The sequence below is a fragment of the Phoenix dactylifera genome, chromosome 16, assembly GCF_009389715.1.
Source record: "Phoenix dactylifera cultivar Barhee BC4 chromosome 16, palm_55x_up_171113_PBpolish2nd_filt_p, whole genome shotgun sequence".
In the NCBI taxonomy this organism is placed as follows: Eukaryota; Viridiplantae; Streptophyta; class Magnoliopsida; order Arecales; family Arecaceae; genus Phoenix; species Phoenix dactylifera.
In genome coordinates, this window is record NC_052407.1 from 3,961,447 (window position 1) to 4,094,048 (window position 132,602).

The 132,602-nt window shown below is 37.8% G+C and overlaps 6 protein-coding genes and 1 long non-coding RNA gene across 12 annotated transcripts; 5 read left to right on the forward strand and 2 right to left on the reverse strand.

The window, feature by feature from the left end:
* The first annotated feature begins 11,519 nt into the window (after window positions 1-11,519).
* On the forward strand, window positions 11,520-25,221 carry LOC113461676 (tryptophan synthase alpha chain-like). Its single transcript, XM_039114660.1, has 9 exons — window positions 11,520-11,741; window positions 15,606-15,752; window positions 16,298-16,363; window positions 18,570-18,678; window positions 21,127-21,203; window positions 21,959-22,036; window positions 24,087-24,164; window positions 24,603-24,662; window positions 24,740-25,221. The coding sequence occupies exons 1-9, from the start codon at window positions 11,520-11,522 to the stop codon at window positions 24,872-24,874; spliced, it is 972 nt and encodes a 323-aa protein (XP_038970588.1). The 3' UTR covers window positions 24,875-25,221.
* A 5,984-nt stretch (window positions 25,222-31,205) lies between these two features.
* Window positions 31,206-32,517, forward strand: LOC103699558. The gene is made up of 2 exons (XM_008781578.4): window positions 31,206-32,140; window positions 32,263-32,517. Exons 1-2 carry the CDS (start codon window positions 31,709-31,711, stop codon window positions 32,299-32,301), a joined length of 471 nt encoding a protein of 156 aa, XP_008779800.2. The 5' UTR covers window positions 31,206-31,708; the 3' UTR covers window positions 32,302-32,517.
* Window positions 32,518-42,389: 9,872 nt separating this feature from the next.
* LOC103699111 (tryptophan synthase alpha chain-like) lies at window positions 42,390-59,879 on the forward strand. 2 transcript variants are annotated; one of them, XM_039114292.1, is made up of 9 exons: window positions 42,390-42,444; window positions 47,512-47,658; window positions 47,737-47,802; window positions 49,591-49,699; window positions 52,779-52,855; window positions 53,822-53,899; window positions 55,854-55,931; window positions 59,213-59,272; window positions 59,378-59,879. In XM_039114292.1, the coding sequence occupies exons 1-9, from the start codon at window positions 42,391-42,393 to the stop codon at window positions 59,510-59,512; spliced, it is 804 nt and encodes a 267-aa protein (XP_038970220.1). In that variant the 5' UTR covers window position 42,390; the 3' UTR covers window positions 59,513-59,879. The 2 variants fall into 2 exon arrangements, with proteins under 2 accessions (XP_038970220.1, XP_038970219.1); XM_039114291.1 differs by lacking the exon at window positions 42,390-42,444 and adding an exon at window positions 42,712-43,302.
* Window positions 59,880-67,365: 7,486 nt separating this feature from the next.
* LOC120104106 lies at window positions 67,366-69,010 on the reverse strand. The gene is made up of 2 exons (XR_005506587.1): window positions 68,798-69,010; window positions 67,366-67,748 (listed from the first exon to the last, which is right to left on the reverse strand). It is a non-coding gene; the product is annotated as an uncharacterized LOC120104106 (long non-coding RNA).
* Window positions 69,011-71,575: 2,565 nt separating this feature from the next.
* LOC103698877 (tryptophan synthase alpha chain-like) lies at window positions 71,576-91,813 on the forward strand. 5 transcript variants are annotated; one of them, XM_039114296.1, is made up of 9 exons: window positions 71,576-71,795; window positions 74,849-74,952; window positions 83,387-83,452; window positions 85,931-86,039; window positions 88,525-88,601; window positions 89,044-89,121; window positions 90,732-90,809; window positions 91,248-91,307; window positions 91,386-91,813. In XM_039114296.1, exons 3-9 carry the CDS (start codon window positions 83,441-83,443, stop codon window positions 91,518-91,520), a joined length of 549 nt encoding a protein of 182 aa, XP_038970224.1. In that variant the 5' UTR covers window positions 71,576-71,795; window positions 74,849-74,952; window positions 83,387-83,440; the 3' UTR covers window positions 91,521-91,813. The 5 variants fall into 5 exon arrangements, with proteins under 5 accessions (XP_038970224.1, XP_038970222.1, XP_038970221.1 ...); XM_039114293.1 differs by lacking the exon at window positions 71,576-71,795 and adding an exon at window positions 73,526-73,875 and having other exon boundaries at window positions 74,806-74,952; XM_039114297.1 differs by lacking the exon at window positions 71,576-71,795 and adding an exon at window positions 73,801-73,875.
* A 3,942-nt stretch (window positions 91,814-95,755) lies between these two features.
* Window positions 95,756-114,529, forward strand: LOC103696595 (bZIP transcription factor RISBZ2-like). The gene is made up of 6 exons (XM_039114298.1): window positions 95,756-96,588; window positions 98,055-98,151; window positions 106,253-106,442; window positions 113,139-113,214; window positions 113,296-113,421; window positions 113,854-114,529. Exons 1-6 carry the CDS (start codon window positions 96,118-96,120, stop codon window positions 114,142-114,144), a joined length of 1,251 nt encoding a protein of 416 aa, XP_038970226.1. The 5' UTR covers window positions 95,756-96,117; the 3' UTR covers window positions 114,145-114,529.
* Window positions 114,530-116,906: 2,377 nt separating this feature from the next.
* LOC103696596 (CBL-interacting protein kinase 4-like) lies at window positions 116,907-118,684 on the reverse strand. The gene has a single exon (XM_008778274.4). The coding sequence runs from the start codon at window positions 118,553-118,555 to the stop codon at window positions 117,260-117,262; it is 1,296 nt and encodes a 431-aa protein (XP_008776496.2). The 5' UTR covers window positions 118,556-118,684; the 3' UTR covers window positions 116,907-117,259.
* Between the last annotated feature and the right edge of the window lie 13,918 nt (window positions 118,685-132,602).

Genomic DNA, 132,602 nt, shown 5'->3' on the forward strand with positions numbered 1-132,602 from the left:
ATAAGTATTGGACTCAATTTGAACCAAAGTCTGCATCCCGAGTCGACTCCGAAAGATTAGGAGTCGACTCCGGTGGTTTAAAGGTTCTGGCACAAGCTCGAGTCGACTCCAGTACTCTACGAGTCGACTTCGACTGAGAACAGACAGAAAGACAGAAAGAAGAGTTTCAGACCCTGTCAGCGAGTCGACTCCGATACTTGCCGAGTTGACTCCCGACGGTTCCGAGTCGACTCCAAAGGGTAATAGACAGAAAGACAGAACGATGGATTTTAGACCCTATTACCGAGTCGTCTCCAGAAGGTTACGAGTCGACTCCGACGTTTGGCGAGTCGACTCCGACGTTTGGCGAGTCGACTCCTAGTTATGTCCGAGTCGACTTCTAGAGGAAAGCAGTCTAAAAGGCAGAGAACCAATCTCGGAAACCCTATGAACGTGTCGACTCCAAGAGTTCCAGAGTCGACCCCCAAGTCAGCCGAGTCGACTCCAACAAAGCGCGAGTCGACTCCGAGGCAGATCAGTTCAACAGACAGAGAATCGATTTTTCGGACTCTGAGAACGAGTCGTCTCCTGAAGATCTCGAGTCGCCTCTCAAGACAGCCGAGTCGACTCCAAAAAAATTCGAGTCGACTCGAGGAAGAAAAATAGAAAGATGGGTTTCTGGAACCCTGAGAACGAGCCGACTCCTAAGTGCCCGAGTCATCTCTAGATGTTGGCGAGTCGACATAAGGTTTGGTCCGAGTCGACTCCAGGACGGGGAAGCACTTTAATTCAAATCCTGAACAACGGACGAGTCGTCTCCAGTAAAGCATGAGTCGACTCCAGCAACAGCCGAGTCGACTCCAGATCGTACGAGTCAACTCCAATCCTAACGGATACATTGTCAGGATGTGCAGACGGGACAGAACGGCTCCAAATCACTCTCTAACGGCTAATTTTCGAATGGAACCACTTACATAGCCAGAGTGAACAGTAGTAGATAACAAGAGAGCTATTCCATCTAAGCATTAAAGCATGTCAACCACCAAGAGCTTCCGTTGAGTAAATCCAAGAAAAAGAAGGAAGAAGTGCATTCAACTCAAATCTGAAAGTGCTTCCTTCGCATTCAAGTCTCTACTACTGTCCTCCATCATTTGGCACATTCAAGAGGAGACTCAGAAATCGAGAAGCCCCCACTTCCTCATCTAAAATCTATTTGAGGGCTTCTAACTCTACTTTGCTTATATTGTTCTCACACTTGCTTTTTTAGAAGCTTGCTTTGTGAACTCCCAAACTTTGTTTTTCTTACTTGATTCAATCAGGGGATTGAATCAAGGGTTGTAAGGTTTGTTGGTGAGCCAAATATAAAACCAACAGTGTAAGGTTGTGGTTGGTGAACCGGAAAAAACCAACTGGGTTTGATTGTGAACCCAGGAAAATAATTGGGTGGTTCTAGTCGGTGAGCCTGTGAAAACCGACCGAGTTCGTTGTGATCTCATGAAAACAACAAGTTGGGTTGTGAGCTTGTAAAACAATCGGCTGTAATCCTAGGGATTATAGTGAACTCCCAAGTGCAGCTTGGGGAGTGGACGTAGGAGCAAGAGTTGGCTCCGAACCACTATAAACTTTTCTGTGTTTGTATTGATTGTTGTCTCTTTCTCTCTCTTCACTCACTACATCTAGTAAACTAACTAATTTGCTTGCAATAGATTTAGTTAATTACTCATTATATTTTTAATTGGTCTATATTTAATTAAAACCCAATTCACCCCCCTCTTGGGTTGTCTTCTTGGGCAACAAGTGGCATTAGAGCAGGTGCTCTTATATTGATTGGTGTTCCAATCCTTAAAAAGAGTTAAAGATTAAGATGACAACCCCTTTTGGATCTTCCCTTAGTGAGGGGCAATCCACCAATAGGCCTCCATTGTTCAATGGTGCTAACTATATCTATTGGAAGGCTAGAATGAGGATATTTATCCAAGCCCAAGATTATGATGTTTGGAGCATCGTAATTAATGGACCATATATTCCTTCTATCTATGTTGATAACATTGCTATATCCAAGCTTAAAAAAGATTGGGATGATAATGATAGAAGGAAGGCACAACTAAATGCCAAAGCAATGAATGTTCTTTATTGTGCCTTGGACGCTAATGAATTCAATAGAACCTCTACTTGTAATTCTGCAAAAGAAATATGGGATAGACTTGAAGTGACCCACGAGGGCACAAATCAAGTCAAAGAATCTAAAATTAACATGCTAGTACACAAATATGAACTATTTAAAATGGAGTCTAATGAAACCATTTCTTGCATGTTCACAAGATTTACTGATATTGTCAACGGCTTAAAAAGCCTTGGCAAAAGTTATACTAACAGTGATCTTGTCAGAAAAATTCTTCACTCTTTACCAAGGTCATGGGAAGCCAAGGTCATGGCAATCCAAGAAGCAAAAGACTTGAACAAGCTACCACTCGAGGAGCTTCTTGGATCACTAATGACACATGAGCTCACAATGAAACAACACAGCGAAAAAGAATCCTCTCATAAGAAAAAGGTAATTGCCCACAAGTCTACTTCTTCTAACAAGGATCTTTCTTGCAGTAGTAGCAGTGAAGAAGAAGACAATGAGGAAGATGATGAAGAAGCTCTTCTTGTGCGAAAATTCAGAAGATTCATCAATAGAAAGAAGCCCTTCCATAAGAAGAGAGTTTCCTCGAGTTCCTTCTACAAGAATAAAGGTAAGGAAAAGGAAAGTGAGGAAATCGGATGTTATGAATGCAAGAAGCTGGGCCATTTCAGAGCGATTGTCCCTTGCTGAAGAAGAGCAACAAATACAAAAAGAAGAAAGCTCTTATCACCACTTGGACTGACACCGATAATTCATCCTCATCATCGAAAGAAGAACAAAAGGAGAAGGCTAACTTTTGCTTCATGGCAAACGAAAATGAGGTAACATCTAAAACTCAATTAGATTTTACCTTTGAAGAATTGTATGATGCCTTTAATGAACTAATGGATGAATATAGAACAATAAACGTTAAAAACAAAGAGTTGAAGCAAGCTAATCAGTCCTATATTCATAAAAATGATAAATTGATTAAGGACAAGGATCCTATTATCAAAGAAAACTTAGAACTTAAAACAAGCAACAAATTGCTAACTCAAAAAGCTGATGCCTTAATTAAAGATGAAGAAAGACTAACTAAAGAAATTTCAGAACTTAAAAACAATAATCTTACTTTAAAAGATAATTCAATTACTAATGTTAAATCATTGAGTGAAGAAAACTTGAAATTAACCAAAGAACTTGAAAAATATAAACCTATTGTTGAGAAATTTACCTATAGCTCTAAAAAACTAGAAATGATTCTAAATAGTCAAAGAGTTGTATTTAATAAAGGCAGATTAGGATATAATCCTAAGAACAAGCAAAAATTTCTTAAAAACTTCTTTGTAAAGGCCGGTGAAAGTAAAGCTAAAAATGTAACCTGTTTTTGTTATGGCTAATGTATGTAACCATAGAAAAACAGAAGCTAAAAGAAAGATTAAAAAGATTTAGGTTCCAAAAGAAACTAACATAACTAACCATGAAGGACCCAAGAAAATTTGGGTACCTAAGATTGTATGATATTTTTTTTGTGTAAGAGTGTCTTGCAGCCAAGCTCAATAAACACAGTTGGTACTTGGATAGTGGCTGCTCAAGACACATGACGGGTGACAAGAAGCAATTCTTCACCCTAGAGTCTAAGAAAGGAGGTGCGGTGACTTTTGGAGACAATAACCAAGGTCACATCATTGGTATCGGTAAAATACAAATCACACCTTCAACTTTTAATGATAATGTTCGGTTTGTAGATGGTCTTAAGCATAACTTACTTAGCGTTAGTCAATTATGTGATAGAGGTTTTGATGTTCTGTTTAAGCCATCTTTATGCATCATAACCAACTCAATTGACAATAGCTTAGTGTTCAAAGGACTAAGACGTGGCAATGTTTATGTATGTAGATCTTGAAGATCTTGCCAAAAATAGCTGCTGCGTAGTAGCTAGTGATACTAAGGTCAATGATGCAAGTTGGTTATGGCACCGTAAATTAGGTCATGCAAGTATGGATACACTATCTAAATTAGTTAAAAAGGATTCTGTGATTGGTTTGCTAAAGCTAAAATTTGAGAAAAATAAAATTTGTAGAGCGTGTCAATTTGGCAAACAATCTAGAAGTTTTTTTTAATCTATAAATTGTGTCTCTACTACTAGACTCCTTGAGCTACTTCATATGGATCTTTTTGGACCAACTAGGACCACAAGCTTTGGTGGAAATAAGTATGGTCTTATCATTGTAAATGATTTTTCTAGATACACATGGGTCATGTTTTTAGCTCATAAAGATGAAGCATTTTCAATATTTAAGAAATTCCATAAGGAAGTGACTAATGCAAGAAATGCTTCAGTTATAGCTATTAGAAGTGATCATGGAACGGAGTTTGAAAATCATCTATTTGAAAAATTTTGTAGTAAAAAGGGGATAACTCATAATTTTTCTGCTCCTAGGACTCTACAACAAAATGAGGTGGTTGAAAGAAAGAATAGAACCCTAGAGAAAATGGCTAGGACCATGTTATGTGAAAGTGATCTCCCAAAGTATTTTTGGGGTGAGGCTATTAACACATCATTTTATATACTAAATAGAGTTTTATTGAGACCAATTATAAAGAAAACACCTTATGAACATTGGAGAGATAGAAAGCCCAAAGTAAACTATTTTCATATTTTTGGTTGTAGGTATTTTATTCATAATAATAGCAAAGATAACCTAGAAAAATTTGATTCCAAATCTGATGAAGGTATCTTTTTGGGGTACTCTACATCAAGTAGGGCATATAGAGTCTTCAACAAAAGAACTCTTGTTATTGACAAGTCTATTCATGTTGTTTTTGATGAGACTAATGATGCTTCCACTAGCAAGGGAGTAGCTTTTGATGATGATGCAGGGATACTCGAAGAAAAGATGGATGACATGACCTTACAAGAGGATGTACCGATGCAAATTGAAGAGACTTCAACAAGTCAAGAGGTAATTGCCGAGCATGGGCTTACAATGGCTTGGAGGTATGCTCACGGTCACCCTAAAGAGTTAATCTTAGATGATCCATCACAACTTGTTAAAACTAGAGCTTCTCTTAGAAACTTAAATAATCATCTTGCATTTGTTTCACATTTAGAACCTAAAAATATTGAAGAAGCTGAAAGTGATGTAAATTGGATAAATGCTATGCAAGAGGAACTTAACCAATTTACAAGAAACAAAGTATGGAACTTAGTTGAAAGACCCTCTGAATACTCAATAATCGGAACTAAATGGATATACAAAAATAAACTTGATGAAAATGGAGTTGTGGTTAGAAATAAGGCTAGACTAGTAGCAAAGGGCAATAATCAAGAAGAAGGTATAGACTTTGATGAGACTTTTGCTCCTGTGGCTAGACTTGAGGCAATTAGATTGTTACTAGCATTTGCATGTTATAAAGATTTTAAATTATTTCAAATGGATGTAAAAAGTGCTTTCTTGAATGGGTTTATTAATGAGAAGATTTATGTAGAACAACCTCCTGATTTTGAAAATCATCAATACCCCAACCATGTTTACAAATTAAATAAAACACTTTATGGTCTAAAACAAGCCCCAAGAGCATGGTATGAAAGACTTAGCAAATTTCTATTAGACCATAAATTCTCTAGAGGGAATGTTGATACAACCTTATTTTTAAAAAAGAAAAACAAAGATATGTTAGTAGTGCAGATTTATGTAGATGATATTATTTTTGGTGCTAGTAACAATCGTCTTTGCGAAGAATTCGCTGAATTAATGCAGAGTGAATTTGAGATGAGCATGATGGGAGAATTGAACTACTTCCTCGGACTTCAAATCAAACAATCTAAGGAAGGAATTTCCATCAATCAAGCTAAGTACATCAAGGAAATGCTGAAGAAATTTGATATGGATGGAAACAAGTCGATTGGCACTCCCATGAGCTCATCATGCAAACTAGATAAAGATGAATCAGGTAAGTCAGTAGATCAAAAGCTATATAGAGGTATGATCGGATCATTATTATATCTTACAGCAAGTAGACCTGATATCATGTTTAGTGTATGCATGTGTGCTAGGTATCAATCTAATCCTAAGGAATCACACCTAATTGCAGTTAAGAGAATTTTTAAATATCTAATAGGAACAAAAGACATAGGTTTATGGTACTCTAAAGAATCAAGCATAAACTTAATAGGGTACACTGATTCTGACTTCGCTGGGTGTAAACTTGATAGAAAAAGCACCAGCGGGTCATGTCAATTTTTAGGAGAGAACTTAATTTCATGGTTTAGCAAGAAACAAAACTCAGTTGCACTATCTACGGCGGAAGCCAAATATGTTGCTGCCGGAAGTTGTTGTGCTCAAATTTTATGGATCAAGCAACAACTTGAAGATTATGGCATTAAACAATATAAGATTTTCATAAATTGTGATAATACTAGTGCCATAAATCTAACTAAAAATCCAATTCAGCACTCAAGAACTAAACATATTGAGATAAGACATCACTTCATAAGAGATCATGTATTAAATGGTCATGTGATGCTTGAATTTGTTTGTACTGATGATCAACTTGCTGATATCTTCATAAAACCCTTGAGTGAAGATCGATTTTGTACTCTTAGAAGAGGGTTAGGAGTGATTGATCCATTCTTGTGATACTCTTCTCTAATTCATTGATTTTGATGATTAGCTTATGTTGGATATATGATTTCACGTACGTGATCATCAAATTATTCCTTAAGTTCTAAAGATTTCCATATCTCTCTCTTTTGGCACAGAATTAACTAAGATTTTGAGTATGTGCCATATTTCGAGTCGACTCGCGCATATTCAGGAGTCGACTCGAGGCCGAGTCGACTCGCGCTTAACTGGAGTCGACTTGAGGTCGGGAATCCGTCTTTTAACCCTAATCGAAATGACTTTTTTCAAACTTTCTTTTCGGCCGCCACTGTTCAAAAATCCTAGAGTCGTCTTCCACCTCGTCTCCGACCACTTTCCTCATCCTTTCCCCCGTGTTTCCTCCCTTTTTCCATCTTTTCTTTCGGGTTTAGGTCAAAAATGCCTAGGAAAGCCGTCGTCCCGAGCCGGAAGAGACCTCTCACCGCGAGTGGCGCCGAGAGACGGTCCAAGGCGTGGAACGAACCCATGAGGCCACCACCTCCGGTTCCTTCTCTGCCTAGATCGATACCCTCGCGTCCGTGCGCCGGGAGGGTTGTCTCCACTGGGAGGAATGTCAACTTCGACTTCCTCTTCCGGGAAGGGTTCACCTTAGGGCCCAAGGTCTAGATTATTTTTGTTCCCTTGACCTCCCTACTTACCCAGGGCTAGTTAGGAAATTTTATGGGACCGTCACACGGGGTGGCGGTTGTATCCAAGGGACTGTAGCAAATGTCCCTATTTCTGTCTCGGAGGATCTCATTGCTCAAGTCCTCCGCCTCTTTCGAGAGGGGATTGCTCCCACACATCCAACTGATAGGACTGAGACCCTTACGGCCATCCTAGGGAGACCACCTCAATCCCCCATAGAGGAGGTGTTTACAAATCAGCTTTCAGCTAAAATGCGACTCCTCCTGAGTATCATCTCTAGGACTCTCTTTTCTAAGACCGGTAGGTTTGATTTCATTTCAGAAAAAGACCTAGCCTTGATGTTCTACATTCTATATGACATTCCCACCAACTTTCTCAAACTTATCTACAGCTATATCTGTGAACCCCTAGACAAACCTAGGTTGAGTCTCCCCTATGACATGCTTTTCACACTCATTTTTAGGGAGTTAGAAGTCCCTATCCCTGAGAGGGAACCCTCTCGCTCACTCAGATATACAGATCATATGGGTGAGGGGACTCTCCATCGGATGGGTTTCCACAAGGTGGAGGGTATTTGGGTTAGGAAATCATCCACATCCACACCATCTGAGCCCACTACTCATTACTCACCTACCTCTGACCATGATCAGGACCACTCCACAGATCCTTCCACCTTTCCATCCACAGCTGGTCCCTCATTCACTGCCAAGCCCTCGACCTCTGCTGGACCTTCCACAGTGCCACCACCTCAGCAGCCACTAGAGGTCAGGATTAGTCCTGAACAACTCCGAGAGTTGGGGGATGACCTAGTGAGGGAACTCAGAGGTACCTCCAGTGCACCCTCCACTGACCTCACCCCCTCCACAGTAGCAGTCTCCATGATAGTAGCTGAAGTAAAGGAGGAGCTGTCAAGTTTGAGGAGTTTAGTTCAGGGTCAGTATTGGAGCCTAACAGCTATTAAGGAGGACACGAGGCAAATGCGAGATACTATTAGATCAAAGCTGCTGAGGCAAAGTCAAGGTGCAGAAAGGCTCGCAAATGTATTGATAGACAAGCTTGACACAATCAATGCAAGTGTGACCCAACTGACCAAGACACAAGCTACGGCGACTTCAGAGATTATAGCACAGCTAGGGAATGTGTCTGAAGGAATGAGTTTAGTTTTGCAGGCTCAGCGGCAAAGCATGGGAGCCTCATCCTCCTCCACCAGACGTCCTTAGTTGTACTTTTGTTTTATTATTATGTACAGTCCTTTTGGACTTTCCATCATGTACTCAAATTTTGTAATCAATGAACTGAAGTCATTTTCTGAAAAATTAAGCATTGTGTCTTTTGTGTTATGACTTTGTATGTTATGTGCTTCTACATTGATTCTTTGATACTTCACCTTTTTGCTATGATGATAAAAAGGGGGAGAAAATATGATACATTGAATGTAAAAGGAATATCTAAACAAGAAATTTTTTAAGCAAAATATGATTTGTCTTTGTGGATTCGATACCTCGAGGCTCATTATCTTTCTGTTGGGGCTCCTCAAGAAGTAATCTCCAGAATCTATTCAAGGGATATTCGGAGATTAGTTGAATCATACTCAAGAACAAATCGTCAAATTTTCCCTTCTATAATTAAAAATTTCAAGTTTAAAACATTAAATAAAAATTCAAAAAACTCGAGCAAAATTCAAACAAAATTGAATGCACATGCTGAGGGAAAGAATCTGAAATTCTAAGAAAGCAAATTCATTAAAAACATATAAGCCAAACAATTAATTGCATGATTTGAAGGCTTATATAATTCCAAATGAAAGGGGGAGCTTTAATTTCAAAGTAAATGACTAGACATTTGAATTCATTTCGAAACTTTATTACAATTCACTTCTTGATTGAACTATTCACTTTACAAATACTCAATGTTTTGTCATCATCAAAAAGGAGGAGATTGTGGAGTGATTGAGTAAACCCCATTTGATTTTGATGAGCTCAAAGCATTTGAGTATATTTTATGTTGTACTAATGAATTCAATCTAGTGTTTCAGGCAAATATGTGTGAATTTCTAGTTAAGTGCCTTAAGCTTTGGTTCAAAGTAATTTGGATAAGTATTGGACTCAATTTGAATCAAAGTCTGCATCCCGAGTCGACTCCGGAAGATTACGAGTCGACTCCAGTGGTTTAAAGGTTCTGGCACAAGCTCGAGTCGACTCCGGTACTCTACGAGTCGACTTCGACTGAGAACAGACAGAAAGACAGAAAGAAGAGTTTCAGACCCTGTCAGCGAGTCGACTCCAAAAGGTTTCGAGTCGACTCCGATACTTGCCGAGTCGACTCTCGACGGTTCCGAGTTGACTCCAAAGGGTAACAGACAGAAAGACAGAATGATGGATTTTAGACCCTGTTACCGAGTCGACTCCAGAAAGTTACGAGTTGACTCTGACGTTTGGCCAGTCGACTCCTAGTTATGTCCGAGTCGACTCCTAGAGGAAAGCAGTCTGAAAGGCAGAGAACGAGTCGACTCCAAGAGTTCCAGAGTGGACGTAGGAGCAAGAGTTGGCTTCGAACCACTATAAACTTTTCTGTGTTTATATTGGTTGTTGTCTCTTTCTCTCTCTTCACTTACTGCATCTAGTAAACTAACTAATTTGCTTGCAATAGATTTAGTTAATTACTCATTATATTTTTAATTGGTCTATATTTAATTAAAACCCAATTCACCCATCCTCTTGGGTTGTCTCCTTGGGCAACAGGAACTATTAAATTTTTTGGATTTGATAGAACTATAATCATCAAAAAAAGCCATTTGTGCAGTTTTGGTCTTATTGGTTTTGCAAACACAAGTTTCAAGAGGTTTAGCCCTATATGTTTGAATGGTTAATTTATAGCTTTCAAAAATATAATTTTAGATTTTGAAATAATGCAATAGGAAACTACAATAACAATTAAATAACTATATTAAGAAGTATAACAAGTAAAGTAATTTTATAATCTCTGCATATTTTTCAAAGCAGCAGCAATAGGTATTTTGAAAACAACTAATAATATACAAAGTTTTTAAAAATGCACGAGTTTTCTGCACATATTTTAAAGATGCAGAAAAATTTGCATAGAAATTAAAGATTATAGAAAATAGTTTGCATAAAATTTAAAGCCATAAAAAATCTGCACAAATTTTAAAGCTGCAGTAATTTTCTACACATATTTTTAATCTGCAGAAAATTTATGCACTATTTTTAAAGATGCAGAAATTTCTGCAAAAATTTTAAATATGCAAAAAAAAAATTTGTACAGTTTTTAAAATTGTAGAAATCTATTTGCATAATTTTCAGAGAAATATAACTTTCTTAAACAATTGGTTTTATAAAGAAAACAACCTTCTAAATGAAGTTAAGACTTTCAAATTTTTATATAATTAAACTAAATCTAATTCTACGCTATTAAATTAAATTTTGATAAACAAATATATATACCAATTTCTAGTACAATCAAAATTATTGTTGAAAATATTTTGCTTATATTTTTATGTTATAATGTTATTATAAAGGAATAATTTACTAAAATAAAATTAGAAAATTGAAAAGAACTAGTCTGGATCGAGGCATGTATTATATACACTACCCTAAGAACGTGATTTACTACATATCTGCCTTTAGATACCCAGATGAAAAAGAAAACTTGAAAGAAAGCTTGGGGGAAGAGAAAAGAAAAAAAAGAGAAAAAACTCGTCTCGAAAAGCAGAGTAGTAATATGGATTAAATTATTAGATACACTTGTCTCGTGACCGATAAAACACTGCATTTTTGAAGCATACTATGTTTTGAAAATATGGCATCCCATTCAGAAACTAATTAATATTCTTATGCGAAGAGTCCTAATTTTTCTGAAAGAATCGTCAATTTTAAAATATTTAAACCATCAAAATTCTAAGAGATAAAGGCTTATTTATTTATTTTTTTAAAAAATAATTTTTTTAAATTTAAAACTCCAACAAAAATTACCATCGAAGGACTTTTTAGCCGGTCGGCCGCTATTGAGACATTTTCAAAGCCTCGGTCCCCGTGGTCCACGTTTACCTCATGCGGTGGTACTTTCGACAAACTTTATAAGAACTCCTCGGTTGTGATCCTTCTGTCGTACTAATTAACGCAATGGCCCTCGTACCAAATTGCAGCTTCTGCTTCTTTTCCTCAAGAAGAAGATCTGGAGTCTATACTCCTCTCGCCAACCAACTTCCAAAGGCTGCTCGTCCCAGCCTCACTTCTCCGGCGCTTACTCCTTCCACAAACCAAGCCCTGAAGACTTCTCTCGGCCCCTCTTCTCCGGCGCTCGGGATCTCCGAAACCTTCTCCAATTTGAAGAAGCAAGGGAAAGTAAGCCTATGGATCTATTGGCCTTCATCTCATTTTCTTATGAATGTCTTTGTAACTCCATGATTCTAGAGCGTAGTATAGAGATTTCTCAATGACTAATTCTAGGGGTTTTTCATGTTTCTCCTTCCACGTACGTTGCACCAGGGTTGAATACTAAGTTGGCAAGCCTGGATATGTTGGCTTGAGGAGTTCGTGTGTGTGTGCATGCGCCTCTTTGCCAATTTTCTTTTGCTATATATTTGTTTTTCATTCTGTGAAACTTTTGCTAAAAACGACACCCTCGCATCCTGTGAACCAGATCTCCTCATTGTTTGGTGGAATTATTTCTCCACATGAATGCCCGAAATATAGGGAGGGAAGCATCGCGGACCCAATAAAAAATCCACAGGAACCTCAAAAGTGATTTATAGTTCAGTCAACGTCGTTTACATGAGCACCAATTCCTTGATAAGTAATTTGGTACGCGGTACCGGTGGAGCGGCGTGTAATGTTTAATATCCAATTCCTCTCCCATCGGTGCCCCAACACAACCCTTTGTTGAGAGTTCGCATTCTTTTCTTCTTCTTCTTCTTCTTCTTCTTCGCTAAAGCAGATGAATCATACCAGACGAATACATACAGATGCACCTAATAAAATTAAAAAATAAAATATCTCAGAGTGCCAAGGGCAACTTTCCATCTCCAGCCTACAGGGTACTATCCGAATGACTGGCTACATAAGCAGTCACCCAGTCCGCAGCCCCATTAGCTTCAGAATTTGCATTCTTTACGTATAATATTTTCACCGTAGAATACAGTACCATCATAAATAACCACTACATGATTTGTTTTTAGGATGGACAAGTTTTATTCATTTTTGAAGTATGTTGTGATGAACAAGCATCGTCCATCTAAAATATGAATGATGTGGCGGCTATCTGCGCTCTACTATTAAAAGTCGGACTATAGATAATTCCATTTTTATTTTAGGCGGATGCAGATGTTAAAAAAAAAAACAAAACATAAGTGGTGTATTTGGTGTACCGGAGGTTAAAAAATTAGTCAATAGAATTTTTTATTAAAGTATGGATTAGTCATTAATTCCAAAAAAAATCATATGCCATGCCACATAGCATTAGAGAATTATGTAGATGGGTATAAAAAATAAAGTTTTTTTATATGAATACCCTTCTAAATATTGAATTTTATATGAATACCCTCCCAAAATTGATATTAGCATGTATATCGTGGTAAAACACTTGTTTTACTATTTTATCTTGTTTTTTATCCTTATTTTTGCATATATACTCACGCCATTTAATGTTGTTAAAAAATTAACCGTTTCAAATTAAAATGACTAAAATATTTTTAATAGGTAGGCATACAAAGAAAACTTTTATAAGGTGATCGCGATGGAGAACAAAAAATAACTTTAATATTTTATTTTATTTTTAATTAAAATACAGATGACTTTTATTAACTGTGTTAAAAAAACTGTTATATTATGAGTATTTATGTATAAATAATATTTCATGAAAACGGGAATCTTCACATAAATTTAATTTTTTAGTAGGATATACATAAAAAAATTCTAAAAATTATAAGATGAGGGCGGTCCTTGCGCGTTAGCATCATTCTGGTGCCGAAGGGATGGATTGGTGCACCTTTTGCGCGAAAGAATCCAAATCCGATCGCTTTGCGATTTGTGCAGTAGATAAATAAAGAAGTTAAGGGTGCTTGAAGCTCTGTACAGGGCGCGATCCAACGATTGATGTCACGAAAGAAAAGCAATCATTCTCTTTTTTTTTTTTTTTTTGCTAAAGCGGGTATTTCATACAACACGGGTACAAATACACCCAATAGAGTCAGAAAACAAAAGGTCCCGAAGTTCTCCGGACATCTCTCTCTCTCCAGACCATAGGGTGCCTCCTGAGTGGCTCGCAACATATGCCGCCACCCAGTCGGCCGCCCCATTGGCCTCACGGTATGCATGCATGGCTCGGAATGTAACACACTCCCTCGCCATCTCAAAAATGTCGAATAGTAAGGGGTGGACCCCCCCATAACTGCTTGAGCCCTTTCGGACCCAGCTGATCACAGTAGCCGAATCTCCCTCTAAAAGGATAGACCTCCCCTGAAGCACTCGCCGCGCGTAACACATGCCCATCCAAGCCGCCCGCAGCTCTGCCCCAGGTACCGAAGTGTCAAAAAATTGGCAGCCCCCCGCTGCCACTGCGCCAGAGCTCGGCCCCCTGATGACGAATCCTGCCCCTCCTCTCCTACCTCCATCCAAAACTGAGCCATCAAAATTGACCTTGAGGAAACTCGGGGGTGGGGGCTTCCAGGTAAAGAATACCCTATGTGGAGCAGCCGAAGCAGTGTGGGGGCCCCAGATGTCCCGAGCTGTCAAAGGTCTATGGGCTAGGTCTACATGTGTGATCTCTGCTGCCTGAGCTCGAGCCCGCTCCATCACGAACCGAACCCAAAGAGAGAATCTTTCATGTGAGAGACACAATCCGAACCCCAAAGAGAGAATCTTTCTTGCACGCACTGGGTGTTAAAAAATTCGTACAAAAAGATCATAATCTCTGACTTGATCGTCTTCTCCATCGATGGAAGACAAAGTAGAGGCCGGTTGGTTGGTCGGAGACATGGTGGGCACCACGGTGTCGTCCGGCTTCGAGTCTTACGGATGGAAGGAAGAAGATAATGGATAGTTAGAATCCCCTGCCCCCCCCCCCCCCCCCCCCCCCCCCCAAGAGGAAGCGAGCAATGTGCGGACCCAACAGCTGGGGTCCTGGGCTTTCAATTTTCAGGCATTGTCCTACGCTAATTTTCAGGTTTTGTCCTACGCTTTTGTCAATAAGCTCGCTTTTCCTCTTCGACACGGCTCTTGATTCACTCCTTACAGTTAATGTAAAAAAGGGGACTTTGACCTCACCACGGATTCAACCCCGTCTTCCTATCCTAGCTCTGCTCGCTGTAAGAGTGTTTAACCTCATACAAAGTTTTCCCTCATTTTGTTTCTTTAACAAAATGTGGAGTGAGTTAACTACGATTCTCTCTCTCTCTAAAAAAAAAAAAGAAAAATCCACTTTGGGTGCAATGTCATCTAAGGCAGCAAACTGGGACCCAACCCATCTCCTTATTCAACCTGCGGTAAGCAAGTCTGGATTTTGGCTAAACGGATTCAGCCCATAAACAAATCAATCCGTTCAAACCATTTAATATTTGGGGTAAATTTGAATTTCAAATATTTAACCAGTTTAACCCATTTAACTTATTTAATATTCAAATCGGGTTGAGTCAGCTAACCCATTTAAGGTCTATTTAATCCATTTAAAATCTGCTTAACTTGTTTCTGCCCTATTTAACCCAATCCATTTAATCTATTTAATCTGTTAAAAATCTACTTAATTTATTTAACCTGTTTAACTTGACTTAATCTATTTAATAAATAGATTGTGGGGATTAGATCGAGTTACCAGTTTAATAAACAGTTCTTATTTGGATCTGAATTTTTGACATGTTTAATAAATTGATCGAATTCGAATTGATGAATTTTTAATCCGACAAGCATCCAACCTGACCTGTATCCAACTTGACCTGCCCCGATCGCCACCTCAATTCATCACTGATTTAGTAACAATGCTTTTTACGCCACGCTCTTGGGGGGGTAATGACAAGTGAATTCTTTTATGATGCTACATAATATTAGAATTAGCATGTGGATGCTTGAAACGAACTTACTGATATATTTGAGTGGAAGAAATGCAAAGTAATAATCTTTTTTTGAGGATTTTCTTTGGGAAATGAAAATGATAAAGGTAGCTGATTTTTTTATTTTGTAACTTACTTAGAATTAGAATTTGTTCCAACTGCTTAGGTTGCATTTATACCTTACATTACCGCTGGCGATCCTGATCTAGCGACGACAGCAAGAGCACTGAAACTGCTTGATCATTGGGGTGCGGATATAATTGAGTTGGGCTTGCCCTACAGCGATCCTGTTGCAGATGGTCCTGTAATTCAGGTTACTACTCTGACTTCTCTTCATTTTCTTTACCAGAACAACATTTTTCAATCACTTTTCTTATATGTTTATATTTCTTAGAAGTTTATTGTTCAGTGAATCCTGTTCACCAACATTTTTTTCCAAAAATTCTTCGAAAGGGAGAATATCTAAGGGGCTATCTGGTATTATTGTTGTTTTTGTGTTTTTGTTTCTCCACGGATTAGTAAAATGCCACATCGAGATAGATGTTGAAAATAGCATTTGCACAAAACTTCTTCTATTCCTTGCTTTTATTTTCATTTTCATTTTTTTAAAAGTATTAAATCTTTGCTACCGTAAAATCTAAAGATTTTACAAACAATTTCAAAAATAGAAGATTTTCATAGTACATGTTGTTCAGTTCATTTTTTTGTCTTGGATTTTTTTTTGAAAACAAAAAACAGAAAACAAAAGCAATAATATCAAATGGGCCCTAGTGGGTGAACTATTAGTTCACTTTTCCTTGATTCGAATTTTTTTCATTACCATGAACCTTATTGTTTCATTCATATGATCTTTTGTAGGCTTCTAGTAAACGGGCCTTAGCAAACGGGACTAACCCCCGTGCTGTCTTTTCCATGTTAAAGGAGGTAAATGTCCTCACAACAAAATAACTGTTTATTATGTTAAGTTATGAAGGTTGCTGACTTATGTTCCGCCCTTTATTGTTAGTATTATTATCAGCTGTCCAAACTAGCCATCAGAGAACTTGATTGGCCAAAGTGTCTCATAACCTTAAAATCTGATCTTATTATGAGTTGTTAGCTGTTGTCAAATTACTTAGTCTTTGAACTGTGTTAGAGTTTAAGACTATTATAATTTAGAACAATGGATTGACTTTGTCCATGATTCTTTTAAAAATTCAAAATGGATTCAAAGTAATTACAACCCTTTCAAAACTCATCTCTTTGATTTCGACTTATCATAGTTGTAGTTGTTCATGGCTTGACTGCTAGAAATCAAGAGACTTATGGAGAGAGGAATATATGATGACTTGGCAATAGGAAAAAATTGCATCCAATACTACTATAGTCAGGTTACTTAAATATCATAACTTACCTTTGCTTATAAGAAAATATCTCGTATGTCCTTAAAGAAAGTTAAACATAGTTTCCATTTGATTATGATTAAATGATCTATAGACATGCATTCAGTTCTCAAACCGCATCTGATACAATAATGGGGGAAGAAAGAGTTCTTAGTTTGCAATGGAATAATTGGTCGAAAATTTATCACATATCAAAAGCTTTTGATTAAAATACCATACAAACTTTTATGAAAGCGCATTTTGTGTAGTCATGATATGTTTGAGTATTTACTGAACTATTTCTTGATTTATTTCCTTCTTTAATTTTTATCCCCTAATAATGTTTCTGAATTTTGTCGGGTGATTGCTGAATCTTGAAAGAATGGATTTTAGATCATACCATTTTAGTTATGGCAAAATTTTATGAAGTCCTGCACAAAATGCTCCTATAATTCAAAAAAAGAGATGTCGTGAATGAGTTATAAAGTTTAAAATCTTCATAACATCATAATAAATCTGAATCTCAGATAGAACTATGAGGGACTATATAATAGCTGTTTATCATGTTTTGATTCATCCTGTTTCACCAATCATCTTGTTGTTCATCATTGCTAAACGAGGTTAAATTTCATAATGCCTGAAGGCAAAATTTTTCTAAAAAAACATTTTGTTGAAATCTTCTGTTTGTTGTTTGTTTTCTATCAAAATACAACTATCAAAGTTAAATATATAGCCAGGGTCTACTTCAGAAGATTTGGATAACTATGTGATGTAATCAGTGCATTTTGTTCTTCAAGAAAGTAAATATTTGAAGATGGTCTGAAAATCAGCAAGATAAAAACCAGATGTATAGAATAAATTCTGATAAAAAGAGAAAAGGAAATAAGATTTTTATCAAAATTGATCAAGAAATGCAGTATCAATAATATAGGCCCATTATACAAAAGAATGGAGAAATAGTTGAAGATGGAACTGGCAGACATTGATCTAGCTGAATCAGGTGGAGAAAATTGAGTGTTCCACAATCAATGAATCCTTGGCAACATTAGGGAAAACTTTATAAGAAGATGAGGCCTGAATGTTGTATTCTTTGGAGTGGGGCAATAAAACGTGTCTAACTAAACAATGTGCACCAAAAATGATAATTTTCAGGTGGTGTGTGGTGAAACTAGAAAAGATAGTTTGAGAGTTGAGTGCATTGCAGGATACTTAGGAGTGCTACTAGTAGAGGAGAACGTGATAGTTGAGAAGGTGTGGACATGCAACAAAGATTTAAGGAAGCTCTGATTAGGAGATGTATTTGAATCTGCATTGAAGATCTAAAACAGAATGAAAGACCTAGACTAACATAGATAAAGGTTGGGAGAAAGATTTTGGAAAAGCTTGAAATAACTCTGAGGGTTGCTCTTAACAGGTATTTTTGGGGGAGTGATAAACTTGACCCCAAATAGTTGGGACAGGGCAAAGTGGTTATGGTTGCCATATTTTTATGAGTACTGTGACTTTTCATCTGGTTTCATGTTTCATTATCAACCAGGAATTTATCACTTGGAAAACAAGCTCATTCTGCTACATGCCTACTTGCTAAAATCTCCAAAAATCTTCATCTAAAGTGGACTTTTCATGTTCCTTAAATGATGTTTGTTAGCAGAGGAGGACTCCAGTCACCATTGGATTAAGTTCTCCCACTTTAATTACATCTTGAAGACTGGAACTTCTCTCTGTCATTCCTTTTCTTTTAATCATAATTTTCTATAATATTTTGGCAGGTAGTCCCTCAATTATCTTGTCCGATTGCAATATTTTCATATTACAATCTAATATTCGTGCATAATATGGACTGGTTCCTGTCTGCCTTAAAAGATTGTGGCGTACAAGGTAATGCATGATTTGGATTGAAATTTTCACATCAAAATATAAATTTTATGACTAACTGTTACCTAGTCTGATTTACCATGAATATTTCCTTTTTTCTAGTAATGATTTTCAAGATATAAGAACATATACTACTTGGCATCCGGTATCCAAACGGGATTTAGTATTCAGCTACAAGATTGCATGATAGCTTACTATATGAAATTTCTCTTTCATGGTATTCATTATACATAACCTTTCAGAAAGAGATTATAGATAATATTCCCATTAACATGATGTTGAGCTAATTCTGTGCATGCTAGTTAGAGTTTCATGAAGAGATATAATATTTATGTATTTATTCTTTTCAAAAATTATAACTAAAAAGCCTTATCACTCTTTCAACTAAAATGTGGTCTTGTTTCACCTTATGTTTGAATAAGTTTCTTTTTTAAGAAGAATTTGATTTTCTTTATTTCATATGTGAGACCTCTATCTTGAAAACTATTATCCAAAAAAAGTCAATTCTGATAACCATAGGATATCATTACATGATAGTAAGGTTTGCCATCTCGATACTGGACCCTATACCGGTGCCGCACTAGCACAGTGTTGGTACGGTACAATATGGAGTTTTTTTGACGTATCGAGTGTCAATATGCCACTCGTATTGGATACCGGTACCAAACCGGTATGGTACGGTATGTCCGTACTTCTCGGTCTGGGACAGTACGGCATACCTTGCATAATAGTGTCCAATACTAGTATTAGATGATAAAGATGGTGATGCAAAAACACCTAACATATATTAAATAAATGCTAAAATTGAGCTTACACTGGATTCCACTACCAAGAGTTAAACTAGGGAACTCTGATGCATTTCAAGCATGTTTTAGTCAGTTATGCTGATTATACATGTTATCCCAGATTTCCATGTCTAGACTGAAAGATAGATTTTTGTAAATTTCATGGACGTATATAATAGAGGTCGTCTTAATTGTGACAACTATCGGAAATTCACATCAAGACCACATGAATTTGCAGAAAATATGAATTAGCAGAAGCACAAGGGCTATACGTAATCAGGTCAAGATAATGCCAAGAAAAGCAATCTCTATGTCCATTTGATGATGAGACCATCCGAAGAAGGCACTCAATATGAAGATACTGAAAGATACAAAGAAAAGTATTCTTCCCATTGATTTTTTTAAGAGACCAACTGAACCCAAAAATTGCAACAATAGCATGCACTATATTCATCATTCAGCTTGTAGGTTTCTCAATACTTATTGCCATTCTCATTGCTGAGCCTATGAGTAAAAGAGTTCCAAACTAATCAACAACTAATCATGGTGAGCCTCAACTTTGTATTATCTACTTCCTGTTGATTGGAACCCATATTTCTAAGTTGAAAGATACAGAATGATTAGCACCAGTTTCAAACACCTGGAGTCAGCACCACTCTATCTAGGAAATCCACATCTTTACAAAAGTATACCATTGAGTTGAGAGTAGAAGGCTATATATAGTCTTAGTGACTCATGATTAAAACATTGAGAAATGTAAATCAGGCTAAATTTGTAAAAATAATCATCTATTGGAAACAGCTAGAGAGTAAAAGTGCTTCTCGATGAATTAATTTAACTTCACAGAAATTCCAGCTTTGAGCAATTCTGGATGTGTTCCAAGTTCTCTAGATTCTAGATCCAATGAAAGTGGTCTCTTATACCCTATTCTTCCTGGTTAGTTTCTTCTGAATCTTTCTTAGTATTGTTATGGTTGCTGATGACAGCTGATGCTACAGAAAGCCAAACCAACTCAAATCTCACTTAACTGTGAGGTAGGGACCGATGACTGGATTACAGCATCCCTATCACTTACATCAATTTGGCATAGATAGTGCCACTAAGTCAATTATATGAATAGTTACCTTCCCAGAATGTGGTGGGAAAGAATTAGGCCATGGGGTACATCGACATCAGATCATATTGGTTATGATCAGATCCTGGTGCTCTCTACTTCTGCATCCTGTTTCTGCTGATTTCTTAATGGATATCCAAGCTTTGACACTCCCTGAGGTTGAGTATTTAATCGTAGCCTTTGTTGTGGCCTTTATTTTGTCATCAGCTTCTAACTCTGCATCAGACATTTTTGCTTCAAATATGAAAAACATGTTAATCAATTTACATATTAAAGGCGGTGGTTATATGGAAAGGCATGTGTTGTTTTTATCCAAAACCTCCAAAGCTATTCATGTGAAGAATAAGCCTACTTGTGTTAATTGATTGTATGCATTAGAATAATCTCTGCAAGGTGTCTTTACCAGATTTATTGATGAAACTTTATCATTTTACTAAACTTATTCTCAATATTCAATTAAAGCTTTGAAGTTAACAGAAATTCCAGCTTATCATCAGTTACTATTTTGTTGTCCTTTTGAAAGCTTAGTGAATGACCACCACTATTTTGCAGGTCTTATTGTACCAGACCTTCCCCTCGAAGAGAGTGCAAGTTTGAGAAAAGAGGCCACTAGGAAGAATGTTGATTTAGTAGGTCCTTTCATCCTGCATCTGTTTCTTATTATATATATTTATATATATATATATATATATATATATATATGGTTCTGGACAAGGTCCGCCGTACCGGTCCGGATCGGCGTACCGGTGGCCGGCCGGACCGGTACGGTACCGGTACCGTACCGGTCCGGACCACTTTCTTTCCCATCAAAAAAAAAAAAAAAACCACAGCGAGGCGCTGTGGTTTCCCCCCCCCCCAAAAAAAAACACCGTACCGGTGCGAACCGGCCGGTTCGCACCGGTACGAGGCCGGTACCAAGCGGTACCGGCCGGTACGGTCTCCGTACCGGCCGGTTCACAGAAGAAAACCGGAAATACCGGTTTTCATCTGTGTCCGGTACCGGTCAGGGACCGGACCGGTACGTACCGGCCCGTACCGGCCGGTACGGACCGGTACGGCATTCCTTGGTTCTGGAGATGAAATACTTGACAGAATTATGGAGATCAATTTACTCATCCATTTCTCTCAAAAAATTTACCTGTTTATTAAGAAGAAAACTAACACTTAATGGGAAGAACAAATAATTGGTGATGTTACACTTCAATCAGAAATGAATTCCTCAGTAGTAATCTGTTCTATGCATTGGTGTATTAGTGAATTAGACTGTTCATATATACTACATAGTGTATTTTGTCAGAATCACCAGAATGCATAGTTATTTTTCTCTTAATCTCTATAAATATTATTCTGATTTATGTTTGAATATGATTTTCATGCATAAAAGGTTCAGCTTACTACACCTACTACTGAAAAACATAGAATGAAAGCAATTGCTGAAGCTTCAGAAGGATTTGTGTACCTTGTAAGTTTTTTCATCAGTAAACCTAATTATTTATCTTTTATGGTTTAGATTACACTATCCTATTAGATGCAAAAATTGATTTTTGATGTCATCTTTAGTGGTGATATAATCCATTTCATATTGCCATATCTCATGTCACTATCTAGCTCAAGATTATATCATTCAGCATATGTTTTTAAAGCAGCCCTACTCATGTCACTAGCTAGCTCAAGATTATATCATTCAGCATACGTTTTTAAAGCAGCCCTAACCATGCTTTCTTTGCATTTGATTTACCCGATCATATCATTTTCTCCTGTTGTTCTCAAGTACTTATTTGTTAGTACCAGCATTTGTTGAAACATAAAAGCCATAAGATTCATAATGCAGCTATAATTTGCTTGCCTGCAAGGGGATGGTCAACTGCTTTCTTGTAATTCAATTTATTAGGTCCTAACTTTTATTCCTGAATAACTGCCTTACTAGTACTAACTTTAGTTATTAAAAACCTTATGGTGTCTAAAAATATTATTTTCTTGTATCATTGTTTGGTTGAGGCAAGAAGTATTACACAAAAGCAGTGGCACAACTACTTCTAACCTGCCCAACTGCTCTTGTCAAATTGCAGGGCAGTCATTACAAATACATTTAAAAGATTTTTCAATTTACCTTATGGAAAATAAATTCTGACAAGTGTGATGACCTTGAAACTCTATTTAAAGCACATGGCACCTATTGAAGATTATGTAGGAAATCGAGAAAGATGATTTGGAATGGAGAAAGTAAAGAAATAATTATTGACTAATATTGAAAAAAACCATTTCAAAATAACAAAATCTATCACATGTTTCCAATTCCTAACCAGCCTTAACATAATTAACTTGAGCATTTAATGTAATAAAGCTATATATGAGATGTTTGTAACAAGGCTTTTGTGGTTATGCTTAGGGTGTAGCTTCTAATCTGATCCATATGTTCCGCACTAAATCTTAAATGGAGTAAAAAATCTTGCACAAAGGAAAGCTGGATATGTGAGGATCCGTGCGGACATGTGTTTAGTTCCACATCGATTATTCGCTGGATAGATCTTGGAAACTTATACAGAATCAAGGAACCCAAATAATACCCTCCGGCTAGTCATTTTGGGTGAGGTCCTAGGTTGTTACAAATGGTATCAGAGCGGACCCAGCCTATAACCTATGTGGACTAGGGGACACTGCAACATGGTTCTATTGGGGCTGACCACAGGCTGATCGTGGTGTTTGTGATTAAATTTGAATGGATTTGAACCCTTAGTCTGACGAGGACGTCAGAGCTTGAAAGGGGGGAATATGTGAGGACCTGTGCGGGCATATGTTTAGTCCCATATCGGTTATTTGCTGGGTAGATATTGGGTACTTATGTAGGATCAACGAATCCAAATAATACCTTCCGGCTAGCCATTTTGGGTGATGTCCTGGGTTGTTACATTATATGTTTTACTTCACATCATCTTTTCTGGGTATCTAGAGGAAACTTCTTGTCTGAAGTCCTAATAGTTCAACTAACTTAGTGCGTTATGATCTCAGGTCCTAGTTCTCTCCTTTGGGTGCTATGATGTTTTGGCTATCGAAATTCTGTGAAACGATGGGCTGTGAGGATCAAGAAATATAAAATAGTATCGTGCAAACACTTGAAATTAATGAGAAAGTAATCAAGACCAACAAAGTAAGAAGAAAACAATGTTTCTTGGCTCTAATAGAAACCGGCTATTTAGGAAAGTTTTCTTTTAGAATAGTGATATGGAAAAATTTTAGGGTGAAGTGAGAGAGAACTGCTTTTGGCATTTGGGCTTTGCTAGAAAAGATTAAGAGGTGGTTCCGGATTTAGGTTGAAAGATTAAAAAAGAACAGGAAAGCAGCAAAAAGGATTTAATGCAGGTATGTGATGAGACCAGATTATTTTTTTTTTGTTTGAAGAATTCCACTTCGAAATAATTGAGCAAGGATGGTATAAGACTTGTTGCTAGTATTTTTGTTCATATTAATCTATCTATTAGAATTTTTAATTGACTATTGATATGTTTCAATAGGTGAGCTCTGTTGGAGTTACTGGTGCACGTCCTTCTGTGAATCTGCAAGTACAATTTCTCTTAGAGGAAATTAAAGAGGTTTGCTTCTCCCTGTGTCTTAGTTTCTAAATTATTATCTTACATGAAATTGGAAAAAGAATATATTTAGTATCACATGATCTTTCCCAAGTGTTCTTTTCACTTAGATGTTTGCAAATTGCAGGATTGCTAGATTTAACAATATAGTTATTTTTCTGCTGATAGCTGTTAGCTCGACTGGTTTTTGTTCATCTCTCTGTAGGAGAGGTCTCAGTTTTAAACCTCTGTGGTGGTGAACAACCACCATGTTTCTAAACATATTAACAAAAACAAAGAAAGAGAGAAAGAAAAGGAAAAGTATAGCCATTTTTCCTCCTAGACCTATGGTACACTTTGAGTGCATACAACTAATTTATTATGTCGAGCATTGAATATTGATGAAGATTATTATAGGCTGGACCATTTCTGATTCTAAGAGAGATTTTCATTTCTTTTCAGGTGACCACAAAACCTGTCGCAGTTGGCTTTGGCATATCAAAACCAGAACATGTTAGACAGGTTAGTCATTCTTAAACAACTGAACTTAAATGCACTTGCTGATTTGTTTCTGAGATTGAGTTGAACAAATATTGCAGCTTTCATTATGGGGAGCTGATGGCGTGATCGTGGGTAGCGCCATTGTTAAGCTATTAGGAGAAGCCAATTCTACTGAAGAAGGATTGAAGCATGTTGAGTCCTTTATGACATCCTTAAAAGAAGCACTCCCCTAAGTCAGCTATCATTTGTATGAGGACTGATAAAAAGTCACTGATATTTCTTAGCGTTGGTTGGTTTGTTAGTAAAAGATAGCTGTCAATTGGAATGGTAACTTGGCACTAGTCAGTCCGAGGGGGAGTATGTGTACAAGAAGGGTCATCATCTTTCAGGAGAAGATCCTATGTCAATGATTGTGAATTGAATTTATCTCCTGAATGTTTTTCATAGCAAGGATGTTAGAAGTCCTTTCTTTTTAAATAAGTAAAAATTTATTGAAAGGAAGGCTGTTAGAAGGCTACTGGTAGTTGTATCCATGTAAGTTTCATTGCATCTACTAATTTCCTAATTATTCAGTGTGAAACATGGGTTGATTATGTTGCCTATTTTGCCTAGAAACTGCTATATTTTTATTTTATAAAAGTATTATAAAGGAATAATCTACTAGAATAAAATCAGAAAATTGAAAAGAGCTTGCGTGGCTCGAGGCGTGTGATATATTCTAAGATTGTGATTCACCCTCTATGTGCGGGTTTGCAGCGATACTCCTCTAACAAACACGATCGCTGGAGAGGCTTGACCTGATCAATTGTTTCAGATGCCAAAAAAAGGAGAGAAAAGATAAAAAGCAGAAAGTTGAAGAATGGAAGAACTATGTCCGTGGAAGAAACGATTTGCGATAGCGTCGCGGCAGCACCGCGGCCGCTAGGAACAGCCGCTGCTCATGCTTAACCACCGCGAGAATTGTGGCAGTGAACGAGCCGCCCTCCTTTAGAAAACCCACTATAAAAACCCCTCATCCCTCTGCCATTGATCCACTATCGAGCTTTCTTCTCCCTCTCCTCCCTCCTCCTCCTTCGGTGGTTGGCGTGCCACCCCGGCCAAGCATCACCACCCGAGATCTCTCTTCCTTGTTTTTTTTCCTATTTCAAGATCCACCTTGTTGCCAGAAGTGCCGCCGACGCCGCCAGCCCCCCGGACTCGCTACCCTTGGTTCTGGTCCTTCCTCTCCGCCACTTGCTGGTGAGCTCCTCTTCTCCTTGTTCTTCTATTCTTAGATAATCCAAGTTGGACCCAAACCAAGAGCTCTCTCGGTCTTCCTCCCCGTTGGCCCCCGTAGCGGCCGTCGACAACCACTGCAGTCAGGTGGCCGTCGACCTCCGACCATCCGGGCCTGACTACCACTGGGCTCTTTCCCTCTTCCTTCTCCTTTTTCCCTTCCTCCTTGTTCCTGAACGAAATGGGATGAAGAACGCCTCTCATGGGCCAAGTTGGGCTGAGTTTGGGCCTTATTGGGCCGTACCCATTGTGGGCCAAATTTGAGCCCACTTCAGTCATCTTGGGCCCTGTTGTGCCATACCCATTGTGGGCCAAATTTGGGCCCAGTTTAGTCATTTTGGCCCTATTGGGTCGTGTCCATCGTGGGCCGAGTTCGGGCCTTGTTTATCTTGTTAGATTATGTCTATTGTGGGGTCGTATACCTTTTGGGCCTTGTTCATTTTGTTGGGCCGTATCCATCATGGGCCGAGTTTAGGCCATGTTCACTATGTTGGGGCCTTATCCATTGTGGATCGTATTTATTTTAGGCCCTGTTCACCCTGTTGGGCCGTGCCCATTGTGGGCCGAGTTTGGGCCTTGTTCATCCTGTTGGGCCACGTTCAATGTGGTCGTATTTCTTTTGGGCCGTGTTGGGCCCTGTTCATCCCTTTTGGGATGTACCCATTTTGGGCCCTATGCATCTATCGTGGGCCGTATTCGTTTTGGGTCTTGTTCATCCATTGTAGGCCCTGTTCATCCATTATGGACCGAGCCCGTTTATTTTGGGCCAAGAGAAAAAAAGAGAAGAAAAACCCTCTTTGTCTCTCTCTACTTGATTCGTGGACCAGATACATTAATTGATCCAGGACAACCCAAGCCAAATCTCCCAGATCTCTCTTTTGCTATTTTGATCGAACCAGATTGAATAGGCCAAGTCTCTGATTGGACCTAACCATGTGGATTAGGCTCGAAACTAAGTAGATCAGGCCCAAAATATCAACTAGTCTTAGATCATGTATCATTTTCTCTCTCTAGGCAAGCCCACATTCAGACTAGATCTAGACTCTTCTCCTTATGGTCGACCTGAACTACTCGGACCGGGCTCAAAATCAGGATCAGACCAAATCCAGACTCAAGCTAAGATTCTCTCTCCTCTCCTTTTTCTCTCTCTAGACGTGCTCGAGGATCCCAGTGCAAGCTTGTTCTTCTTGTTGCTCGGATCCAAGTTGATAGTTTGGAGACCCTAAACTGCCTGATACTCGAATGGTAGACCGGTCAATACTTCAGCTCCAGCTAGATTTGACCACTTTTGATTTTTACCTGATCCATTGAATCCTCCTGGCTCGGACTGACCTGGGCAATCAGGCACTATCACTCGACCAACCTGATATGGGGGCATGAGATAGTAGTGTTTAATTTTGACTTCTAGATATTAAAATTAATAATATTTTAATGGTATTAAACAAGTGTATCTGATACGTTTGTCCGAAGTGGAATTTAAAGCAAAAAGAAGTAAGTAACCTAATGCTTCAAAGTGTATTTTCTAAATTTTTGGTAAAATTAATAATTAGTTGATTAAATTCTGATATTTATTTTGTACTTAGTAAAACGGGCCAGATATGTTAATAATTATTTTAAAATTGTGTTATATGTTATGAAATCTAAAAAAAATTGACCGAGCAAGTTATCTATTTTATATGTATGTATTCTCAGAATGGCTATTATTTGGCCCCGTCGATGGACATTATTTGTTAGCCCTGTCAACTTATAATCTGCGAGGCACCGGTTTCGGCACCACACCACTGGTGATTAGAATAGTGGTATTTGGACACTGTTACCATTGGTTAATAATAGTGGGTTTTGGCACTTTGTACAACCCATGCCACTGGGTTACGTGGTCATAACCTATTGATGTTGGGATTTTGATATTAGAGGCTTTTTTTATGAAATAATAATAAATTTCAAAAAAAAATATGTTTATTGATGAGTTATTTCTCAGTCATTATTTTGTGCTTTAATTAAAAATTTGGCATGCTTTGATCCCACTCTGGAATATTATATTGTTTACTGGGCTAGTATAGCTCATTACTATCTTTCTTTATTTTTTTAGATCTAGATGCATAGATACATGATCACTCAAGACTTGGAGAGTGCGCTAGATTCCTAAAGATTTTTTCAGTTATTAGCATTTTAGTTAGACTAGTTAGAGTATTTAATTTGATTTATATTATTAGTTAGCATATGTTTTATTTGAAACTATTGTGAGAACTATTTGAATAAATTAATACTTAAATAAATTTTATGGATTTGTCATTGTTTTGATATGATCTGTAGCCTTGCAATCTTGTACGATCTGCCATACAAGCATGCGGCGTCTCTCGCGCTCCTGATTTGGGGCGTGACGATAAATAAGTGGTGCATAATGTAAGACTAAAATAGCTACAATAGTTTTTGGAGATCTATTGTTAATAATGATGCTTAAGTATGCACAAAAGCAAAATTCACATATTAAAGCTGCAACTAGTGGGAAAGGAAGATTTGCTTCGAAACATGTTAGAAGGCTAGAGATGCATAAGATTTTGAAGAATTTGAAAAGAGCTGCAAACTATATCGAAGTTTGTAGAGTTTATTGAGTTTCATAATGAATTTTCAAATTCAAAAGGTTGTTCTAGTAATATTCAAAAGCTAGCAAATATGTGAAAGGAACAAGTTAGACATAGACAAGTTTTAAGGACTTTGAAGGCTTAAGAAATTATGGAAGAGTGTTAACTAAAAGAAGAAATATTACAGGCCTGTGGCCGTTAAGATTGGGAAAAGAAAAGTGAAAATTCATATGATGAAGGGTGCACAAGCACAAAAGCAGAATTCACATACTAAAGGAGCAACTAGTGGAAAAGGAAGATTTGCTTTAAAATATGGTAGAAAGCTAGAGATACATAAGATTTTGAAGGTATAAGAATTTGAAAGGAGCTGCAAACTAGATTGAAGTATGCAGAGTTTATGATTTTCATAATGAGTTTTAAAATTCAAAAGATAGATTTAATGATATTCAAAGGCTAGCTCATATGTGAAAGGGAACAAGTTAAATAGACCACATAGATGTTCTAAAGACACTAGGAAGTTTTAAGAAATTATGGAAGAAGATGTTTATTAAAGAAGATAAATTGCAGGCTATTGGAATTTAAAATTTTTAAGAAAAAGCTGATAGGGCAGTACTCAAGAATTATGAGCACAAGTTCATGTCTGAGAATTTCAGATCTACACCTAGATTCCTACCAAGAAGATATGAGCTCACATCTTATCAGAACAAATTGTACACTGTGCTATTTAAATTGAGAATCCATAAGTGCCATGATTTACAAATTTGAACAACTTATAATCCCACTATGGAATGCTTTTATACTATTTTACCTATCGATTTAAAAAGTGAATGATAATGATTAAATTGGGTTGTAAGATGATGGCGGGATACAAAATGAGAATCCGGACTATTCATTATGATCTTCATATCTTAAGACATATTGACCAAAATATTACTAGTTCAGATTCTTCTAACAAATTGGAACTGGTCTTGCTATTCCTAGGTCTAACGATTCGAAAATATGATACAAATACATTCGCATGCTCTAACAAGCAAAAAAACTGCAAACAATTGTTTTAAGCTACAATAAACCTTCCATTAATAATTCATAGATGAATAAATGTGAGCACTTATAAGCCTTTCAATTGCAAGAGGGAGTTAGATTGCAAGATTCTAGCAATTGATTAGATCCCAATTTACACCCTTAAATTTACCAAATGTCACTGCTTTCACTAATTTTTGGTCATTGATCACGATTACTTGTTATTGGAGAGTCTATGGTATTACTTATTTGAGCTTGTCATATTATTGTTTGCCATATTAGCACCAACTCTTTTTGTGTTTTTCCAACCATTTCTATTTGGAAGCTCATCTTCTCTTTCACATATAAATATCCCGTAATTCCTGTTTTCTGTGTACTTGTGATGTTAACTTTTTATGTTTTCTTATCTTTCTATTTCTTTTATCAATCCTGGATTTATCCAAAAGTTAAGTCAAAAGATCTTTAGATTTACTAAAATTAAGGTTGCAACTTGGGTAGTTTGGGTAGGTTGAGGGCTCACCCAAACCTAACCAACCCAAGCCAAACATTACGTTGGTCTGGGATTATCCAACCCCAACTGCATCTTAAGCTAAATTTGGGTTGGATCGGATTACTCTTTGATTGTTCTGGGTTAGGTCAGACAAATCCAGTTAGGCTGAGTTGTGCAAGTAATTTAAGGTCGACGAAATGTTTCGAACATTTTTATTAGGTCAGTAATTGTATTGAATAAGATCTCATGCATCTAGGCAATTACACAATTTTGTTACTTAGTAGGGCTAAAATTTAATTAAATGAAGCATATAAGTATTTAGTTAGAAGATGAAAATTAATTTAGTTATATTTTGTATTGGGTTGGGTAAGTGGGTTAATATTCAACCCTAGCTCCAACCCAATTTGGGGTCGGGCCGGGATTTATGAGCCCAAACCACACCCAAGTTCATCAAACCTCGGCCTTACTCCACCTAACAAGCAAGTTGGGCTGATCAGGTCTGGGTGAGACCAAGTTGCAATCTACTTGTAATATTTGAGTTTTGCCTATAAATATTGCAAATCAGGATGAATAATGTGGACTTTGGATATGTAGGGCTCACTGCATATCAAAAAACAAAAACATATGCTAGGATGATCAACTGTTGAGTCTGAGATTTTATGCAATTGGTGAGAGAGGTAAGATTGGAGAAATGGCACTTGGTTTTGGTTGATGATGAAAACAAAATGCCAGAGAACCACGAGACATTTATATGATGGCCAATGAAGACGAGCATCTCAACATTAAATGTGAATTCTTTTAAAAACGTTTTGTGTGGAAACGTTGACAAGCATGGAGAAATGGATAGAAAGCTTTTAGTGTAACTGGATTGGACCACGACCAATTTGTAATATTGTGTAGCATCAGTATAGCTGCATACTGTCCTGAATGCAAGCAATGCCTCTTGGTGTACAGTTGATGAGACTAGGCAGGGGTGATTGTTTAATTGGAACTCTTGACATAAGCATTAGATGATAAATATTGAAATAATATTCAAGAGTGTAACATACTACAGCAAAAATAGATTTTTCCTACTCTTAGCTGCCGACGCAAAAAAGAAGTATCGGTAATTTGGACACCGTGTCAAAATTTGCCGATGCTTTTTAGTAGTGTCGGAAGAAATTCAGATTAGACGATGCTTAAGAGCGTCGTCCGAATCCTATGATGCTTAAAAGTGTCGTCGAAAGCCCTTCTCGCATTTTTTAGTTAAAACGACATTTTAGAAAGCATCGTCGTAAGCCTTAGTGCGCTAACGTAACGCTTTAAAAGGCGTCGTCGGAAGCCTAATCATCCTCAATCTAATCTTCTCCCGAGACAACATTTTACAAAGCATTGCTGGAGGTCTAATCTCTCCAAGATGGACAACAATCGTAGAGTAAACCCCCCTCCCTCCTCCCCGATCCCAATTGCTTCTCTCTCTCTCTTTCGGAGAAGAATCCCTAACACCCAGCCGCCATCATCCCAGCCCCCCTTCCTCCCCGATCCAACTCAGCTATCCCCCAAAACCCCCCACCGAGCTTCGAATCAAGAGCCATACCCTTGCCCTCTCCCCCTTCCTCCCTCATCCAACTTGGGTAGCCCTCTCCCCCCAAACCCCCCACCGAGCTTTGGATCAAGAATCATACCCTAGCCCTCTCCCCCTTCATGCCCTCCCTTTCTCTATGGGGAAAGGACGACCCTGCGCCGTCGAGAAGGGCATTCTAAGGCATAGCCACGACGCCTCCCCCTCCACCACCACACTCCCCCAGGCCCCCGTGTTCTACCCCACCGAGGAGGAGTTCAAGGACCCCTTGGAGTTCATCGACAAGATCTGTCCCCACGTCCAGCCCTTCGGCATCTACCGCATCTTTTGGATCTCGGAGATGACAATGATAGATAGCTTGATCGAGCTTGTGAACCAGATCCAGAGAGCGTGCACGGTGCTCGGCGACTACGACGGTGCCAACGGTGGCGCCGCCCTGCCAACCCTATGGGAGGCGCTCCCTTCTGTCGCCGTTATTGGAGAACAAGTCTCCCCTCCGTCCCCACAGAGGAAGGGAAGCAGGAGTATGCCGAATTCCTGCACTTGCAGAGGAGGAAATTCACTGACTTTGGTGTGCTTTTCTCTTCATCAAGAAATTTCTCTTTATGTTGTATCTTGTTTAATTATTATATTTATTAATTTTTATTTGATTCATTGGCTAAGTATAGTGTTTCTTCTTTCACTTCTTTTTAGGTTTTAATTCAGCTGAGTTTTGAAGGAGCTATCATTTGATGGATTCGAAAAAGAAAGAAGATGAAGACCAAGATGAAGATGAAGGCCGAAAGATGCTTCCATTTCTACTGTAATTTATAATTAATTAGGCTTTTTAATTTTTTTTAAGAAATAATGTTAACAACGCTTATAAGCGTCGGAAAAAGCATATGTTATATGAAGTGCAATTTTAATAGGAATGTATTTTATAAGGTTGAATAGTGATGCTTAAATCTTGTGTGGTTCGAGGCCCTTTGAAGATACCTTTTCTAGCCGCCGCCTCGAACAGAAAAGAAGTGAAAGAAGAAAAACTGTAACGTATCTGGTACATTCCTTTTTAGTTCTAATACCTTCCCTATTACTCCCACGCTTGCTGTGAGTCACCAGATGATCATGCCTACAACATCATGCCATCCTGTTCTATATTAGTGTGCTGCAGCAGTAGCTATACACGCAAATTAGTCTGGACTTTTTTTTTCAGTAAAAGACTTGGTCAATATCTTTGAAAAGGTACCTTTTGTTTTCCTTTTCCGAATTAATTATTGTTTTATTAATCACATATATTTCTATTACGTCATATTCTTATAGTCAATTAAAATGTTATTGGTGGATTGCTACTTTTTATGAGCACATTGTGGTGCGTGGATTGGTTTTTTAAACATGAGATATTTCTTTTTCTTTCTTTCTTTCTTTTTTCCTTCTTGCATCTACCCATGCATGACAGGAAACGGCTCCAAGGTGCAACAAAAAGCAGGTAGTGGATCAAGTGGAGGTCCAGCTCCTACCTTCATGTAGAACTTAGGCGTCCAAGGGAGCCCAACTACCAGTGGATCATCAGGAGAGCAGTCGGATGATGAGGAACTTGAAGGAGAAGTGGAAACAACAGAAAATATAGACCCTGCTGATGCAAAGCGTGTGAGGAGGTAAACATGAATATGTATTTATCCAGTTAGTATCCTTATCTTGTTGCTTCTGAACTTTGTAGCTCGGAGCCACCCGTTAATAGTAATGGAAATCTGTGCAAAATTTCCTTCTGTGATATGAGTTACTGTCCCTTGATCACTTATAGTACTCCAAATATCCGACTGTATTTTCCAACTGAAATGGAAAATTACTACCGAAATTGAATTGTACATTCAGAATAGACCTAAAAAGATATGATCCCAGGCCTTTTGCCAACCTAGATAGTACAGATATTTCAATGTGCATGATCTGATACATATCAGCTACCGAAACTTGTTAGATATACCTAGGATATTTGTCAGTGTTTATTTTTAAGTATCCTATTTTTTTTTCATCATTATTTCTTTTAAAACCCTATCTAGATATATCATGGTCCTTCGGGGAGGGTTGCTTATTTTCTTTGATGAATGTTGAACTTGGGCAAGGGGGTGGGCAGCAGGCATACAATATTTCCTTCTTTAATGGTTTGCCGTCCATGCATGCATGCATGCATGTGCTCATTCTTTTTTTCCCATATTCCAGCCATGCAATACTCTATATTTTGAAGATTTACCATGAAGGCTTTTAGTAGTCCTTTATCCACGTCCATGCTTCATAATTGTCAACCATCACTTGCTATTTTAGGCTGTTATATTATACAAATAGTGATATTGCGTTTATTATTCGGTAAAATCACCAAAAATAATTTCATTATTTTTTTCTCTTCTTTGAGTTTAATCTTTGTTTGTTGAAAATGGCAGCTAAACAATCAGGGCAACATAATGCTTTAAAACCATAGATTTATAAAGCTCCCGCATAGCATAGGGCCTTATGCGTTTTTCAGATCTCAGAGTAAACAATTCTTGGAGAATTTACCTCGACTAGTCTTACTGAACTCTAGGGAATGATCTTTACGGGTTTTGAATTGATAATGGGAGCTGAACAACAATTTGTGAAATTTGGCGACATTTGTTTCTGAGAGCAGTTCTTGCCACTGTTAATTATTGTTGGTTAACAAAATGTCTTTGCTACTGCTTAAGAAATAGAAAAAGAGAAGAATGTGCATGAAAGCTTGTCTAATTCACTAAATGTATAAATCGGTTGTACAGACCACTTGCGTTTTCTTGTTACTGAGAAAACTAAAACAACTTACAGTTTTTCTATCAAATGCAGGAGGCAAATTGCAAAGCAGGTAGACAAACTCGTAGTTTTTCTATCATGCATCGAGTGTTTCGTGGAGCCAAATAGCTGAATAGAGGCCTTAGACAAGTTAACAAAGTAAATGGAAGCACCTTCCATGCCTGTCACTTGGTACCACTGTCCCTAAGTGGCCACCACTTATAGCTTTAAAAGATTGGACATGACAACACTTATCACATAACACCATTAATTGTTTCTAAATTCACAAATATATGAACATATCAACATATGTTGGCTACAATTCTATGCTAATTAGCTGATGGTTGTTGTCAAAAACTTGCATTTTATGCTACTAGTATAGTACCTGGGGCATTAATATTAAAATTATAGTACTGAAAATAGAAATATCGAACATATAGTTATTGCATTCCATGAGGTTAGTTTCTCCACCTGAGTGTTTGATCAGCATTTTGAGGGTAAATAATTAATGGAAAAGAAAAATAGTATATAAGCTAGAAAAGATGAAGAGATCAAAAATTCTTACTGCTTATGAAACCATCAGCCAACATGAAGATAAAGATCTTAGGTTTTTAATTTTCATAATTAATTTGGATGAATCAGAAGTTTTCATTTCATGTTAGGAATACTCTAATGTCCCTTGGATTTGATGAAAGGTTATAGTCATTATCCAAAATAACCTTAACATATGGAGAATCTAGGAGAGATGTGAAGTATTTATATTAAAGGATGAACTTGTAAATGAATGTGTTTTTAAATAAATATTTAAATCAAATTCTTAATATAATCTTAGGGATATTTTTAATATATACATTTATAAATATCTAAAATTATGTGAATACCCTCGCAAATTTACTATTTACATATATACCCTTATAAATTATTCTTTTGCATGTATATCTTCACAAAATATCAAATTATGTGTATACCCACACCAATTTAGTACCTATATATGTATCTGCAACATTATCATCGATAGAGGTAGCGCACAAATATGCGTAAATTCTTAAGAAGTCATTGATAAGCCCAATCTAAAAATAGAGAAGCATCTCCAACCTTTTTCCTCTTTGTCCTCTCTTTCTTCCAAGGCCATAAACCACCGCCGTCAATGGAGAAATTCATCAAAAATTGGCCAAATTCCACCTCTCCTGTTTTTACCAGTCCTACCCCTTTTCCAACTATCGCCGTCACCAGCGTTAGTCCCCGGGGCTTTCGGCCGTTACCCCTGACCAGTTGCTGGAGTTCCAGCTACCGGCAAGCCGACAGGTGCTTGGTATTAATTGGGTCATAGACTCCCTAGTTCGACTCTATTTTGGGTTGAATTCGGCTGGCCACCGACTACCGTTGACTGCTCTATGTTGGCCGTTGCCGGCTGCCCTCTGCTGTCCGCTACCATCGCCTTGCTAGACCACACGATCACAGCCACTAGTCGTCCTCTTTCTCTTCTATTTTGCCGAGGAAGAAAGAGAAAAAGGAAAAGAAAAGAAGAAGAAGAAAGAAGCAAAGAAGTAGAAGAGGAGAGAGAGAACCATCCCTCTCTTTCTCTCTTATTTTCTCCCTTCTCTCTACTTGCTCTCTCCTCCCTCTGCTCTCTCTAGAAGATCTAAGGAACCCAGCATTGGGTCTTGTTGACCTGATCTACGAATCCAAGATGACCCTTGTAAAGGGCCTTTGTTCCGCCCTGGTGCTTGGGCTGCTAACTGAACCGATCACCCAATCCTGTTGAATGTCCCTGAAATCCCCATTGATGAACCATGTTGATTAACCTTGGCCCTGATCAAGTTCGTGCCTTATGATTTATTGATCGAACTACTTAGGCCTGACCCACTCGGAACTGCCGAACTCTGTCATCCGACCAACCGTCTTCTTTCTTATTTATTTTAATTCGACTAGAAATTATTCTCGCTTTTAATATTTTTAATAGGGTTAACTAAATCGTCTAGTAAAGTTTGACGTCCTAAGATGAAAGAGGTAAGTAAATCTTATACTCCTTACTAGTTTTCGAACTTGTCAATAGATCTTGCACTCCTTATGCTAATGTCTTCTGTGCATAAAATCTGCTTGTGGAAATATCATGCTTTTCTTAAAATTATGGATCAACATATGTGTTATGAAAATCGTACCTTATTATGAATGTTTTAATAAAAATAGCTTTGTTATGAAATATGAATCGAATCATGCCATTTTGTATTTTTTATCTATTTATTTATATATTTTAAAAAAAAGATATAAGCTTTCTAAAGGCTCTCAAATGGCTAGGTATGATCCATTCAATTGAAAAAGTCGACACTCTAGAGTTAGCATCCATACGAACATTGGCCCTACCAACGAGTATAAAGTTAGCATACGAACATGAATCTATGTCAATTACGAGCACGGGCTCTATCTGAAAGTGAATCCTAGGTTCTTCGGTGTTTAGCATGCTGAATTTTTTTTTTTTTTTTTTGAAAACCATGGCTGAACCTGATCGGGTTGCCTACGTACCCCTTCATAAGGGGGATCAAGCCATACGTAGTTCTTTTTAAGTTTTAAAACGCAGCGGAAAAACCGAATCAAACAATTTAATTCATGCATGCTTACAAGATCAAATCTAGAAATCAGCACCTTAAGAACATATAGGATTATGCCGGAATCGTTTAAACAATTATGCTAAAACTTTTATGCATGATTAACTATCAGATCTGAAACTTAAGAACTCTATTCCAATTAATCTCCGAATATCCATCGAATGGATTCTGGAGATATCTCCGTGAGGAGCCCCAAAAGAGGGTAAAACCTCGGGGAATTGGACCTAGACCTTGACACCATAATAAATGATTAATGCTAGATTAATACCTTTTATGATGGATGAAAGTTGTGAATCTGATTCTTGACTTCGCAGCCACGCACACGAATGGCCTCTACGAGAAGTACACGCGAAGTCCTGAAGGATCTTCTTCCGCAACAGTGCTAGCAGCTGCAGAACACTTGAAAGCTGAAATCTGCCCGCCGGGATTCAATCAACTCTTGATCAATCGTCTTGAAGCAGATAGAGATGAGGTTTGTAAGAAAAGTAGACGACTCAGATCTGATCTTGAATCTTCTAGATATTCACCCTGAAAACCCTATCTAAAATGGAGAAGAAGAGGAGGAGGAGGCGGGTGAGGAAGAAGGCTGCAATGGATGTGTTTTTGGTGCCCATGTTTGACCCCTTTTAATGGCCTCCGAATTTTCATTCAAAATTCGAAATTTATTTTCAGAAAACCTCTTTTAGTTGGCACATGCAAAGAAATAGGAACAACCCAAATCAGATCTCAACCAAATCTGATTTAAATTCAAATTTTAAATACATGTGCAAGAGGGAAGGAATTTGAAATCCATGCGGCAAGGTAAAACACTTCATAATTTCGAAATCACCTCTTGAAATTCGAATTTAATCCATTCAAAAACTCAGACGCCACCTTGGCTGATGGTTTGAGTGATTAAAATCATTTAACACATTGCTTAATGTTTGAATTTAAATTCAAATAACAAACAATGTCGCCATATGTCAAGCAATGGGTCCATGTGCCATGCAATAATTTTGGTTTATTTAAAAATCATGAAATCCAATTCCATGTCACCAATAATTGCCACATCATCTGAGCCTAATCCCCTTGGGTTGCACCTAATCAAATTTGGTCAAACCCGAATTAAAACAAAGCAATTTGGTTGAACCCAATCTAATCAGGTCAGACCTTGATTGAGCTCAAATTGAATCCAATTCAATTTTGGCTCATGCAAACTCAATCAAATTGAATTATTACTTTGTGTTGGACCTAATTCAATTAGGTCAATCTCCAATTAAGAACAAATTAATTTAAAATTAATTTGATCAGCTTAAGTCCTTTTTGGTTCTGACCTAATCCAATCAGGTCAAAACCCTGATTGAGCCCAAACTTGAATCCAATTCAATTTGGCTCATCCTTAGCACAATTACTCAATCAAATTGAGTTTATTAGTAATTTAATTACTAATTAATCCTTCAATAATTACTTTAATTATTTTATAAGATAATTTGCCAATCAAATTGACCAAATTACCCCTGAATGATTCTTAATCATTCATCAGCTTTCTTGATCAATCAGGAATCTTCTATGCGTGTGACCTCATAGGTTCGAACCTAAGCCGGTAGTATAGGAACAATTTTCTACACTAATCGATGTGACCATCTAGCAATGGTACCCGACGTCCGGATAGGTCGAATATATGCGAAGCAAATATTCTGGAACTCTGAACTATGGTTACTGTATAATTCAATCCCTTTGACTCCTAATGCCAGGATGACTTAGAGCTCACTGTCAACCCTATAATTAGTACATCCATTATGTGATTAACTTTAGATATCCCGTGACTCCTCACTGGGATTATCCTGGCCAAGGTTTTGCTAAATTAATCACAAGACATTATCTCCTATTTTCAGGAGGGGTCAATTCCATCTTGACTCACAACTGACTACGCAAGTACTTGACTGCACCCGGTGACCTTCCGTCACTGAATTAGAAATTCAGGTAGTCCGGTACCAAAGTACAGTGAGTTGCTTGCTAGTCACAGGTTGCGGTCTCAGGTCAGAGGGCCAAACTTATACCCATATCCACTCGGAACATCTCTCGACAGTAGAGCGTTCCGGAATTGGTCACGTTTAGTGAAATGTACTTCTACACTTCACTTGTGTGGCATACCAGTGTCTCCACACTCCTTGGTTAAGAGGACAACCAACGTATATGTCACACAACGACCTAATCTCGATAATGTTGTCGTCCTAGTAACAACATATCATTTCGTCGCAAACAAGTTTAAGGACTCAAAGATAAATCCTCCTTTATCATAACATAAGTCCTAAGGACTTCATCATATAAGAGTTCATTTGAAGATGAAATGATGAATAATGCCAAATAACACTTTATTAATTTGTCAATTCATTTACAAAATTCAATCATCAATATGCTGACGATTGACATTTAGGATACAAATTCCAACACTATCATGGATATAAAGTGATCGTAGCACGAATATCTATGAATAATATTTTGAACTATAATATGACTAAATGGCAGAAGAATGATTTATGTATTTGTAAAATAAATTTGGAACTGTGAAATATGGATGATTTTGTTCATGCATGATTTGCTTAATGATTTATTTTATTATATTGTATTATGAAATATTTATTTAGAATATCTATTATTTTTTTTAAATGATGCATTGATATAAAAAATTTATGCTTGATCCGGTAAGATAGTGAAAGGTTTACTTATTGAGTTGTTGCTCATATACCTTTACTTTTATTTTTCTCTCACCAGGCGAATAGGGTCGATAGGAACGAAGGATGGTTCGGGTTTAGAGTTCGTGCTAGTAAGCTTGGCGATCTATATAGCAGAATAGAATTTTAATTCTTCAGTTAATTACGAAATTGCAGTTAGTGATTTTTTGAATAGTAAAGATTATGGGTTTGGTTTTTATGTTTGAATTTAGACGCTTTGAACCAATTTGGTTTTATTTAATAGATAATGAAATTGGATTCCTATTGATTATATTATTTTTGAGATGGATTTGAAAACTAAATATAATGTTGCTTCGTGTTATCTTGGGTTGTACCCCTCGGTATGGCCATGTCATGCTTTGGATCTGAGGCATGACAAATTATGTTCTGGATCTGGGGCGTGACAATTCTATTTGATCATGTGCCTCAGAAGGGAAGGAACTCCAATGGGCGTAAGTATTTCAAACTTCTGGGTGCAGTATTTATTATTGTAGATGTGGTGTCTGCTATATCCCATCATCCTCTTAATCAACATTGTTTACACCATATCTTGATACCTGGTGATCATCGTACACATGCGATTGTATAATAGAATCTGAAAAAGTGATTCCAAGTCTTGAATGAGGATCTAAAACTTTTGTAACATATGGTCGCCCAAAGGATTGGTGAAAGAAAAGGATGCTTGATAGGCCAAAGCAAACAAATATGGTGTAGGGGCAGCCAACCAACTCAGTTTAAAGATGCCTTTATAATGAGATCATACTATAGGCCATTTAAAGAAAGAAAACCATGGTGAATTATTGTAGTGCAAGCTCAATGAAAACATTCCAACAAGATTGAGGTTGGTCAAGTATGATAATCAATTTGACAGACGATACAGGTTATGATCGTTATGATAAATGTAGGGGTGCAAATAGGTCGCGTTAGACCGAGCCATGAGTAACCTCGACCTGACATGGTTTTTTTGTTAATGTTAGACTCAAACCTAACCTAATAAAATATTAGGTCAGGTTAGGTCAGATCCATGACCATAATTTTTGATCCAACACGTGTTATTTGGATCGAATTGAGTCCATATATAACAACTAAAAAAATTCAGGTCTGGTCCGGGTCACGCATAGAGTTCTAAAGTGAAAGAGTTAAATGTATATCTATACAGAAGAAAATCTTGGCTTCATCATAAGATATGAATATCTCTTTAGACTGGATAAGTGTGTTAGGAACTAATTGCCTCTATTTCTGATTGTAAGTGATAAATTTGAGATTATAGGTAATAGGATCTTTCTACTAGATGGATGCATATTGTTTCCTTATGCTATAGGATTTAGAGTAAAGTTTTCTTATTTCTCTTTTGAAAAATTTGATGCAATTTAACCTTATACACGTCTCTTCCTGTACATGGCATACATAAAACTTAAGTGTCGATGGGCCTATAAACATGCCAACAAAAGCTTTTCTATACACCTAAGAAAATGCTATAAGGAATAGGTGGGAATCCTATTGGGAGCCCCACCCATATATAAATCTACCAGGAAGTCCTCCATAATATAATTGTTCGGAATGAAATTTTAGGGATAACATCACTCCAAAACTTGAATTTTGAACCCTTGTTCATAATGAGAAGGGTATGACCTCTAAAGTAACATTAAGGTCATATTATGCCTGACCATTAAACTATCTTCAAATTTAAGACTAGCATTTGGTAGACCTTGCCTCTAAAGTAACATTAAGGTCACATTATGCCTGGCCATTAAACTATCTTCAAATTCAAGACTAGTATTTGGCAAACCTTGCCTGAATCTGAAACATCATTCATTTGTTGCTCTCTTGGATAAACAGAGCGAGTGCACCAACCAAAACAGGAGGTTCATATATCAACTATATGTGCTGCTTCTCACGTGCATACAGCCACCATCTCAAACAACACTCATACATACAGTACAAGCAAGCTTTTAAAATTTAAACCTCCACCAACCACCTCAACATCAAACAAGAGGTTCATGCATCAACGCTTGATTTTAGGCTATGGAGATCAAGAGCGAGGGAGGGGACTGTCGTGAGATCAAGAGCGAGGGATGGCAGGATCACTTGAATGCCGTGGATTGTGGAGGAAGAGGGTCAAGGGTTTCAAACGAAGGGAGATTGAACAGGAATTTGAGAGTTGGGACTAATCGAGAGAGTAGAGTAGAGACTGGCTTAATGCCTTAACACCCCCCACCTCGAGTTAACAAGTAAACTGAGTTTGGATTAGGTCGGGTAATAGGTCAGCGATCCAAATTAGACCTAGATAACAATTGAGTTTGGTTAGGTTAAGTTAGGTCGAGTCGAAACTCAATAAATCCAGATCCAACAAGGAATATGGAACATGTCCTATTTGAAACCCGACCCAACCCTATGAATTCTTAAATCGAATCTAGATTAGATCTAAGTAGGTCGGTTTGGGTCGGGTCACAAGTCAACCTGATCCATTTGTAGCCTTAAATAAACGCAAGTAGCGAAGAGCAACTAGCAACAATTTTCGAAACTGCCATAATTAGAGATGAGACGTGGGTTGTAGCTGTTGAGAGTGAATGGTTATCATACCATTTGATAATCGTCTAGTAGAAATAAGTGGATGGAATTAGAAAAGAGAATTTTTGGCCTATTAATGAAATCAATTTATCTTCATATTAAAATTATCTTTATCAATGTTTTAAAGCTTGCAGAACGAGGATGTCCCGGTACATGGAATGGGACACGCCATTGTCCCACCTCATTCTAGTGGCATCCTAGTCAAGGGCCTCGTAAGTACTCTCCATCTCTCTCTCCTTCTTCTTTCCTTTTCTTTTTTGTTTTTGTTTTTTCGTTCTTGTTCTTCTTTCTTTCTTTTCTTCCTCCTTTCCTCTTTTTTTTTCCCCTTACCTTTCTTTATTTCTTTTGTCTTTTTCTTCTTTTTTTTTTTTATCACTTCATCCACTTCTTTCTTTTCTTCCTTTCTTTTTCTTTTTCTTTTCGCCTTTCTTCATCCAAATCAAGAAGGCCAGATGCCATATGTCCGGATTAACCCCACCACTTATGTTGCACCATCTCATGACCAGGAGTTATCAAATTTGGATTCCATATTTAGGTAGCCCTTTATGTTATGATTATTAGGAGGGAAAGATAAAAGACATAGGTTTTAATTTAATTACTAAAAATCTAATTTGGTGGTATTATCTGGTTATCTATTTAGAACTCTTCATTCTTGAATCTGGGCAAGGTTTTGTATTTAGAGGAAAATTTTAAATCACCGTAGCAATGTTTTTAGGTAACATTAGAGAGCGTATTATGGATTCATGCGCGATGGCTACACGTAAAAAGCATAAGTGCATAACCCTGTCAGAGCCCAGAGAACAAAGCGCCAGAAGGCAGAAATCCCATTTGCACGGAGCAACGTTTGAACTTTTAAGCCGTTTCTGGTCTGAAAATCGGAGACAATGTCCCTTGCCGCCAAAGTTTCCTTCTCTTTTCTCCCCTCGACCAAATCCCGCAGCGTGTCTCTCCCTCGGCCCTCCTTCAAGCTCGTCTCTCCCTCCAAATCCTTCTCTCCCAGGGCTTCTCTCAGCGTCACCCCGTCTCTCGGGATCTCCGAGACCTTCTCCCGCTTGAGGGATCAAGGAAAAGTAAGCGGCGGCGTTTCCGTGTGAATTGTTTTGCATTTGTTCTGTTTTTTCTTTCTTTTGTCGGTGGATTGCGTTTTATTGATTATTTTCTTGGTTTTATCACTGAATTTGGCTCTGAGTTCGACATAATCTAGTTCTTTTGTTGTTTGACGGATTGAAAATAAAATCATGGAGAGTAAAAGTTTGATTAGCATCGGTGCACCAAATTTTGTAGATTCGTGATGTCGTGGATTTTTCTTTCATTGTGTTTCATGTGTTTTTTCAGCATCTGTTCTTCTAATTTAAAAATTGCGCTCCTTTTAGCGCAACATGTGTTTTATTTTTCTTCCTTTTCTTCCTTTGTTGCTGTATTCCATTTCTTTCGCTCATCATTTATATGCCTTTTGTACCAAGAATATTAGCTAGGCTTGTTGTGATCTTGTTCTTTTGCTGTTTGGTGGAGTAAAAATCAAATCTTGGAGAGGTCTGGCATACATTGTGATCCTAAATTTGTCGATTTCATCTATCATCTACTTGCTGCTTGTCTTGCATTCCCATTCTATATTTTCTGATTTATTCTGTCACCTTGTTGCTGCTTCCTGTTTCTGTTTTATGGGTTTTCCTTTATTTGCATTCTTTATGAATTTTTTATTCCAATTTGAAGTTGCATCCATTCACGTAATTGAAAATACGTTATCCTTTCAGCTGAATATTGTTCGTCAAATATATGTTGTTATGGCTGAATGTAGTGTTAAAAAGCAATCCTTTTCTATAAGAAGAGGCCAGCAACTGAATATATTTTCTTTCCCTTTTGTTTGAAAGGCTTTCTCAAATCTGTTAATTGCATCCTGTCATCGGGTTTTTGTCTATTCTGTCTATATTGTTCATTGTTTGTTATATTATACATTCGTTATGTCCAGCCATTTCATGTTTTTTGTGGAGCTAAAGTTTATCTTTTACTTCTCAGCATATTCCTTCCTTTTCTTTTCTGAGAGCTAGATGTGGATTTTTTGTGCAATGGTTTTGACTGGAAACTGAAACAACTGAACATGCACTGGGTTTTCCCATTCTCTTAGTATTTTCTCATATCTTTTTTTTTCTATTGCCCCTTCCATTTTCTTTTTTGATGCATATATTGAAATCTGTTTAAGGAGATTAGTCTTTTTCCCGACTTTATTGAGTAATTATGAGCTTAATAATTGGTCTGTCCAGCAACTCTACATGGGACGTGAGATATCAAGCATTAGGATTAGAAAGTAAGAGAGCTGATGCATGTCTTAGGAATTCATTCTTGAAGCAGATGAGCAGTCTTTTTTGGTCTCTTAATTGTTTTCACTTTTGTTTTACATTACCCACAGATTGGTGGTGGCAACAGTTATTCCCATTAATTTATTAAATTTTTATTATACCACGACTTATAGGAAATAATTAAAAGACATTACTTATAGGAAATTATACCAGGACTACTCCAATTATTCATAATTTCTAGAAAAATTACTACCATTCTGATTAAATTTTATGATCAAATTTTTATTGAAGCATTTTCATCTTTACCGTCTAGTCCTATTCATTTTGTTTCGAGGTTTAGTGCTTATTTTTAGTCATAAAATACTTGTTTTCTCATGCATTGTTTTTTTAATTATTCGTTAATTTGAGATAAGGCTTAATCATGACAGCTGCAATGACATTAGATATAGTCTTGTTAAGAATGATGGGAAAAGAAGGATTCGTAAAACTAATCTGAGATAGTTGTGGTAAGTCTCGGTGTCTATGGTTGTTTTATCGAAATAGTGTCCGGTAGTATTTGCCATTAGATAATTTTTTTTACAGTTAGATGCCATTTCATCTGAAAACTTGGTTCTAGTGCAAAGAGCAAACTGTCCATTTGCCCTAGGTATCTGGTGTGCCAATGTTGATAAATCCTATCAATGTGAGATTTGAGAATCTTTTTGTATGTTTCTGATTATACACTTATGCATATCCATATTCTCATCCATAGACCTTTATGCACACATATGCAAAACATACTCAAATACATTCATGCATGCATTCATCTGCACCTGCTTGGTTTCAAAATTACCGGCTTACAAGTTTATGCACTCATACATGCATAAACAAGGATGGATTAGACTGTTTAGGAGAATTATTCAGTCGTACTTAGAAACATGATTGCTTATTAAATAATCTGGATGTTTAAAAACATAATGTAAAAAGCATATACTGATAGTGGATGCATGCCTTTGTTCATTATTTTTTCTATGATAATTTATATGAATCCTCAATTTCTTGAAAAAAAAGAAGATAGAGATGGAACCAAAGGCAAATTAAAAGTCTCACATAGAACCCCATATTAAAGGATTAGTACTGGTTATTTCTTTGATATTTGATTATACTAAGCAAATTTGTGTTGCTGGACGTGCTATTTGCTGATATGAAATGTGAGTACTTATGATTAATGTCAAAAGATTGGCCAATTTATAGTGTGGAGAACTCGTCTTTTCTAGTTCATAGGGGCACAAATTACTAGGAAATTCATCTCTAGATCTTTCTCCATTATTAATGTTTCATGATTGAGTTGTTCATTACCACATGAGCAGGGATGCGAACATCCAAGACTAACATAAGCTATCTTGTTAATTAAAGTGCTTAGAGATTTCTATGCATCAAATACTTCCATGGAAGGGAAACATTGCCTATAAGTTGCATGAGGTTTCGTTGGCCAATATGCGAAGGTGATGCTTCATGGTGTGACAAAAGTGCAAAGAAGCTTTATACCATGTTATGGAACATTGAAGGGTTCAGGGGTATTGATACTCTTGAAAATTTGAAATGGAAGCACCCCTGCCACAATTTCTAGATTTCTTTACTCTGAAATGGCTGATTATTTATTAAATTTCTCTCAGTTACTAATTGTTTTGTTCTCAAAATGAGTGCTAATAAGGAACTGCGGAAGATGTATAAATATGTTGAAATATGGTTCGCTTGACTCTATATGGAAATATTATATATGTATATTAGAAAGGTCTAAATCCTGGTCCAATCAAACCTCAGATTTGGACTCACAATATTTGAATAAAGCCCTATCATTTGATTAAAATTTGATGCCTTTTTGGTTGCTGGTGATAAATGGGCTGCTAGTTTCAAGCTATTGCATGAGTTCAACAGGTAAAATATTACTAAGTGTCTCTTCTAATCAACCACGCAGCACTTGGGATGTCATTCCTTTTCTCAAATGCCATATGACAAGAGGAATAGCATGATTTATACACTTGGAATAAATGTGAAATACTAAAGAGGCTATGCATGCACCTAAGGGGAACCTATATATGAAATGCAGCTAATACAATGAACATCTCTAATATGTTGCTGAAAATTTCAGTTTTCTGCTATCACTGGTAGCATGTCTATTTCTTCTCGTCTTATTTTTTGACCTTTGTCTTCCCCTTCCCTCCCCTTATTGTTTCACCTAGTCGAACTGAAGTGGTACCTTGAGATAGATCAATGTCCAGTAAGTGGGAACTGAATACTGGTCAATTGGATCTGACCTTATTATTCTGCTATCAATTGCTGAGGATTATCTCCTTAAAGACTTTAAGATCAATTTGGCTTGAGTGGATGAGGTAGATGGATGATCTGGGGCAACTGATCCAGTAGTGGTTGTCAGCAAAGGGCTTCTAGATGTCAGAAGTTGATTGTCAATGCCTGTGACAATGATCTTGTGCTTTGATTCCACTTATCTTAAGTAGAAACTAATGGAAGATATGGAGTGGATTCGAAATTTTAATAAATGTAGCAGTTGCTCTATGTTTGCATTCATCTAAGGTCAGATTCGAATAATAAAAACATACGGAAAACAAAATAGTTCAGAGCACAACGCATGTAGGTCAATCATGTGTAATACCAATATCTCTTGGTTCAAAAATTTAAGTCTCACTTTGCCACACCTGCATATTAACTTGGGATTGAATTGATCTAATATATACTTATTTTATGCATTTTTGTGGCTAATATGATCTATAAATGCCAATTTTCAAAGGATGGGTGCATTCATTAGTTGACCTTGCAAAAAGCTGTTGTTTTCATTGTAACTTTTCTTTCTTTTGTTCTTTCTTTCTCTTTTTCCCCAAAGACTTGCTGCTCTAGGATTATGGGAAAACAGCTTTAATTTGCTAGGAATCTGCTTGTCCTTTTTACTTGGCTTCTAACTGCTATTTGTCTCCAATGCTTTAGGTTGCATTTATACCTTTCTTGACTGCTGGTGATCCTGATTTGTCAACAACTTCAGAAGCATTGAAAGTCCTTGATTCTTGTGGTTCGGACTTGATAGAATTGGGCATGCCCTACTCTGATCCTTTAGCAGATGGACCTGTTATCCAGGTTTTCCTATTAATACCTTTCCCGTCACAATTTTACTGTCGAACATTTCATGGTTTTTCATATTTGTGTTATTTTTAGGCTGCTGCGACACGTGCCCTAGCAAAAGGAAACAACTTTGATGCAGTTATATCCATGTTAAAGGAGGTATGGCTATCCTAAGAACTACTCTTTTGATAAAATACCTCTCTATCTATCACATATATATGACAAATGTGCATATGTTTGCCAGAATGTAGACTCTGTGCATAAACATTTCAACGCATATATTTGCCAAATCCTAATATTACTAATGTTCGAAAAGTCAACAATGAGGGATTTAGTTAGTTCAGGAGAGAGAAAAAGACCTACATTTTATTTCGTTGGCAAGTAATGTAAGTAATCAAAAATAGAGAACATGCAAAACAAAATAATAATGGGAAAATTCTAAGCCGGAGATATGTATATGCAAGCGAGTTGTAAACTTTTGCTATTAAAGATTTTACAAGGGACATAATGTTTTGGTTCATTATCATAAGATAAACATGATTGGATGTGATTTTTAATGATTTTCTAACTTGACATGTGTGTATGTGCATATTGAATATTCAATAACAATATTCTAGGACTCTCAATTGTTTTGTTAGTAGATAAATGTTCTCGATTACCTCCATCTCCATGATTTGATGGGTGCCACTTGTTTGTAGTCAAAACTGGTCAACTAGCACGACCTTTATGCTCTTGATGGCTTTCAAACTAGGAGGATACGAGAGTTTTTTTTTAACTACTAGGATCTTTTTTAAAATTAACAAAAGCTTAGGGAGGCATTTCATATTGGCCATGTCATGATAAATGTAAGTCAAAGATTATAGCTAAGATAACTCCTATCAGTTAATTTTGGTGTATACAACTTTTCGTTAGCCATCCATATATGATATGTTTCAAAAGATGGTAACCATGAATGAGTACTTCAGATAATATCTGAACATATTAATATGAAGGAGATGAGGATAATGAACAAAAATAGAGACCAGCACCGTAGGATTGAAGTATAGAAAGTAATGGGAGTCGACCTAACAAGTAGCCCTGCAATCCACCAAGGAGAGATATATGACGATCAATTTCACCCTGAGTATGCTATTCTTATAACCAACATTTACAAATCCAATATGGATGTTAAACGTGACATATGGAACCAGAAAAGCGCAATTCAACTCTACATGAATAGAACTTCATAAGTCAAGACAACTTTTAGCCCTTGACACTTTATTCCTCGACTTCTTTTATGCTTACTAGAATCTCTAGTTTACCCCCCCTAGAAATGGCTTAAAATCTCCTAATTTGACTCTGAAATTGTGTGCCTATAGGCAATGGAGGAATTTCACTTCCCATAAAGTGGAACTCATGTTTGTTAAGTAGATTAACTCTGCATCTTGACTATAACTAGAGTTTCAAGTTTGACAAGAATCAAGTGCATGCATATGATCCAATTCTTCTTTATTTCAAAATTGAGGAAGGTACTAGTGTTTGTTACCATGCCAAATTGCAAATTTTCGTTCATATTTTTTGTATGGTGTTAGTCAAGGTTTAGAATACCTGTATTGAACCCAATACCTTTTTTTCATCGGAACGGTGCGTTCTGGTACAATACCTGCACTGATGGTACGTATCGAAACTGAGAGCTTCGGGAAAAAAGACTATCGGTACACACCATGTGGTTGGTATAGCACCATTGGTATGCACAAAATACAAATATATGTGGACAGTACATATTGGTCAATGTTGGTCATGATGCTGGCTATACCGTTTTGTTTCGGCATTTTTTTTTAAACATGGTGTCAGTTATAATAGGTGATTGCTTTCAATAGATTTGCAGATTGACTTGTTGACATTGTGGAACTTGTTGCTATTTATATGATAGGTTCTCAAGTTGTGCTATTTATACTGTCTGAGCAGGTGGTACCTCAACTATCTTGCCCAATCGCTCTATTTACATATTACAATCCAATACTAAAGCGTGGAGTCGAAGAGTTCATGTCTATGATAGAAAATGTTGGCGTACATGGTGAGTGGACGTATCATATGATTGAACACATTTAATAGTGTTTTGCAGTGTGAATTTTGATCCGAGCAACTATATTAAGTTAATGGTCCTGTATGGTGAGACTTTTCTTTTAAACTACATACTTTTTTATGTTATCAAGTCTCAGATCATTGGTTAACTGTTACATGCTCTTGGTTAAGTTAATAATATGAACATATGATAGAGAATATCATAAATTGTTTTTCTACATGCTATGTTATGTATTGTTATTTTTAAATTTAGATCCTATTTTCTTTATGTTAGTTTGGAGGACTGTAAGACTGAAACTTCTATGTTATTAAAAAACATCCATTTTAGGGCATTAAACAAAGTTACCTTGCATTTCACGTAGATGTAAAATTAAAAGGGCTTCTCCTGCTCTTTTTGAGTTGCCCTCCCTCCTTTCGTTTCTTTTGGCTATATCTTTAATATTGTTGGGTTCTTCAAATGTATTTAACTCAAATGACCAGTGTGTTAGTTTTGCTTTGGGACTTGATACATTGGCCTCTGGAATCTTGAAAACTTTCGGTTTTGTTGTTCATCCTTCTATTTATCGCAGAGAAAGAAGTGGTCATTGCAGCATCATGAAGCCTTGAAAAATTGTTGATCCAACAATTGGTCAAATGAAGGTGCCATGTCTAGACTAGGCATGTAAATGTTTGCAAAGGGCTGAAATGTTTGATTAATTATGAAACTGCAAAGGAAGTTAAGAAATAAGATAAAATTCAATAAAAAAATGAAAATGAAGAGAATTAGCAATAATAAAAAAGGAGACTAGAACAATATAATATTGGGAGTGATTTGCTGTCATTTAATTGGAAAAATCATAATAGAAAATTTACTACTGCGTATTAACAAATCCATGATATCGACCCTCCTAGATGAGTAAAACATGCAGAAGAGAGAGAAGGGATTCAAAGTTCATTTAATTAATATAGTAGGCTTTTCCTAGAAATCACACCCTGAGAGGGTCGATATTTAATGCATGGATTGGGAACTTCTAACTGAGAATCCCCATCTTACAGCACTGGAACTGAGTGTAGCAGAAAAGAGTTGTGTACAAGGAAACTAGGAATATAACCCTTTATTTACCCCAACATAGCATACAGCACCAGAACTTAGTGTAACAAAAAAGAGTTGCATGTAATGAACACTGTGAATATAGCCCTTTATTAACCCGAATATAGCATATATCGTCTCTATAGTTGAGGTATATGTAGATCTTAGCTGAAATTTCGTATGGTTAATCTTTAAGTTTCTCATGATGCAGATGTATGAACCAATTAGCAATGTTATATAGAATTATATACATAAATGTTATATCGAGTTAGGTCTAGATACATTTATGGTTGGCATGTTATATGGACCACTTAAGGATAGTGTATATCTGGCTTTGAATCCCACATGCCTAAAGCTGCAAATGAGCCATGTCTGAGCCCATTTCTCTGCTGCTCATGCTTGGCTTTTTTGTGAAGTGGTATTCAAGGTTGAGCCAAGGTTTACTCCAAGTTCAAGTTTGGTTTTGTTTTAATGAGCTTTGAACAAACCTATTTATTGAGCCAATCTCAAGCAGCTGAGCTTCTGTTTTCTGCAAGCCTAGAGTTTGTCCAAGCTTTGCTTGTCTATGAGTTGAGCCTGAAATGAGGCATGAGCTTGGCTTGTTTTATAATGAGATCCTAGTTGCCAGAAACGAGAGTGGGTGAGGGAGCAGATAGAGAAAGAGGGTATTCCAGAAACATGTTTAAGTTCTGAAGTGCTTAGGAAGCGGTTGCATATTCGAGATTTTGGGGAGTTTGTGAAGCGGGTATGTTGCCCTAGGTAGAAGTTTCCTGCTATTAAGAATCAAACAAGCTAATGTGAGGTTGTTGTTTAACCAAGCTCAAGCTGTTCATGAATGTCTTGGTTCATTTGCAGCCTTGAAGTACTATATCAGGCTGGAGAGAGACCGGGTCCTACAATGCATTTGGGACCTTGAGTCTGTCCAGATTGAGTCATCTCCATCCACCTTGATCTGTCTTGGATGGGATGGATGAAGATGGCTTGGGAAGGCTTGACATTTGGGACACCAACTCTTTATGTATTCATTTTTGTCTTTTGTTTTTTCTCTTTGTTCTTGCATATGGCTGTTTAGATTCATCTCAATATCGTACCAACCTGGGTCTGGACTGGGATGATTTCTAGTTCAGGGATTTAATCCTTGATTGAAATATCCAATAAGATCAACATCCCAAACATTCCAAAATTCCTAAAAACTGTAAGTGTCCTTGTAATACAGGGCATCCTAGTATTTCATTTTTTTTTTTAAAGCTGGTTTATATACATCAGTGAATTGTCTACCAATCTTCCATTGCAAATGCTGGAACATGGGAATTTCAGTTGTTGCTTACAAGTATTATTACAAAGAAGTGATTTGATTTGACAAGAAATGACCCACGCTTTACAATTCTGGAGTAAGTGGAAAATAATCCAACATAGGGAATTAAATTTGACAAATATAAGGGAAGCTAATTGTAATTCATGATTTTAATGCCGATTTGTCAAGCATTCAGAAGTGTGCATTTCCCAATAATTCATTATTAAAATCAGGAAAGACTTTGGGTGAACCACTCAAAAAATGATCAGATCTATATGCAATTGGTTAAGAAATTAGTGTTGGAAGAATAAACGCAACATACATACTAGTTTTATCCAAAATTATAATAGTGAAAACTAAATCCAACAATTTGCTTGAAACTGAGCAAGATCACCAAAAACTGTACGGTGGGACCTCTTTAGTTTTCTTCTGACTGGTGAATCCTTTATGCCGATACATGGCAATTCCACATAATGATCTATGTGTTATTTAACAAACTATTTTTTTTCTTGCTGTTATCTCTTTAAGAATATTATGTTTAATGCATGCCTTTGTTTAAAAAATTTCAGTTCTTGATTATTTATTTGTTTTGTTAACTTTCTTAGTGTATTGTAATTTTTTGTTGATGTAATCATCAAGATGATTGCTGATGCTACCTTCTGCTATAATTTCTTTGGTGATTCATTAGTGACTCATACCAATTTGCAGGACTTGTGGTGCCTGATGTTCCTTTAGAGGAGACTGAAATTTTAAGGAATGAAGCTGTTAAACATAATGTTGACTTAGTAAGTCCCTCTTTTATCTCATTTTTAGCTACATCTATGTGTTTGGATTTTGTCTTCATATGCAACTTTATGCTAAATTAGGACTTTAAAATAATAAAATTCAAGGTAACTAGGTACATCCTCTATAATGAATTGAAGTTTTGTCAAGCAAGTTGATGTTTTCACAATATTGTTATAAGTCATGCTACTCTCGTGTGATGGATGTGCTATCATCCAATCGTGGTCATCTGTTGGGAAAGTGATTTATATTCATCTTGATGAGCTTCAAAGGCGGCAGTGGTTGCAGCATACTTATCGCTCCTGATTATATAACTTTTCAATTATTCCCGAACCTAGGAGACGACTCCTTCCTTGTGCCAGTCGGCTTCTAGACTTGGAGATGGTTTGTATGATTTCGCAGTTAATCTCCATTCACTGGAGACGACTCCACTCTGGTCGGAGATAGCTCCTTGTTAGACCAGCTATTTCAAACTCTCTAGAGACGACTCCAAACCATGTGGAGATGACTCTCGAGCCTTCTCAATAATACTCGGCTCAAGTGATCTTGCAATTCTTTATTTTTCTTTCAATTTAAACACATTAGTAACTACTTAAATATTTTGTTATCATCAAAATCAATCCATTGAGGTCAACACTACTTACAATGTTTTCTCGGTGATCTTACTGGCTAGAGTATGTGTTAAGGTCCAAATCTTTTATCAACTTCGCCAATTGTTGACTATATTTTACAACTTTATGGCATGCTTGGGTAATTCCATGTTCTCTTGCTTATTTGATTATAATTATGTGTGCAAGGAACAAGAGTCTTTAACGTTTATTAAAGATATTTTGAATCTAAAAGTTCGTGTTACTGTATGAATTGATGATTTACTTTATTGGTAAATTGAATGCTCATCTTGTTAAAGAACTAACCTTGCTTCCTTTTTCAAATTGTTCTCTCTTTTCATTATCTTCATCACAACATAGGTGCTTCTTACTACGCCCACCACTCCAACAAAAAGAATGAAAGCCATTGTAGAAGCTTCAGAAGGATATGTATATCTCGTAAGTTGATTTTTTAGACGGGTTGAAATATGCTTCTAGTTCTTTTGATCCATTTAATAGACATTTTGATGTTGAATTACACAAAATCACACTTCACCAAAACCACCACCCACCAAGCACCACACAGAAAAATCTAGAAAAGGCAAATGCAATTTCTTCTACCTTGAAGAGGTTATTTATCTTTTGATATTTCATATTAATCATTGCTGTATCATTATTAGGTTTCCATGTGTTCTTCCCCCTCTTTTCTTTAGCCTCATTTTACCGTCCAAGGAAGCCCTTTAATTGTTAATTATTTCAACATTAGCTTATCTTGTTGCAGTTTTAGGATTGTTTGAGTCAGGTGTTAGTGCATCACCATATATCTCCTCTAATGCTCTCCCTGCAAAGTCCTTGCAACTCCATATGGAAAAAATCTGTTACAAGAAAAAAAAACTGATACAGATTGTATGAATAATCTGCCCTCTTTTGTTTTCTTATATCACTAACTTTCTGGAGTCCTAAGATCATTTTATTTTAATTGTCCATACAAAAGCTGCGACCTGTGCATGCATGCAGGTACACAACCAACAAGCATTGTCGTAACATTTTAGGTATGAAGTTATGAACCCTTCGCCTGACATTTCACCCGACATCAGAATCTAGCGTTTGTGCACTTAAACTCTGATCTTTTCTTTCAGTGCATGTTAACTTGCTGACAAACCTTTTCCATTTTTAGTTGCGTGTGCCTTGTGTGTTTGTGTTTTGTGGAGTTTAAGTGCCGTTAATTGCACAAGATGAAACAAATAATTTGGTTTGGTCATCTCTCGTAGTGAGTGCAAACTAAGTGTGTGTTACAACCTTGGCCACATGCCACCAAGCAAGTATCAGTATTTTGCACCAACTGTTTGAGGTTAGAAAGATTTATTGACCTTTATGTATCCATTCCTATAAAAGGCTACATGCCAAAGTCATCTAACAAAAAGCAGGCTGATGGACTATAAAGTGATATGATCCATGGAGCAATCCACATGGTGCTCACATTTCTTATATATACATGAATATCTATCTGTATTACATAACATGCATAAATAGATAAATAAGATAGTTATATGGATAGATAGAGAGTGTGTGTGAGAGAGAGAGAGAGAGAGAGCAGTGGAGGCAACATGGAATCATGCATTAGATTCCACCAAGGATTCAAATCTTGACTATTGATCCAATATCAATGGTTGGCTGATATGCTAGATCATTGAAACAGGGATGGTATGGGCCTCAATATAATTGTGCCAAGAAAAGGTGTGCTGTGCTGTAGAGGGTTGATGCCCCAATAAGGGGCAAAAAGGGCCCATTTTGACTGATTCAGTGGTATACCAGTCTTCCTGTATTGGCTGTGTAGAGGGCGGATACCCTGCTGATTCTACAATGATCATGTATTGCATGTGATATTGGTTTACTCCGACATGTTAAGCCACCATTGTCTGATGCCATAGGATCATTTTTTCATACCGATCACCAATGGCCTAGTGATCATGAAATGTATGGACCCATCAAGTCTTTACATTTCAAATCTATCAGACAGGATAATCTTGAGGTAATTAATGTTACAACCTCCTTTCAGCCTTGTTAAACATTTGGACCAATGATGCAGAATTTTCAATCCTTTTCACCTAAATAATTGGAAATTATGTATGTTTATTGGTTGTTTAAATTTTCCTGATGAAATCATGGTCATTATCAATTTGTTATATAATTATTGCTCAGTTCTTTGCCCACTGCTGAAGTTTCTAGCCTTTATCCTGCCACCCATGATATATTGATTGCTCAAAGTAAGATTGTTTTATGCTGCTGAAATGGTACCACTGCTTATTAATTATCTTAGTTTAGATCTCCACTTGTTTTTGTGCTATTTCAAATAACTCTTGCACTCATTTAAATTTCTAGTGATTGGGCTTGTTATATATTTTTTATGTAGGTGAGCTCTGTTGGAGTTACGGGTGCCCGTTCATCTGTAAGTTCACACGTTCAATCTCTCCTACAAGATATTAAAGAGGTTTGTCACCCTAATTTCCATTTCCTTCATTATTGCAAAACAATCAATCTTTTGCTAAAGTGACCAAATATAGCCTTCATGTTAGTAAATACAGCATGCGATGTTGAGTATTCTTTAAATTTGTTTATTCTCATTTCAATAGGGTATTAAAAAGTGACCCCAGTATTTGGGTGGTCAAGGGACTGCAGAACATGTGGTATGTGGGCTGTATATATACGTGGTTAGTATTTTTTTTACAATATAAAATTAATAAAATATATTAAGTACAATGAAAATAACAATAATGTTAGGGATACTGTTCTGGATAGTTAATATCAATCAGGGACGGCTCAATACATTCTGGGGCCTAAGGCGAATCCAATGAATGAGGCCTTTTTTTTTAATAATAATTTTTTTTAATAATAATTTTTTTAATAAATATAAAATACTTAAAAAAATATATGAAAATAGATAGCTATCAAGTACACTATTTCAACCATGAATCTAACAAAGATAGACAAGAAGCCTTTTCAATTTAATATAATTCTTGAATGGAAGCACATAAAAGTAATTATTCTAAATGAAGGACCATGAAACTGATTAAATAACTGAGATAATACTTGGCAATACTGTTTACCATGTCAAGCAAGAGTCGGATAGGAAAAGGTCATCTCATGGCACTTCATGGTCAAGGTAAAGAAAAGAATTTGTCCATAAAGAAACCTCTCAATAAGGGAAAGTAGGGTCATTATGGGAAATTCACTCCATCAAATTAATAAAAGTCCCATCCCACCATCTCCCCTTCAAGTGAGTACCCAAGCAGCAACTGCAACATCACGGCACAGCAGCCATTCAACCCCCTCCCTCCTTTTCTCTCTCTACCACCCAAGAGGGGAGAAGAAACCGAGAGGAGAAAACTAAAAGAATCTCCACCCTCCAAGACGTCCATCTCCAATCCCCCTATCTTTCTTCCGGATGGCCCAGCTGGATCAGGAGTAATGTGAGGGAAGGAAACCAAGACCAAAACCAAAAAAGAGAAGGGATGAAAGGTAAGAGTGGCTTCAGGCGTCTATCAAGCCAACCAAATCCCTCCTCTCTCTCTCCCTCCCCCCCCCCCCACCCAAAACAAAACTACTGCCCCCAACTTCCAAATTGCCCCTCTGCAGGCCAGTAAACTCTCCACCGATGGAGGGGGGAAGATTCGTAGCCAACTCCTGATCCCGTTTATATGGGGCCTTTGCTTCCTTTTGGTCAGCCTCCCGGGGCCTTAGGCGACCGCCTCAGTCGCCTAAGGCTCGGGCCGGCCCTGATATCAATATTAATAACAGCAATAATTAATAATTAGTGCTTGCTATATAGTAATTAATAATAATAGTGATAGTTATAACGTAATTGTAACTGACATTCGACCTGACCATTAGTTTGAACATGCTTCATCTGCACTTGCCCATGTAAGAGTGGGGCACGTTTTTGGCTCCATGATGCTAGGTGGTTCGTTTATGCAACCACATAATGCTAATGAGCCACGCGCCAAGTAAGCTGCTTTTTTCGGCTTATATGTGATATGACCACATATCCTGAATGCATATAGGCAGTGTGGTGCAGGGATATCGCATTCACATATGTGGCTGTATATGTGGCCCTATGCACTGCATTTCAAAGCACTGCACTTTAGTGATCACCTTTGGTTTTTAGACCTGTCATAGTCTTCTAATGTAATTCTTTTTGTAGGAATGCATGAGCTTGTAATTTAATATTATTAGCGAATCCTAATACTCTGGTATGAGCGCATACATATTTTAGGTTGGGAAGGGTCATGATTCTGGTGCTTGCAAATATATTTTACTTGATATGTTTGTTGGCAGTTTTTGTATGGATTGTTCTGGTAACGCCCTGTTTCGATTTATGATTTCCTGAGTACTTGGTAACTTTACAGTCAGTCAACTGATTCTGTGGTTAGAGATGGTGGTATTGTGCTGTTGATGGCAGGTCTCCGATTGAAGAGGAAAGTTTAATGCATTTAATTTATCAGATAGTGAAAGATTAATTACCCTATTACCCTAGGCCAAATCAATCTTGAAATTTAAAGCAGTGACCTGTGTATATAACTCTAATAATCTATTCTTTTGTCCATTTTGTTATTATGCGTCTGCCAGTGTTCTTGTAATGCTTGATATTTGCTCCATAATTTATTTTATAGTCTGAAATATAAGAATGGCTCCAACTGTATGTCCTAGCATCTCTCTCTCCCTCTCTATGTGTGTGTGTGTGTGTGGCAAGTTGAAATTTATCTAAAGCTATTTTTGTTTTGCTTTGTCAATGGCTCTTGAAGTAGTGCCATATATGCTTTGAATTTTTCTCTTGTTGTACTTAAGGCTATTCTCACACTTGAAGTTGATGGTCTCAAAATGTTGCATTGTATTTATTTTATACCTGGTCAGGATGCCTGGCTCCTGTATTTGTGTAGTATAATCCACATGGGCAGGAAGGGCTGAATATGATGAGTGCCTAGAGAGAGAAGAGGATGGGATCAAGGAATGCCCCCAGTTTTGCAATGCTGAGAATTTTGGGTACTAGTAATCAATTTTTAGATGAATTCCTTCTGAAGATCTCGGCATTGAAAAATAAGCAGCCTTTCCTAAACCAGCCTACAGAACACTCAGTCTCTTCCCTGATCCCATTTCTTAGTTCTTCCCACCAGTGCGGGACAAGGCAAAAACCTCTTGAGTTATACTAATATTCTTTTTGACATGTCAACCAAGATTTTTTCTCTTCCCTTTGGCAAATAACAATATAACAGAAGATCTTTTATTTTGGTATCTCTACATGTTCAGGTGCTAAATCCTGAGTGCTGATCATACATGGGTTCAATCAGTGCACCGATACCTGGAAATGATTTTCATTCCAAACAGCTATTCTTGAACTGCTGATTCATGGACACTGAATAGAAAATCTAGGATTCTTGCCATGAAGAATTTGCAGTTTACCAGAGTGAAATACATGAAGTTTTGATCTAAGTTTTATAGATGGTTTATACTTCATTACATTAACTTTTATTCAGATACTATGTCTGCTTTTAGAGAGAGAGAGAGAGAGAGAAAATAAGTCAAATCATAGAAGACAATTATGATGAGACTGCGTACTGACAGTTTCAGCTAGAAGTGTAAATCAGTATTGTGTTGCCTTTGGATAGCTTGACAGTATAGTTATGCCATGTAGTGAGATCCTGATAGTTTCTGTATTGTTCGATATTCTTTGCTTTTATCTCATTTAAATGACAAATGTTTTCTCATTGTTTACAGGCAACAACAAAACCTGTTGCAGTTGGCTTTGGCATATCGACACCAGAGCATGTGAAGCAGGTCAGATATTTGATGGAAGAAACTTTATTTACATCCAGTTCTTTGCCACTCTGATTTTAGAAACTCTTGATTATTCTATAGCTTACTAGTTCATGTATATAATAGGTAGCTGGATGGGGAGCAGATGGCGTGATTGTTGGTAGTGCAATAGTGAGGCTTCTTGGTGAGGCCAAATCACCTGAAGAAGGATTGAAGGAGCTAGAAACCTTCACAAGGTCTTTGAAGGCTGCAATCCCTTGACAAATATTTCAAATTTTGGCCTTCTCTGTGCTGAGGCATGGTAACTTACCACAATGTGCCTGCTCTTGGTCTAGTGTGCTGTGGAAAATGATGCACATGAACGCCATAGTTTAGTGAAGAGAAGGGTCACCTGAGATATGAATGTTCCATTGTTGTGCTGCAAGCTATTGATAATTTCTTTTTTCCATTGTTAATATTTTTATAAACACAAATAAGGTTGGTCCAGGCGCACAGCGTGAGAAGCTCCTGGATGAGACATTCCATCACCAATGTTTTCTATCTTCAACCTTTCGTCCAAAGTTTTTCCTAGTATGAATATCATGCACATCATATTCTAGCAAAAAGGTTAGCTTGAGAAGCAAATTTTCTATTGCCTATGATAGTTAATTACAAAAATGGCCATACTTCCAGCATGAGGAAATTACACCTGCAAGGGCAGTGTGTTAATATACATGGGGTGTGTTGGAGAGATTTGCACGTAATGGTAGAATTGCTGAAATACCATTTGTTTTGATCTTTTCTGCACTTAAAAGACCGTTGAAGAATGCTAATAAATTATTTTTTTTTCATGTGCCATCTTCATTGATGTTGTTGAATTTTCAATGCAATTATTGTTCAGATGAAACCATCTGAATGCTCTTGTTGTATGTAAAGTGTGCATTAAAATTAATAGAATGGCACTTTATCTAATGTAAATGCATAAGGAAACAACATATAATTCCATGAACAAGCACCAACTCTAGCACTTCAAAGACAGAGAGACTTTTTTAAATTTCTTAAATACTTCAGAAATACAAGATTCTGACCATGCAAGCACTGGTAACTAATATATTACATGTTTTAGATTCTATTAATACCTTCAAAATACCATGGAAATATAACTTGCTCACTGATTCGAGGACAATCAGCCATATTTTTCAGAATGCAAGACGAAGATTTAAGTTTGTTCTTAGAGCTTTTCTCCAAAAAAAAAAAAAAGAGAAGGTTTTGTTGCTATGGCAGCCCAATATTTAAGCTGCGAACTAGTTTTTCCATCCTTATATTTACAGCGCATGAAAATTCCTCTTAAAAGCTCGCAATGCATTATTTTTGTTGTTTATGCCCAAATAGCGAATGATTGATGAGTGCATACATCATTCCCAATGCCAGAGTGCAAGATTTTAATTTTGTATGGAGACAACTGAAACTTGTCGAAATATGAGATTTTGATTTCGAGCAGTGTCATCCTGTGCTTTGCCCCTTGGTTAGCAAAGCACCTGTTCCTTGAGTGGTGGCTGTGTCTGCCAACGGTCATCCTTGGTTTTCCGTTTTAATTTTTTAACTACATGGTTATTAGAGACAGGCAAAATAAGAAATGTCTCTGTTGTTTTTTGGCAGGAGAAGAGGGAAAAACTATTAATGACATCAATAATACGCAATCACTCATGCCCATTGTTGCATCATAAAGACCGGTAATGCTAATTTACCAAAAAGAAAAAAGACTAGTAATGCTACGGGTTTCCATTAAGTGCACATGAACATTTCTTGTACCAAGTGGCGAGAGAGAGCTGTTGCAACTCATGAATGTATTACCAAACACGGGAGTTGATTTTGAAGTTGTCAATTTTTTTGACGTTAGCACAGGCTCAGGTAAATCTTTTGTGTATAATTTGAGGCATCTCAAGCATTTTGGGTGGGGGAGAGCATGTTAGTGGGTGTTTAATAGGGCATGATCGGTAAAGGTGATAAGATTACAAAACTGTGAAGAAAAATCTATCCTTGAGAATAGATATGCAGATTATCCCAAGGTGGTGAACCTGCGATAAAATTTTAGGACAATTTTGTCTCTTGATCCAGCAGTTGAGTATTGACCAAATTTCCGCATGTTCCACCTGAGCCTCCAAGAAAATACCATCCAGAAAAGATCTGTTCAGAAAAAAGCGTCCGCAAGAAAGTGTCATCTATGAGAGATTTGGATACCCATCTTGTTTCTTTTCTCTTCCCTTTTTTTTCTTTTTTTTTGGGTCATAGCTTGATTTCGTTAAGTATTCATTTCTTTATTTTTTGATTTCTTATGTTTGATTGAATCCATCTTATTTCCTTGAAAATTGATATCCATGTAGAAAATTATATTATTTTCATCCAGTAGATATGTTGTATATCTGAGGTGTATCATTTTTTTTTTTTTGTACAAGATCTGAAAGGTATAGATTTTTCTGTAGCTCTATTCTGTAGATCTATTTATTTCCTAAGGTGTTTGATCAGAATTCTTTGAGCACAATTTTTTTGCAGCTGCATCCGCGCACTAGATATTGGATTCATCCTTATCTTTTTTTTGAAATGACGAGTTGTAAATATTCAGGCTAGCCATATATTCATAGAGGGTAAGGGGCCAGCATACTAGTTGGCCTTACGGTTTCTGATTTCCTTTGTGACCTCACTGATTTCCATTGCCACCTCACCCGAGAATATCTTCAAAGAAAAGGAAAAGCAATGGTGCCTTAGTTCAATCCATAAATATGTCATGTCTTTTTATAATATATAAAGCAGCTAAAATATTTTTCCTCTACCTATCTTTTTTTTTTCATTCCATTTTTTTGGTGAAATTTTCTTTCCTATTCTTCTGAAAATATAATAATAAGAAACCTATGTACCTAAAGGGGAAATATGCTGTGAATTTACGTGGAACAACTACTTAAACAAAATTTCTGGCATCCATATGCATATCGTCATTGATTTATGACATATTTACTCGCCAGTTTGTGGAAATACGAGCAACAAAATAAAGCCTTTATCTTTGCCGAGCTTATGATAGCTCTGCATCACAAAGTGGTGATTTACTTAACTGCTTTATTTATTTGAATACAACCACAACAAAAATTGGTATATTTTTTTTTATATTCTTAATTCATGAGAACTTAGAATATATAAACAATCCTTCTAACATATATCTAGAGTATTATTAGTATTATATGGTCAATGATCTTAAATGCCTATAGTATACCAAATAGATTAATCATAGATTTTCTGAGATCTTTAAACACTGGACCATTACATACCAAACATGATGATCTTAGATCACTGATGATCATATTACCCCAAAATAAGTATTATCGATAATCTTAGATTTCTATAGTGATTCCATTTGGGTCGCCAAATGCCCCCTTGCTTCAAACAAATCACCAAAATCACAAGCAAGACACCAGCTGTGATATCTCGAAGATTTTAACAATCAACTAATACCGGGTGTGGGCAAGATGGAATATTAAAGAACTAGTAAGAAAAGATACCTCGACACCCTGGCGTAGGTGGCATATGATTACCGAGCTATGAGATATTAATCAATTATATAAAAATAAATTTAACTAAAAAATAAAATCATCTATCATTCTTTATTTTAATGCTAGTTTAAAACTCTTGTGATTTTTTTACCAGTGGCAAACCACCTTATATTTCCTTGATAAATGAGATAAGAGAAAAATAAAGAAGAAAGAAAAATTTATAATGTAGATTAACGTCTATCTTGACAGACGGCAAGATAATATGAGGCCAAATTGTACACGGATTCCATACAGACCAAATCATTTGTCATCTGCTTTCCACGTCTATAGCGCAGACCCATCCTTTTTTTTGTTTCTTTTGGAAGCTAGGAACCTTTTCTTTTTCATCAACTTTCGAAAAGCCATCAATGCACGAATGACAAAGTGTTACAATCCCCTGCAGACAATGAAAACGTTGAAAGCCTGGGCGGCGGCTCCGGGGCAACGTTGGGTGGCCCAGACAGAATTGGTATTACTTATTATTACTAATGTCTAAATTCTGTCCGACTATGATTTGACAATTTAGAGATATGAAGAATGCAGACCAATTCGCTCAGTCTATGATGGTGAAACGTGAAGCACCAATCTATTGTGAAAAGTCATGGATCTATACGCAAAGAAAAAAGAAAGGCCCACCAGAACGGCTCCAGCCGGACCTCCTTCGATGCTCAAATCAGGTAGCACTTTGAAATAACATTGAGAAATAGCAAAAGAATAAAAAAGTATCAAAGTAGAGTTATCTTCCTAGATTGAAAAGTCTTGAGTGTTTGACCTGGAGTGCTCGGCCTAGAGTGCTCGCCCTGGGAGCTTGGCCTCGGCATTTGGAAGCTTGGCTTTTTGGAGCTCAACCATCGAAGACTCGGCTATCGGAGGCTCGACCATCGGGAGCTTGGATATTTGAGGCTCGACCTAAGAGTGCTCGATCTGAGAGCTCAACATAGAATCTCGGCCTAGAGTGCTCGGTTTGGAGTGCTCGGCTTAGAAGCTTGGTCTGGTTCTAGTTAGCAGTCGCACGTCCCATGTGCACAGTGCTCGTGTCTCAGGTGGCACAGAAGGGCAGCCTTCAGAGACTTGCATTATGGTATCAAAGGATGCGGGTCCTATACAAAAAGAAGGCAACACTCAGGGGTGGTCGTGGAAGAGGATCTGAGCGCAGAGGTAGTGATGAGAGCTTGAGAGCCTCTCGCTATGAGAGCTCATTGTCATCAGAGCTTGAGAACCTTTTCTTGGGAACTTCTCACAATGAGAGCTTAAGAGTCTCTCCTTGGGAGCGTGTCACTATCTATACTTGAGAGCCTCTCGCCATTCCTTCCTCCGCTTTTTTGGGATCCCTTGGCCCTATTTATATAAAGGAGGGAGCGTGGATCTCTTATGATTTGGAGACGAAAATCAAGAGATTGTCATAACCTCCTTTCTTATCTGGATTTAAATTTGTCATAACCTCCTTTCTTATCTGAACCTTGCCAAGAATTCAAATTTTTTGAATTCAAATCATTTCAAAATGCTTGCCATGTGTCAAACTTATGATAGGTGGATTAGATTTAGGCCACATTACTTATCCCCTACTTTCAAGTCGAAGCCATTTTTTCTGGCTCGAGCGAGGAAGTAGTCAAGTTAGCCAACTGTAGGCAGGTTCGGACCCATCTTTTAGAGTTATGGGTCGAGAGTGCGATCAGGTACACAAAGCTCGGCTGGTCATTGAACCCTTCTTTGTTTTGAAAGCTCTTAGGGTTGAATTTCTGTACTGAGAGCTATAAAGGTCGGCTCTTCGGCCTATTATAGGTCAGCTTGCTAGATAGATCGGCTTGCTAAGTGCTTGCCCCCCATTCTTAGCCCTGCTTGGCCAAGGTGGAGGACTTGGATCTTTTCAAGTGCAAGCTTGTAGGTCGAGCTCCCGAGCTATTGAGATCCAAAGATCAAATGGCTACCGATCGAGGTGATGGAGCTAGGTATCCTAGGTCAGTTTAGACTTCAGCTAGCCTAGACTCGTCAAATCCTTTTGATGGACGGATCTACTTAGCTTTACAGTCGTTTGGAGATTGCCATCTCCACCAGGGCCATCCCAACCTAAAAAGGTCAATTAGCTCATCAGGTCTTCAGCATAGAGGTCAGTAGAACGGAAGCGTGTCTCCACTTGGGCAAACCCAACTTGGAGAGGTCAGTTAGCTCACTAGGGCTTTGGCGTGAGGGTCGGTATCTCCATCTAGGCTATCATAATCTGGAGTGGTTGGTTAGCTTGCCAAGTCTTTAGCTTAGAAATTAGTAAAATGGAGGTGTTGCCTCTATAAAAGTTCTTCAAAAGAACTTCCTAGCCATGTAGGCTTGTAGGTTGGGATTGTTAGATGGCTCCTCTAATAAATGAATGTCTTGCTCTTGCAAAAGCTCCCCAAAAAACTTTCTAGCCACATAGGCTTGTAGGTAGGGGCCATTGGATGGCTCGTCCAACGAATAGAGGTGTTGCCCTGCAGAAGCTCCCTAAAGAACTTTCTAGCCGTGTAGACTTGCAGGTCGGGGTTGTTGGATGGTTTGTCCGACAAACGAAGGTGTAGCCTTCGTAGAAGCTCCCCAAAGAACTTTCTAGCCACTAGGCTTGCTAGTTGGGGCCATTGAATGGCTCGTCCGACCTGTAACAATCGCGTGGTTTTATAGGACGGAGGTGTTGCCTCCTTAGGACTGTTAGATGGCTCGCTCTACCTATGGCAGTCGCATGAGCTTATAGGATGGAAGTGTTGTCTCCTTGGGGTCATTAGATGGCTTGCCTAATCTGTTATGCTCGAGAAGTCTTTCGTTGATAGTTGTAGTGGGACATGTTCGACTGGTGAGATCGTTGTCGAAGGCACTCGATCCGATAAAGAAAGAAAGTAGGATATATCCTTGTTTCTCACAAGATCAGAGGTTCGAGTCCTTCCTCCAGCATCAATCTGTTGCCACTAGGAATCAACCCAACTGAGATGCCGAGCTGGCTGAGCTCTTGGAGTGCTTGGATGATCAGCTGCTCAGACCGTAAAGGTTGGTTGAAGATTGTGATGTCTCTAGATAGCAAGGTGGTGGTTGCTATGCACAGGTGGCAATGGCTCCAACGTTGGTCACTCCTGAGGTGGTGTTGGGAGGATGGAGACCATGTTCGGACCGTCGCTCCGATGCCAGATCCGACCTAAAATGTACGACAGGAGACCCTCCGATGTTTAAGTCAGACAGACTCTTAGAGAATAGTGGAGATATTATCAAAGTGGCAAAGTGGCGGCACAAGGGCATAAGAGGGGTTGAGAGCACTACCTAGAGGGACCCAAGAGTGGTTTATGTGGAGGGTCAGTGTCCATCATCAAGGAATTCGGGCTTGCGGATCAGTCATTTGTGATAATCGATCGCATGTCCTAAAGGTTACACGCAAACGTTTTACTTGCACATCACGCTACTCGCATTTCGCTCATTCGTCATGTGATTATGGAAGCTATTTACGATTGTGGCCGAGGTGTCATCAATTAGGAGGAGAGTCTGAAATTGCAAGGATTTTCGGCATGCCTCTGGGGTCGGCCACGTGTAGGGGTGCGATGGGTCCGATCAGCTCAGATCCTGAGTGACCCCAACCCGACCCGATTTCTTATTCGGATCCTAATTTTGGACCCAGATCCGACCTAGTTGAAGATCGGGTCAGGTCGGGTCAGGTCCAAGCCTACAATTTTTGACCCAATGGGTCATTAGGGTTAGGTCGGATCCATGTATAATCCAGACCTGAATATTCGGGTTCGAATCGAGCCTTGGTTGAGTCCGGGTCGGGTTCGGGTCGAATCCCCAAATACCGTGACAAGAAACCAAATCAACTTGAAAAGATCACATTTTTCACAACCTTTCTTGAATTTAAAAAATTAATCTGGTGAAAGTTCATCTCACAGAAGAGGCAAAAAGGAATAGAAACTTATATTAAAATAGCAAATTCCAGATGCAAGGATTAGTTCCAAAAAAAATATGCAGTAAGCAGGAAGCTTGGGATAAATTTTGAAAGGCATAAAAAAAACCCTCTAAATCAGAGACCTAGAACAAAAGAAAAAAGACTTATAGTCATAAGAAAATAAAGAGATGGCTGCAACCCAAGTGTGAAAACAAGATCAATAATGTAAACTATCAACCAAAAATTATACAAACAAAACAAAAGCATTGTCCTTGCTATTCATAAAGAATCAAATCTGAGATTCATCACCCAGGCTATACCAAATCCCAAGATTTGCTCTGAACAACTCTTCATGAGCCTTTCTACTTTCATTCGTTGGCGATCATCGAGCAAGAATCCAACCAACAACAACATCTCAGCCAAAAGGTAAAGAAACTCACATGTCAAGATACCAAGATAAACTTACAAAATTAACTTTATCAAGACACCATGATATCAAGAAGACTCAGATGGTTTCATCTTCCTGCATTACAAAATTAACTTCATCTCTTGATATGCCAAGATATATTTCTTCTTACAGGATTATTCAAAGGAAAATCCTAACCCATATGACAATCCAAACAAATGGTCACAACATCAGCATCACAGCAAAATTCTACTCCATATGACAATCCAAAAGGATGCATCATAGCATTAGCATCATGTTCAGTGAATTTTAGAATTACATAACTAAGAACATGCATAATGAACCATAGTTTCCTCAATATAAAGCGACCTACAAAGAACAAAAATGCCTTGAATGCTATTGCAAGGCAGAACTACCTATACAAAATTTGCTGAAAATCTATTCGACCACAGCTAAAAGATCACCCACTCAGCAGAAACAATGCTTCGCATCTTTATCCTCCACGGCTCTGGTTGTCCTTGAAATAATATGAAATTCTGATCTAAGGTTCCTAACAAACATCTAAAAAGTTTGGTGTTCAACTATTGTAAATGGCATCTCTTGTAGATTTACCATCCTTGCGAGGTCCTCACGGCTTCTTTCCTGATCAAATAAATAGGAAACTAACTCATTCAATGGAACACCATCTTTTGAAGTCACAGTGCCTATTTATATTTTCTGTTTTCTATCAAGATATTTTTTTGTCTCACAGTTCTTTGTATGTTTGTGAAGATGACTTATCCCATTTTTAGGATTAGCTGAAAAAATAAAATGGCAATAATTGCATTTAGGCTTGTCTTTTTGTTTTTCTATCTCACAATAATGATTCCAATACTAATTCCACTTCCACCGGGCCCAACACCTCTCCAATGGTCAGATCTAAGGAACATGACTTCAATCCGTTGAGTCTAGATCAAGGTCGATTAGTAGCAATCAATACAGAAATCTAACGGTGAAGTTGGAGAGTAAAGGATTCAACAAGGGAGATGCAATCTAATGTTGAGAGAGAGAGCTCAGAGGAATGGTGATCAAGGCCCCCTCTATGCGACCCGTGGGACTCCCACAGGGTGGGCAGAGGCTTACCCCATCGGCCTTCAGTGCCTAAGAGAGAAGGAGGAGCCACCAGTGATGATGGAAACCGTGGCGGACGGCTAGATCAAGCGGTCTCAAAAGAGAAAATACAAAGGCAATGTGGTCTGAAGGCATCCAACCCTAGCCAGAGGTCTCGGTCGTGGAACAGGGCACGAGAGAAGATGGTCCCAGATCAGCCATCCGGCGGATGGTGAGACTGGATAGGGCACTGACCACGCGAGTAGTGGCCGAAGAAAGGAAGACCTAAGGACATGGTAGTTCGGTCAAGGTGAATAGGAAAACAAGACCACCGAGTCGGTGCTTGGGATTGACGACCGCCCATGCGGCGGGATGCAGCGAGCTTGCGGCATCAACGAGCCACCCACGAGGAGAAGAATGGGAGAGCCGGGGAAGAAGAAAAAAGGGAGAAGGGTTTACCTCAAATAGGGGAGATGGAAGTTGCCAAACATACCTTGCAGCCTAGCGCCATATATTTTCAGGGAGAAATAAGGGGGAAGAAAGAGAGGAGGAATATCTAGAGGAGGAAGGGGGAGATCTAGGGTTTCAGAGGAGGGACATACCTTAGGAGAAGGGACGAACCATGCCGAAGTCGTCGAATGCAGAAGAGACTCGCAGGCGCGCAAAAAGGGGAGATTGATCCAAAAAAGAAGGGTCTGCTCCAGATCTAGATCTAGGGTTCCTCTCTACCTCAGCCATTCGAAATGGACAAGAAAATCAGGACAGGCACAGCCGAACAGGGGAGGGGACTCGAAAGTGGGACTTCTATCATATGGGCTATGAGCTATGGCTCTAGCTAGCGAGCTGAAAGCCTGTGGAGTCAAGCCATCTATCATAAGAAGAATGGACAAAGAATACCATAGAATTTTGAATTTTTAACTTGAAGGAAGAACCATCTTCAACCATGTTACTTGAGGTTTAGGTGATCCTTTTTTCTATGGTTCAGTCTTTCTATGGTAGTAGTCCTTCGCCATATGATTTGTCCGCTCGCACACGAGCATTAGGTCTCCTTTCTTTTTGGCTTCTGATCTAGATGGTTATGCCTTCTTAGAAGTTTGGAGGAAGAGACAAGGTTTGAAGGATTCTGATGTTTTTTCTTTTTAAAGAATTTTCCACAGGGTTTGAAATAGGTTTGACTTAATTCAGCCAAATTGATCTTTGGTCCAAAATCAGGTTTAGGCTTATGTTTAAGTCGATGCTCTTCTTCGATTCTGATAGAGTTTATAGTCTCCAATAGTATTAAGTCACCTTACTTATGACTTAACTCACGAGAAAAACTCGACCAAGATGGAGGAACAGAACCAACTAAGGCTTGGATTCTATAATTTTGAGAGAATTTCCAACTTGTCAGTTTAGTCTTTCTAAGAAGATTTTGAAATTTATGGATTTGGACACTGATAGATTTAGAATCCACCATGGCATATTTATAGAATTTGGATATGGTGAACCGATCAAGACTGGTATCATCCAATTCATATTTCGCTTCAAAACCATCCTAAAATTTCTTAGCTGATTTAATTAGAAGGTAGACATCATATAGAGAATCAGCAAAGACACTAAGGATCCCATGGCGGCAATGAAAATCAATTTCTTCAGGAGTTTTGGAGTGAGGGCCAAAGGATCCAGAATCTGGAGGAGCAAGAGAGGGTTGAGAAATTGATCCAAAAGATGGTCTAGAATCAGGATATTCTATGGCAAAGATTAGCCCTAATATGGTAGGCCAATAATTTTTACTTGACTTTGCCACCTTCTAAAAGGGAAACTACTAAATTTTTCGGGTTTGATAGAACTATGATCATCAAAAGAAGCTATTTATGAAGTTTTGATTTTATTGGTTTTGCAAACACACGTTTCAAGAGGTTTAGCCCTATATGTTTGAATGGTTAATTAATAGCTTTCAAAAATATAATTCTAGATTTTGGAATAAATGCAATAGGGAACTACAATCATAATTAAAAAACTATACTAAGAAGTATAACAAGTAAAGTAATTTTATAATCTATATATATTTTTCAAAGTAGTAGCAACAGGTATTTTGAAAGCAACTAATAGTATGCACAGTTTTTAAAGATGCAAGAGTTTCCTGCACAGATTTTAAACATGCAAAAAATTTTGCACAAAATTGAAAGCTATAAAAATCTGCACGGATTTAAAGCTGCAGTAATTTTCTACACAGATTTTTAATCTGCAGAAAATTTATGCACTATTTTCAAATATGTAGAAAATTCTGCAAAGATTTTAAATATGCAAAAAAAATTCTGTACGATTTTTAAAATTGGAGAAATCTGTTTGTATAATTTTTAGAGAAATATAACTTTCTTAAAAGACTGATTTTTGTAAAAAAACAAATTTTGATATATATATATATATATATATATAGCAATTTCTAGTACAATTAAAATCATGCTCTTAGATTGTTGAAAATATTTTACCTATATCTTTATTTTATAAAAGTATTATAAAGGAATAATTTATAAGAATAAAATCAGAGGATTGAAAAAAGTTTGTCTGGATTAAGGCATGTGATATACACTGCCTTAAAAATGTAATTTGCCCCCTACATATGGATTTGCCTTCAGATGCCCAGATGAAAAAAAAAAAAAATTCAAAAGAAAGCTTGGAGGAAGAGAAAAGAAAAAAAAAAGAGAAGACTCATCTTGGGAAGCATAAAAGTGGCAATATTGATTGAATTATCCAATACACTGTATCTCGTGACCAATAAGATGTTATATTTCTGTGGTATGCAATGTTTCAACAATATGACATTTCATTCGGAAATCAATATTTTTTTCCGAATAACAGTAATTTTTCTCAAAGAAACATTTCTCTAAATTTTAGAAGATAAGACTGATTTATTTATTATTATTTTTTAAAATTTAATTTTTTTTATAAATTTAAAACTCCAACAAAAAAATATCTTCGAAGGACTTTTCAGCCAAGTCGGCCGCCTTATGGAGATGTAGTGAAAGCCTTGTCTTCCACGACCTCATGAAAGCCTCTGTCGTGTGATCCACGTGAACCTCATGCGGTGGTACTTTCGACAAACTTCATAAGAACTCCTCGGTTGTGATCCATGTTTACCTCATGCGGTGGTATTTTCGACAAACTTCATAAGAACTCCTCGGTTGTGATCCACGTTTACCTCATGCGGTGGTATTTTCGACAAACTTCATAAGAACTCCTCGGTTGTGATCCACGTTTACCTTATGCGGTGGTATTTTCGACAAACTTCATAAGAACTCCTCGGTTGTGATCCACGTTTACCTCATGCGGTGGTACTTTCGACAAACTTTATAAGAACTCCTCGGTTGTGATCCTTCTGTCGTACTAATTAACGCGATGGCCCTCGTACCGAATTGCAGCTCCTGCTTCTTTTCCTCAAGAAGAAGATCTGGAGTCTATACTCCTCTCGCCAACCAACTTCCAAAGGCTGCTTGTCCCAGCCTCACTTCTCCGGCGCTTACTCCTCCCACAAACCAAGCCCTGACGACTTCTCTCGGCCTCTCTTCTCCGGCGCTCGGGATCTCCGAAACCTTCTCCAATTTGAAGAAGCAAGGGAAAGTAAGCCTATGGATCTATTGGCCTTCATCTCATTTTCTTATGCGTGTCTTTGTAACTCCATGATTCTAGAGCGTAGTATAGAGATTTCTCAATGACTAATTCTAGGGGCTTTTCATGTTTCTCCTTCCACGTACGTTGCACCAGGGTTGAATACTAAGTTGGCAACCCTGGATTATGCTGGCTTGAGGAGTTCTTCGTGTGTGTGCATGCGCCTCTTTGCCAATTTTCTTTTGCTATATATTTGTTTTTCATTCTGTGAAACTTTTGCTAAAAACGACACCCTCTCATCCTGTGAACCAGATCTCCTCATTGTTTGGTGGAATTATTTCTCCACATGAATGCCCGAAATATAGGGAGGGAAACATCGCGGACCCAATAAAATATCCACAGGAACCTCAAAAGTGATCTATAGTTGAGTCAACGTCGTTTACATGAGCACCAATTTCTTGATAAGTAATTTGGTACGCGGTACCGGTGGAGCCGCGTGTAATGTTTAATATCCAATTCCTCTCCCGTCGGTGCCCCAACACAACCCTTTGTTGAGAGTTCGCATTTTTCTCTTGCTAAAGCAAATGAATCATACCAGACGAATACATATGGATGCACCTAATAAAATTAAAAAATAAAATATCTCAGAGTGTCAAGGGCAACTTTCCATCTCCAGTCCATGGGGTACTATCCGAATGACTGGCTACATAAGCAGTCACCCAGTCCGCAGTCCCATTAGCTTCAGAGTTTGCATGCTTTACGTATAATATTTTCACCGTAGAATACAGTACCATCATAAATAACCACTGCATGATTTGTTTTTAGGATGGACAAGTTTTATTCATTTTTGAGGTATGTTGTGATGAAGAAGCGTCATCCATCTAAAATATGAATGATGTGGCGGCTATCCGCGCTCTACTATTAAAAGTCGGACCATAGATAATTCCATTTTTATTTTAGGCGGATGCAGATGTTAAAAAAAAAAAACAAAACATAAGTGGTGTATTTGGTGTACCGGAGGTTAAAAAATTAGTCAACAGAATTTTTTATTAAAGTATGGATTAGTCATTAATTCCAAAAAAAATCATATGCCATGCCACATAGCATTAGAGAATTATGTAGATGGGTATAAAAATTAGAGTTTTTTTATATGAATACCCTTCTAAATATCGAATTTTATATGAATACCCTTCCAAAATTGATATTTATATATATACTCTCGTAAAACACTTGTTTTGCTATTCTATCTTGTTTTTATCCTTATTTTTACATATATATTCATGCTATTTAATATCGTTAAAAAATTAGCCGCTTCAAATTAAAATGATTAAAATATTCTTAATAAGTAGATGTATAAAAGAAAATTTTTATAAGGTGATCACGATGAAGAACAAAAAAGTAACTTCAAAATTTTATTTTATTTTCATTTGAAATAAAAATAATTTTTATTAATGGTGTTAAAAGAATCGCGATATTATAAGCATTTATGTAAAAACAATATTTTATGGGAACGTGGAACTTCACGTAAATTTAAATTTTTAAAAGAATATTTATAAAAAAAATCCTAAAAATTATAAGCCGAAGGCAGCCCTTGCGCGTTAACATCATTCTGGTGCCGAAGGGATGGATTGGGTGCACCTTTTGCGCGAAAGAATCCAAATTCACCGTTGGATCACGTAACGATCGCTTTGGGATTTGTGCAGCAGATAAATAAAGAAGTTAAGGGTGCTTGATGATCTGTACCGGGCGCGATCCAACGATTGATGTCACGAAAGAAAAGCAATCATTCTTCCATGCGAGAGATACAATCCGAACCCCAAAGAAAGAATCTTCCTTGTACTCGGCCTTAAAAAATTAGTACAAAAAGATAATAATCCCTGACTCCGTCTTCTCCACCGATGGAAGACAAAGTAGAGGCCGGCTGGTCGGAGACATGGTGGAAACCACGGCGTCGTCCGGCTTCGAGAGTCTCGAGGATGGAAGGAGGAAGATGATGGATAGTTGGGATCATAACCCCTCCCCCCCCTCTTCCCTTTAGAGGAAGATAGCAATGTGCGGACCCAACAACTGGGGCTGGGCTTTCAATTTTCAGGTGTTGTTCTACGCTTTTGTCCTCTGCTTGCTCGCTGTAAGAGTGTTTAACCTCATACAATGTTTTCCCTCATTTTGTTTCTTTAACGAGATGTGGAGTGAGGTACCTACCATTCTCTCTCACACACACACAAATAAAAAAGAAGGAAAAACATCCACTTTGGGATTGGTCTTCTAAGGCTAGCAAAATGTGGCGAAACCCATCTCCTTATTCAACCTGCCATAAGCAAGTCTGAATTTAGGCTAAACGGATTCGGGTCATAAATAAATCGATCCGTTTAACCTGTTTAATATTTGGGTTGAATTTGAATTTTAGATATCTAACCCGTTTAACCCATTTAACTTATTTAATATTCAAATCGAGTTGAATAGGTAAACCATTTAACCCATTTAAGATATGTTTAACCCATTTTAAACCTGCTATCTTATTTAACCCGATCCATTTAACCTATTTAAACTATTAAAAATTCACTTAACCTATTTAACATATTTAACCAGACTTAACCTATTTAATAAATAGATTGTGAGGATCAGATCAGATTACTAGTTTAATAAACAGTTGTGGTTCAGATCTGAATTTTTGATCTGTTTAATAAACATGTCATATTTAGATTGACAAATTTTTGATCCGACAAGCATCCAACCTGACTCGAGCCTATTGCCCCTCCTAATATCATCACTGCTTTAGTAACAATGCTTTTTATGTCACGCTCTTGGAGGGTGATGGAAAGTGGATTCTTTTATGATGCTACATAATATTAAGATTAGCATGTGGATGCTTGAAACAAACTTACGAATATATTTGAGTGGAAGAACTGGAAATTAATAATCATTTTTGAGGATTTTCTTTGGGAAATGAAAAATGATAAAAGATTGCTGATTTTTTTTTTTTGTTACTTACTTGGAATTAGAATTTGTTCCAACTGCTTAGGTTGCATTTATACCTTACATTACCGCTGGTGATCCTGATCTAGCGACAACAGCAAGAGCACTGAAACTGCTTGACCATTGGGGTGCGGATATAATTGAGTTGGGCTTGCCCTACAGCGATCCTTTTGCAGATGGTCCTGTAATTCAGGTTACTACTTTGGCTTCTCTTCATTTTCTTTACCAGAACAACATTATTCAATCACTTTTCTTATATGTTTATATTTCTTAGAAGTTTATTGTTCAGTGAATCCTGTTCACCAACATTTTTTTCCAAAAATTCTTGGAATAGGAGAATATCTAAGGGCCTATTTGGTATTATTGCTGTTCTGTGTTTTTGTTTCTCCACAGATTAGTAAAATGCCACATCGAGATAGATGTTGAAAATAGCATTTGCACAAAACTTCTGCTATTCCGTGCTTTTATTTTCATTTTCATTTTTCTGAAAGTAATTGGAAAAACAGGTTTGGTCCACCCATGATGGTTCAACCAAACCGGTAACCAAAAGACATGATCTCATGTCCAAAAGAGATGTCTTTCCATAGACATCTCTTCAACCCTGAAACTGTCTATTGACAGTTATGCATAAGGCTTCATTTAAAAAGGGGGTGGTTATGAGATTTTCAGCAAGTGACTTGGGCATATAGGTTGTGGAAAACAGTAGATTTTCATTGGTAAAATCCACTCCTTGATCAGTGAATCGAATCCAAGAGAAAATCTGTAAGTGATCCGAAATCCTAGTTTTATGTTAATGTGTTTATCTTACATTGGTATCAGAGCATGTTTGTTCGATTTCTGAAATGTTTTGGAGTGGATATTACATGTTTTAATATCTTAAATCCATTGCTCTCGCACTCACCACCTTGAATGGCCATTAATGGCGGTTTTGTTTACACATAGAGTTAGGCCGTGATTTTTTGCATGAAGATACTATATGATATGTAGATGATATCTGGAAAGTTTGGTGATGTTTGGTGCAGTAGTTTGAGAGATATAAATTCATAAAGATCAAAAACCCGGAACTTTGAAACTTGATAACTTTCTCCACAGTTTGTTTTGGGAAACGAAACTTATATCAATGGAAAGCCCTTGAAACAAGCTTTCTATCCATATATAATACACTTAATTTCGTTCACTATGGAGGGAGAAACAAGGCCCGAAAATTTCAGGCTTGTTTCTGCAAATTTTTTTTTTTTTCTCTATGAAGAAGACCTTCCCTTTGCACAGTGGCGCGGCCTCTAAACGGCTCACGGATGGCGTCTCCCACGCGGCCACCTCATAAAAAAAAAAAAAGGGAAGCCCAACTGCCCCAAACCATTTTTTTTTTTCTCCCCTCTTCATCTTCTTCTTACTGTTTTTTTTTTTCATCCAAACATCCTGAAGAAGGGAAAGGAGGAGAGATGGGTTACGTTGGGAAGAATATAATATTTAAACAAAGAAGGCAGTGGGAGCTTATAACCCAAACGGGGGCGTTTGGTGGTTTGGACGTTGGGTTTCGTCCTCGAGCCTGGGTGCAATTGGTGCAAAGGGCTGGTTCGCCCAGTCCAAGTTGGGTAGTGGGATGCATGGCCTAAGCGAAAGCTTGGGTCGCGCTTCCCCTGAAGCGGAGGGGACCGCGTAAGGCTGGTTTAACAGAGCAACGTACACTTCCCGCTCTCAACGGTGGAAGTTTAACGGGCGGGCCACCAATTTTCTGGAGAGAAAATTTCCAAACATGGTTTGGAGAAATATATTGAGACGTAGTTTGTACCGTTGGATTCAAAATAATAATAATTAATTTCCTAATTTTCTGTAATTTTTTTTTAAATATTTTTTCATCCATTAAAATAATTTTATTATTATTATTTATATTCGAAAATGAGTTAAAATTATAGGAAAATATATATATTTTTTTTCTCTGAAATTTTTCCAATCATACCGTGATTGTATGTGTGACATTTGGAAATTTTGAAATTGAATGTTCCCGCATCCTTTAATTGTGTGTTATTATATTTCAGTGTTATGCCTAAGCATTTTTTCCACATTTGTTGTAGGAAATAATGCCACGAGTACCACTCTTAGTGAGGGTTCCGAGGGCAGCAAGGACCCCGGAACAAAGGGCGAGGCTTAGAGATTTGTTGCACACATTACGAGTTATAAGGATGGATCCTAATGATGACATGATTTTACATGTACAAACTATTCATTATATAATGGAAGAAATCATTCATCTAGGACATGCATTATGTCAACATCAACGGTACCAAGTGCTGTATGATTCTCTATTCGGATCATGGCAACAAGTTCTAAGAGATATTTGGAATTCCTTAGCAGTGAGAGATTATGCTCAATTGGTGAGAGCATTTATAAAAGAGTACTTAATGCATGAGATTAGTGAAATTTTAACAGTAGCAGGAGGTCATACCATTAGTAGAATAATGGTTCCTTGGATCGAACAAATAGTATCAACTATGATTCAAAAAGAAATTGAGGATACTATTCCAAGGAGGGTTCGGGTTCTTAGATGGCAAAATCACTAGTTGAAAACTAGTCGAAGCTAGAATGACTTATATTCTTTACTTGTGTATTAATTATTTAAATTTTTTTTATGATAATAAATGTCTCCATGTTTATACAATTTTTTAATGTTTTAGTATACATGTTTTAAGTGGGAGTTTTAAGACTTACTATATAATTTGTCTTAAGAACTAAAACTTTGTCTGCTAAGAATCAAAATTAATGTTTATAGTGAACTTTCAATTCCATGCCATTATGTGAATTAGCATTAATTTTATTTGTGTTTAGTGGCAAAGAAAAATATGTGTTGTGCTTGGCATTAATTGTGTGCATGTTTGTCTTTATGTAGAAATTTAGTTTCTGCAATGGCTTCAGCATCTAAGAATATAGTAGCTGAACTTAATAAGGGTGAGAAATTGAATGGTGAAAATTATGAAATATGGCAAATGAAAATCCAATATGTATTGGAGGAACAAGAGGCGCTGGAAGCCTTAAACCATACCATGAATGAGCCTGAGGATGGAATAACGGTTCAACACATAAAGGATAAGGAGGCTTATATTGCCTGGAAAAAGAAGAACTCAATTGCTCGGATTACATTGCTGAGTAGCATGGAAAATGATATCATGCGAGAGTTCAGGCCTTTTGAGATGGCAAAGGAAATATGGGAAGCATTAAAAGAAAAGTTTGGTGGAACTTCTGTCACCAAACTTAGGCAGCTGACCATCAAGTTCGACACATATAAGAAACGCACTAATAATAATATGAAGCAGCATTTAAGGGAAATGTCGAACATGATAAGTGAACTGCGAGATGCTGGACATGTGCTAACTGATGAACAACAAGTTCAAGCTATAATTCGATCTTTGCCTCATAGTTGGGAGCACATGAAAGTTCACTTAACCCATAATGAAAGCATTAGAACTTTCACTGATGCTGGTCGTCATCTGGAATTGGAGGAAGACCGTCTTGAGGCAAATAAAACCTCTAATGAAGTGTATATGGCTAACACTAGTTCGCAAGGAGCTTCGGGCTTCAAGCGAAAACATTTTAGTGGTCATTTTAAGAAAGGCAATGGTAATGGCAAGACCTCTAAGAAGCTCAAGCATAGCCAGCCGGGTAAAGGAAAGCGTCCTTTTAAGAGGAACAAAGCAAAATTGAGATGCTACAACTGTGGCAAGAAGGGTCACTTTGCTCGTGAATGCTCCGAGGCAAAGAAGGTAAAAACCCTTAGCACAAATATAAGTATCTCTTATGTTTCAAGTTCTGTGTTTTTAGCTGAATCTCATCTTTTGTGGACTGTAGACTCAGGGACCACAGACCATGTAGCAAGAGATCGAGACGCTTTCGTGGAATATCGTCGAATTCCACAAGGAGCAAGATGGATATATGTGGGAAATAATTCAAGAGTTGCAGTAGAGGGGATTGGCACCTGCAAATTGAATATGCGAGGTGGTCAACCCTTAATTCTACATGATGTATTATATGCTCCAGATATTCGGCGAAACTTAATTTCTGTTGTTATGTTACTTAAGTTTGGCTATATCTTAAATTTTCATGGTAATGGTGTAGACATATTGCTAGGGACAACTTATTATGGATCTGGTTATGTACTAAATGGTTTTATTGTACTTGATACTGATTATAGTATGTGTAATGTAATAAGTACTGTTTTTTCCTTTGTTACATCTACTAGTAATCCAAATATGGATGAAAATATTTGGCATGCTAGGTTAGGTCACATTGGGCAACAACGAATGAATAGATTAGCCAAAGAGGGATTATTAGGCCCTGTTGAAAAGGTTAATCTAGCTATATGTGAATATTGCTTAGCAGGAAAAACAACAAGAAAACTATTTGGTAAAGGAACTAGAGCCGATTTTCCATTGCAATTAATTCATTCTGACATTTGTGGGCCGATGAATGTAAGGGCAAGACATGGGGCTTCTTATTTCATCACATTTATTGACGATTATACACGTTTCAGTTATGTCTATTTGATATCTCACAAATCTGATGCATTAGATTGCTTTATAAGATATTTAAACTTTGTTGAAAATCAATTAGACCGGAAAATCAAAGTGTTAAGAACTGACCGTGGACGTGAGTATTTGTCTGATCAGTTCAAACAAATTTGTGATGAAAAGGGAATAGGTAGACAGTTAACTATTCCTAGTACTCCACAACAAAATGGTGTTGCGGAAAGAAGAAATAGAACCCTATTGGAAATGGTTAGGTCTATGATGGCACAAGCTAATTTGCCGATCACCTATTGGGGTGATGCATTATTAACAGCTGCATATGTACTTAACCTAGTACCCTCAAAATCAGTAACTTCCACCCCTTATGAATTATGGACCGGTCGCAAACCTGACCTAAGTAATTTAAGACCTTGGGGATGCGCTGCATATATTCATGATTCTTCTCATAAATATGGAAAATTGGGTCCAAGGGGCAAAAAGAGTATTTTTATTCGATATTCTGAAACCTCCAAAGGATATGTGTTCGTTGGTAACACTAACAATGGAAGTATTACTGAGTTTGAATCTCGTAATGCCACATTTTTGGAAAATGATTTTCCAAATCAGGGTGAAATAAATAAAGGTTTATCTTTATTTGAGATAGAGGACCATGATAATTTGTTTAATCAAACTCAATTGGTAAAAAATCTTGAAAATCCATCAACAACATCTGGTTCAAGTGGGAGAAATTCAAGAAATGATGAATTTATTTCACAACAATCTCAATTACGAAAAAGTAACCGTGGATTAGTTCCCCGTCGACGATTTGAGATTGAAGGAGAAGCATTTCTTGCTACACCTCAAGAGGAAGGTGAACCGAGAAATATTGATGAAGCTCTTAAATGTCCTGCAAAAGAGCAATGGATGAAAGCAATGGAAGAAGAAATGGAGTCAATGAGATCAAACCAAGTTTGGAAATTGGTTGATCTTCCGAAAGGTCGGAAAACAATTGGGAACAAATGGGTTCTCAAAATAAAGCGCAAGGCAGATGGCACAATAGAAAGATATAAGGCACGCCTTGTAGCAAAAGGCTATACACAACAAGAGGGGATTGACTATGAAGAGACATTTTTTCCTGTTGTGAGATTCACCTCAATTCGCATAATTTTAGCCATAGTAGCTAGTTTGGATCTTGAATTACATCAAATGGATGTAAAAACAGCTTTTCTCAATGGAGAATTGGAAGAAGAAATTTATATGGAACAACCTATCGGTTTTATTAAAGAAGGCCAAGAGCACAAAGTGTGTAGACTTTTGAAGTCGATTTATGGCCTTAAACAATCTTCTAGACAGTGGAATATAAAATTTCATCAGGCTGTCATATCATATGATTTTGTCATGATTGATGAAGACCACTGTGTCTATATTAAAAGATCCAAAGACAAATTTGTGATTTTATCACTTTATGTGGATGATATACTAATGGCTGCTAATGATAAAGAATTCTTAGCATCAGTTAAGAATTGGTTGTTCACGAATTTTGAAATAAAGGATATGGAAGAAGCTAATTATATTCTTGGGGTTAAAATTGAAAGAGATCGTTCAAAAAGGTTATTATCTCTTTCACAGGAGCCTTATATAAAGAAAATTCTTGAACAGTTTCATATGCAAGATTGTAAACCCATTGATACTCCCATTGCAAAAGCTGAAGCGTTAAGCCAAAGAATGTGCCCGAAGACTCCACAAGAAGAAGAGCAAATGAAAAGAGTTCCTTATTCCAGTGCAGTTGGAAGTCTTATGTATGCAATGATATGTACAAGGCCAGATATCTGCTTTGCAGTTGGTATGGTAAGTAGATATCAATCACACCCTGGCCATGACCATTGGAAAGCGGTCAAAAGGATATTGAGATATCTAAAAGGTACTGCGGATTATTCGTTATGTTATCAAGGAAATGATTTGCGTCTTGAAGGCTATACAGATGCTGATTGGGGAGGTGATTTGGATGAAAGAAAATCAACCTCTGGTTATGTTTTCTTACTAAGTAATGGGGCAATTTCATGGAGTAGTAAGAAACAAACTTGTATAGCTTTGTCCACGATGGAAGCTGAATTTGTAGCTTCTTCAGCGGCGGTACAAGAAGCAGTTTGGTTAAAGAGATTTCTTAATCATTTGGGGGTTATGAAAAATGCTGCATATCCAGTACTAGTACATTGTGATAGCCAAGCATCGATAGCTTATACAAAAGATCCCAAATATCACTCAAAGACTAAGCATATTGATACAAAGTATAACTTTGTGAGAGACATGGTTGCACAAAAGAAAGTGAACATACAGTACATATCTACGAATCAAATGATTGCAGATCCGTTTACTAAATCTATTCCTAGAGATGTATTTATGAGACATGTGAAATCTTTAGGTCTTCGTAGACTTTGATGTACTTAATGGTTTGAATAATGAGATATTTTAATTTCTCATTTGGGATTCACATGTATGTATTTATATTAATGCTAAGTTCTTCTTATTTTTTTTAAGCACACACATATGCATATATATATATATATATGCGTTAATGCTTAGTGCATATGATTAGTTCATTTAAAGAAATGTATGTTGGACAGAAATTAGATTGGCCTTCTTACACGGGCAATCGCCTCTATAACTTGTGGTTGATAGAGATGAGACAATTTTAAGCATAACGTATTTATGAGCTCAAGCTTAAAATTAGTATCGCCTTGATAGTAAATCAAGATGAGGTCACTATGTAATATTTTGTGATCGAAGGTGAGTAAACCCACAAATCACCTTGTCTGTTTTTAAATGCCAAATGTGAGTTCTGTAGTAATAATGAGAAAGAAAGTAGAATGGTGAACTCAAGTTGGACACTAAGTGTGTCTGAACTATCATTTGTATGGTATTTCATATAATGAGAATCAACATACGCTCCATGGAAAAGGAGAAAAATACCATAACATGCGCTTCATACCACATGTGCATAATTCGACCAATAAGGGTAACGAGAGAATTGATCTCTTCTCTCTCGTTGTGTGAGCCCTGAGGCTATAATTACCTCTGTTAGTACCCTTATTACTTTTACTGTTTCTTGAGATTTAGTTCAGTGTATGCTATCTTGGAATGTTACCTGCAATCATGCTTGATTCGATTTATTAGGACATATCTGGAAAAGCAACTAAACTACAATTAAGAGATTCAAGATAGAAAGGAAGATCATTTTGTGTCTCATTTCTTTGTTGTATTCACTGGTCGACCAATCATCTTGACTACGTGTTAAAGCATGATTGTGAATACAAAACAGAAAACAAATAATGTGATAAGTTAAAGTGAGATCATGAGGTACTTGAAATATGACTTAAATGTTCTGGGGTACTGCATACTTACTCTACTGAACTACTATATATTCCTAACAGATGTATGGTGGTGTGAGCTCGTTATTTTTTTTATTGGTATGCTGGTCGCACGATCTATTTGCCTGTATGAAAGTCGCAGAGAAAAGACTTGTTCGTAATGGTTAAAACTCACACTGTTGAACCCATCATGTGTGAGTGGGAGATGTTGGAAAAACAGGTTTGGTCCACCCATGATGGTTCAACCAAACCGGTAACCAAAAGACATGATCTCATGTCCAAAAGAGATGTCTTTCCATAGACATCTCTTCAACCCTGAAACTGTCTATTGACAGTTATGCATAAGGCTTCATTTAAAAAGGGGGTGGTTATGAGATTTTCAGCAAGTGACTTGGGCATTTAGGTTGTGGAAAACAGTAGATTTTCATTGGTAAAATCCACTCCTTGATCAGTGAATCGAATCCAAGAGAAAATCTGTAAGTGATCCGAAATCCTAGTTTTATGTTAATGTGTTTATCTTACATCTTTGTTACTGCAAAATCTAAAGATTTTACAAACAATTTCAAAAATAGAAGATTTTCATAGTACATGTTGTTCAGTTCATTTTTTTTGTCTTGGATTTTATTTTTTTGAAAACAAATAATAGAAAGCAAAAGCAATACCAAATTGGCCCTAGTGGGTAACCATTAGTTCACTTCTCCTTGATTCGATTTTTTCATTACCATGAACATTATTGTTTCATTCATATGATCTCTTGTAGGTTTCTAGTAAACGGGCCTTAGCAAGCGGGACTAACCCTCGTGCTGTCTTTTCCATGTTAAAGGAGGTAAATATCCTCACAACAAAATAACTGTTTATTATGTTAAGCTATGAACGCTGCTGACTTATGTTCCTCCCTTTATTGTTAGTATTATTACCAGCTGTCCAAACTAGCCATCAGAGAACTTGATTGGCCAAAGTGTCTCATAACCTTATAATCTGATCTTATTATGAGTAGTTAGGTGGTGTCAAATTACTTAATCTTTGAAGTGTGTTAGAGTTTAAGACCATTATAACAATGGATTGACTTTGTCCATGATTCTTTTAAAAATTAAAAATGGATTCAAAGTAATTACTACCCTTTCAAAACTCATCTCTTTGATTTCGACTCATCATAGTTGTAGTTGTTCATGGCTCGACTGCTAGGAAGCGAGAGGCTTACGGAGAGAGGAAACTAGATGACTTGTCATAGGAAAAAATTCCATCCAATACTAGTCAGGTTACTTAAATATCATAACTTACCTTTGCTTAAAAGCAAATATCTCGTATGTCCTCAAAGAAAGTTTAACATAGTTTCCATTTGATTATGATTAAATGATCTATAGACATGCATTTAGTTCTCGAACTGCATCTGATACAATAATGGGGAATGAAAGAGTTCTTAGTTTGCAATGGAATGATTGATCGAAAATTTATCAAATATCAAAAGCTTTTGATTGCAATACCATGCAAACTTTTATGACAGTGCATTTTGTGTGGTCATGATATGTTTGAGTATTTACCGAACTATTTCTTTTTCTATTTCTTAATTTATTTCCTTCTTTAATTTTTATCCCCGAATAATGTTTCTGAATTTTGACAGGTGATTGCTGAATCTTGAAAGAATCGATTTAGATAATAACTTTTAGTCATCTGATACAGTAGTGGGGAATGAAAGAGTTCTTAGTTTGCAATGGAATGATTGATCGAAAATTTATCAAATATCAAAAGCTTTTGATTGCAATACCATGCAAACTTTTATGAAAGTGCATTTTGTGTGGTCATGATATGTTTGAGTATTTACCGAACTATTTCTTTTTCTATTTCTTAATTTATTTCCTTCTTTAATTTTTATCCCCGAATAATGTTTCTGAATTTTGACAGGTGATTGCTGAATCTTGAAAGAATCGATTTAGATAATAACTTTTAGTTATGGCAAAACTTTATGAAGTCTTCCCCAAAATTATCATATAATTCAAAAAAAGAGATGTCGTGAGTTAGTTATAAAGTTTAAAACCTTCATAACATCATAATAAATCTGAATCTCAGATAGAACTATGAGGGACTATATAATAGCTGTTTATCATGTTTTGATTCATCCTGTTTCACCAATCATCTTGTTGTTCATCATTGCTAAATGAGGTTAAACTTCATAATGCCTGAAGGCAAAATTTTTCTAAAAAAACATTTTGTTGAAATCTTCTGTTTGTTGTTTGTTTTCTATCAAAATACAACTATCAAAGTTAAATATATAGCCAGGGTCTACTTCAGAAGATTTGGATAACTATGTGATGTATTCAGTGCATTTTGTTGTTCAAGAAAGTAAATATTTGAAGATGGTTTGAAAATCAGCAAGATAAAAACCAGATGTATAGAATAGATTCTGATCAAAAGAAAAAAAGAAATAAGATTTTAATCAAAATTGATCAAGAAATGCAGTTTCAATAATATAGGCCCATTATACAAAAGAATGGAGAAATAGTTGAAGATGGAACTAGCACACATTGATCTAGCTGAATCAGGTGGAGAAAATTGAGTGTCACACAATCAATTGGATCCTTGGCAACATTGGGAAAACTTTATAAGATGATGAGGCCTGAATGTTGTATTCTTTGGAATGGGGCAATAAAACGTGTCTAACTAAACAATGTGCACCAAAAATGATAACTTTCAGGTGGTGTGTGGTGAAACTAGAAAAGATAGTTTGAGAGTTGAGTGCATTGCAGGATACTTAGGAGTGCTACTAGTAGAGGAGAATGTGATAGTTGAGAAGGTGTGGACATGCAACAAAGATTTAAGGAAGCTCTGATTAGGAGATGTGTTTGAATCTGCATTGAAGATCTAAAATAGAATGAAAGACCTAGACTAACATGAGAAGAGGTTGGGAGAAAGATTTTGGAAAAGCTTGAAATAACTCTGAGGGTTGCTCTTAACAGGTATTTTTGGGGGAGTGATAAACTTCCGAATAGCTGGGACAGGGCAAAGTGGTTATGGTTGCCATATTTTTATGAGGACTGTGACTTTTCATTTGGTTTCATGTTTGATTATTAACCAGGAATTTATCACTTGGAAAACAAGCTCATTCTGCAACATGCCTACTTGCTAAACTCCTCTAAAGTCTCCATCTAAAGTGGACTTTTCATGCTCCTTAAATGCTGTTTGTTAGCAAAGGAAGACTCCAGTCACCATTGGATTCAGTTCGCCCACTTTAATTGCATCTTGAAGACTGAACTTCTCTATGTCATTCCTTTTCTTTTAATCATAATTTTCTATAATATTTTGGCAGGTGGTCCCTCAATTATCTTGTCCGATTGCAATATTTTCATATTACAATCCAATATCCATGCATAAAATGGACTGGTTCATGTCTGCCTTAAAAGATTGTGGCGTACAAGGTAATTCATGATTTGGATTGAAATTTTAGCATCAAAATATAAATTTTATGAGTAAATGTTACCTGGTCTGATTTACCATGAATATTTTCTTTTTTCTAGTAACGATTTTCAAGATAGAAGAACCTATGTTGCTTGGCATCCGGTATCCAAATTGGATTTAGTATTCATCTACAAGATTGCATAATAGCTTACTATATGAATTTTCTCGTTCATAATATTCATTGTACATAACCTTTCAGGAAGAGATTATAGATAATATTTTCATTAACATGATGTTGAGCTAATTCTGTGCATGCTAGTTAGAGTTTCATGAAGAGATATGATATTTATGTATTTATTCTTTTTCACAACTTCAAACTAAAAAGCATTATCACTATTTCAACTAAAATGCGGTCATGTTTCACCTTAGGTTTGAATAAATTTCTTGTTTAAGAACTTGCTTTTCTTTATTTCATATATGAGACCTCTATCTGGGAAACAATTATCCAAAAAAGGTCAATTCTGATAACCACAGGATATCACTACATGATAGCAAGGTTTGCCATCTCGGTACTGGATCCCATACTGGTGCCACACTAGCACAGTGTCGATACGGTACAGTATGAAGTTTTTTTGGCGTACCCAGGATCGGTATGCCACTCATATCGGGTACCGGTACCAAATCGGTATGGTACGGTACGCCCGTACTACTCGGTTTAGGACAGTACGGCATACCTTGCATAATAGTGTCTAATACTAGCATTAGATGATAAAGATGGGGATGCAAAAATACCTAACATATATTAAATAAATGCTATAATTCAGCTTACACTGGATTCCACTACCAAGAGTTGAACTAGTGAACTCTGATGCATTTCAAGCATGTTTAGTCAGTTATGCTGATTATACATGTTATCCCAGATTTCCATGTCTAGACTGAAAGACAGATTTTTGCAAATTTCATGGACATATATAATAGAGGAGGTCTTAATTGTGATAACTATCGGAAATTCACATCAAGACCACATGAAAAAGCATCCAAAAAAAGCCATTATGAAGGACTAACTAAAATGACAAAAAACTATGAATTTGCAGAAGCACAAGGGCTATATGTAATCAGGTCAAGGTAATGCCAAGAAAAGCATTCTATATGTCCATTTGATGATGAGACCATGTGAAGAAGGCACTCTATATGAAGATACTGAAAGATATAAAGAAAAGTATTCTTCCCATTGATTTTTTAAAGAGATCTACTGAACCCAAAAATTGCAACAATGGCATGTGCTATATTCATCATACAGCTTGTAGGTTTCTCAATACTTATTGCCATTTACATTGCCGAGCCTATGACTAAAAGAGTTCCAAACTAATCGCCAACTAATCATGCTGAGCCTCAACTTTGTACTATCTACTTCCTGTTGATTGGAACCCATATTTCTAAGTTGAAAGATCAGAATGATCAAGCACCAGTTTCAAACACCTGGAGTCAGCACCACTCTATCTAGGAAATCCACATCTTTACAAAAGTATACTATTGAGTTGGGAGTAGAAGGCTATATATAGTCTTAGTAAACCTAGACTAATGATTAAAACATTGAGAAAATGTTAATCAGGCTAAATTTGTAAAAATAATCATCTATTTGAAACAGCTAGGGAGTAAAAGTGCTTCTCGATGAATTAATTTAACTTCACAGAAATTCCAGCTTCGAGCAATTCTGGATGTGTTCCAAGTTCTCTAGATACTAGATCCAATGAAAGTGATCTCTTGTACCCGATTCTTCCTGGTTAGTTTCTTCTGAAGCTTTCTTAGTATTGTTATGGTTGCTGATGACAGCTGATGCTCCAAACCAACTCAAATCTCACTTAACTGTGAGGTAGGGACAGATGACTGGATTACAGCATCACTATCACTTATATCAATTTGGCATAGATAGTTTCACTAAGTCAATTATATGAATAGTTACGTTCCCAGAGTGTGTTGGGGAAGAATTAGGCCATGGTGTACATTGACATCAGATCATATTGGTTATGATCAGACCCTGGTGCTCTCTACTTTTGCATCCTGTTTCTGCTGATTTCTTAATGGATATCCAAGCTTTGACGCTCCCTGAGGTTGAGTATTTAATCATAGCCTTTGTTGTGGCCTCTATTTTGTCATCAGCTTCTACCTCTGCATCAGACATTTTTGCTTCAAATATGAAAAACATGTTAATTAATTTACATATTAAAGGCGGTGGTTATATGGAAAGGCATGTGTTGTTTTTATCCAAAACCTCCAATGCTATTCATATGAAGAATAAGCCTACTTCGGTTAATTGATTGTATGCTTTAGAATAATCTCTTCAAGATGTCTTTACCAGATTTATTGATGAAATTTTATCATTTTACTAAACTTATTCTCAATATTCAATTAAAGCTTTGAAGTTGACAGAAATTCCAGTGTATCATCAGTTACTATTTTGTTTTCCTTTTGAAAGCTTAGTGAATGACCACCACTATTTTGCAGGTCTTATTGTACCAGACCTTCCTCTCGAAGAGAGTGCAAGTTTGAGAAAAGAGGCCACTAGGAAGAATGTTGATTTAGTAGGTCCTTTCATCCTGCATCTGTTTCTTATTATATATATATATATAATATAATATATATATATATATATATATATATATATATATATATATATATATATATATATATATATATATATATATATATATATATATATATATATATGGGGTTCTGGGAATGAAATACTTGACAGGATTATGGAGATCAATTTACTCATTCATTTCTCTCAAAAAAATTACCTGTTTATTAAGAAGAAAACTAACACTTAATGGGAAGAACAAATAATTTGTGATGTCACACTTCAATCAGAAATGAATTCCTCAGCAGTAATCTGTTCTATGCATTGGTGTATTAGTGAATTAGACTGTTCATATATACTACATAGTGTATTTTGTCAGAATCACTAGAATGCATAGTTATTTTTCTCTTAAATTCTATAAATATGATTTTCATGCATAAAAGGTTCAGCTTACTACGCCGACTACTGAAAAACATAGAATGAAAGCAATTGCTGAAGCTTCAGAAGGATTTGTGTACCTTGTAAGTTTTTTCATTAGTAAACCTAATTATTTATCTTTTATGGTTTAGATTACACTATCCCTTTAGATGTAAAAATTGATTTTTGATGTCATCTTTAGTGGTGATATAATCTATTTTATATTGCCATATCTCATGTCGCTAGCTCAAGATTATATCATTCAGAACATGTTTTTAAGGCAGCCCTACTCATGTCGCTAGCTAGCTCAAGATTATATCATTCAGCATATGTTTTTAAAGCAGTCCTAACCATGCTTTCTTTGCATTTGATTTACCCGATCATATCATTTTCTTCTGTTGTTCTCAAGTACTTAGTAGTTAGTACCAGCATTTGTTGAAACATAAAAGCCATGAGATTCATAATGCAGCTATAATTTGCTTGCCTGCAAGGGGATGGTCAACTGCTTTCTTGTAATTCCATTTATTAGGTCCTAACTTTTATTCCTGAATAACTGCCTTACTAGTACTAACTTTAGTTATTGAAAACCTTATGGTGTCTAAAAATATTATTTCCTTGTAACGTTGTTTGGTAGGCAAGAAGCATTACACAAAAGCAGTGGCACAACTACCTCTAACCTGCCCAGCTGCTCTTGTCAAATTGCGGGGCAGTCATTACAAATACATTTAAAAGATATTTCAATTTACCTTAAGGAAAATAAATTATGACAAATCTGACGACCTTGAAACTCTATTTAAAGCATATGGCAGTTATTGAAGATTATGTAAGAAATCGAGAAAGATGATTTGGAATGGAGAAAGTAAAGAAATAATTATTGACCAATATTGAAAAAAACCATTTCAAAATAACAAAATCTATCACATGTTTCCAAATCCTAACCAGTCTTAAACATAATTAATTTGAGCATTTAATGTAATAAAGCTATATATGAGATGTTTGGAACAAGGCTTTTGTGGTTATGCTTAAGGTGTAGCTTCTAATCTGATCCATTTGTTCTGCGATAAATTTTAATTGGAGTAAAAAATCTTGCACAAAGGAAGGCTGGATATGTTTTACTTCACATCATCTTTTCTGGGTATCTAGAGCAAACTTCTTGTCTGAAGTCCTAATCGTTCAACTAACTTAGTGCATTATTATCTAAGGTCCCAGTTCTCTCTTTTGGGTGCTATGATGTTTTGGCTATCGAACTTCTGTGAAACGACGAGCTGTGAGGATCAAGAAATATAAAATAGTATTGTGCAAACACTTGAAATGAATGAGAAAGTAATCAAGACCAACAGAGTACAGAGTAAGAATAAAACAATGTTTCTTGGCTCTAATAGAAACCAGCTATTTAGGAAAGTTTTCTTTTAGAATAGTGATATGGAAAAATTATAGGGTGAAGTGAGAGAGAACTGCTTTCGGCATTTGGGCTGTTGCTAGAAAAGATTAAGAGGTGGTTCCGGATTTAGGTTGAAAGATTAAAAAAGAAGAGGGAAGCAGCAAAAAAGATTTTAATGCGGGTATGTGATGAGACCAGACTTTTTTTTTTTTTTTGGAAGAATTCCACTTTGGAATAATCGAGGAAGCATGGAATAAGGCTTGTTGTTAGTATTTTTGTTCATATTAATCTATTTATTAAAATTTTTAACTAATTATTGATATGTTTCAATAGGTGAGCTCTGTTGGAGTTACTGGTGCACGTCCTTCTGTGAATCCGCAAGTACAATTGCTCTTAGAGGAAATTAAAGAGGTTTGCTTCTCCCTGTGTCTTAGTTTCTAAATTACTATCTTACATGAAATTGGCAAAAGAATATATTTAGTATTACATGATCTTGCCCAAGTGTTCTTTTCACTTAGATGGTTGCAAATTGCCGGATTGCTAGATTTAACAGTATAGTTATTTTTCTGCCGATGGCTGTTAGCTCGACTGGTTTTTGTTCATCTCTCTGTAGGAGAGGTCTCAGTTTTAAACCTCTGTGCTCGTGAATGGCCACCATGATTCTAAACATATTAAAAAAACCAAAGAAAGAGAGAAAGAAAAGGAAAAGTATAGCCATTTTTCCTCCTAGACCTATGGTACACTTTGAATGCATACAACTAATTTCTTATATCAAGCATTAAATATTGATGATGATTATTATAGGCTGGACCATTTCTGATTCTAAGAGAAATTTTCATTTCTTTTCAGGTGACCGCAAAACCTGTCGCAGTTGGCTTTGGCATATCAAAACCAGAACATGTTAGACAGGTTAGTCATACTTAAACAACTGAACTTAAATGTACTCTCTGATTTGTTTCTGAGATTTGAGTTAAACAAATATTGCAGCTTTCATTATGGGGAGCTGATGGCGTGATCGTGGGTAGCGCCATTGTTAAGCTATTAGGAGAAGCCAATTCTACTGAAGAAGGATTGAAGCGTGTTGAGTCCTTTATGTCATCCTTAAGAGAAGCACTCCCCTAAGTCAGCTATCATCTGTATGAGGACTGATAAAAAGTCACCAATATTTCTGAGCATTGGACTGATAAAAAATTATTGAGAGGAAGGCTGTTAGAAGGCTACTTGTAGTTGTATCCGTGTAAGTTTCATTGCATCTACTAATTTCCTAATTATTCAGTGTGAAGCAGGGGTTGCTTATATGTAATCGTAGTCAGCCCCAAGGAATCTGTACTACAGTCTGTTCTGATACCATTTGTAACAATTCAGGATCTGACCCAAAAAAGCTAGTCGTAAGGTATTATTTGGGGTTTTTGATTCTATATAAGTACCAAAATCTATCTAGTAAATAATCAATATAGGACTAAATACATGCCTGCATGAGTCCTCATAAAATAATTCATAAAAAAGTGAATACAACTCTCTCTTTCATGAAATATGCTGACAATATCCCTTTTTAGGTTCCAAGTGGAAAACCTTTCTCCAGTGCATGCACCGAGGAGAAGGGTGCTGATGCGTCTGGTTGTAGTTATTCAAGAAGCCTGTAAAGCTGAGTTAACAAAAAAAATAAAAAGAAGAAAAAGAAGAAAAGAGAGAGAGGGGGGTGCTAACCAACACACCGAAGTCTTGTTGGCATGTGAAATTTTCAACTAGATTAATAAGATATTGCTAAAGTTAAAATCAAAAAGCTCACTAGTGAGAAGATGGGAGGAAAGTTGGACGCAATAAGTCCAATATTATATACTATAAAAGGATAAAGGCTTGGGTTCCAGTGTTTGCAGCACATATTATTATAGCAGAGTGGATGAGTTGTGCACGCCTCTTGAATAAAACCGAGGCTGGAAGGAATTTTTTTTTTAATACTTGAAGATTGTTCCAAAAGCCTTCATCCGATAGAATGAGATTCTCTGTGAAGCACTGCTCCTGGCTCGTAAGGTTTCCAAAGGAACTAAGCAAATGTTTTTAAGTGGTAGATGAACATCAAGTCATCAACCATCTCACATAATATACCATACTTTTAAACTCGCTTTGGTGGATCTAATAATTAAAGACAACTCATGCAATAGTTGGAGTGGAAAGAGGAACCTCATACACAAGCATGACAGAGCTTTCTCTTGCATTTTGAAGACCAATGAGCTGCACTTCTTCCATTTGTAAGAGATGGTCCCCCTTGTTTTTTTTTGGTAAAAGCGGCTACTCATTGCATATAACTCTAAGGTGAGTACAGTCTGCTAAATCGTGGGAAAGTAAAAGATGCAAATAAGGATGAACGTCATAGTCAGACGTCCAAGTAAAATCTCCGGAATGCCGGGCAACATAAGAGGCGACCCAGTCTGCAGCCCTGTTCGCCTCCCTAAACACGTGTCCTATCTGAACATCGCCCATCAACCGCACCATCCTACGGGCCTCTCGAATGAGGGGATGACCATCCCCAAACCGATCCACCCCTCGGAGCCAGTCGATAACCACAGATGAATCTCCCTCAAGGCAGACCCGCTCCACACCAAGTACCTGCCACACATAGGATATACCCTCCCAAGCAGCCCGCAGCTCTGCTCCGACCACTGTGAGTCCAGGCGTGCGCCGACCTCCTGCTGCTATCAACCTACCAAGATGGTCCCTAACCACAAATCCAACCCCTCCAGCCACACCATCTACTGACCGACTACCGTCGAAATTTACTTTGAGATAGCCAAGGGGTGGGGGTACCCAAGAAACAAGGGCAAACCGGGGTGCTGAAGCAGCGTGGAGAGTACCCCAGATGTCCCTGACTATCCCAGAAGAAAATCGAACGGTAGCCGCAAGAACCTCCCTCGCATATAGCATCGCTCTATCCACCACCCTCCTCGGGGACGACCTCCTCCCCTCAAATAGGCTGGCATTCCTATCCAACCAAATGTGATAGGACAAGTATGCCACCAAAATTCCTACCTCCGCAGATCGAGGGCTCAACGTGGAGGCTCTCAACATCTGAATCATATCCTGCGCAGAAACTATCGAGTCGGGTAGCAGGACCGGTGATCTCCTCCATATCTCTCTAGCTCTGGGACACTGCAGAAGGACATGCTCGATCGTTTCCTCACTATCTGCACACTCCTCACAGCATTGAGAGACCGCCATGCCATGCCGGACTAACAAGCTCCTCGTAGGAAGGCAGCCCCAGGCCACCTTCCAGATGAATAATGCCACTCGCGGGTGAATCCGCAACCTCCATATCCAGCCACCCTCAATCTGACGAGCTGGCTCCCTACCGATCAGTGCACGGAGATCTCTAACACGCACCCGCATCCGTCCCGTTGATCGCCTGCTTAGTTCTTCACTGGATATCTCTTGTTGAGATTGTTTGGAAGGGATCCACTGAGCTCGCATCCATATATGATCTGGACTTTGATGGACAACAAGGGGTGTTCTCCAGAATTCTGATTAGCCCTTGTGACAGGGAGACATGCTGAATTTATTCCTCTATGAGATCTATCTTATTTTTTTCCAAGAAAAAAGGGAATAGAGAGGAAGAACACCCGACAAAAGTTGGAAGAAGTTATAAGAATTGATGAGGAGGAAACAAGGATTACAACGATATGGAAACTTGTTTCCCTCGAATCAGTTGAAACTTCCCAGCTTCCTTCTGAGGAGACAAACAACTCCAATCTATTTTGGTAAACAACTCCCATCTTTGATAAGATCTATAACTAATGTTCTTCAAGGAGTGCAAAACTTGAAAAGTTTCTTTTTTTTTTTTTTTTTTTTTTGATACAACTGTTCCTCACCCTATCCTAGTGTAAGTGCAGCCAACAGAATCAAGAATAATAACCTGACATAACTATGAAGGAGGGACATCCTGATCTGTCCAAAGGATCCCTCTGGAGTGTTGTACTGGATAGGAGGCAACTTAGCCCTTTTTGGTTCTATCAGCCTGCATTTTATTTTTCTTCCCAAGAGCCATCAATTCTGATGCATTTATAGCTCCACAAGTTGCTCAGAATTGTGAACCATTTGCTTTTATACCACTTGCTTCTACCCCGAGAAAATCTTGATATACAAATTGGAACTCAATTCAAATTAAAAGCTTGAGCTAGTAAGTTTTGGATCTAATCATTTATGTCAACGCATCAACCTTCTACTAATTATATTATGTGAGACTAAGCCTCATACGAGAATAGAGATGGGCGCTGGGCCGGGCCGCCCATGGCCTGGCACGGCCCGCTTGCTACAGTAACGGGCCGTGCCTGGCACGACCCATGAAAGGGGGCCGGGCTGGGTTACCATTTTTTGGCCCACGAGAATATCAACAAAGTCCCTATTCAAAGTACTTCGCCCTCTTGCCTCCAATACCTATACCATGTGCGGTTAATTCAATGAAATGCTCCTTATTTTCATCTTTAATGTGTTTCTTGAATATGGTTTCCAAATGACTACGAGCAACACTAGATGCATCCTAATCCAATTAAACCCAACATGATTCTAATTCAATGTCCTTAACTCAAATGGCATGCAGCATAAGACTTGGAAGGCCTGGTTGGTTGCTAGCCCACATGCTCCAACTTTTGTCATGGCATGCCTTCTTCTTCTCCTTCTTCCTTTTTTTTTCTTTCTTTCTTTCTTCTTTTTTTTTTGGCTGTTGTGGCGGGTTCTTTATACAATGCGTATACGAATACACCCAATAAAATCAAAAAATACTAGCTCGTGGAGTGCATGTAGCAGCTCTCCATCTTCTGCTAAGAGGATGTATCCTGAGTGGTGAGCCGCATAGGCAGCCACCCAATCGGCCGCCCCATTGGCTTCTCTGAATATATGCTTAGCCTGGAAGGCCACTCCATTCCTCATCATTATCCCTATGTCCCGGATCAGGAGGTGATCATGGCATATCTTTTGATGCAAGGCTTAAGAAGATCAATCCAAGAAATGCTTTGTAACAAAATGTGTGGTTTTCTTGTCATCACTTCCCATTAGCTTCTCTACTTGGCATGGTATAATTCTGTCACCTTAAATTATGCTTGAGATCTCTTCTACAAGACTACAACAAAGAGAGAATGTTTCAGACCTCCACCCAACTAGCTCAACCATAATCCAAGATTTCCGTCTCAAACCAGTTGACGGTCTTCGTAAATTTTTTTAAGGTGGGTCCCATCAAATAGGTCGTGCCACGAACGCATCTAGTCATGACCTCCTTAGCTAATTTTTTATTCTTTTTCCCTTGAGCTGCAGTTTGAAGGCCGGACAAGCCATGACCACGCCCAGGATCCCAGAGGTTCCCTTTCACCCGGACGACAAGCCTCCACCTAGAAAAGTTGAATAAAAGAGAGAGGCAAAGAAAGAGAAACGAAAGCCAAAGAAAGAAGGAAAGAAAGAACTCATAAAGCAGAAATCTATGAGATGACATGCGTCTTTTGGTAAAGTGCTCTCTTCTTTATAGGCCGCATCATCTCACCCTTCCGTGAAAATTACAGGCATCCTTCTCCTCCTCTCCCTCTCTCTTATTCCACCCCAGCTTCAGCTGCCGAAATAGGGTGATAGAAGGGGGACTGGGGATATATAAAAAATGTGGATTAATTAATTCGGGATAAACTTAGAATAGGTGGGTTATAGAGAGGAACCGAGCGGAGAAAAAGAAAGGAGAGGGGAGATGGAGAGGGTTTTCTCAGTGGACGGGATATCCGACTCGTTCTGGGCTCCCTCCCCCGGCGGCCCGGGGCTGCTGCCGCCGGACGCCACCGACGGCGGGCCTCGTGGCGCGTTGAATCGGAGCCCCTCAGAGTGGTACTTCGAGAAGTTCCTGGAGGTCGCCGAGGAGGCCGCTGTCCCCAGCACCACTTCCCCGGTCCCTCCTAACCCTAACCCCGACCCTAATTCCAACCCTAATTGTAACCCTAGCCTCTCTCCTGCCTCCGTTGTTGCTTCTAACAGTTATGATGGTGGGAGGAAAGATGGGGGGAGAGGGGAAGATGACGAGGTGATCCAGATCAAGGCGCCCACCGTCCTTGCCGCCGCCGCTGCCGTGATCCAGCGTGGGCCGTCCGATCCGCCTGCGGATGTTGATCCTGTGCTTCTAAAGCAGCAGCTTGATATGTACTGTGCGGCAGTTGCCATGTCTCGGGTAAAGCTATCTATTTTTTTTTAAAGATTTATCTAATTTTTTAGATCTTATTTTTCCCCTCTGTTTCAAATCTTTTCTTTTATTGTCTGTCTTTTATGTTTGTTTGATTTTGGTATTATATTAAATTACTGGGCTCTTCTCCTTGCCTTGAGATTTTATCTTTAATTCTATATCTCCGTACAAGTTTCTTTTCTGCCTCTTTGATTAGAAGTCTTGGAAGATATGGATGCTTTTTTCTTGCTTGGTGGGTATGGATTTGGTTTCTATGATCAAGGGAGTTATTTTTTGTATATGTGCTAGTAGTTTCATTTATCTCGGTATTATTATAGTGTGTCCTGTCGTTATATGTTGTTCATTTTATCATATAATTATTTGAATGTTCTAGATAGAAGGAATAGATATTTCGATCATTACATTACTCCTGTTCAAAGCACTGGGGTTGAATGAGGACTAAATTTTTGGCCATGAAATCAAATCGAGTTTCTGCCCCTGCTAAAGTTTAGAGCTTGCCACCTCGGATGACACTATTAATCGAGGAGCAATGTTCATCTTAATATTTAACCATGAGACCTAAGGTGGCTGTTAAACAACTTAATACCAAGCACATGTTTACAGGATAAACCTTTGCCTGATAAAAAATGAGGATGATGTGCGTAGAATGAGGATAAAATTGAGGCACAATGTGGCCCTTAGCTATTCTAAGTAGAAAAGGTTAACATACGTTATACTAATCATTTCTTGCAGTAGTTATAACAATGGGTGGTGGCAGATAACCTTGAGATGTTTGAAACCTTTAAAGTGATTCATAATAGACTCATTTATAGGCATTGAAAAGGCAAGACGGGCTTTGCAAGAGAACTTGTTTTTCTTGATTAAATGGATGGATCATACACCAATCAATTTCAGTTGTCCAATTGATATCTCCATCTTTGGTATCCATAAAAGTGCTGTAAATGAAACTAATTTTATCCTGGTAGATGCTTCATCACAATCACCATACAATATGCTGTTTCCTTAACATACTGCATCAAATTCTTTTCCTGCTTTAGTTTACTATTTTCCCCCTAAAATGAATGTTGTTCAAGAATTCCTGCTATCTACTTAATTGTACACTGTCTAGCACCAAATTCAGAATATGTAGCACGTTATGCATGGACGTCCTGACAACACAACCAACATAGATGAAGTTGGAGGTAAAAGGGTGTGTATTCTGTCCATTCAATGGTTAGGCAGGTGTCTGCCCATTACACTCAAAAAACATATGCTCCAAGATGAAAGGTCTAGTTGGCGGCTGCATCCCCAGCATTGCATGGGCATGCAACTGGTTCTGCATTTAGTCATCTGCAGCAAACTTTGGAAATATACGCTTCCAGTGTACATTTGAACATTCAGGGTAGCCAAGGGCCGAATGTTCTGCTTAGGTGGTCTTATGCTTCCCCTAAAATAGTTTTTGTTTCTTTATGCAGGGTTCTGGTGTAAATCCACAGGATTCTTCTTCTTTAACTGATATTAAATCGCAGTCTTTGGATGCTTCAGAGCTAGGATCTCAAGCTCCTGCCAAAGGTATTCATTTTCCAAGCTGTGGTTTCTTAATAAACTAATTCTACAAGTTGCTGCAAGACGTTTTTTTAATTATATATCTATATGCAGATTCCTATCGTATATTATATTTGATTCAAAGAAATGATATTAAGGATATTTTAAGAGCCCGTAAAATCTTTATAGAATAACATCTGTTGGTACACGAGAATTCTTTCTAAAACTTTTAACAAGAAAGCACAGATATGGATACGACGCGATATGGATATGCCAATATGGAAAATCTTGAAAAAATTGTATATGACACGTCTAGATTACAGAAACAAATAAATAAATTTTAGATATATGCTTAAGATCCTCTCAGAAAAACCCCTCCCTATATGTATACTTAAAAACATCCGAGAAGCATGATTAGTTTATCAAAGAACACCATATATAACAATATTCAAAATTACGAAATATAAGATACTTGATAGCAGCATGGTTTATGCTTAATAGGTTAATAGTATACGAGCATAGTCCATACATAATACACCAAGGTTCGCTGTACCGGTCGGTACCGGTCGGTACCGAGCGTACCGTACCCATACCGATGGATACCGGTATCGGTACACCAATATCGGTACGGTCGGTACCGAGCGTACCGTACCGTACCGACACTCGGTACGCCTATACTAGTGCGGCACCGGTACGGGGTTCGGTACCGGTACGGCGAACCTTGTAATACACCTTCATGTCCATCATTAAAATATTAACATTTAATCAAAAAAGACAAATCTACAGCAAACATATAATATAATGCATCAAACATTCTATATTCTATTATGAGGTAGCACTAGCTGAAGACAAATTGAGAGAAGGGCGATTTAGATGGTTTGGATATGTACAATATAGTATGAGAGATGCACTAGTACAATGTAGTAATTTGATAACAGAGGGGTAGAGGTAGAGTGAAAATCACATGGGATGAATTAGTAAGAAAGGATCTGATATCTTTGCATCTTTCATAAAGTGTGGCCCTGAACAAAGTAGAAGAGAGGAAAAGAATTGATATAGCCAATCCCAACTAGTTTGGGGTTGATGCTTAGTTGAGTTGAGTTGAGTTGTATTATATTGGAAAGGTATGTAGCAGCCATAAAACCAGCAACATAATTAAAAGAAAGATGCAGCCTAGGGAAGAATTAATGAGATTAAGGGCAGCAAAATTCAAGAATTTAGCAAAAGTTAAGTACTTAAAAATGAACCAAATAAAATCAAATCATTGTTTCTTTTATATTATTGGACCCATATAGAAACCTAGGTTAAAAACCCACTTGTCATGGATGTGATAACCTACTACTAACACTAAAAGTATTCCTCAAGTATTCGAGGAGTATCCAGAAGGTATTTGTATCCTTAAAGTATCGAAGAGTATCTGGGAAATATTTGAGCATGTGCTATAAGTATCCAAGTGTATCCAGGAAGTATCCGGTCCGTAAAAAACATTAAAACAACGATGATACTTATTTCCTGTATCGAACATGTATCAGTGCCAACTGGAGCCGTTTCTGTATTTGATTCATATCTAATACTGCCACGACACCTATTTTGGAGTATCCGTGCTTCCTAGCTAGCAAGGAATAATTGTTCAATACAATATGTCTGGCTATGCCGCGGATACAATTTAAGAATAGTGATTCATACAAAGAAATAACTGACCAAAATATTACTTTTATTATTTTTCAACAAGGGATGGATATAATAGGAACATAAATGATGTGGTGCATAATGTAAGACTAAAGTAGCTACGATAGTTTTTGGAGATGTATTGCTAATAATGATGCATAAGTACGCACAAAAGCAAAATTCACATATTAAAGCGACAACTAGTGGAAAAGGAAGATTTGCTTCGAAACATGTTAGAAGGCTAGAGATGCATAAGATTTTGAAGAATTTGAAAAGAGCTGCAAACTATATCGAAGTATGTAGAGTTTAATGAGTTTCATAATGAATTTTCAAATTCAAAAGGTAGTTCTAGTAATATTCAAAAGCTAGCAAATATGTGAAAGGAACAAGTTAGACATAGACAAGTTTAAGGACTTTGAAGGCTTAAGAAATTATGGAAGAGTGTTAACTAGAAGAAGGCAAATTACAGGCCATTGGCAGTTAAGATCAGAAAAGAAAAGTGAAAATTCACATGATGATGCGTGCACAAGCACAAAAACAGTATTCACATATTAAAGTAGCCACTGGTGGAAAACGAAGATTTGCTTCAAAATATGTTAGAAGGCTAGAGATACAGAAGATTTTGAAGGTATAAGAATTTGAAAGGAGCAGCAAACTAGATTGAAGTATGCAGAGTTTATGATTTTCATAATGAGTTTCAAAGTTCAAAAGATAGATTTAATGATATTCAAAAGCTAGCTAATATGTGAAAGGGAACAAGTTAAATAGACCACATAGATGTTCTGAAGACACTAGAAAGTTTTAAGAAATTATGGAAGAAGATGTTTATTAAAAGAAGACAAATTATAGGCTATTGGAATTTAAAATTTTTAAGGCAAAGTGGAGAGGGCAGTACTCAAGAATTATGAATACAAGTTCATGTCTGAGAATTTCAGATCTACACCTAGATTCCTACCAAGAAGATATGAACATAAGTGCCATGATTTACAATATTTGAACAATTTATAATCCCACTATGGAATGCTTTTATACTATTTTACCTATCGATTTAAAAAGTGAATGATAATGATTAAATTGGGATGTAAGATGCATGGACAAACTGAGAATCCGGACTATTCATTATGATCTGCATATCTTAAGACATATGGACCAAAATATTACTAGTTCAGATTCTTCTAGGTAACAAATTGGAACTGCTCTTGCTATTCCTAGGTCAAACGTTTCAAAAATATGATACAAATACATTCGCATGCTCTAACAAGCAAAAAAAAATGCAAACAATAGTTTTAAACTACAATAAACCTTCCATTAAGAATTCATTGATGAATAAATGTGAGTACCTATAAGCCTTTAAACTACAAGAGGGAGTTAGATTGCAAGATTCTAGCAATTGCTTAGCTCTCAATTTACACCCTTAAATTTACCAAATGTTACTGCTTTCACTAATTTTTGGTCATTGATCACTTTACTTGTTATTGGAGAGTCTAAGGTATTGCTTCTTTGAGCTTGTCATATTATTGTTATCCATACTCGCACCAACTCTTTTTGTATTATTGTTATCCATATTTCTATTTGGAAGCTCATCTTCTCTTTCACATATAAATTTCCCATAATTACCCTTTTCTGGTAACATTTTATGTTTTCTTATCTTTCTATTTCTTTTATTAATCCTGGATTATCCAAAAGTCAAGTAAAAAGATCTTTAGATTTACAAAAATTAAGGTTGCAACTTGGGCGGTTTGGGTAGGTTGAGGGCTCACCCAAACGTAACCCAACCCAACCCAACCCAAACATTACATCTCCCATCCCTACATTGATCTGGGATATCCAACCCCAACCGCATCTTAAAGCTAGATTTGGGTTGGATCGGATTACTCTTTGGTTGTGCTGGGTTAGGTCAGACTAATCCAGTTAGGATGAGTTGTGCAAGTAATTTAAGGTCGAGGAAATGTTTCAGTCTTTCAGACATTTTTTATAGGTCAGTAATTGTATTTAATAAGATCTCATTTAGGCAATTACACAATTTTGTTACTTAGTAGGGTTAAAATTTAATTAAATGAAGCATATAAGTATTTAGTTGGAAGGTGAAAATTAATTTAGTTATATTTTGTGTTGGGTTGGGTAAGTGGGTTAATACTCAACCCTAGCTCCAACCCAATTTGGGGTCGGGTCGGGATTTATGAGCCCAAACCACACCCAAGTTCATAAAACCTCGGCCTTACTCCCCCTAACAAGCAAGTTGGGCTGATCAGGTCTGGGTGAGACCAAGTTGCAAATCTACTTGTAATATTTGAATTTTGCCTATAAATATTGCAAATCATGATGAATAATGTGGACTTTGGATTTGTAGGGCTCACTGTATATTGAAAAACAAAAAAATATGCTAGGATGATCAACTGTTGAGTAGACTTGGGCACTGGGCCGGGCCGTGGGCGGCCCGGCATGAAGCGGGCCGTGCCTGGCACGGCCCGCTAGCTACAGTACCGGGCCGTGCCTGGCACAGCCCATTCAAGGGGGCCGTGCTGGGTCACGGGTTTCTGGCCCGCGGGCCGAGCTCGGCACGGCCCGCTCTTGGCCCGCAAGCACGGCCCGCTCTTGGCCCGCGGGCCAAGCACGGCACGGCCCGCGGGCCAGCCCGGCACGGCCCATAAGGGCCTGGGCCGGGCCAGGCACGGCCCGTCTCCATTAAAATAAATGCTTCATAAATTTTTTTTAATAAATTAATAAATATTGAAAACTAAGGATTTATTAATATAAAGCCACCTTAATGGTGGGGGGTTTGGCATAGACCCCTATCAGTTTATTAATTTAAATCAAAATGGTACATGAAGGGAGGTTTGGACCTTGGTCTGACCTTCAGAATACAATAAGAAAGGAGAAAAAATAGAGATGACTCACTTTAACAATTAAAAAAATAAAAATGTATAATTATAAAAAATTAAGAAATCTTACTAATCATCAGTGATTCAGTGAATCTGTATTCACTCTTCAGTGGTGTTTGTATCATCATCATCAGAGGATGTTGTATTATGTCCACCTTTATCTTGAAGTCTTGCCTCAACATCCAACCAATCTTTGAAGCAGAGAAGCATCTCAACCGTTTCGCCCGTCATCCTACTACTCTTTTCGTCAAGAACACGCCGACCTGCACTAAAAGCGGATTCCGATGCTACCGTGGACATCGGCACAGCTAAAATATCGCATGCAATTGCAGACATAACAGGATATTGATTTTTAACACTCTTCCACCAAGATAATACATGTAGACTCTCTATTTGATTTTCATCATATGCAGACTGAAGATCATTTCGTAAATAAAATTCTAGTTCACTACTTAAAGATGAAGAAGATGAAGATAAACTTGAAGCATGTGTGTGTTTTCTCTGTGCAATGAATGAAAAAATAGATGACAAATGAGAACTACTAGAAGAAGAAATAGAGCTTTGTACGGAGAATCTAGATCCACGAATTTTTTCATCATATATAGCATAAATATCATAAAGAAGTTGTTTTACCTCAATTTTAGCAGGTTCAGGATCTTGAATCATATTTTCACAGTATGCATCAAGTAAAATTAGCACGCCATTCAATTTAACTCTTGGATCAAATACAGCAGCTAAGTTATGCATAGGACATATCTTGTCCCAATACTCATTCCATTTAGATTTCATTTGTTCAATAATAGGCATTAAAACATCATCATATCTATGTTCTGCAAATTTTTGACTAATTATATATGCTTGTTGTAAAAATGAACATGAAGTTGGATAATAAATACCAGAAAGAACATTGGTAGCATTATAAAAACTAAGCAAAAAATCTTCCAAAATTTTTTCTTTATTCCAATCAGTTTCAGTCAATGTAAAGCCTAATCCACGATCATTAATATATGCACTTAATAAGTTTTTATATGGGTATGCATCATGTATCATGCTATATGTTGAGTTCCAACAAGTAATTACATCAATTTTAAATTTTTTAAAACGTTTACCATGATTTATACATAGTTCCTTAAATTCTTGAAGTTTTGATCTTGAAGCATGAATAAAAGAAACTGCATTTCTAATTTTTGAAATTACATCTTGAATCATGCCCATGCCAGCTTGAACAGAAAGATTTAAGATATGACATGCACATCTAATATGCAATAAATTTCCATCTAACATGGGATGCAATGAGTCTTTTAATAATGTAACAGCAGAATTATTATTAGATGCATTATCAAAAGTAATAGACATAATTTTATCATTAATATTATATGAACATGCAGTTTGATAAATGACATTTGAAATTTGTTGCCCAGAATGTGGAAAATCAAAAGCACGAAAAGCAAGAATACGTTTATTTATTTTCCAATCATTATCAATATAATGAGCAGTAATGGCAATAAAACAATTACTACCTACAGATGCTGACCAAATATCAGAAGTTAATGAAATTTTTACATTTAAAGTAGAAAGTGTTTCAATTAAACTTTGTCTCATTGCTAAAAAGTTAGTCATAGCTACTCTTCTAAATGTACGCCTACTAGTTCTTTTGTAAGCAGGTTGTAGGTTTAATTGAACATATTCTTCAAAATTAAAAGATTCACATAAACTAAAAGGTAATTCATCCTTAACTATCCATTTTACAAGTGCTTTTCTTTGATTTTTTTGATTATATGCAAAATTACCTACAAGTAATCCCCCTTGTATATTAAGGGTACTTTGAGTTTGAGCATGAGAATCATGCATCCTATGACTCTCTTGATGTCTTTTTAAATGCCCTGTTCCCCCACTACTACTACAACTATAAAGTTTGGCACATTTTTTACATTTAGCTTTTCAGACTCCATCAACCATAACTCTATCAAATTCATTCCATACAGCACTAGTCCTCTTACGAGAATAGGTTTGATCTTCACTCGGTTCACTAGTTCTAGAGGAACTAGGAACATGGGGTTGGGGATTAGTTTCTTCTCCCTCAGAAACAGGAGGAATGCCAAAATGACTTTCCTCAAAAGATGGCATATCTAAATTGATGAATTCAAAAAATAAAAACTAACCACAAGGAGGAATTGAGTAGAGGGTCGGAGGGCAGAGGCAGAGCCGAGATTCTGAGCTTCCTCTTGTGCTCTCAACAGGAGTGACCTTCTCTTCTCAACAGGAACCTCCTCTTGTGTAGCACTTGAACACTTGCTAAATGCAAACTAAAAATTAAATTGCTAGAAGAGCACTTTAGAAGAGAGAAATAATAGTAGTAGAGAAGGAGAGAATAGTTGGTTTGGTGTGGTGAGAATGAGGGAGGAAAGGGGTATTTATAGAAGCCCAAATTTTTTTCCCAAAATACCCCTCAATTTAGCCGTTTTTGGATTGTTGGGAGGGGCATTTTTGGAAAAATCCCAAAATAGCCGTTGGAAACGGCTATTTTTCTCCCCCTCTCTCCAGACGGGCCGGGCCAGGCACGGCCCGTTTAGACCTCTGGCCCAGTGGCCCGTTTAGACGATGCCCAAGTCTGCTGTTGAGTCTGAGATTTTATGCAATTGCTGAGAGAGGTAAGATTGGAGAAATGACACTTGGTTTTGGTTGATGATGAAAACAAAATGCCAGAGAACCACGAGACATTTATATGATGGCCAATGAAGAGGAGCATATAAACATTAAATGTGAATTCTTTTAAAAACGTTTTGTGTGGCAACGTTGACAAGTATGGAGAAATGGATAGAGAACTTTTAGGTGTAACTGGCTTGGACCACGACCAATTTATAATATTGTGTAGCATCAGTATAGCTGCATACTGTCCTGTATGCAAGCAATGCCTCTTGGTGTATAGTTGATAAGACTAGGCAGGGGTGATTGTTTAATTGGAACTCTTGACAGAAGCATTAGATGATAAATATTGAAATGATACTCAAGAGTGTAATATATTATATGAAGTGTAATTTTAATAGGAATGTATTTTATAAGGTTGAATAGTGATGCTTAAATCTTTATGGTTCGAGGTCCTTTGAAGATACTTTTTCTGGCCTCCTCCTCCAACAGAAAAGAAGTGAAAGAAGAAAAACTGTAACGTACCTAGTACATTCCTTTTTAGTTCTAATACTTTCCCTATTACTCCCGCATTTGCTGTGAGTCACCAGATGATCATGCCGACAACATTATGCCATCCTGTTCTATAATAGTGTCCTTCAGCAGTGGTTATACTCGCAAATTAGTCTGGACATTTTTTTCAGTAAAACACATTGACTTGGTCAATATCTTTGAAAATGTACCTTTTGTTTTCCTTTTCTGAATTAATTATTGTTTTACTAATCACATATATTTCTATTACGTCATATCCTTATAGTCCATTAAAATGTTATTGGTGGATTGCTACTTTTTATGAACACATTGGGGTGCATGGATCTGTTTTTTTAACATGAGATATTTCTTTTTCTTTCTTTCTTTCTTTTTTTCTTCTTACATCTACCCTTGCATGACAGGAAACAATTCTAAGGTGCAAGCAGGTAGTGGACCAAGTGGAGGTCCAGCTCCTACCGTCATGCAGAACTTAGGTGTCCAAGGGAGGCTAACTACCAGTGGATCATCAGGAGAGCAGTCGGATGATGAGGAACTTGAAGAAGTGGAAACAACAGAAAATACAGACCCTGCTGATGCAAAGCGTGTGAGGAGGTAAACATGAATATGTAATTATCCAGTTAGTATCCTTATCTTGTTGCTTCTGAACTTGGTAGTACAGATATTTCAAAGTGCATGATCTGATATATATATATATATCAGATACCAATACTTGTTGGATATAGCTAGGATATTTGTCAGTGTTTATTTTTAAGTATCATATTTTTTTTCATTATTATTTCTTTTAAAGCTCTAGATATGTCCTGGACATGTGCTGGCTACTTCCTGATATCTTCAAGGAGGGGGGGGGGGGGGGGATGAGGGTTTTGCTTATTTTCTTTGATGAATGTTGAACTTGGGCTAGTGGGTGGGCAACAGGCATGCAATATTTCTTTCTGTAAAGGTTTGCCATCCATGCATGCATGCATGCGCTCATTTTTTTATCCCCATATTCCACCATGCGATACTCTATATTTAGAAGATTTACCATGAAGGCTTTTAGTAATCCTTTATCCACATCCATGCTTCATAATTGTCAACCGTCACTTGCTATTTTAGGCTGCTATATTATACAAATAGTGATATTGAGTTTATTAATCGGTAAAATCACCTAAAATATTTTCATTATTTTTTTCTCTTCTTTGAGTTTAATCTTTGTTTGTTGAAAATGGCAGCTAAACAATCAGGGCAACATAATGCTTTAAAACCATAGATTTATAAAGATCCCGCATAGCATAGGGCCTTATGCGTTCTTCAGATCTCAGAGTTAACAATTCTTGGAGAATTTACCTCGACTAGTCTTACTGAACTCTAGGGAATGATCTTTACGGCTTTTGAATTGATAATGGGAGCTGAACAACAATTTGTGAAATTTGGCCACATTTGTTTCTGAGAGCAGTTCTTGTCACTGCTAATTATTGTTGGTTAACAAAATATCTTTGCTATTCCATATGAAATAGAAAAAGAGAAGAATGTGCATGTCAGCTTGTCTAATTCACTAAATGTATAAAACAGTTGTACAGACCACTTGCGTTTTCTTGTTACTGAGAAAACTAAAACAACTTACAGTTTTTCTATCAAATGCAGGAGGCAAATTGCATAGCAGGTAGACAAACTCAAAGTTTGTCTATCATGCATCGAGTGTTTCATGGAGCCAGCTGGCTTAATATAGGCCTTAGACAAGTTAACTAAGTAAATGGAAGCACCTTCCATACAGTATTACCTAGTCGGCAGTCACTTGCTACCACTGTCCCTAAGTGGTCACCACTTATAGCTTTAAAAAATTGGACATGACAACACTTATCATATAACACTATTGTTTTTAAATTCACAAATATATGAACATATCAACATATATTTGCTACTAAACTATGCTAACTAGCTGATGGTTCTTGTCAAGAACTTGCATTTTATGCTACTAGTATAGTACCTGGGGCATTAATATTAAAATTATAGTACTGAAAATAAAAATGTCGAACATATAGTTATTACATTTCATAAGGTTAGCTTCTCCACCTGAGTGTTTGATCAGTATTTTAGGGTAAATAATTAATGGAAAAGAAAAATAACATATAATCTAGAAAAGATGAAGAGATCAAAAATTCTTATAGCTTATGAAACCATCAGCCAACATGAAGATAAAGATAAAGGTTTTCAATTTTCATAGTTAATTTGGATGAATCAGAAGTTTTCATTTCATGTTATGAATACTCTAATGTCCCTTGGATTTGATGGAAGGTTCATAGTCATTATCCAAAATAACCTTAACATATGGAGAATCTAGGAGAGATGTGAAGTATTTATATTAAAGGATGAACTTGTAAATGAACGTGTTTTTAAATAAATGTTTAAATCAAATTCTTGATATAATCTTAAGGGTATTTTTAATATATGCATTTTTAAATATCTAAAATTATGTGAATACCCTCGCAAATTTACTATTTGCATATATACCCTTGTAAATTATTCTTTTTTGCATGTATATCTTTACAAAAATCAAATTACATGTATACCTACACAAATTTAGTATCTATGTGTCTGCAACATCATCATCAATAGCGGGTAGCACATAAATATTGTATCTTAAGAAGTTATTGATAAGCCTAATCTAAAAATAGAGAGGCCATACAGAATGGCTTGGTTCAAAAGAGGCAATGAGGTAACCATTTTCAAATGTTCAATTTCCAATATCTCTATTGGTGACACATAGGTTGACAATGTATAGTGTGAAGTAGCATTGGTGGTTGCTTGCCACATATTGTTTTTGATGATAGATGCTTGCCACATATTACTGGGTTGCCCTTGGCAATATGATCAAGGGATGATCCATGATGGAAGATACAACATATACTCTTTTTGTAAAGATAAAGTATGTATTGTGCTCCGACTTATGAAAGAGGAATCTCAACCAAGGAAGGAGAAGGATCCAAGTCTCCTTACTATCAAAAGCTTCCGCATTGAAAGTAAGGGCTCAGGTTGCTTATATATGGTCATCCACAAGGAAGAGGCTGGTGTAAATCCTATGCCTGATGACATGAAGCCACCCTTGACGAGTTTGATGATCTGTTGCCTAAAGAGCTCCCTAACCATGTGTTTGGTTGGGGTCATGAGAGGATGGATGGCCCCCATCCACCGTTTGGTTCAAAAAATCTGAGGACAAATGGATGAAAAGGAGGAATTGCCCATTCATCCTGGCCTACAAATTTGGATCCTCCCAAATTCGGAGAATGCAAGGAAGGATAAATGGAGTATATGAGGAGTGGGTTTTTACGTTGACAAAATTACCTCTTATTAATTTTTTGACAAAATCCTAACACTTCTTCACTCTTCTACTAGACAAGAGACCCATGCTCCACCTCTTGTCTACTCTAGCGGCCTTCCCTCTTCTCCTCAATGCCACCAACCCATCATTGCCCCAGCCCACCACCATCCATCTCCTCCTCTACTCTACCTCATCAGCTCAACCGTTGTCCCTCTTCACCTTTATCATCCGAGGGTAGTTTAGTAAAAATGTCATACAAATATCATCCATTCTTTCTTTAATTCCTCCTATACCAAACAGAAGGAGGGAATCATTTGCATCCATCCTTCATGTTTCACTGAACACAAGAGGATGGATGGAAGACTCAACCATCCTTCCTCCAATTCGTCCTTTGTACTAGAGGGTAAATGTCAATCTTCTATGCGTGACATCCAGCACATAATAGACCTTGTACCCGATGCCAACTGGCCAAATCTCCCACATAACTGCATGGTGTCAAGGGAGCATGAGGAGTCATAAAGGCAAGTAAATGAGTTTTTGTAGAAAGGCTTGATCCACAAGAGTTTAAGTCCTTGTGTCGTACCTGCCTTGCTCCCTCCAAAGAAATATAAGTCCTGAAGAACGTGTGCGGACAGCTGCATCATCAACAAGATCATGGTGAAGTGCTGATTTCTCATCCCTCCATTGGATGATATGTTAGACTAGCTTGTAGGAGCCCATATCTTCTCCAAGATTGACCCTGCTTGACCTTTCTCATCAACAAGATCATGGTGAAGTGCTGATTTCTCATCCCTCCATTGGATGATATGTCATATCATTCATCTCTCCAGTGCTCTGAGCACATTCATGCTGACATACTTATGTGCAGCCACAATTCTTGCGAGTATATTGAGCACTTGAGATAGGTTCTTGGAGCCTTATGCTAAGCGCCGTATGCAACGTCTGCTGTGTTAGTATCAAGCTCCAGACCGTTTGTCTGGCGGCACAGGTTGGTACGGCCTTGCATCGTGCTGTGCCGACCCTGTACCGACATAGTAGAAGCAGGGGAGGAGAACAGGGTAGCAAAAGAGAGAGAAGGGGGAGGCCAAGGGAGGCCGATGGAGTGCTGGGGAGCCACCGTGCGGAGGAGGTGGAGGTCGGAAATTCGCGGAGGTGGGGCTCTCTGCGCGGAGGTTCCTAGGCCTCCGCCGGCCGGCCCCAGCCGGCCTCTCTTTTCCTTCTTGCCCCAGCCGCCGGTACGGCTCGGGACACCCCGAACTGGGTGGTTTGGGATGGGGACGGTTTCGCCGACCATGGCTGTATGTGAACTCCAAGAAGCATTCGTGGATTGTGCCCAAATTGAACTTCTTGGGATATGTCATATTTGAAGATAGCATATGAGTTGATGAGGAGGTCAAAGCCATCAAAGAGTGGTCATCTTCTTGAAACGTCCATGATGTCGAGAGCTTTTGCAACCTTGTATCATTTTATCGGCACTTCAGGAAGTACTTTTCATCCATTGTCACCCCCACCATTAACTGCATGAAGCAAAGGAAGTTTATTTGGATGTTCAATGTCAAGAAAAACTTCCACAAATTGAAAGAGTTAATAATGCAAGTACCTATCTTAGACTACTTAACTTTGTCAAAGTGTTCGAGGTTGAATTGATGCATTTAAAGTTGTCATTGGCGCAGTTCTCTCTCAAGAGGGTCAACTAATGGCCTACTTCAACAAAAAGCTGAATGAAAGCCGCCTCAATTACTCTACCTACGATATAGAGTTTTATGCTACAACATAGGCCTTGCAATGTCATAAATCGTATCTCCAACAATGTGACTTTGTACTCTAATCGTGAGGCATTGTCCTTGATGGAAATCACCACCTTAATTGCTGACATGGATGATGGACTACATTTCTGCTAACAGTTGGACTTTGTGATCAAGCAAAGTTCGGCACTGTGAACTAAGTAGCAGATGCACGCAGCCACCAACATATTCTACTTGGTACTCTCTCTGCAGAGGTAGTGGGTTTTGACCTACTAAAAGATCTGCATAAGAAAATGTAGATTTTGGAGCTATCTAGTCTTTAAGCACAAACGTACTCCTAACTTCTCTATGATTGATGACTTTTCTTCAGAACTTCCCTTTGCATCTCAGATTGTTCCATGAGAGAGAAAATCATCCAAGAACTACACTTTAGAGGACTGGGTGGTCATCTTGAACAGGACAAAACCATGGCCCTTGTATAAGAAAGTATCATTGGCCCTGATTTGGTGTGATGTGATCTTGGTTCATGATGAGATGTCAGATTTGCCATATAGCAATTGGTTATGTGCTGAACATAGTTCTTTATACCCCTTTGCCTATCCCTATAGCTCCATGGATCGAAGTGAGCATGGACTTCATTCTTGGATTGCCTAGAACACCATGCATATTTGACTGCATATTTATAGTGGTGGATAGGTTTAGCTCACTTCATCCCTTGCAGAAAGATGATGGATGCTTCTCATGTTGTATATTTGCACTTAATAGAGGTGGTTCGACTGCCTGGAGTTGCTAAGATTGGCACTTCAAATCGTGACATAAAATATATGAGTCACTTCTGGAGGATGCTGTGGCTAAAATTGGGGACAACATTGCAGTTTAGCAGTGCCTACCACCCTCAAATGGATGGTCAAATTGAAGTGGTCAATAGAAGCCTCTGGAATTTACTCAGATGCCTTGTGTGAGACATGCTGATAGTTTGGACTTGGCTCTTCCTCAAGCCAAGTTCGCTTATAATAGCTCGTGCATCCGTTCTACTGGTTCAAGTCCATTAGAGATTGTGTATAGGAGGACACCAAACAGTGTGCTCGCTTTGGTGCTGCTACCAAATACGCAGGTAGTTAGTTGTGATGCAAAAGACTTGATGGATCAGATCGAAAACATTCATAATCACAGAAGCAGCTTGGGGAGTCTAATACCAAATATAAAGAAGCCACTGACGCACCCTATCAGCACAAAGTTTTCATAGAAGGTGAACTTATGATGGTCTACCTTCAGAAGGAGAGATTTCCTGCTAGAACCTACAACAAGCTAAACCAATGGAAGCTTGGCCCTTTCAAAATTTATGGTGGTCAATGACAATGCTTATCGTGTTGAGCTTCTCGAGGGGTATGATCTCTCTCCTATCGTTAATGTTGCAAATCTTTTTGCTTTCGATGGAGATGAGAAGCTGGATCTAGCTTAATTGCCAGCAATTACACCAAAAGATCCAGTTGAACAGATACTTAAAGTATGATCCATCAACACTGGGAACACGTCCCATGGTCAATACTTGGTCAAAATGGAAGAACAAGCTAGCCACCATAGATTCTTGGTTTCTACGCTTAAGTCAGTTCTAGAAGGCTACCGCAGATTACAAAATAATCTTGAAGATCATATCTGATCAAGCGACGTTAAGATGAGTCAAGATATTATCAAGAGGCATATTATAGAAAATATTCTTTTTGTTTTCCTCATTTGAAAGAAACGAATGCGGACACATTTGTGGGAAGGTTCACCGGTTCCTCTAACTACAAATAGAAGTTCCTCGCCATTGTAAAGAGCATCTTAAATTAAATAATATTCCTAGATCTACTCTCCATTATTCTGTGAGAGTTCTCTTCAATGCTTCTTCCTCGTATCTTGCACTTCATTGTTGGGTCCGTTTCTTCCTCAAGGAGAAAGATCACCGTGTGCATTAACATCCCAGTTCAAGAGAGAATTGATGTCCTGCATTTGTCTCGCTTCTGCTTTCCTTTTGGATGATGATACTGCGGATATCATCCTGTTCCCCAAGAGCAAAATCCTTGATCCATAGGGAACAATATGTAATCTTCAGTAAGACCTTTTACATCTTTAAGTTGCCATAGATATTTGCTACTGTTGATGGTCCCACTATCTGTTGTGAAGGCGTACAAGTTTAACTTTTCTAATGCGTTAGATTTGTAATTTGTTTGGTTGAATTTCAATTGATTTGTTTGCCGCCAGGATGCTTTCAAATCGAGAATCGGCAAGACGTTCGAGGAGGAGAAAGCAAGCACATTTGAATGAGCTCGAGGCACAGGTCTGGTTTCATAAGTCTGTTTTCTTGTAATTTGCAAACAATGCCATGATTTTGTTTGACTTGAATGACATTGTTACATAGGTCTCACAATTAAGACTTGAAAACTCATCGTTGTTAAAGCGTCTTACTGATATCGACCAAAAGTACAATGATGCTGCTGTGGATAATAGGATACTAAAAGCAGATGTAGAGACTCTGAGAGCTAAGGTATGCTAACTACATATGAAACTCCATGTTCAAAATGATGGTTTGCCAGTTCCCTTATATTTTGGTTCATACAGCTGTTATGCTTGTGCCAGCCTCGTGGAATTTGTGGTTGAGGAGTTGCCTCTCTCATAAGATTGGTTAAACATAGTAATAGCTTGGTCAGCACTTTTATCCTTGCCTATTAACTCATCCATGCTATCAAGCATATTGCTTGAAGTACATGGATGATGCGGGTATTTTCAATCATGTAAATGGAACTAATTGATAGTCCTGATTCATGGTGACTGTGAAAATGGACAGCTAGATTTTTATTAGATGGTTTCTTTGAAGAAAAATTGCATTTGATCCTATGTTTTTATTGAAATTGTCTCCAACTATAGGCAGACCTATCTGATCAGGCGTTTGTAAACAATCTAATGTCTATACGTACAGGTGAAGATGGCAGAGCACACCGTAAAGAGAGTAACTGGTATGAGTCCTTTGCACCCGAACATCTCCGACGTATCAACAATCAGCATGCCTTTCAGTGGGAGTCCACCTGATGCAACATCTGATGTTGCTATTCCTATCCAAGATGACCCAAACCACTTCTTCCAGCCACCGCCACATGACCAAAGAATCAATACGTGTCTCCCGGAGTTTGCCCCTGCTCCTCCAGTCGGGGATGCTATGCGTGGCGCTGTGGCTGGTGAGAAGATGGGTAGGACCGCTTCGATCCAATAGGTGGCTAGTCTTGAGCACCTCCACTGATCATTGGGATGCTGCTGCACGGGTTCCTGAGAGCTCTGTCAACAGCAAACAAAACCAGGTATAAAGAAATTCTGAAACTGCCTACTGTTGATGTTGTCAACTTTCTGTGCATTGTAAAGGAAATCTATCTGATTCTTATTTTGGATGCTACGTATTGGCACCATCAGTAGTATGTCTATCTAATGAACGGTGTTGTTCTCTTTAACATCTTTGATACTTGTATTAAGAAATTTTCGTACTTGATGCCAAGCAGAACCTTGATTAATACATGTCATCCTAAAGTTGATGCAGAGGAGTACTGTGTATAAATTTGGTCTTAACCCACTTTATACATGGAATAAAAGTTGCTTTAAAAGCATTACATGCCTAAGACTTTAGTTTATCTGCACATTTTGTGAAAAACGTGGACTCTTGAAGTTCAAAACTACTGGTTGACCTGCATTTGCAATCATTAATATTGAATTATAAACACCATTAGACACACTCATGCATGTCTTTTGAAAAAATGTTTAGAATATATAATAGTATGCTATTTAACCCCAATTTGAAAATAGCTGAAAGAGTTCAAAACTGCTGCAAGAAATGATGCCTTTGCCTGCCATTATGGTGGATTGCGATATTAAAATCCACCATAATCGGAACAAAAAAGAAAATGTACGCCCAAGTTTTCTAGGTCAGTTGGGAAAACAGTTTTAAGCTTGGTTCAAGGTCCCTCTTAATGCACACAAATTTGTGCCAAAAACCTAATTATCAAAGTCTCTTGGGTGATATGCCCACTTCATTTATCATGAATATTAGCACGGCAGGAATTTTTTTTTATGGGTTTTGATGAATAATAAATTTGTTCTGTTCATGCCTAAATGTTAGGGTATGGTAGGAGGTAAATTCCAATATCTACGTATGTATGTATGTATAGATATATATAGATATATTTATATACAATCTCAACAAGGCTCGTAAATTTTCGATCCAAGTATTTTGCTTTTCAAACTTGACTCCAAAAATAACTCCAGTTTCTCGAGTTCGGTAATAATTGATTCGAGTTGAGTCGAGCTTGAGTAGTTCACGGGCTGCTCGGCCATTTGCAATTTTTTTTTCTATTCTCTGCCGGTTCTAGCTCAAATCCAGCATTCAACTTGATGTAAGAGAATTGTCAAATTAAAAATCACCTTCACCATAAGGCCTCAAGGATTGCAAACTTTTGGAAAAACCTATTCCCACATGTAACTGAAACTCGGTGGTGTTGCCCGGTCCTCCCCTCTCCAGGTGTGCCCCTTGTCCCCGACCAAGTGCATCGCGCGTGCCCTTTCCTAAAACATGTCGCCTCTTGTTTCTTCCCCTTTCTCACGGAAGCACGGTCATTTTTCATATGGCTTGTTTTCTTGGATATCTCTTCATCTATCAAAACTTACACGCCAAGATGCACGCATCATTTTACACTTCTCTTAATTTCACCTCCCTTTTTCTTCTCCTTTATTTCAACATTAGAAGCGATCGCGTTCATCCACCAGTCCCTCCCTCCGTTTCTACCAGTGAGTTACCATAAGAGCAAGAACTGTCGTCCACCAATTTCGCCATGTATTTGTGGGGCGGGGACGATGCAGCAGTCTCGTGGTGAAGGATACGTTATGCTATGTCTCTATCTGCTTACATGATGGAGCCGAAATACCACTGTGCCGCCGGCAGCCATGACGGCCCTTATTCTGTTGTGATGTGACCCCATGTTTCTCCTTTTTTAGAGGTGATGTTTGATGCCTTCCAAACCCATGGCTTGGAGACCATAGTTTCTTCTTTTGGGAAACGGACGGAGAGGAATTCGGTGGTGTAATGGTGTTCAAAATGAAAATTGCTTCGATAATATAAGATGAGAAGCTATCGACAACTAGAGGGCTTACTATAATTCTAATTTTTTTTCTTCTTTATAGTAGATAAATGAAAGGAATGATACAGCTTGGAACTGAAGAGGAGATTGGGTTCTACTTCGAAATATTTGGGTGATGGTGAAAGATGGAATGACCGCAGACTTAACATGTATTTAGAGAGGCTAACTGGACCGCAGACTGAATAGCTTTTTATGTGGCCTGTCACCCTGGAGGCATCTTATGGGCTAAAAAGAAAGAGTCTGGGATTTGTTTTCTCATTTTATTGAGTGTATCAGTACTCGTAATGCATGAAATATCTGTTTTAGAAAGAAAAAAAGAAAAAAAAAAAGATTGCACACGTCTTTAGACCCATTCTTCTTCTTCTTATTTTTTCATTCCACCATAATAGTTGGTAGTGATTTCAATATGGTAGCATATATAACGCGGCATTCGATGGAGGTGACTAGGGACCGGCATAATTAGCCATTGGCTGTAACTCTATCTGAAAATACTGCAGACTTTCTCCAGAAAAAGAAAAAACTATGTAACCTAGTCCACGGCTAGACTGTTTGCGTTTCAATAACAATCTCAAAGTTTTGGCTTATCTAAAAAATTAAAAATTTTGATTCGATACCTGCACTTTCTCTTCCAACATCCTTCACACAATATGTATGGCAAGGATACTTATATAGAATTTAGCAGTTGAATCTATTTATAGTATTAAAACATAAATGATATGCCTAGACCTATCAATGGATCTTGTTAAGGCCTAACCTGACCTGAAACTTTACCCACCCTGCCCAAAACTTGAGTAACTTAAAACAAAATAGGAGGAGCACAAGCTTTTTACATATAAAGATTGGGAGTTCAAAATTTTTCGCAAATAAGCAGCATGAAACAAATCCAGTTTTCCTTTGCATATGTTTCTACACCTGAAAGGATGCCAACAATTCACTGAGACTCTTTGGAATGTTCTCAACTGTGGAAACTCACTACTTCCCCACTGGTATTCTCTTCCCATAGCGAATTACTGACATGAGACCTCTTCAATTGGCCGGGAACCAACACTCACTCCAATCTATCCCATGACTAGAAATGGGAAAACAAACCCAAAATAAGAAACAAAGAAAATTCTAGTGCATCAAACAACAAACACTTCCTCTGGATTGTAGGAAACACTGTATCTACACTAATGTTAACAGCCAAATTGGAGTCCCCTTCTACCCTCATGAATCCTCACTACTCTGCCAAGCAAAAACAATGTCCCCAAGCTCTGCCTTCAATTCTTCCCAACCAAATTCCTCTACTTCACCTGTGCTGCCGTCGTCCACCCTCAGCTCCACCAGAAGCAGCGGCGACACCACCTCCGACACCTCCACCACCAACACCACCGACCCCCACCTCCGCAACCCAACAGCTCCTTCCTTCCTCCACTCGACCAAGTAGCCCAATTTTGCACCCATCTCCTCGATCCTTCGCATGATCGTCTGGACCGACGCCGTCGACGTGAACCGCTTCTCCCTCTTCTTCCGGTCGTCGAACAAGCCCGACAAATCCAGTCCCGACGACAGCGATATTATGTCGAAAGCGTTCATGGTGGTAGCAGCCCACGCAGCGGCGCCGTCGCGGGGGGGCAAGTCCATCAGGCTCAGCTGGGAGTCGAGACTGAGCGACCTCTTGAACCAAGGGTGATCCGCCAGCGCCTCAATTGTCATCCTCGTCTCCGGGTTCGGGTCGAGCAGCCTCGCCACCAGCCGGCGCGCCGACCCGGAGATCCACGAGGGGAACTCGTACTCCCGCCTGTGGATTTTTCTGTACATGTTCGCGAGGTTGGCGTCGTCGAACGGCAGCGAGCCGGCGAGCAGCACAAAGAGGATGACGCCGCACGACCAGGCGTCGGCCTTGGCGCCGTCGTAGCCCTTCCGGCGGACGACCTCCGGCGCGGTGTAGGCCGGGGTGCCGCAGGCGGTGTGGAGGCGGCCGTCGTTGAGGAGCTGGTCGGGGAGCGCGGAGAGGCCAAAGTCGGAGACCTTGAGGTTGCCGTGGCGGTCGAGGAGGAGGTTCTGCGGCTTGACGTCGCGGTGTGTGACGCCGCGGGCGTGGCAGTAGCGCATGGCGGAGACGAGCTGCTGGAAGTAGCGCCGGGCGACGGGCTCCGGAAGGCGGCCTCGGCGGGCCACCAGGGAGTGGAGGTCGCCGCCGGCGGCGTGCTCCATGACCAGATATATCTTGGACTTGGTGGCCATGACTTCGTGGAGCTTGAGAATATTAGGATGCGAGAGGCGGCGCATGGCGGAGACTTCGCGGAGGACTCGTGGGGCCATGCCCGTGCCGAGGACTTCGGGCTTGTCGAGGACCTTGACGGCGACGCCGGAGCCGTCGGCGAGGGAGCGGGCGTAGTACACCTTGGCAAAGGTGCCGCGGCCGAGGAGTCGGCCGAACTCGTACCTGCCAAGAAGAACCTCCGGCGGCTGGTGGCGTCTTGGCGGCGTAGGTACGGATTTGGACCTTCTTAGGTCCATGAGGAGGGTGGCCTCTACTTCTCCCTTCCTCTAACCGTTTGTTTTGGTTCCTTGGTTTGGTGGGGTGGGTGGCAAGCCGTGATTATAAGCGGGGGCATGGGGCTCTTCCACTTGGTTGGCTATTGTCACCTTGGTATTAGTTTAGTTTATTTAGTCTCCCTGATTGCTCGATCTATATAAATAATCTTAGAACTTAGAAGGCATCCATTCTTCATTGAATAGAAATTGGAACAAAAGTCGGGGTTAGGCACCAAAGAAGAAAATATGGAACGAATTTTCTATTTTACTAAATTTTCTCTAGGGATCTTCTTAAAAAAAAATTCTAAAAGTCAAAATATTTTATTAACGAAGTCGTCAGTCCTATAATTAAAAAATAAACAATAAAATAATAGACACCAAGCAAATTAGTCATCTACCAAACCAATACATATCTATAAGTAAATTGATACACACACTAGAACATAATGTTCATCAATGCATGTTTAAAAAAATTAGTCAGCTAGCAATCAAATGCACATATTTAAGCAAATTGATACACAACTTATAGAGCATCATATTCATCAGTACATACTACATAGTCAAGTGATACACATTCATTAACTTTCTGATACATACTACAAACGTCTTTGATATACATCCAGTAGTGATCCAATACATACCTCCAAATAAATCGATACATAATTTCTAAACCATATTTGTTTTAGTACACACTATATGGCCAAGTAATGCACACCAAATAAATTAATAATGTAGCAAACTAATACACACTTTTAGGTAAATTAATACACAGTTTTCAAAATATGGTGTTCATCGGTACCAAGATATAATACACAGTTTTCTAGTTTTGTTTAATATAAAAAATTTATATACATATTATTTCTTAGATTGCACAAACTTATAAGTGCAAAGATCATGGACAAGATGGAGACTTGGAGGAGAAAGGGATTCAAAAAAAATCTCATCAACAGGAGAGATGGCTTGACGAGTAAGAGGACAAATGGAGAAACTTGATGAAGAAAAAAAACAATGCCATGTGCGATATTTTTTTTTCTTCTAATCATGGGACTGACCACTCGATCAGTAGAAGAAGTTCTTGATTTTTAGATTTCTCCATTAAGATGCATATTAGAGGATATATAGCAAAATAAAAAGTTCACTCTAGATTTTGTTTTATGGCACCTGCCGTATATAATTTTTGCTCCTAGAAATAGAAAAGAATTGGTATTCCAGTAGGTGATAATAGGTTCGGCCTTCGTTTTCCTTGTGAAATAAGCAAAGCTGGGGAGGCATGAGACTGAAACACTTGTATCCTACACTACATGCATCATCCCAACCATAAATGCTTGTTTTTATTATGATCATGGAGATGAACATATGATTGGTGCGGTGCAGAGCCGTATACTCCAAGAGATTACTATAATTTCTTGTGAGATCGACAAGTTAAAACGTGAATCCACTTTGAATGAAATTAATTTGCAAGACGACAAAATGGCCTCCTTGTGGGACTCTGAAGTGTTTTTATTTAACTCTTTTCATAGTACTATTTTATCGTTGTTTAAAAACAGCCGTACAAGGCTCCATCAAGCCCCAAAAATAAAAGTTCTGTATCAAATGCGATGAAAATATCTCGAAGTTTTAACAGTAAAAGTCCAACCATTAGGCTGCTCATTGCTAGTCTTCTTCCAACTGTAATCATAATCATAAACAGTAGGGCACAGTGGAAGTAGAAAGAATGCACGATTCAAGAATGAGAAAGGTGGAAGATTGAGGAATATTCTTTGTCTGGGTTGGGTGGAGTGGGCCAGGTTGGGTGTGGAATCGAGCTATTCTGGCCTTTGAAATTGGGTTGAGTGGGGTCAAATGGCATGAAAGCTGAACCAATTTGGTCCAGCTTGTGAAAAACAAGTGGAGAAAGCTTGTGCGCGCTGGTGTCCGGCTGGAAGTCATTTCAACGTATAGAATTGTGATCTAATTGCATGGCCCACCACCACAGGCTACGAATCTTTCAACTAGTTTATTAGCCATGACAACGATGGAGAGCTGTGGCACCTTTTAAGTTTGGGATACATTATTGTCATATGGGTCTTTTCAAACACCGAGGGCTTGAATAATTAGTCATTAATATATTAAATATTGTAATTTGAGATAATAACTATAGTCCAAGTACACTTATTGTCCTTCTAAACTTTTTTTTTTTTTTTCTTAACCTCTATGATACGACCTTTCCTAGCTGCATTAAAGCCGGACGAATCAATTAAATATATTGGCTCAAAGTATTACGAGGTACAGCGTTTTGGGTTATATTTAATTTATGGGTCCAATGGAATCTCATGTTGAATGCCTGCAATTTGTATGAAAATCATATAAATTTTTATGTACCTATATGTTTGTAAATATAAAAGCTCTAATAAACCATTAACTGATCATAATTATAAAATTATAAATCATATACCAGAAGAAAAGAATAAAACGAGAATATGTGTGTGTTTTTTTTACTTCCTTTGGTGGTCCCTTTTGAGAAAATTCCGTTAATGGTTTTCACTTGGATATTCTCTTGCTTTGGAGTGAAGCATCCAAGAAAGTTAAGGTAGATTTTTTATCCTGTTTTAGTCCATGAACTATGTTTTGTTTCCCAGTATCGTAATTGGTAAGTCTCCACAAATTAAATCTATTATTTATTTATTTTTTGGTACAGATTCTCACACTTGTTGAACCCACTGGGGTTTTCTAGTTATTTTAAGACAAGTGAGGGTGGCATCTGTAATTTAAAATATTAGAGCGGTTTATTTGGTTAAGCAGGTAAGAAGTCTCATGTTTGGTTCTCTTTTGTTGTCTATACTACTAGGATGGCCCATACTTGGACGGACCATATCTTGCCAAGTAAGCAATATGCCACGTGTGTTTTCTTTCTTTTGTTTTTTCCCAATCCAATAATAGATTAACATATGAGGAGCTTGAATGAGTTTAAGAAAATACATAAGGATATTATCATAAGTAGCAGGTCACCAAGAGTTCCATGGATAACTTCGTCCATTGTCACATGACTTATTTTTCTTGAAAGATGCTGAGTAATTCTGAAAAATTAAAACTCGTGCATGCATGCGAAAGAAAAGCAGCAAAAAATAATAAAAATGGAATGATTGGTTGAGGATTATTCATAATACAATAAGTGCTCATTGCAACATTAGACAGGAGTTAAATTTTCAGGAGTTTTCTCGAGAGGTAGTTTCTAGTTAATTACTGTAAAAGTAGTAGTATAGCAGTCCAAGGATAGCAAGACGTATTTTAGGACTAACAATATCTTTCTAGAAGGAGATTCAGCGATGGTGGTCGAGTGGATTTGAGATGAGAAGTGGAGGGGTGATGGCCACTCACTGCTCAAAAATATCCGCAGGATAGCAAGAGACTGTGACTCATTTTAGATTGCTCATATATATCAGAAGACGAATAGAGTTGTAGACTGGGTCACCTCCTTCGCTGCTCATCACTAGGGAGAAATCTTTTGGACGTATTTTGTAGCCACCCCCTCCCTCTTACGCAATCTTCTTACTATCTTCCTAGTCGTTGTACCAAAAAAAAAAAAAAAAAAAAAGGCACCCGTGCGACTTTCCCACATCGACCGTGTAGCAGGAAGGTCTGTGCCATATAATGGGGGGCTCAATAACCCTTCCCTCAGGAGGCGCCTTTTGTGGGGCAAAACCGTGAGGCGCCGTGAGGAGGGCTCTGGGTACGCTCGACCTCCGAATCGGACCCAAAGCGGACAATACCTTCTGAGGGACACTTTCTCTTCCGCTGCTCGGATCGGTGAGGACTATGCTGGTGACGGGGTGCAAATCCCGCATCAGATGGCGCTAGAAAGAGGGCCTGAACCTCCGCCTATCCAGTAAGGAGCCGACCCGGGCACAGGACCTCCCCGCTGGGGGGCTGTGTTATGGGGGGTTCCTCGAATTTAGTCCCACATCGACCGTGTAGCGGGAAGGTCTGTGCCATATAATGGGGGGCTCAATAACCCTTCCCTCAGGAGGCGCCTTTTGTGGGGCAAAACCGTGAGGCGCCGTGAGGAGGGCTCCGGGTACGCTCGACTCCCGAATCGGACCCAAAGCGGACAATACTTTCTGAGAGATACTTTCTCTTCTGCTGCTCGGATCGGTGGGGACTATGCTGGTGACGGGGTGCAAATCCCGCATCACACTCCATTTCAAGTATTTACTACATGAGAGACTTACCTTATACTCAAGAACCCTCTTTTTTTTTTTTGTTTTTTTGAATCTATGAGGTCAACTTAACCTGTGAATGAAATCAATTTGAATACTTAATGTTGGGAAACTAAATGATGTCCTTCATTATACCTTTAAACAAATTAAGGGGCAGATGATCCAACTTGTACTGCAGAATAGTATATATTACAGAACCAACTCTGCAACTAGAATATAACTTCTCTATTAGAGAACAACAAGGTATGGCATTGCATAAAATGTTATCACACATTTTTAGAGCACGTAGTCAAGCTTCATGTTATGGAAATATCTATTCCTTTGTTCAATCCTTATTTCTGCTGGAGATTAGTGATCTGCTAAGCTCTATAAGGATACATAGTGAAGCATCAATACCTGCCTTTAAAAAGGTTAGTTGTAATAGAACTGGATGGTGAAGATGAATGATATCATCTTTGGAGTTGGGCTCTTACACAGTCTGGACACCCCAATGCACTTAAGTTTCTAAGGAGAAGTATACAAAAAGAATTCATTAACTCATACTAATTCCAGTCCCATGCCTGGGTGTTGGCTGGTCCTTTGGTAGAGGATCAAAGACAAGCAGATCCCTATTGAGCTGGTGTATAAACTACTTTGGCAATGAGAATATAGTGAGGGGCAGATGGCATGGCCCATTTCAATTTTCCAGAAGGGGAACAATGACTGGAATGGCAGTTCTCATATGTTGTATCCTAGTTTTTTTCTTGTCACGTAGGGTAGTCCCTCCCTCCCCCACCCCACCCCTTCGTCTGCTGTGGTTGTCCACTATTTCGAAAAACTATGTTAAGATAGTGACTTCTGGAGAACAAAAAAGATAGAATGATAGATTTGGATACTCATTGAACCACTACAAAGTGTAAAATAGATTTCCTTCTGATAGCATTTGATTGCATCTATGCAAAAACAACAGTAATGTCACCATCTTTGGATCTCAGCATATTCACTAATTGTTGTTCAGTGAGTGATTGTCCCGTTTAGCATTGAAAACTTGGAATAATGATAATTTTTGTTTGTAGCATGATTAAAAAAAAAAAAAAAAAAAACTAGCTGCGGTAGATTGTTGTGCTTGCTTCTTTATTAAATGGAAGTATCAATCAATAACCAAAAAGCACTTCAGAAGCAGGAGAATAGTATTGGAAAATTGTATTTAGTATAATGGCGTAATTAATGGATCGAAAAAGCTTAATTGGCACATATACTACATGGAGTGTGTCTATTAATTTCTATATGCTTTCTAAAGGAATACCTTGCGTTCCTTGGAAGTTTCCTTCTACAAGGATTGAGAAAAAGAATAAAGTAGTACCATGTAAGTTCTTAGAAATTAATTTTCCTCTTAGCACTACTAAAATTCATTAGAAGAAGATTAGCTCTTGGATGCTTGTATTAGCTCTCAATAAAGTTTGTGGATCTCTGAGTTAGGGCTTGCCCAGTGATCACACCCATTGGATGGTGCATCCTCGAAAAAAAATAAAGACAAATCTCCCTTGCTTTCTATCAAAATTTGTGTGTGAGAATCTCCTCCGCACATCCTTGATGAAATGAGATGAAAGAATCCACCCATCAATTTGATATCATCCTCTCATGCTTCAAAGAAATTACGTTGCTGTTCCAAGCTGGGTGAGTTCGCGCCAACCTGTTTCCCCATTTATTAGGCATCAAGAAAGCAAATACCTTGTAATTTTTGATCCTATTATAGTCTAATAGCAATCTAAAGATTAAGAAATGGTGTAGCATATGATTTTATCTGTGCAATTTCGTCCATTTTCTCCTTTCTATTTTGACTGTGACAATGGACAAACAATATACCTGAGACCAAGGAAAGTGATAGCTTTCAATGAAGTATTCTACGCACACATATTGCATATTATGAACTATATTTGTTTGCATTATAAATAGTAGAAAAATGTTATAGTATTGGTTCACCATCAGGCCACCAATTACTTTGTTCTTTTCTGCACGTCGTGCTCAGATTCAAGACAATCTAGTGTTGCATCTTCCTTTCATTGTCGCAGTGTTAATTTACTGAAGAAAGAGATGATGTAGATAATGAATATTGGAAGTCACAATCAAAATTTTCATAAGGATGGCACCACTGGCACTAAATTAAAACTTTAGATGAGTATTGATAAAGTTTTTAGTGCTGGTCCCACGATTATAGGAGAAAGGTCGACCGTTGGTGTCATATAGAATGAATGATTGAAATAAGTATCAATTATCTCATTTTTAATTAATACCCCAATATCTTTTGATTATTGTGTTATTGTATAATGTAATTTTATCTTAACATATGATTATATTTAGATTTTTGCATCATTCTGTTCTAATGTGAGTACCTGATTTAGCTCCTAAATTAAGGGTTAATGAGTTCGACCAATCTCATCTTTCTACCTGGTATCAAGAGATAAGTGGTGTTGCACTAACATTTCTTCATACTAAAATAGGTGGGATAAGATTCATTGGCTAGGATATAATTATGGATGAATTAGGTTAAGACAATACTAGTTGATGATGGGAGCAAAGAATTTTGTCAGCCAGTCCAATTTCTGAGTGGAAGTTGATCTCTCCCTGATACGCCTTCAAACCGGCTACAACCCACCAGAAGGTCCAATCAATTAAAACATGTCACGACGCTAACACGTGGCAAATCGGGAGCGGCCACTAGGCGGGCCAAGCGCCATACTGTCGAGCTTGTATACCGAAAACTTCCCACAGTTGGCCACATCCTAATAAGGGGACCTAGTGATCATTAAGATCCCACCAATGTGACAGGCAAGATGTCATCCGTGTGCGAATCATTCATACTTGATGTTCAGGCTGTACTCTAGCCTATCATTTATGGTCAACCCATATGTCCTAATTCTCTGGTGGTTGGTAAGCTCCTTCACCGGCTATAGACAAAAATAAGGAAGGGGGAGAAGAGGTAAGTAAGCAAGAAGAATACTCTAATAAATTGAGAGACAACGTCTTTCTGTTTTCTGATAACTATACTGACTTAGGCATCGGAGAGTCCTCTATCGGATATGTTCCAACTAGAGACTTCCTTACTCTATGTTGTTTTAGGTTGGAGTGCTACCATCCAAGAGGATCTTTGCTATAGCGACCAAGCGCTGCTCACTTTCTCCAATCCGACCAAAGCAGATAATCGCCGAGCTCTCCAGCGTCGTCACGCCTTTCACCATGGTGCTTGAGGCTAGTCAGTTCTCAACAGCAACACTCTCCATGTTTATACTATTTGATATTAGGACTGGGGCTGCATATCAGTACTCTTTGAGGACTGCATAATTCAAGTTAGCTCAACTTTATTTCTGAATTAAATTGTCCTACTTTTAATTGAATCAGATCAACTCTTCTTTCTTGAACTAAGACCATATATTGTCGAAGCAGATACCTGCTGGAAACATGCTGCAATGTATGCCTAATGTTTTGTGAAGTAAAAGTGACTTCATATTTTGCATATTGTCTTAAGATTCAAGATATTGATTTTTTTTTCTTAATTCGCATTAGTCCCCTTCTGCCTTTTTTTTTGTGGGAGAGGGGGGGTAAATCCAAAAGAAAATTCCACCATTCTACTACAATACATAAGATAGTTCCATAAGAATTCTATACAATAGTTTCTATATAGTTGGCTGCATAAGATGCCGTAGAATTACTTTCCACCTGCAATCTTGTTTGTTCCAGTACTCTATACCATTGTAAGGCAACAATACTATTTTAGATCATCAGGAGGCTGCAGTTTGATCGGCTGTCATGGAACTATGCTGACGAGTACTTTATTGTACAAACTACTAAAAAAAATGATTTCTTGTGCATACGTAGAAGTGGTTGGACGGATATAAATTTGTTTTTGGTGCAACAGAAAGGATGTTTCCACCAATGCAAGCCACCATTGACCTAGAGAACTTTCTTTATACGGCTTTAGACCCTCTCTATGGGGCATATGATAGAGCCATATAATTAGTTATGCTCATTTATAAGTTTAATAGGCACTGCATATTTTTTGACATTCAGATTATTGCCTTTTCTACAACTAATATTACAAATTTTATCTTATCAAAAGTAAAGATAATATAACAACCCAGGACCTCACCCAAAATAGCTAGCTGGAAGGTATTATTTAAATTTTTTGATTCTGTATAAGTACCCAAGATTTACTCAGCAAATAATCGATATGGGACTAAACATACGCCTGCACAGTCCTCACATACTTTTTCTATTCAAGCCCTAATGTACTCGTCAAGCTAAAGGTTCAAATTCATTGGAATCTAATCACAAACACCACAATCGACTCCTGGTCAGCCCCAATGGTCCATGCTGCAGTGTCCCCTAGTCTATATAGGTTATGAGCCAAGTCCGCTCTAATACCATTTGTAACAATTCAGGACCTCACCCAAAATGGCTAGCCAGAAGATATTATTTGGGTTCTTTGATCCTGTATAGGCATTTAAGATCTACCCAGCAAATAACCGATGTGGGACTAAACACACACCCACATGGATCCTCACAGATAAGATACACCTAAACTTCCTCGTACGAGATAATTAACAAATTCTAAATGGTTTTGTGGTGAATTCAAACTACCTTCACAACTTGCATAGTTAATTTATCCTTGCTTACCCCTTCACCAAAAAAAAAAAAGGTTTATCCTAGAACATGGAGTCAAGATTAACTTTAAACATGAATCAAGTGATGCCACCTGTTCTTTTTAGGTTTAGTAATTCTCACATTAAAATCAAGAAGAAAGATAGATTTTGGTTCTATTTCATCTCTTCAACAAGTTTAGTAATAAGCATAACGGTCCTATTGTTCTGATGGAGAGAACTTATAATTAGCTTTTCGGAAAATTTCCAAATGAACGATTTCAACAAAATCTTTCAATTTCTTATTTTACTATGTTCAACTCTATGTATTCCTCCATCCGTAGAGTATATTGAACGGACAGAAATGGCTATAGCAGAGTTTCTATCATTCGTACGATGCTGGTAGGAGAAGAACCCGACCCGACATTGAATGCTTGCTCAGTGGTCTTGCAAGTCAGCTCAAAGACAATCTCAGGTAAAGGAGGACTAAGCAGGCTATTAGAGAACACAAAAAGCATTTACTTTGTTTTGTATTTCTTTTTCCTTTTATGAGATATGAAATTAACCTTGAAGCTTTGTTCCTCTCACAACATGGGCACTGCATAGTTAATGTTCCAACTAGAAAAATCTCAGCATTAATTTATGGCAAAAACTCTTGCATCATATGTTTTGTCTCATGTAGTGTGAGCTGCAGGCACACCCTGATGGCTCTTTGCATACGTCCATGCGTTGTCTAGGAGTATGCTTTCTTTTGGTATTGCAAGTTGTGGCACAAATGATGGCACCAAGTTATTGTCCTCCATGCGAAGACAAAACAATGGATCCATGATAAAAGGATGGAGGGATTCTTGGGGCGCCCATAGGCAACGGTTAATGGGGGTTGGCATGGCTTTGGCAATTATCATCGTTTAGACTCATTACTACTGGGGGATTAATCTACTATAACAGTGGTACAACATACAAATCTTTTGGTTTAACAATTTTTTTTTTTAGATTCACCAATCATCGATGTGCCACTATTAGCATGGCTTTTGTTTCTTGGTTGATTCATTTTATTAGGCTATATGACATAGCACAATTTTTTCGATGCTGCTCCAGCTCTATGGTTTCATGTAGGTAACAAGTGTTCAAAAGAATATTGGTACTGTGTGTCGAAGTGCAAAGATTGGTTGTTCGTATGTTTGTAGCTCTATAGTGTGGATACTAAACATTATTAGTGATGAAGCAGAGGGTATCCCCCAAATCCCAGGGCTCAATCCCCACCGGGCTGAAACAGTGGAGACGATTGCTTCTCCTCAGAGGTATTGTCCACTTTGGAGGGGTTTCATAGTCTCTTTCCCCCTCATGGTTTTATCTCGTAAAAGACGCCTATGAAAAGAAAGAGGTGGTCCCCTTCCATTTAAGGAATGGACTTCTCCGTTATTTAATCGATGTGGGACTAAGTCTAAGACCCTTTATTCCCACAACATAGCCCCCAAGCGGAGGGGTCTGTGCCGGGTCAAGGGTTCTCAACTAAAGCACCAGTGATGAGGCCGAGGGTATCCCTCGAACCGCAGAGCTCAGTCTCTACTGGGCTGAAACAGCGGAGGCAACTGCTTTTCCTCAGAGATATTGTTCGCTTTGGGAGGGATTGCATAGTCTCTTCCCCTCTCACAATTTTGCCCCACAAAAGACGCCTCTGAAGAGAAAGGGGTAGCCCCCCTCCATTTAAGGAACAGACCTCTCCGCTATTTAGTCGATGTGGGACTAAGTCCGAAACCCTTTATTTTCATAACAAGTAGTATTAATTTATATCTATAAAATCATGCAGTAGGTGAGCTTTGGAAACGTTATTGTAACAAAAATTGAACAACGTAAAAAGCGATTATGCTATATAATAATTTTCTTTAGGAAAGAGAGTGCGTAGCCCATTCAATAATTTTATTAAGAAAGTGAAATCAAGAGTTATAGAGAGTATAATAGAAAGGACAAAAAAAAAAGAAAAAAAAAAGAAGACAAGAAAAAAAAAGGTAGATTATATGAGAGGAAAAGATATGATAGGGAAAACCATGTAGGCTGGCACCCGATTCCTTGTCGTTGAGTTGTGTGGATCTGGTCCCGTTTAAAGTCTCCATTAGGGAGCAAATGAATTCAATATCTGATAGGTGAAAGGGCATATGCATGTGTTTCTTGGTTAGCATTGCTCATGATGCAGTGATTCAACTTGTGAAAAGATATGATGATGTTACATAATCATTTCAGCATATAACCAATTCCACCTATTTGGAGACTCTTTTGCCGTTGGGTGTCAGCAAAGTAGAAGTGGCCCCTAAAAGCTTACGATCTCTCTTATAATTTATAAAGCAACGAGGGTCGGTTAGTGCTTGGTTTATTCCACTGAATATGCCCCATTGCTTATCGCTTATGCCTTGTGGAACGTTAATAGGGTGAATAGCTGTCCATTTTAGCTTTTACAAAAGGGGTGGTCCTGTCACTATCACATGTATTTGTAGCGTATTTAGTTGTAAGTGTGACATTAGGCTGGGCCAAGCCATGTCCCACTCAACCTTTAGGTGGGATCATGAGACCCCTTGGGGGGATATTGGCTGTGGTCCTAGGTTTATCGCTGAAGTTTCAAACTTTTAGGTTGGTGTTGTGTGTGGACGTGTGTTTAGTCTCATATTGATTATTCGCCGAGAAAATTTTATACAAGACAGATAAACAAAAAAAAAAACCCTTCCGGCTAGCCTTTTTAGGTAAGCTCCTGAGTTGTGATACATGGTATCAGAGCGAACTCGACCCATAGCCTATGTGGACTAGGAGACATTGCAACACGGGTTTATGGAAACTGACCACGGGCCGATCGTGACGCTTGCGATTAGATTTGAATGGATTTGAACTCTTAGCCTGATGAGGACGTTAAAGCTTGAACGAAGGAAGTATATGAGGATCCGTGTGGGCGTGTTTAATCTCACAACGGTTATTTGCCGATACAATCTTGGGTACTTATACAGGACTACGGAAATCAAAAATTACCTTCCTACTAGTTTTTTTGGATGAAATCCCGGGTTGTGACGAGTTGGGCTTTGGCTTGGGCTTGAGCTTTTATGTTCCAATAACAAGTTGAAAGGATCTGGTTTGAAAGACTTTCCTCCTAGCTTATCTTATTATATTAGAGCAGATGCAGGGGGCATCTCCTTCATTCGATTGTAGTGAATTATCTCACTTGTTACCAAAAGAAAGTTTCAATTGCAAGTAGAGCATAGGCCATAGACGACTTGCATGCTAATGAGGGTAGATTCGTGTGGAAGTATTTTAGTAGAAAGTACTGAAGAATCAAGAGAATTAAGTGGCAAAACTATTTGCTGAAAAGGGTTAGCCTAGGTTGAGCTAGCCCAGGTTGCCCAACATCCAATGTAATCTATATTCTTCATTCCAGGCTTATGGACTTGAGTAGATTTAACTCCATCATGGGGGGGAAATGAGCATGAAAGGTGTCATGTTTTGTCAAAACAACATAAAGCTGAGTCCAAGCAGATGTTCTGTAAGAAAACAAGGTGAGCAGTTGTGTATCCATTATATCAAACTTTATCAACAGTACCCTTTAAATTTGAAGCTATCATCTCTAGGAGTGTATAATTTTCTTTTCGAGCACCAATCCTTGTCTTGGAAGGTAAAAAAGAACCTTCCTTTGCCTCCTATAAATGTATTTATACAAGAGTTGTATAACGTACCCATCCCACCTAAATTTTAAAGAAAAGTTAAACAAAACCCCTTTTATTTGGAGAAGAGGTGCAATCTCTCAGCGACGTATGAACCAGTTTGCTCCATGCAGCTAATGAAAACAACTACTAAAAATCCCTAATTTCTTCAACCAAAGTAAAATATATAATGAAATGTACGCGAAGGGATCACCCAAATTCGAGATTCATCTAGAAGCATCCACAAATACTTGCATTTTGCGAAAGAAGCCACCTTTATGGCATAAAAAACAGTACCCTAGATGCAATTGTTGGTAGGATTTGAGTATGAAATCTGATCTACGTCGGCTCAAATTCATGCTTCGTTATCAAGTTGGTTGAAAATATAATAATAATAATAAGAAATAAAATTGATTGAGTTGAGCTAAAAGTCTCATTAGTATGTATGATTTTCCTTCAATCTAGATGAGCTGAGAGACTTGAAGTACAGAAATTTTGAATGGCTCAGCTCAATCTGCGAATCACGGTTGACACTTTATATCAACGTTGAACCAGACTTTGGTGCAGAGTGGCCCAACCGAGACTCACAATACCTCTTGGGCTATTTGGTTACTGGTTTGGCCTCTTGCAGGGGTACCTCTTTACTCTGCACTAACTACTTGAAAAATTAAAATATCAGTAGAGAAAGGATGGGACGACAAGGCAATCTTGCATAAACTTATGCAGGACATTCAATGGATTTCTTTTTTTTTTTTTCTATGCATTTTTTATTTTCTAATACAATGGATTTCTTAACCTTCTTCATGATTTTCTTAGAGCTAATCATGATATTTATATTATTAAAAGGTCTCAAAAGTCACTCTCCTACCAGAATTAATAAATCTACATTATAATAAAAATAATAATATCAAAATCAAAAAATATTTTCTCTCTATTCTATCTTATATCAAGAATATTCTCACGGTTATCTTAAAAAATATGTTAGTTGCCCATTAACTTTCTCACTTCACTCTCTCTATTTCCAATTAGAACTCTCTCATTGAAAAAAATTGGATATAGTTCTAATTGACATGTTTTTCCCGTTAAAAGAGATCTAGTTTAATGTCATGGATCGGCAAAAGCGACTTTAATTCATAAATTCTATTCGATGAAAAAAATAAGACGTCTTAATTAAATATAAAAATATATTTATCAGACATGATCGGAGCTATCAATTTCTTTTATTGATCCTATCCATTCATGCTTTCTTTGGTGTATATTACTTACTATTATGAGAATTATAGTACTTATAACCCAGTTGGATTTTGGCGGACGACACTATGTTTATTTATTTATTATTTATTTATTTTCAATTTTTTGTTAGATAATGGCTTGAGCCTGGACTGCGCCATGCTCAAAAGAGGACCGCGGTGTCGTAGTCCCCGCTTGAGCCTGGACCACGATGTCGCGGTTCATATGCTTTTCTTCGCGGTCCATGCTTGAGGAGGACCTCAGCGTGGACCGCTAGGTTGATTAAAAAAAAAAGGAATGGATTTCG

Excerpts from the sequence above, each read along its gene's own strand:
- LOC113461676 (XM_039114660.1), top strand. The coding sequence starts at position 11,520 with ATGGCCCTCGTACCAAATTGCAGCTTCTGCTTCTTTTCCTCAAGAAGA. Across the intron at positions 15,753-16,297 it reads CAGATGGTCCTGTAATTCAG|GCTTCTAGTAAACGGGCCTT; the intron begins GTTACTACTCTG and ends GATCTTTTGTAG. Across the intron at positions 18,679-21,126 it reads AAAAGATTGTGGCGTACAAG|GTCTTATTGTACCAGACCTT; the intron begins GTAATGCATGAT and ends ACTATTTTGCAG.
- LOC103699558 (XM_008781578.4), top strand. The coding sequence starts at position 31,709 with ATGGGGAAAGGACGACCCTGCGCCGTCGAGAAGGGCATTCTAAGGCAT. Across the intron at positions 32,141-32,262 it reads GAGGAAATTCACTGACTTTG|GTTTTAATTCAGCTGAGTTT; the intron begins GTGTGCTTTTCT and ends ACTTCTTTTTAG.
- LOC103699111 (XM_039114291.1), top strand. The coding sequence starts at position 43,117 with ATGTCCCTTGCCGCCAAAGTTTCCTTCTCTTTTCTCCCCTCGACCAAA. Across the intron at positions 49,700-52,778 it reads AGAAAATGTTGGCGTACATG|GACTTGTGGTGCCTGATGTT; the intron begins GTGAGTGGACGT and ends ACCAATTTGCAG. Across the intron at positions 55,932-59,212 it reads TCCTACAAGATATTAAAGAG|GCAACAACAAAACCTGTTGC; the intron begins GTTTGTCACCCT and ends CATTGTTTACAG.
- LOC103698877 (XM_039114293.1), top strand. The coding sequence starts at position 73,834 with ATGTGCGGACCCAACAACTGGGGCTGGGCTTTCAATTTTCAG. Across the intron at positions 83,453-85,930 it reads TCTTTTCCATGTTAAAGGAG|GTGGTCCCTCAATTATCTTG; the intron begins GTAAATATCCTC and ends ATATTTTGGCAG. Across the intron at positions 86,040-88,524 it reads AAAAGATTGTGGCGTACAAG|GTCTTATTGTACCAGACCTT; the intron begins GTAATTCATGAT and ends ACTATTTTGCAG.
- LOC103696595 (XM_039114298.1), top strand. The coding sequence starts at position 96,118 with ATGGAGAGGGTTTTCTCAGTGGACGGGATATCCGACTCGTTCTGGGCT. Across the intron at positions 96,589-98,054 it reads CGGCAGTTGCCATGTCTCGG|GGTTCTGGTGTAAATCCACA; the intron begins GTAAAGCTATCT and ends TTCTTTATGCAG. Across the intron at positions 98,152-106,252 it reads ATCTCAAGCTCCTGCCAAAG|GAAACAATTCTAAGGTGCAA; the intron begins GTATTCATTTTC and ends CTTGCATGACAG.
- LOC103696596 (XM_008778274.4), bottom strand. The coding sequence starts at position 118,555 with ATGGACCTAAGAAGGTCCAAATCCGTACCTACGCCGCCAAGACGCCAC.